The sequence below is a fragment of the Sciurus vulgaris genome (genome assembly GCF_902686455.1).
Source record: "Sciurus vulgaris genome assembly, chromosome: X".
NCBI classification, from domain to species: Eukaryota; Metazoa; Chordata; class Mammalia; order Rodentia; family Sciuridae; genus Sciurus; species Sciurus vulgaris.
The window spans coordinates 78,936,019-79,078,722 of record NC_136471.1 but is presented as its reverse complement, the minus strand read 5'-3'; the positions used below and the strand labels follow the sequence as shown (position 1 = coordinate 79,078,722).

The window sequence follows — 142,704 nt, the reverse complement described above, 5'->3', positions numbered from 1 at the left end:
TGCTTTGATTTCCCTTCTATTGAATTCTTACTCATCTCTCAAGGTTCAACTCAAATGTCCTAGTACATGAAGACTTTTCAGATTCCCCTAGTCAGAACTAATCTCTGTGATAATATATGTGACTTGCTTCCATAGTTAGATGTTCAGTAAATGTGAGTTTGAGTTCCCCTTTCCCTTGTTTTTTTCACCTGAATTCCCACAATGTACTGCTAATATTTCTGTTTAACACTTAGTTCTCTTTGTATTAAAGCTAAACAACCGGTGAGACTTGTCTCATTCATGTTTTTATCCTCCACAGCCCCTACAGAGATCCTGGCACACTATAGGTACTTAACAAATATTTATTGAAATGAACGCTGTGCAGCCAAGTCTTGAAAAGTCATCTCATTAGTAATTCAGCAAAACCAACTCCTGTTGCTTAACATGGAGTGACATGTCAAGAGAAGAGAAATCTGGGAAACCATGTTGGCAAATCTCCAACAATGTTCTGAGGAGCAGCCTCAGTAACTTTCAACCTGACATTTTGCTTGAGGGTGATAAGGTAGAAAGGGTGACAGCTCAGATAAGGTCCTTGTCCACGTGTTCTTTAAAATAAACTCAGGTCAATGCAGACCCATCATCCTCATCCAATGGTTTATTGGCAGCTGGAGAGATCAGTGACTGGTGCTGAATAGGTAAGGAGGTGGGGGCAGAAACTCTTTGGAGCTATTTATAAAAGGAGGCTACCATGATCTAGAAATTAATCTTTCCCTGAAAATGAACTACTGACTAAGCTTTCTGGATCATTTCCCTTGGAAGAATGGATAACCATGATGGGTGATATAGCCAAGTGGTTGGCATGTGTGACACACCTTTATGGCCTTTCAGTAGCAGAATCTGTTCCAGGCCATTCTGCACACAACTTTTAGCTCAGGCTGCTGTGCAGACTATTCCAATTCAGGAAGTGCTGCCTGGTACACGGTCAAGATAAAAAGATGGTTACAGTCTCATGCTGATGGCTTAAGGAAAGGTTGAAATCTTCAAGTTATTTCTTTGTTGACCACTTACATTCATTCATTCAATCATCATTCATCATTCATCAAACTTATTCTAAACACCTACTCTGTGCCAAATGCATATATACTGATAGAGTTAAATGATCTCTGCCCTTAAAAAGTATTTTGTCTACCAGGCATGGTGGCACACACCTGTAATCCCAGAGGCTCAGAAGCCTCAGGGAGGAGGATTGTGATTTCAAACCAGCCTCGGCAACTCAGTGAGTTGACCTAAGCTACTTAGCAAGACCCTGTTTCTAAATAAAAAAGTCTGGAGATGTGGCTCAGTGGTTAAGCACCCCTGGATTCAATCCGTGGTACCAAAAAAAGTATTTTGTCTAATGGAGGAGACACACAAGTAAACAGACAATATGGTAGAATATGACAAGTCCCATCACAGAGATATATAGGGCAGAAGAGATGGAGAGGGACAGAGGAAGTAGAAGAAATAAAACCTAAACTTCTAAATTAAGCACAAAAACCTGCCGGCTACTTCTCACCACTCCTTGATTATTACATGTGAAGGGCAGAATATCTGAGATGAGTTTTGAAAAATGAAGAAAAATTGGTAAGGAAAAATGGATATGGTACAATAGGCAACTTTTATCCTAAAGGCAGTGAGGAGTCAAGGAAGAATTTTAAGCAGGGGAGTGATATGAAGCAAATACACATTTTAGAAAGACCACTCAAGAGAAAGTTTAGAGAATAGATTGGAAGATGCCATGAATATGGATGTAGGAAGACAGGAAACAGATTTGCTAATGCAGTCAGAAGATTATCAGTGTATGCACTAAAGCAGTGGTGGTAGAATAGAAAGGAAGGGAAAGAGTCAAAAAGAGGAGAAGCCAGGCATGGTGGCACATGCCTTTAGTCCTAGCTATTTAGGAAGCTGAGGCAAGAAGAAGCCCTGAGCCTAGGAGTTTGAGACCAGCCTGGGCAACATAGGGAGACCCCATCTTAAAACACAACGAAATGATATGAGGATATAGGATCTACAAGATTTAGTTGTTTATTGATTATGGAGTAGTAGGAGGGTGAAATAGGGGGAAGCTAATTCTGAATCCCCATATTCTTGGCTTGGGCAGCTGGATAGATATCATACTCTTGAATGGGATAAGGGAACACTGGAGCAGCAGCCAATTTGAGAGCAGAAGAGATGAGATGGACATCATATGTATATTTGGAGATCAAGAGTAAGGTCTGGCCTAAAAATACAGATTTGATAACTATAAGAAGTTGAAACCATCATAATGTACCCCATAAATTAAGCACAAATATTATGTCAATTAAAATACATTAATTATTTAAAATAAAATAATAGAGTAGATTTATATATAATACCTTAGAAAGTTGTTCATAACATATTGTTAATAATGAAGCAAAACTTACCAAAATGCATAGATATATAGAAATATCATTATATATGTATTAAATTGGGTGGGGTATAATTTAGTGGTAGACTGCATGCTTAGCATAGACAAGGCCATTGTTCAATCCTCATCACCAAAAAAAAAATTAACAAATTATTAAACTACTGAAAAGTGATAAACCACAAAAAGGGGTGGAATGGAATGGGTACAACAGTATAATTACATTTTTATTTGATATAATTTTGAAGACTAAGGTTATGATGGTTTCTACTTCTTTGTCTTTTCCTTATATGATTTTTTTCTTCTCCTTCTCCTCCTCCTCTTTTCCTTCTCCTTCCAAGTACTGAGGATTGAACCCAGAGCCTCATATATGCTAGGCAAGTGCTCTACTGCTGAACTACATCCCCAGTCATTAAAAAAATCTTTTAATTTGTTCTACTTAGTTATACATGACAGCAGAATGTATTTTAGCACATCATACACGAATGGAACACAACTTCTTATTTCTTTTTTAAGTACTTTTTTAGTTGTCAATGTACTTTTATTTATTTATATGCGGTGCTGAGAATCGAACCTAGTGCCTCATGCATGCTAGGCAAGCGCTCTACCACTGAGCCACAACCCCAGCACCCACAACTTCTCATTTCTCTGGCTATACATGTTGCAGAGTCACACTGTTCATGTAATCATACATGGACCTAGGGTAATAATGTCCATCTCATTCCACCATCCTTTCCACCCCCACACCCCTCCCATTCCCTCACTCCCCTCTGCCCAATCCAAAGTTCCTCCATTCTTCCCTAGTGCCCCCATTGTGGATCAGCATCTGCATATCAGACCCAGCCATTTTAAAATTTTGTTTTGAGGCAAGGTTTCACAAAGTTGCCCAACCTGGCCTTAGATTCATGATCCTCCAGCCTCAGCCTCCCAAGTATCTGGGAATATAGGCATATCCCACTATATCCAGGCTTATTTCATTTTTCAATTAAAAAATTTAAATTTCAACATTACATATTTTATACATGTACTGAATTGTCACACTGTGCCCCATAAATGTGTGCAAATGTTATGAATCAATTAAATATATGTACAAATAAATGATTCATATGCACCTAAATTTTTTTAAATTTCAAAATAACTAGAACAGAGGAATTTTAATGTTCTTATCACAAAGATATGATAAATGTATGAGGTAATGAATAGGTTAAATACCCTGATTTTGTTATTGCACAATATATACATACATTGAAACATCACACTGCACTCCATAAATATATATAATTATTACATATCTGCTATAGTTTCACTCTTAGATGGCCCCTAAAAGCTCATGTGTTAAAGGCTTAGTCCCCAGCATAGCACAATTGGGAGGTGATGGAAACTAAGAGGTGAAACCTTGGGCACGACCTTGCAGAAAATAGTGGGAACTCTGTCCCCACCCACATCTCTCTCCTCTTACCATGAGGTGAATAGCTTTGCTATGCCGAAATACTTCCACTTCCCACCATGACGTGCTGCCACAGGCCCAAAGCAGTGGGGCCAATTGGTCATGGGATGAAACTTCCAAAACTAAACTGAATTGATTTATCTCAGGTAATTGTCACAGTCGTGGAAAGCAGACACAGTGTCAACTAAAAACAAATTAAGTTTTAAAAGGGGAAAGAAAAGATGACATGATCTAAGAAAAAATATCAATAAGTAATAAAATATTTTTTCTCTTAAAAAAAAAACATGCTTTTGCCAAGCATAGGGATGCACATCTGCAATCCCAGCTACTTGGGAATCAGAAGCAGGATCACAAGTTTGAAGTCAGCCTGGGAAATTCAGACCCTGTCTCAAAATTTAAAATAAAAATTAAATGACTTGGGATGTGGCTCAGTGGTAGAGTGCTTGCCTAGAATGTATGAAGCCCTGGGTTTGATCCCCAGTACAAAAGAAAAAAATGAAGTCATGGTCATTGATGGTACTGCTCAGGAAGAGTTTGAAAAGTAAGAACAGAAAACAGAGAATAGAACTCTAAGGAACATCAATATTTAAGGTACACAGTAAGAGAAAAGCATAGAGCAGGCATAGAGATAAGAGATCAGAAAAGAAGTATAACAAAACAAAAATCATAGGAAACTATGAAGCCACTAATAACCATGTTTTAGAGAAATATTTAATGCTATTCTAAAATGGTCATGATATAATGGCAAGTGAAAAAGCAGAATACAAACTAATATGTATCCATATGATGACAACTATCTTTTCCTTTTTTCCCCCCAGTCCTGGGGATCAAACCCAGGGCCTGGCTCAAGCTAGTGAAAGCACTCTGTCACTGAGGTATACCCTACCTTAAAGGTATATGTATATATTTCTAATTTCAAAACGACTCTAAGCTTTCACACCTGTTAGTTATCCTTATCTCTAAGGAGTGTTGTTATAGACTATTTTTTAAAATTTTTGTCCTTATGAGTTTTTGTATGATTCTCCTACAAAGAACATTAAAAATAAAAGTTAAAAATTAATATAAAAAGAGGAAACTCAAAGGAGAAGAAAGTTTCAAGAAGCTAGGAGTGGTCAAATAAATCTCATTCCAAAGAGTTTCCATTAGATTTAGCAACAGGGTGACTTTGCAGGAAACTATTTCAATGGTGTAGCAAGTGGAGTTGGTAGCCAGGGTGAGTAATATTGAAGAGTGAATAGAAGATAAAGAATTGTAGAGATCAAGTGTGAAAGAGTCTTTCAAAAAATTTGGTTAAGAAGAAAAAGAGAAAAGCCCAGTTTAAGATATAATTCAGTTTGGGAACCCATACTACATATGGTAGCTTTGAACATCCCAAAGAGATATAGGTTATGAAGGTCTTCTGACATCCAGATGTTCAGTGTAAGGAGTACAACAGTATGGAACTGAAAGTGACAGCTCAGGGCATCAACATCAAAAATGGCTCTTTCACACTCAGAGAAAACTCATCATCATGAAAACTGAGCAAGCCAGGTATGGTGGCATGGTTGAGGCCACTGAACTTTGAAATAACCAAGTAGTTCAATTATCCTTGTTTTTTAATAGGAATAAAAACAAAATCGGGGACACTTTGGAGAGTCCAAAGCCCTTACTTTATAGTTGGAGCAGGGACCCTATAGGACTCATCTTATTCTGGATGTGCTTTTTCTGTGGTGAACAAAGTGAAGAAGATCCTAGAGGCATTGAATTAGAAAAGTTTATCAACTTAGTGAGACTTTGTCTTCAAATGAAAAATAAAAAGGGGCTGGGCATATAACTCAGTGGTAGAGTGCCTCTGTGTTCAATCCCCAGTACTGCTAAATAAATAAATACAAGCAAAATGCTGCAAGGCTGCATATGCAGACACATAATTTAGAATGTGAGTTATTCCTCAGAAAGAGCACCCCAAAAATCTTGTGATGGGTATAAAGTAGTTGCAGATCTACTGTTGACTGATATGATAATAGTGAGTGTCCTTATCAATGTGTGTAGTTCAGTTCCACAGGTAATATTGTTTGTCTAAGAATGAGCCAAACGTCAGGGTATTCTATGGTGCAACCCAGCCCCAACACTATGAGGTGAATGTCAGCAAAGAGAAGTTTATGTTGATTGTCAAGTACTAGCTCAGATTCAGAAATCAATAACTGCTTGACATTCAGCAAAGTGCACTCATGCTGACAAATCCAATGCCACTGAACGCCCATTTCCTAGGAAACAACAAAGTAGCTACATATCCTTTTCTTTTGTAGGAGAAAAACCAAAATGGAGACCTCTTCAGAGGGTCCAAAGTCCTTACTTTATACCTGGAATAGGGACCCCCCCCCCACAGATTGTAGAAATCATATTCTGAATGTGCCTGTTTCTGGGATTAACAGGAAGAAGTTGATTTTAGTGGCATCCAACTACAGGAGGTTTTCACCTGAGGATGCCTGGGACAGCAAACCATAGAGTTCAACCAAAGGGCAAGATAAAAATGGAAATAGAAGAAGGGAGAAAAAGCCTTTGACTGGGAGGCTCAGGAGCAGTGTTGTCCCATTCAGATCAAGGAACAGATTAAGAATAAATTAGTTAAACTGGGCACAGAGGCACCCACCGTAATCCCAGCAGCTCAGGAGTCTGAGGCAGGAGGATCAAATCCAGCCTCAATAATTTAGCGAGGCCCTAAGCAACTCAGCAAGACCCTGTCTCTAATAAAATACAAAAAAGGGGCTGGAGATGTGGCTCAGTGGTTAAGTGTTCCTGGGTTCAATTCCCAGTACCAAATAATAATAATAGTAATAATTAATAATAATAAATTAGTTACAGGCTGATGTTGTGGCACATGTCTATAATCCCAGAAACTCAATAATCTGAGGCAGGAGTATTCCACGTTTGAGACCAGCCTGGGCAATTTAGCAAGACCCCCATCTCAGAATAAAATATAATAAAAAGACTAGGGGTGTAGCTCAGTGGTAAATCATCCCTAGATTCAATCCCAAGTACCAAAAAATAAAAGAAAGTGTAGGTTAGTTAGAAGATGCATTTAAAAAATGAAGATATAGTAGAGCTCCTTTCTTATAGGGTGCTCAAAGTCTGTACCAGGGACTGATGTGTCAGTTTAAAGAAGGCATACAGGGCTATATTGTATATTCCCCTTTAGTTACCCATCCCCACAGTGTACAGGCTGGGGCTAAAGCTAATATGGCTCTAGGTAAAGCACAAAGCCTTATGGATGGGAGTTAAATTTGGACTCAAGCTCTTATGTGTGCCCATGATTTTTTTCCCTGGACCAGGTGCTACAATTCATTTTCATGGAGCCCATCAGGGGACCCTGTAACCACATGCTCTGGCTTCTGATCCCTGATAGGGTGAATGGATGTGCACAGACAGGGTGGGGGTTTTCAGGCAGAAGACAATTTTTTTATCATTTCAAATAACTGAATGGGTCTAAGAATCAGTCCTCAAATTTGCAACAGTGTTGACCGAGGCAGATGTTCCTACCTGGACAGCACACTATACCTCCCAGGAGCAGCACTTGTTAACAAAAACCTTGACCTTCAGTGTGTTGTCAGCAGCCTGGCACTCCCTTAGATGTTGACCTGGTAGTGCTGATGGTTCATGAAACTAGCAGGGGCAGTGGTTGAAATTAGTGAGGCATGGGAGTCTGGATGAGGCATTCATGGTGTTATTGTTGGCAAACTTGGCTGACAGAGAGAGATCAGGGGAGTCCAAAGATTCTTTCAGCAGGAAGGGTGAGCACCAGGGCTTCTGTTTAGGGTGTGGTTTACATGTTTTATTAGATCAGTTTGAGGGGATGGGTGATGAACCAATAGATTTCTATTTGGAAAACCTGGAAAAGAATCCTTTGGGGGAAAACCCCTCATATATGTATTAAGATTTCAATAATGAAAACACATTGAGAAAAAGAAGATTTCAATAATGGATGTGTACATGAAGAAAAACTGGAAGGAAATGTCCTTAACTATTAACAACTTAATAGGCAGGACGTCAGCTTATCAGGTTGGTTGGCCAAACTTGGACTATTAGCAGAGCAAGCTAAATTCTTCTGTGTCATTTTCGCCTCACCCTTCAAGCTTGACACTTGGCCTCATTTTTCTGGCGCTGACCTGGACTCCTCTCTAATTCCTCACCCCTACTACATTACTTCTAATTCTCTTGGGTAAAAATTTAGGATTATATACTATCTGGAAGCTTCATATCCCTGTGTCACTCCATACGTCCTACCATGCATTATATCCCCAAGGGCAAAGAGAGAAGAAGATGGGCTCAAATACAAACAACATTAGAACAAGAGCCCAAAATGTCCAATTTCCAATTTTGCTTTTTTTACTTGACTACCTGGTCTGATGAAAGAATTTCCTAAGGTCATTTGTAAGCACAGCCTCTGCTGACCCAGTGATCAGACATCAGTGAAATATAGAATCCTTTTTTGAATCACAGGATTTAGGATTTTTTTTTTTTTTCGCTACTGGGGATTGAACCCAGGGGTGCTTTAACATTGAGCTACATTCCTAGCCCTTTTTATTTTTATTTTGAGACAGGGTCTCACTAAGTTGTTTAGGGCCTTGCTAAATTACTGAGGCCAGCTGTGTGTTTTGTTTTGTTTTGTTTTTTGGTACCCAGGATTGAACCCAGGAGCACTTAACCACTGAGCCACATCCCTAGCCTTTTTTTTTTTTTTTTTTTTTTGTATTTTATTTAGAGACAGGGTCTCACTGAATTGCTTAGGACCTCACTAAGCTGCTGAGGCTGGCTTTCAACTCACGATCCTACTGCCTCAGTCTCCCAAGTCACTGGGATTCCAGGCTTATGCTGCTATGCCCAGCAGGAATTAGATTTTTTTTTTTTTTTTTTTTTTTTTGGTAGATGGACAGCATGTCTTTATTTTATTTTACTTTATATTTTGGTAGTGGGATTGAACTCAGGGGCATTCAACCACAGAGCCACATCCCCAGCCCTATTTTTATTTTCTTTAGAGACAGGGTCTCACTGAATTGCTTAGCACCGTGTCATTACTGAGGCTGGCTTTGAACTCGAGATCCTCCTGACTTAGCCTCCCGAGCCACTGGGATTACATGTGTGTGCCACCATTCCAAGCTATTTTATTTGATTATGTTTTTATGCAGTGCTAAGGATCAAACCCAGTGTCTCACACATGCTAGGCAAGCACTCTGCCACTGAGCTACAGCCCCAGCCCCAGGAATTAGGATCTTCATAAAACAAGAATGGGGGCAAAATCAATTCTGAAGTGGAGGAAAGTGGGGCTATGGTACTATTTTAGATCATCATTTCCAATAAATCACTAGCCTCCAAAAAAATACCACCTCACTTTTGGATCTACTATTACTGGCTGCATGATTGGACCATTCTGATTATGTGGGGCTGGTTTTAGGATATTTCATGCAATTAGATTTTGAGGGAGAAGGACTGAAATAATTTCACTTTTGCCCCCTGCTTGTGTTAATCAGCTTTATATCATTGAGACAAACACCTGAGAAAATCAACTTAGGGCAGAAAAGATTTATTTTGGCTTAGAGTTTCAGAGGTTTCAGTCCATGGTGGATTGACTCTATTGTTTTAGGACCTGTTATGAGACAGTATATCATGGCAGGGAGCACATGGTAGAGCAAAACCACTCACCTCATGACTGCTGGGAAGTGTAAGAGACAGGAAGGGACCAGGGTCACAATATTCTCTTTTAGGGCACAGCCCCAATAACCTAACTTCCTTCTACTAAGCCCTACCTCCTAAGGGTTCCACCACCTCCCAACAGTGCCACAGGCTTTAAACATAGCCTTTGGGGGAAATTTAAGATCCAAACCATAATGCTGTTCCAAACTGTCCTTAGAGCAAATGGTATATGCCTAACTGCCTAATGAATTGGCACTCTCTCTCAGTAGTTTGCTCTAGTTTGGTTTTGAAATGTCCCCAAAGGCCCATACTGAAGTCTTAGTCCCTAGCCTGTAGCATATTGGGGTGGGGGGACCTTTAGGAGGTAGAGCCTAGTAGAAGGAGGTCATTGGGGGTGTGCCCTTAAAGGGGATATTGAGATCCAGACCCTTTTCTGTCTCTTTCACTTCTCAGCAGCTATGAGGTGAACAGTTTTGCTCCATTATGTGCTCTCCTCACCACAGGTCCCAAACAGCAGAACAACTGACCATAGACTGAAACCTCTAAAACCATGAGCCAAAATAAACCTTTCCTTCTTATAGGTTGGTTTTCTCAGGTATTTTGTCACAATGATGGAAAGTTGACTAACATACAGTTCTTCAGAAACCCCCTTGGAAAATATTGATAATTACCTCTAGCTGGAGAGGGAACAGGGGTAGGAAGGTGGGGAAGGAAAGGGGAAGTATTGGGGACTGAACTAGAGAAAATTATATTCAATGCCTTTATGATTATGTCAAAATGAATCCTAATATTGTGTATAACTATAATGCACTAATGAAAAAACAGGTAAATGTGGCAAATTTCTTTTTATAGCAGTGTCCAAGTACTGTTTTTCTTTAACTTTTTCATGTACATGTCATATAATTACTTGTTAAATAAAATAATCTAATGTTAAAAACATTTACCTCCAGTTGGCCTCTTCTGAGAACATGAATTCCTGGGGCACAGATTCATTCATGTAATTATGTGGCCTTTTGAAAAGGATTTGTGAAAAACAATAGCCATTATGAATACATGACTGCTTCCATCTTTTCCTAGCAGCCCTTACTGGGAAATTTTGTATAACCTTCCACAGCCTGAGCTGAGGTGGAGACTTTAGAAATGCTCTGCAGATTTTCCAGGTTAACCATTTCCTTGATCCTATGGACTCATTTGGGAAGAGTGTTTGCCTGTGTATCATAAACAGCATTCATATTGGAAGCCATCCCCTTTGATTTCTGAACCATACAGCAATGTTGTCTCATTGATCAAAGCCATTCAAATCGCCACATTTTGTTTGGTAATGAGGTCCAGGGACAGGTTAGATGATGAACTCCACCTGCAAGTCAGAGCTTCTGCCTGCCTTCAGTAAAAGCCTCACGGTTGCTGTGGCTGAGGCAGTTGGCACTTCTATGATGTCACAAGCTGAGATCTCTCACCAGGCTGCTGATTCTGTTTATGAAGCCCAAAGCTCTGAAGTATGATGATGTCACTGGTAAGAAGTACTCCCAAATAATGTGATCCATCTCCTCGATCCACTGTCCTGGTCTCAGGTAGAACAGGAATGGGGAAAGCCCTTGTTTGGACTGATGTTTGAATGGTGCCAGAGATGGCAGGCTTATTATATTTAAGACTCTTAGCTTGTATATCTCCAAGTCTAATGAAGATTTCTTGGAGTAATTTCCAGAAAATAAGCCGACTGACATAAAATGTTTAGATATTTCCTGAAGCCAGGCACAGTGGCACACACCTATAATCCTAGCAACTTGGGAGACTGAGGCAGGAGGATCACAAGTTGAAGGCCAGCCTGGGCAACTTAGTGAGACCCTGTAACAAAATAGAAAATATAAGGGACTAGGAATATGGTTCAGTAGTAGAGTGTCCTTGGGTTCAATGCCCAATACCACAAAAAAAGAAGTTGAAATAGTCCCTCAAAACATTCATTCTAAGATAAAAAAATGACCTACTCTGCTTGAGTCAAGGGACCACGTATGTATAATATGTCAAAATACACTCTAATGGCATGTATATCTTAAAAGAGCAACAACAAAAGGAATCAAGGAAGCAGTTGAATTGAGCTGCTTAGCAGGAGCAAATGCATTAACATTATTCACTAGAGTCGTTTTCTTCTTCTTCTCTCCATTTTCCCTCCCATTGTCTCCCTCTTCTCCCCTCCCTTCTCTCTCCCTGCTTTTCTTCTCTAGCAGCGGCAGCACCCCAGCCAGAAGATGTACTCAAGTAGCAGTAAACAGGCCAAGGACAAGTTGATTCTAGTAAGAGTATCTTTTATACAGCTACGAACTACTCAAAGAGACTTCCTGTGGCCTAGAACTACAAGCACCTCAAAGAAACCCTGCCAGAACTCCCAGGAACAATGAGTACATACTAATATTGACCCGGAGTTTCCTTCCCAGGAGTTCTGCTTATAGGAGCTCTCTCTTCTGGTCAAACAGGTCTGCCCACCATTCCCTAAACACATCTCACAGTTTCCTGTCACCTGGAATGTTGGGCCCCCTCCATCTCCTTTATTACCCAAGTCCAACTCTGCCTGTTCCGTGAAACTTACCCTTTTCTCCTACCTCTGAACTCCTTCTGGCATATCATATCTGTATATGGCACTTTTGAACTACTCCCTTGTTGTAGTGACTCAGGTGCTTGTCTCACCTCATCAGAAGGTTCTGAGTTAATAGGAGTCAGGAATCAGGGATCACTTTTTTTCCAGCATTGGGGATTGAACCTAGATTGTTCTGAACTACCTCCCCAGCCCTTTTTATTTTTATTCTGAGACAGGGTCTCACTAAGTTGCTGAGACTGACCTCAAACTTGCAATCTGCCTGCCTCAGCCTCCAGAGTTGCTGGGGTTACAGGTATGCACCACCACACCCAGCCAGGGACCACTTCTTACACAAATTCTCAATGGAGAGCTTATCAGCTGTGATGTGGTGGTAAAGACAAGGTGTTCTAGAACCAGACTGTCTAGGTTCAGATTTAGCTTTGTTACTTCCTAACCAGGTGACCTCAGTTATGTCCCTTAACCTCTGTGTGCCTTAATTCCTCCACAATATAGTGATATTAATACTGCCTACTTCATAGGGTTATTTTGAGACTCAAAGTAGTACTTGCAAAGCACTTTGAACATTGCCTGTTATGCATTAAATACTCAAGAAATGCTAGTCCTCTTTATTCACTCCAACTTGTGCTCTACAGTAATCACCAAGTACTAAAGAATGGAATTCAGCCTGGTCTCCCACTCCATATACACACCGGGATCTGATTCAGTTTTGCCTTATACCAATTTTACCAAACCCTATCTAACTTTAAAGGTCCTCCATGGTCTGAGTCCTGTCAATGACCAATGGTTTCTTCTACAGCCACACAATAGAGTGCCTCCTTACTATGCCTAGGCATGCCGTACTCATTCCAACTCTGTTTTACTCATACTGTTCCTCCTCCATTGAATACTAATCCCGCCCTTTCCCTTTCCATCTGTTATCCATCCTTTACCTCTCTACTCAAACTTTACCTCCTCTCTAGGAAGACTTCCCTGACTACTTCAATTTTTTCACCTTCCCCTTCTTTAAACTCCATGGACAGTCAAAGTTAGAACCATGCAATTGAGCACACACAGTGATTTCTTGGGTCTTGGTCTTGTCTCCTCAGGAAGCTGATAAATGCTTTTTTTTTTCCTTTTACAATGCTGGGGATTAAATCCAAGGCCTCACATATTCTAGACAAAGGTTCTATCACTGAGCTACATCCCCAGCCCAGTAAATTCCTTAAGAACAGTTGGGATGTGTTCCCCTCCTCTGCTCTTTGTCCCCTACATGTAGCCATATGTTGGGATCCCATTAGGTGTCCAGTAAAGACTTATTGATTGATGTTCAGCCAAGGAAAGTTGAGGCCCTGGCTTTCTGTCTAGCAAGAGAAATGAAGCTGCGGTGAAGAGCAGAAAGAGACCAGTTTCTGTTAACTTTGCTTATTTCTTCAGTGCCATTCAGGTCACAGGATTTAGCAGGGTCTTCCACCCTCTGTGGTGGAGACCTTAGAAAAAGGTTGATCCCTCAGTTAAGGGTTGACATTCTCTGTTTACCTAAATGATTGCCAAAATTCATTGCTTGCACGTGATATTTTGCTGTTCAGCTGCTTTGACCCTAAGAGTAGAAGACAATTTCTGATGAGGTTTTAGTGTTCTGGAATGTGATTGCAAATACTTTGGGTCTGTCCCCAGTCACTCAGTACCTGGACAATAAGCAGGTAGCCATAAAGCACCCTGCTCTTGCCATGTGGGTGGGAAGCATGGCTATCCCCGACCTTGACCTTAGGTGCCATCACTCATGGTTTTTTCCCTCCCACTTTCATTCAGTTTTAGAGGCTGGGAACTGGAAGGGATGGTACCCAGCCCAGAAACTCAGCAACTCGCTCAAATGATGGATGAATCTACCTAAGGCCTGGAGGTGGGGAAAGGCTGTGGGATGTTGAGGAGCCCACATCTAGCTCAGTCTCTCAGATAGCCAGGCATGGGCACATGAGTGATAATGATGCCTCCCTCCCTGTGGGACAGGGCAACAACTCCAAGCTATATGATCTATCACTCCAAATCCATTGGGAGCTCAGGGAATCAATCTTGTTTAATGATTGTGTGTGGGAGGAGGTGGGGCTGGTTAATGTTTTTCTGGTTCCTCTTGGGCCGTGGGCCATTTCTGGCTCTGGCCCTGGGCTCTTTGTCCCTCCCCCTGGGCTGGGCTGACAGTGCCTAGTGGTATAGGGCAGACACGCCTGCAGACATTCCCTGGGAAAGGGCAGCAGCAGCCAGGTGTGGCAGTGTCGGGGAGGTGAGCAGGCTGGGGACTGAGGGAGGTGGTCCTGGGAGGGCTGGTGTGGCACCTGTGGGGGCGAAATGGGGCTGGGGAGAGGCCTGGGTCTTGCCTTCTCTTGACCTCAGCACTCAGCCACTTAGGTTCCTTCTTTGCTTTCCTCTGAGCTGAGCTGAGTTTTCTCCTGCCAGGTGCCAGGCTTGCTTAGCTTCTCTCTGCAGCCTCCAACTCTTATTCTCTTTCAAGGCTCAAAGTTGCTTTTCCTCTCACCCTTTTTTTCTCATGCAAATATATTCCTCACCCCCATAGGGTCAGATTCCCAGGAAGACAGACTTGAGTGACACAAGGTAGCCAAGTTTGTCCCTCTGTGACATTTTCTCCCACACAGGGACAGGGTTCAGTGGGACAATTGGGCAATGCCAGATGCTGTTTTCCTTCCCAGAATACAAGGCAAACCAGGCATGCTCCCAACACAGGGGTGCAGGTGGATGAATACAATGTACTGAATGGGCCACAGGGGGCCAGCCAAAGGGGCTGAAGATTTGAGAGCATGTGTTCCCATTTTCTTGAGGGAGGCAGGCAGACTCAAGCTGAGCCTGGGGTAACTGATGGTTTGGGGATTTAAAGGAGGGACGGCTCTCTAATTGTTTAAAAGTTGTTCCAGCTGTTGGGAATGGCACAGCTAAATGCACGGACATAGAAAAGGAGATGGGGAGAGGAGAATTTAGACAAGAGGAGTTTTAGTGGACTGAAGTGTAGATGAGGATGCAGCTTATCAATGTAGAAGGGACCCAAACTTGGGTGAGGGGTCAATATGATTTCCAGTGAGTTCCAGCACTTGTTTACCAGCTGCATGATAAGTTAATTTCACTTCTTTGAGTTGCCTTTATCTGATCTGTGGATTGAAGTCAACAGATCATGGCTCACAGGGTTGTTATAAGAGTGAGAGTTGATGCACATAACAGTTTCTACACACAGAAGGCATTCCATAAATGGTGGCTGTTATAATAAGCTCAAATAGAGAGCAACAGGAGGTTAGGGGGTGATGAACGAGCAATTGGGGATAGTTCAAATAGTGGTAAAGTACTTGACATTAGTAGAAGTTTTATGAAAAGACCACAGCAGGGAAAGGGAAAGAGAAAAATGGAATGAACCAGACTGGATGTGACCAAGCCTGGCCACAGCATATTTGTATGGCAGGGTGAAAACCTAAGTCAGATGACGGAGATTCTGTAGAACCACAGGGTGGAGGCAGGGAAGATAAGCATGGGAAGAGAAAGAGTTGAAGGAGTTTGGCCTTAACCCCGCCAAACTAATGAAAGCAGCCAGAAATTCAGAGAGAAATCTCAAGGCAAGTCCCATGTCCCCTCGTGACCACAGGCTGTCTGTGAAATGGGGGAGGGAACATGGATTCTGAGACTGAATGTAACCTCATCCAGCCCAGCTCAGCCCCTCTTCCCCAACCTCAGAAATCATAAGGATTTTCTATAGTTGGAAGAACGGACAGTAAAGAGGTGAGGGCCAAAAGAGACAGACACAGACTTAATGAATGTGTTGTGTGCACATGCCAGCATGCACAGGAAGGAGTAGAGGTTTTTGAGATGTAGACCTGGTTACAGTTCGAATGCAAACTCCCTAAAAGAGAAGTCACCAATAGCAGTGCTATGTACAAAGGCTTCGAGGTCAGAGGAAAATAAATTTTGGAACTTGATTCTACCACTTGGCAGCAGTGCAATTGTCATTGAGGCAAGTAACTCTCTGAGTGTCAACTTCCTGGTCTGAAAAATGGGGATAAAATTACAGGCTTGTTGTAAAGACTAAGTGCAATCTCCTGATTTTGGATTGTGCTTGAGTTCTGGGGCAAACCTGAAACCTGACAAGGCCTACAAAGGCCTTCCTAATTAAACATGGGAGCAAAACACTCCTGGAGCAACGCGGAGCATATCAATACCTGGACTTTAACCCAAAGTTGGGAAAACAGTTTGAATTTCAAAATCAGGTCACTCCCCTAGATGTTTTTAAAATGCAACCCTTGAGTATTGATGTTGACATAGGGATCAGTTCTCTTTCCAACTGACAAAGCAAAAATTGAAATCCCAGTGCCCACACAAGGGTTCTTAGGGACCCTGAAGGCACTTACTAACTATGTCACAGAGAGTTTAAGAAGATAAGAGGCAGAAAACTACAAGAACCTAAAAGCTCAGAGGTGGCCAGGATGTCTGTGGGGCACCTCTAAGGGGCAGAGACGAGAACAGTTAAGTTTTGCTTTGGAGTTGGAGAAAGCAGCCCAAGAAAGGTAAGCGAGAGAAAAACCAACATTGGGAGGCAATGGTAAATTCCAGGAAGGAAGGAGAAAAAGAGGTGTCAATTGATAGGAAAGAGGAGAAGGGGTGAAATGAGAATGAAAAGACAGACCAGTTTTGGATACCTGCTCCTAAAAAAAAAAAAGAACATGAAGGGCTGGGCATATAGCTCAGTAGTAGAGCACTTGCTGAGCATACAGAAGGTCCTAGGTTTAAGCCTCAATACAAAAAATACAAACTTAGGGGCTGGGGAGATAGCTCAGTTGGTAGAGTGCTTGCCTTGTAAGCATAAGGCCCTGGGTTCGATCCCCAGCACCCAAAAAAAAAAAAACAAACTTAAAAATTAAAACCCATGGAGCCAGGCACGGGTGCACATGCTTGTAATCCCAGCTACTTGAAAGGCTGAGGCAGGAGGATTGCATGTTTGAAGTTTGCCTTGGCAGCTTAGCAAGACCCTGTTTCAAAATAAAAGGTAAAAAAGTCCTGGGAAGTTACCTTAGTGATAGAATGCCCTAGGATCAATCTTCAGTATGGGGGTGGGGGGGAATACTCATGGACCAACTATTAGGGAGACTGAGGCAGAAGGACTGCAAGTTCAAGGCCAGCATAGACAATTTATTGAGACCTTGTCTCAAAATAAAAAGTAAAAGGGCTAGAGGAGTAGCTCAATAGTAAGAGTGCCACTGGGTACACTTCCATTCTCAAAACACACACACACACACACACACACACACACACACACACACACACGTCCATGGAAAGAAAGAAAGTCACAATTTATCCATGGCAGTACAGTTTATAGAAAAGAATATGGGTTCTGGAGTCGTTTTGACTTGGTTCAAATCCAAGCTATGTCACTTGTTGACTGCATGACCCTTAGGCAAGTCCCTTCACTTTTCTTTGCCTCAGTTTCTTCCTCTGTGTCAGAGGATAAAAGCAACATCCTACCTCAGGGTGTTGTTCTGAGAATTACATGAAAGAGTAGAGTGTAAGGGCGCAGTATATAACAGTAAGAGAATTTTCAACAATTCTCCTTAACCACCTGTGTTAAGAATCTATACGTTAAGGAGTTGGAGTTGTGACTCAGTGGTAGAGCGCTTGCCTAGCACGTGTGAGGCACTGAGTTTGATTCTCAGCACCACATAAAAATAAATAAAATTAAGGTATTGTGTCTGTCATACATTCAAAAACAAGCGGAGTGAGATGGCACACACCTGTAATCCCAGTGGCTCCAGAGGCTGAGACAGCAGGATCGAAAGTTCAAAGCCAGTCTCAGTAATTTAGTGAGACCTAAGCAATTTGGTGAAACTCTATCTCAAAATAAAAAGGACTGGGGATGTGGCTCAGGAGTAAAGCACTCTTGGGTTCAATCCCCAGTACAAAAAAAAGGAAAAGAAAAAACAAAAAAGGATCCATATATGGCACATGCCTGTAATTTCAGCAACTTGGGAGGTGAGACAGGAAGATAGCAAGTTGGAGGACAGCCTGGGCAGCTTAGCAAGACCCTATCTCAAAAAATAAAAAGGGCTGGGGATGTAGCTTAGTGATAGAGGGCCTCTGGGTTCGATCCTGCCCCCCAACACACAAAAAAAGCAAATCTAATACATCTCACTACCTGAAGCATTTCTTTACAGCTAACTGAGGTGCCTCCTGCAGCAGCTTTGCCTCCAGAATCCAAGACTTGGGAGAAATGACACATTTACCCCTGCTTCCCCAAACTGGTTTAGGCACTGAACACAAATTCACCAAGGTTTTTTTTTCCAGCTAAATGAAGAAACGTTGATGTTCAGAAAAATACTGTATGTCCAGTGGACTGTTCCTTCTTCCCCCAGTTTCTTCAATCCCGATCCCATTCCCCAACTTTTCCAGTTGCTGTTGCCCTACCCTTTCCCTCTAGGACAGAGAGGACCACCCAGAAGTGAATCGAGGGCTTCTTCCACAGCCACTGTGCCTGCTGTGGAGCCTGCAACTGGAGGCAGGAAATGCCCTGCATTTCCTCTGGTCCAGGCCAGCAAATGTTCCTCACATTCAGTTCCCTGCTTCTAGCACAATCTCCTTGCAGCATAATGGCAGAAGCAGTGGGAGGTGGGGAGAGGCCTTCTTTGCCTGCCTAAGGAATGGAGGAGAATTTCCTCCCCAGAGCAACTGGCAAGCTCATGAAAGGGAGGTTACAATTCACACTTGACATTGGGGGCAGGGCAGCAACGGAGCTGTCTGCTCCACGTCAGACACTGTAAGTCAACAAGAGCATTAGGGAGAAAAAGGAAAAATCTTGATTTGGCAGACCATTTTGCCCCCCAAGACAGCATTGTTTTCTCTTCCTGAGAAGGTTCTCAACCCATTAGATCACCAACTATGAAACCTGACCTGGACTAAAAACTTTTGTAGGTCACTTCATTGAGCATTACTATAACCCTGGATATTAACCCCATTCATAGATAAATTCAGTAGGTAGCTCAAGGTCGTATTAGGTGAAGAACCAAGATTCAAATCCAAAGCTATGGGACTCTTGCTTATTTCATCTCCTAGCCTGCTGTTTGCTTGGTGACCTTTCACTTTCTTTACCTGGCTTGTCCTTGCCATGGACCCACCTACCCAGCTCCTCTCAGGATTCCCTTTACCATAACTCAAGGAATGATGGGAGGAGGGATAATGAAGTTTGCTCCATGATACTTGAGTTGGAATGTGCTCAAAGGTGGAAGGCTTCCATGCTTTTTGTGTTTTTTTCAGGTGACATATATTAGATGTTACTTTCTCCTTCTTCTCCTCCTCCTTCTCCTTCTTCTTTTTTGACCAAGGAATGAATGCAGGGGTGCTTAACCACTTAGCAACATCCCAAGCCCCCTTTTTTAAATATTATTTTTTAAATTTTGAGACAGGGTCTCACTAAGTTGCTTAGGGCCTCACTTAGTTGCCAAGGCTGGCCTTGAACTTGTGGTTCTCCTGCCTCAGCCTCCCTAATTGCTGGGATGACAGGCATGCACTACCACTCCCTGATCTTTTCTGCTTTTAAATGGCTAGCTTATTTTTTTTACACCATCTGCAAAGGTACTATGAGTCTACTGTGGAAAAAATATACACTTCTGCTTTCAGACACTTTTATGTTTCATCCTACCCTCTCACTTCCTAGCTGCATGACCTTGAGTGAGTTATTTAACTGAGTTTCAGCTTCTTCATCAGGAAAATGGGTTAACAGGCTTGCCAAATTGTTTGAAAGAAAGAATGTGTGGGAAAATGCTTAGCACAGTTACTGGCTTGATAGACTCAAGCTCCCTTTGCTTCCCTCTAGCTCACCCATACCCTGCAGGGGATTTAAGCCTAGGAAAAATCCTGCTGACCCTAAGTTTCTGATAGACCATGGGGGAGGACCCAGAGCATCTTGGTCCCCTGGGATCACCTTGTACATGCACCTGTGTGTGTTCCATCTCCCTCCCCCGCCACGGCCATTCTTCTGATGGGACCATGGGGCGGGTGCGGCGATGGACCGGGCGGGCACAGAACAGGTGGGTGCAGGCTGGGTGTCCGGCGCTGGGACACAAGTGCTCTGTGTGTAGGGTGGGCGGAAGTCAGAACGTTTGATCTGAATTCTAAAGGGCGTTGTTCAGAGCCCCACAAAGGTCCCATTGTGCAGACACTGGGTATAAAGCAGCATATGACTCCCCAGCACCGGGCAGCGATGAATTGGAACGCAGGCGCGGACCCAGGGACCACTCCCCCTACACAGACATGAGACCATAGGGGACCTGTCTGGGTGGCCTCAGGGATAGGCGCTCCCCAAGGTAATGGCTTTGTTGGTTTAGCCCCAGGTTGGGAGTTAAGGAGCTGGGGGATGGGGAGCCACAGGGGATGGCTGATAGCAGAACAAAATGGGCCTCATGAAGAAAGGGTCTAGAGATGAAAGAATGTTGGATAAATGTGAAGAAGGGGGGTGGGGCATAGGGAAGTCAAGTCAAGTGAGTGAGGAGGAGACACTGGCATGGGAGATGAGGTGAAGCTGAAAGCTGTGCAAGTCTTTCCTGCCACTGGCTCTTGGAAGAGGTGGGGGTGATCGCCCAGCTTCCTGCTCCAATTTTCTGACAGCTTGTTTCTCTCACACCTCATGTTTTGCAGGTGTGAATGAGGCAGGATGAACTGGACGGGTTTGTACACGTTGCTCAGTGGTGTGAACCGGCATTCCACTGCCATTGGCCGAGTATGGCTGTCGGTCATCTTCATTTTCAGAATCATGGTGCTGGTGGTGGCTGCAGAGAGTGTGTGGGGTGATGAGAAGTCTTCCTTCATCTGCAACACCCTTCAGCCTGGCTGCAACAGCGTCTGCTACGACCATTTTTTCCCCATTTCCCATGTGCGTCTGTGGTCCCTACAGCTCATCTTAGTTTCCACCCCAGCTCTCCTCGTGGCTATGCACGTGGCTCATCAGCAGCACATAGAGAAGAAAATGCTGCGACTTGAGGGCCATGGGGACCCCCTACACCTGGAAGAGGTGAAGAGGCACAAGGTTCACATCTCAGGGACACTGTGGTGGACCTATGTCATCAGTGTGGTGTTCCGGCTGCTGTTTGAGGCTGTCTTCATGTATGTATTCTATCTGCTCTACCCTGGCTATGCCATGGTGCGGCTGGTCAAGTGTGAGGCCTACCCTTGCCCCAACACAGTGGACTGCTTCGTGTCCCGCCCCACGGAGAAAACCGTCTTCACTGTCTTCATGCTAGCTGCCTCTGGTATCTGCATCATCCTCAACGTGGCGGAGGTGGTGTACCTCATCATCCGGGCCTGTGCCCGCCGAGCCCAGCGCCGCTCCAATCCACCTTCCCGTAAGGGCTCAGGTTTTGGCCACCGCCTCTCACCTGAATACAAGCAGAATGAGATCAACAAGCTGCTGAGCGAGCAGGATGGCTCCCTGAAAGACATACTGCGCCGCAGCCCTGGCACTGGGGCCGGGCTAGCTGAGAAGAGTGACCGCTGCTCAGCCTGCTGATGCCACATACCAGGCAACTTCCCATCCCGTCCCCCACCCTTCCCTGGGCCTGCCCCTCCTTCTCCCCTGCCAGTACACAGGCCTCTGCCTGCTAGGGATTACTCCATCAAAACCTTCCTTCCCTCCCTACTGCCCTTCCTCCCAGGGCCTTCTGTCTGGGGAGCTGGAGGAGTGGGGAGACGGAGGCCACCACTATGCCAGTGCTCAAGGTTATCAGGGGTGTGGGTAGCTCTTGTTGCCTGTACCTTTCCCCCTTCCCTCTCCCTCTTCCTGGGACCACTGGGGACAAGAGATGGGATGCTCTGACAGCATCTCCAATTCTGAAACTAATTTTAACCCTGTGCTGTCAGATACCCTATTTCTAGAGTCACATCAATGGGGAGGGATGTGGGCAAGCAGAGTGGAGAAGGGGTGCTGTGGATACGTGGGTGGAGAAGGGAGGGTAGCAAGCACAAGGAAAGGAGGAACAGTGTTTGCCAGCTGGCCACGAAGGAGACATGTCTGGGGGTAATGGAGTTAGGGAGGGAGAAGCAGGCAGATAAGTTGGAGTGGGAGTTGGTCAGGGCTGCCCCTGTCTTCGGTCCCCAAGACCTCTCTCTGCCTGAAATGTTACACATTAAACAGGATTTTACAGTAAATGAAGAAGTGGCTTGTGTGTTTGTTGAAGTTCTTTCTTCTGTAACCTCTGACCTCCCCCTGGATGAGCTGGCCTTGGCTGGCTTTTTGCTGATCAAGAAAGGAAAGGGCAAAAGAAAGAGTGATTTGAAGCTGCAAATGAGGAACCACTGTGCTCCTGGCCACAGCAAAGACAGATCCTGAGCCACTCTTTCCTACTTTCATTGTTCTTGTTGGTTTTCCTTTCTTCCTTCCTTTCTGTCTTTTTTTTCTTTTTTTTTTTTTTTTTTTTTTTTTTGGTGGTGGTGGTTGTTTTCATTTTTAACAGCTTTACTGGGGTCTGATTCACATACCTCCTTCCTGTGATTTTAAAAAATTAAAATGACAACTCCCTCTGGAGAGACAGGAAATGATAGAGAAATTGAGTGAATGATAGAGGCACAGAGACAGAGACAGACTGAGAAGGAGACACACATTCCCTGGGTACCTTGCAGAGGTCCCTTCCCCCACGCTGCTGGGAAAGCTGTCCCCTTACTCCCTGTAAATATAGCATTCCTTACAAACCACAATCTGCTGCTCAGGTATACAATGACTGTGACCCCTTTCCTCTTGGAAGCCCTTAATTTCATCCTCTTCCCCAGTTTCCTTCTCCCAATTGATTTCTGAATTGACCACCCCCATGCTATTTCAGAGAAGCCTTCCGCATAGGTCACATACAGCACAGAGGCAGTCTCCTCACAGCATCACCCCACCTGCTGTCAACTGCAGTAGGAAAAGCCTAGGTCTGGGATTCAACAAAGTTAGGTTCAAGTTCTCCTTATGTCACTTATTAGCAAAACATTCCCTTCCCCAACCTTGTTTCTTTGTGAGCAAACAAATTTTGTCCTAGCACATCTCTAAGCTCTCTTCAACATTCTGTGCTTCTGGGGTTCCTAAAAGACTTCCCCAGTCTCACAATGCTTTCCCCATCTCAGAGTCACTTCACAAATGGACCCTCAGAGTAAAATTTCCCCCACAGTAGTTTTGTTCCTCAGTTTTTCTACCTCCTTGCTAGAGCAAGTATTTGCCACTCCCTCTCAGAATATGTGGACTCCAAGTAGGAAGTGTATCAGAAAAGAAGCGAAAATCAGGGGTGATCTCATCAGAATTGTTCTCCCTCTCAAAACAGTTTTTTCCCCCTTCAGAGTGAAAGTATGGAAGGTTTACTCCTTCAAGGTATCTCCTTTAGAAAAGAGAGTTTTAGATATTTTTTTTTCCAGTCACACTTAGCAACCCCTGAGAGAGTTCTTCCCTTCTCTTAAAAGAAAAACACTTCTTTCCTGCAAGAAATTTCCTTTCTCCTTAGGAATTGACATTGCATCCTGTCAGAAGAGAGGTCCCCACTCATGGTGGCAGAGATTTCTTTTCTTATGGAAAGACATCTTCTTCACTCACAATGCAACTCAACAAACACAGAGCATTCCCTCTCTGCCCAAAAGGCCACCAAGAGAATGATTTTTCTCTTTTAAATTCCATCCTCCTCCAGGAGGGAACCTCAAGTCCTCCCCACAATGAGAAATGTGAAGCCCCTTATCACCTAAGAAATCTACCTTTGTCTTCAGAAGATTCTATCAATCCCCCTAGGAAAAAGTTTCCAATTCCAGATCAAGGCTTTCCTCTCCAGGGGGCAGTGGTGGGACAATAAAGCTATTGGGTTGGTTGTTAACAGCCGGAGAGAGAACACTTGATTCTTGTATCCTCTGCACCAGGTGGAAGCTGGCTGAAGGAACCTTTAAGGGGAGGCCTGAATGCATTGTTTCAGGGAAGTAGGGGGAAGGGGAGGCTGAACCAGGACTGACTTTTTTGGCAGGGTTGTGGAAAGGGTTGCCAGGGATTGAATCCGGAGGTGCTCTACCACTGAGCCACATCTGAAACTTTTTTTTTATTTTGAGACAGAGTCTTGCTACATTTCCCAGGCTGACCTCAAATTTGTGATCCTCCTCCTTCAGCCTCCTGAATAGCTGGAATTACAGGCGTGCACCACCATGCCCAGCCATGGACTGACTTTTTAAAATTTGAGACTGTCACAAGAGTGTAAGGAAGAGACATTGAGGCAAGTGGGGCTTAGTACTTGCCACATAGTGGATAATGTGCTGAGTGACTAGGGTGGGAAAGAAGGCCATTGGAAACAGGAGACCTGGCTTTCCATTGATTAGCTCTAACACCTCAGACACATTATACTCACTCGCTCCAGTGCTCAGTTTCCTCACCTGCAATATAGCATTAATAATAACTACAACAGAGCTTTTGTGAGAATCAAACAACATGTATTTTGAAGTTGGTAATAAAATGTAAAGTAAGTCTCATAAGCACTGAGACCGTGGCTGTGAGGCATAACTAGAACTCTCCATGAGCCAGAAAGGAGCAAGGTTGGTTCAGCTAGGCTGAAACTAGTGCAAAGAACTTGGCAATAATAGGATTGGCTCCGCTAGGAAGCAGATTGAAGTTCAAACATCAAAGTCCAAGAGACGTTGCAAACTTGAGCATGATGCATTGAAGGGTCAATATTCAAGGGGTCTGATCTGGGAGCAGAAAAGGCCTAAGAACAAAAGGTTCTTGCAGTCTTTCATGGTAGTGGTGCTTTTAGGGACATCTACAGCCATTTAGAGGTGTCTGTGTAAAGATGTCAGGAGCAAGGAGAAAAGAGAGTCAGATCATGGATGAAGAGGCTGGCTGAACTAGGAGAGTAGTCAAGGCCCCAGCTGAGTTGAGATTTCAGAGCAAGCTGCAGTATCCATAGAGAATTGGCATGGCAACCACAAACTGGTTCAGATACTCAATCAGATAGCCCGGGTGCACACAGTGGGGGATAGAGAGGAATGCTCACTCCTTTTACTGATTCCACAATACTCAAATGCCAGACCTGACCTGTGATAGAAAAGAGACTCTACAATTCTATCGAGCTAAGCTCCCTTCGATTCCCAGATGAGGCCAGGGCAAACCTACAGGGACAAGTAGAAAAAGATTGGGGTATTCCAGGGAAGGACAATAAAACAGGAAGAAAATACACAGACATCTTATAGGGTGTGGTAAGTCTTCAGAGTTAGACAAATGATCTGCTGTGGAAGCTTCATGGAGTGGAATGGCTGGGGGGGTGGAAAAAAACTATGAGCAGATTGTGATGGGCGTTGTGTGTCACATAAAGGGTGAAGACTGTCCATAGGTAGTAGAAAAACATTAAGGGTTTCAAGGAGAGGAATCAACACTTTCAGATCTGTGCTTTCGGAAGTGCACCCTGACAGCCACATGTAGAGTAGATTGGGGATTAGAAAGACCAGAGGCAGAATGGCCAGTTAAGGAGCTGCTGTAATAACCCATGTGGGTCCTGTGGGACTAGGACAGTGGCAGAGGAAGAAGAAGAGACAGCTGGAAGAGTCATTTTGGATGGAGAATCTACAAGAGTATGTGATAACTGGGTGTGGCAGGGAAGGAGGAGCCAAAGATTTTTGCAGTTTTCTTTCCTCCCAAAACCTAATCAGTTAACACTCAACTCAAATGTCCTATCCTCGTGAAGCTTCTAACTCCCTTCTACCCACCCTTGCATCCTGACCAAGTCCCTCAGAACAAGTCTTCCCCTCTCTGAATTCTCACAGTACATCATGGTAGCATATGTCTGAGAATGCTTATCATACCATGTGGTAATAACTTGTATATGCTTAACACTTAGTAGGGGCTTCATAGCCTGTGTTATTAATGGCATCTGAGAAGAGGGTTATAAGCACATGCAAAGGTTCAGAGTCTTGAAAGAGCAGAGTGTGGTGACTGTGACTAGAGCAAAAAAGTGTAGGATGGCAGAGGGTAGTAGTAAGAGGTGAAGCTGGTGCCTTTAAGAGCAAAGGAGGTTGGAGTCAATAAATGACAGGAGCTAGGCCCGTGATGCATGCCTATAATCCCAGCAGTTGGGGAGGCTGAGGCAGGAGGGTCGCAAGTTCAAAGCCAGCCTCAGCAAAAGTGAGGCACTAGGCAACTCGGTGAAACCCTGTCTCTAAATGAAATATGAAATAGGGATGGGGATGTGGCTCTGTGGTTGAGTGCCCCTGAGTTCTATTCCCAGTATCCCTCCCCCCAAAAAATGATGGGTATCATACAAGTACATAGAAGTTTGTACAGTGTTTGGATTTAAGTATCATGTGTAGAAACACTTCTGACTTAAAAGTTAGACCCCTACTAGATGGATAGACATCCTGTACTCATGATTATAGATATAGATTGAATATATCGAGGAGTTTCAGGTCAGGGCAGACATTTGCACAAATACATGCATTAAAGTTGAGGGTGAACTATGGAAGAAAAGGCAGAATGATTTGACAGTGGACTACAAGGAGAAAGGAGAATTGACTAACTGTTGTACATTTCAACTGAAACCCTTGTGCAAAGTCAGTGTAGTTTAGTTATTAAGAACATGTTCTAAAAAAAAAGAGCTGGGCAGAGTGGCATACATCTGTAATCCCACCAACTCAGGAGGCTGAGGCAGGAGGATTGCAAGTGTGAGGCCAGCCTCAGCAATTTAGTAAGGCTCTGTCTCAAAAATAAATACATGAGGGGCTGGTGTCGTGGCTCATTGGTACAATACTTGCCTAGCATGTGTGAGTCACTGGGTTTGATCCTCAGCACCACATATAAATAAATAAAATATGGTATTGTGTCCATCTATAATTATAATTTTTAAAAATAAATAGATAAATAAAAAGGACTGGGAACTTAGCTCATTGATAAAGCACTCCTGGGTTCAATCCCCAGTATATATATTTAAAAAGGAGCATGGTCTACTTCTTACCTATGTAACTTTGACCATGCTACTTGGCCACTCTATGCCTCAGTTTCCTCATCTGTAAAGCAGAGATAATAATAGTACATGGCTGTAGTGAGGATTAAATGTTCTAATTATGCATAAAGCCCTTAGAACAGTGCCTGGCATATAGTAAACTCTATAAAGTGTATGCTGTTTTTCTTTTTTTAATTTTCTTTCTTCTTTTTGGTACTGGGGATTTAATCCAAGGGTGCTTTACCACTGAGCTACATCCCCAGTCCTTTTTATTTTTAATTTTGAGACAGGGTCTCCTAAATTGCTGAAGTTGGCCTTGAACTTATGATCCTCCTGTCTCAGTCTTCTCAGTTTCTGGGATTACAGGCATGCACCAGTGCTTCTGGCTTTTATTTTTTATTTTATAATTTTATTTTTTTGTGGTGTTCAGAATTGAACCTGAGGCCTTGTGTGTGCTAGGAAAACACTCTACAACTGAGCTACACCACCAGCCCAGCAAATGGATATTTCCTTTTTCATAGCCCCTTTCTCATCTGACCTGTTATTATTTCATCTCACCATCTTTTCCATTCCTCCAGCTATTCACCAACTCTCCGAAATGCTGATCTAAACTCTTTCTTAGCTAATCATCGTGCTTTCTTGACTGTTCAGTTTTCAGTTCCTATGTGCAACTCTGTATGTATGTTTGCCACACATGCTCTACATATGACCACATTGGTAAATAAATATGAGGGAGGATGGCTATGAGGGGAGTGCCTTAATTCTTAATGTAATTTTTAAAAATATTTTTAGTTGTAGATAGACACAATACCTTTATTTTTATTTATTTATTTATTTCTATATGGTGCTGAGGATCAAACCCAGAGCCTCACACGTGCTAGGCCAACACTACCACTGAGATACAAACCCAGCCCCTCTTAATGTAATTTTAATGAAAAAGATGTGTCCTAATAATAATAAAATTTCAAACTTGAAATTTTATTACTAGACTTAGAAAGGATTTAGGTTGAAGATAGTGGAATAGTGGTCACTAGAGACAGGGAAGGAGAGGTGGAGGGGGGATAAGAGAGGTTAAAAGTTAGATAACAGGTTCCAAAATACAGTTAGATGGGAGAAATTAATTCTGATGGTCTATAACAGAGTAGGGTAACTATTCTATAACAATTTCTTATATATTTCAAAAATAGCTAGAAAAGAAGAGTCCAAAGTTTTCTAACACATAGAAATGATAAATGTTCAAAGAGATGGAAATACTAATTACCTTGATTTGATCATTACACTTGCATGCATGTATTGAATTATCACACTGTACACCATAAATATGTAAAAATATTACTTGTCATTTTAAAAAATAAATTTAAAAAAGGAAAAAAAGAAAAAGAAATCACTTAGGTGGATGAAAGGAAAGGAGACTTTTATGGAGCAACCAGTATGTGCCAGATTTGCGCTAAATTAAGCACTGATATACATAATCTCAGTACTGGCAAGGTAGCTATTATTATCCTAATACTTGTAGTTGAGGAAACGGGGGCTCAGAGAGGTTAAGTAATATATCCAAAGGTTGCACAGTTTAAAACTACAGAGCTAGAATTAAAACCTAGACCTATCCTCATCCCAAATTTGTGCTAAATCTTCTATAATAAACACTTTATGCTGCTTTTGGACATATTTCAGGGTATGGGGGATGAAGTAAAGGTGGTGAGCTCAATATATGAAAATAGTCCTATATACTAACCTGCTGGAAAGCAAAATGTGCACAAGTTTAAGAGATATGTGAAAGTTAAAGAAAGAGCTGCCTGGGCTCAGGCAGCCAGGAAAGGGCAGTCTGCAGGGAAAAAGCCTCTTCAGGGATCTCTGCCCCAAGCAGGTTCCAGAAATTGCCCTTCCTCTCGGTTAATACAATCTAGTGCCTACACACGTTTTATTCAGATCCCCTACCTAAGTCAAGATAAGTGTTTGAGACTCAACCTTTCTCTCCCTTAACCTTAGGAGTTCCAAGTACACACTTTGTTTTCCAATTCTAGCTCCTTTCTGTTTCCTCGCAAGCTTCCCTTCAAGGGACAAAGCCTCTCATTCCTCAATTTGATATAAATGTCTTGAAATGTTGATACCTGAGAGAATGAACTTCAACCAAAACTCATTCATATTAAAATATAATCAATTAACCAGACAGAATTACCAGTGAGGTCTGGTAATTCTCCTTCTCAAAATCCCGTTCCCCTTCCTTTCCTTTTTCTATTGCTGCCATAATCTCCTAATCAATAATGTAGGCAATGAGAGTCAATGCTTATTAAAGCACTCTCTCTATGCCAGGCACTGTGCTAAATAATATGTTCACTAATCCTCACCATTCATTGAAGAAAGCACCATATTGTCCCCAATTTATAGATGCAGAAACTGAGACCCATGTAGGTTAAGTAACTTACCCAGGTCACATAGCTAGGAAAGAAGGAGCTGAGCCATAGAACTGTAAGTAGTCTGCTGGATGCCAAAGGAGAAGCACTAACCACTTCTGTACCATGCTTCCTCCCTGTGACTGGACTCCTGGGTTTCTTCAGTGCCCAGTCCTCCTACATCTCACCCAGATGTGCTAAAGTCACCTTAAAACATGAAGTATATGCTACCAATTCTTTGTGAAAGCCCTTTAATGTTTTCCACTGCTTTTAGGATAAAGAATGACAGGAATACTACCCAGAATAAGGTATGATTGCTTCAGTTTCCTGGAACTGAGAGGTTATTTGGTGTCTTAGTCAAATTTTTTGCCACTGTGATCAAAAAACCTGCCAAGAACAATTTTAGAGGAGCAAAAGTTTATTTGGGCCTCACAGTTTTAGAGGTCTCAGTTCATAGATGACTGTTGCTCTGGGACCAAGATGAGGCAGGACATTATGGGGGAAGGTGAGGCAAAAAGTCATGGTGAAAGGGCATGACAGAGGGAGGCAACTTGGACACGGCAACAAGGAAGCAGAGAGAAAATAAGCTCTGTTCACCAGGGACAAAATATATACCTCAGAGGCATGCCCCTAGTGATCTAGCTCCTCAAGCCACATGCTGCTACCTACCTACAGTTATCACCCAGCTAATCTATTCAAGTGGATTGATGCACTGATTAGGTTAAGACTGTCATAACCCAATCATTTCACCTCTAAAGTTTCTTTTTATTTTAATTAATTTTTTGATACCAGGGATTGAACTCAGGGGTACTTAACCACCCAGCCACATTCCCAACCCTTTTTATTGTTTTTTTTTTCATTTTTACAGACTGTATTTTGATTCATTGTATAAAAATGGGATATAACTTTTCATTTCTGTGGTTATACACAATGTAGATTCACACCATTCATGTAATCATACATATATGTAGGGTAATACTCTCTGTCTCATTCTACTATCTTCCTTCCCCCACCCCCTTATTTTTTATTTTGAGACACATTCTCACTAGGTTGCATAGGACCTCACTAAATTGCTGAGGCTGTCTTTGAACTTGTGATTCTCCTGCCTCAGCCTGGAACTACAGGCATGTGCCACCACACCCAGCTATACCTCTAAATTTTCTTGCATTGTTTCTCACATTGGCTTTTGGAGGACACCTCATATCTAAACCATAACATGAGGGATGCTGAACACTCACTGCTAAAATTGGGAAAGTTCTAGGTAAACCCAAATGACTGGTCACCTTAGCAGGACAAGACATGATATGGCATTCAATGCTTTATTAAACTTGATATCATCTATTTTCCCAAACATCTCCAACCAGTACACACTCTCCTCAGTCCTCTGCAGCCCAATCACCCTTTCCTTCAGACACTCTGTGTTGTGTTATGCCTCTCTGCCTTTGTTCACACTGACCTCTGCACTTCCACTGCCTGACAAACTATTGCCAGCTCCTCATGAAAACCCAGCTTTCATATCACTGCTGTGGTTTCTGGGTTTTCTGGGAGACAGAGAAACAATTAACATTCTGCCCTTGCTATTTTAATGACATGTGAATCCTGCCCAGAGTCAGGACATGGATGAGGTAAATGAGACATCTAGAATACAAAATTGAAGGAGATACTTGCTCTTGATGTCATACAAAGGTCAACGGTGAGACCATAGTATGCCTGGCTAAGTGCCTTCTTTTTACACCCTAAGTGCCTTGGTTGCCTCACCCTAGTCCTAGCCCTCATTTTTCCTATCAGACCAGGGGCTTCTCAAGAGGCTGCCCCAAGCCTGATGTACTGGCACACACCTGTAATCTCAGTGACTTGGGAGGCTGAGGCAGGATTGCAAGTTCAAAGCCAACCTCGGCAACTCAGCAAGGCCCTAAGCAACTTTGTGAGATCTGTCTCAAAATAAAAATAAAAAGGGCTGGAGATGTGGCTCAGAGGTTAAGTGCCCTTAGGTTCCATCTCTGGTACAAAGAAAGGGAAAAAAAAGAGCCTTCTCCAAGCTCTTATTTATCTTTTATCTATCCATAGTGATTAGCACAAGGTTGGGCACAGAGTTGAAATTTAGTTGAACAAATGACATTAGGAGAAGGAAGTAAGAGGAAGAGAATGGCTTTGAATCCTGTTGTGGGTGGAGGGAGAGAAAGGAAATTTAATAGACTTCATGGTAGAGTGCATGCTTATGGTTTGCAAGATTCTAGGTTTAATCCCAAACAAAAAAAAAAATCTCACACACACACACACACACACACTAGACTTCACCTTGACCTGTGAGGACAGATTTCATCCCATGATTATATTTTTTATATCTTGCAGATTTGGGTCTTCTTCCTATTCTTCTGGTCTCTCTTTCAGTTCCTTTCTCTGGTTAACTATAGACGTTTCCCATGATACCATTTTTTTTGTCCTCTTTTCTCTTCACTTTCCCCAAGTGACATTGTTCACTCCTAGAGCTTCAGTTAGAAGTTCTTTGCAGATGACCTAGCAGCCTCATGCATGCTAAGCTATACCTAGCTATATCTGAGGCTATGCCTACCACCAAGCTATATCCCCAATCTTCTATTATTTGCTCTTCCATATTACATACCACTGAACTACATCTTGAGCCCTGCAAATGACTCTAAACTGACACCCCATCTCTCTTCTAAGACTCAGACCAGAATCTTTATTTATTTTTAGGTACTGAAAGTTGAACCCAGGGCCTTGTGCATTCTTTTCTCTTTTTTTTAGTTGTAGATGGACACAAATACCTTTATTATTTATGTGGTGGCGAGGATCAAACATGTGCAAGGCAAGTGCTCTACCACTGAGCTACAACCCAAGCCTAGGCCTCGTGCATTCTGGGTAAGTACTGTACCACTGAGCCACATCTCAAGTCCTTTAAAAAATTTTTTATAATAATTATTTTTTTATTTTTATGCCGTGCCAAGGATGGAACCCAGTGCTTCACACATGCTAGCTAGGCAAGTGCTCTCTGCCACTCAGCTACAGCCCCAGCCCATATGAACCCATTTTTTAGAAGAAGCTCAAAAAGTTAGTCTTTTCCATTTCCATGGCAGAGCTACGACTAGAAGCTCATATTTGAATGGTCTTTTCTGCTTTGCCATGTTACATGGCCCACTACTTAGATTTTTTTTTCATACTGGGGATTTAACCCAAGGGGCAATTTACCACTGAGCTACAGCCCCAGTCCTTTTAATTTTTTATTTTGAGGCAGGGTCTCACTAAGTTGCTTAGGGTCTTGCCAAGGCTGAAGTGAACTTGTGACCTATGTCAGCTTCCCAAGCTGCTGGAATTACAGGTGTGCACCACTGTACACTACAGAGCCCCAACATTATTACCAACCTCCTCCTACCCGCAACAATGAACAAACACAAATAGCAATGAAAAAATCCTGCCTTGGTTTCCCATTTTGGTTAAGGGTGTCTCATTCTCCCAGTCTTCAAGGCTAGAAATCTGGGCTTCATACTCAATTCTTCCCTCTCTGACAAGGTTCAGTCCTAGCATTCATCAGATCATGTTTTACTTTCAAAACATCTGAAAAAAAAAAAGGTTTAAAGTCCAAAATTTACTTTGAATCCACCTCTTCTTTTCCTATCCCCAGTCCCCAAAGAGTTCCCAGGATCTTAGCCACACTCCTTTCACCCTTCTGTAGGCCTTCAGGCCTGCCCCCTCCATTCTATTCTTCTGGGTATCTTCTCCCTAAGCAACAGGTCTGAGCCAACCATTTCCTGGTTGGAAAATCTCAGCCTTGTACTTCCCACCCTTACAGCTATGGTCTCCTAATTCCTCCTACCTTGTCTTTGAGGTCCAGGTCAAATGCTACCTCCCTCAGTGAACCTTTGCACAACCTCCCTGTAAAATTGAAATGTATTCCTTATTCCTCTGCTCTCCCATAAAAGTATTTCCTTCATTTGTCTATATTATGATGGTACTTGCCAGTATCTCCCCTAGCCTGGAAGCCTACTGGGGACAGGTAACCAGTCTAATTAATCTTGGTCTTTTCTGAAGCATGTAATCTAGGTCTTTAAACCTAGTTGATACCTAATAAATGGCTATTGAACAAATTTTTTTCTTAAGTGTTTGGAAACTGTTTTTACTAGGGATTAAAGTAGGTGTGCTCTACAATTTAGCTATACCCCCAACCCACTTTATTTTTTTTATGTTGAAACAGGGTTTCACTAAATTGCTGAGGATGTCTTGAAACTTGCAACCCTCCTGCCTCAGCTTCCTGAGTCACTGGAACTACAGGTGTGCACCATTGTGCCCAGAAAGTGTTTGGACACTTATAAAAAGGACCACATTTCTAGTAGATTCATTCAATGAGGTGGGACTCCTGACTTCTTTACATGTTGAGATATCTGAAGTTTCATAGCATTGCTCTTCTATATCCCTCACCCCTAAAGATACTTCTCCCTTCCCCAAAAAAGGCAAAAGACAATTTTAACTCTTTATTTGAAACAAACAATTCCAGAGACAGAAGGTTAGTCATGACAACAGCTTCTCACTACAACACAAGGGTGGGCATGGCTCACTGAAGGGACAGGCCAGGCGCCTCAGAACAATATATACAATTTAAACAGTGGCTAAACTGGTGACAGTTATAAAAACACAAAAAGGAGTCTGGGGAACAGCAAAGCCAACAGGGAAAGAACTGGGTATCCCCTTTGCCAGACACTTAGTTTTCTGGGACTACAAAATAAAGATGGGGACAGAGAAGATGTAAGCAGTAAGGGCAGGCCCCATGCCTACAGCTCCTCACCAATATTGTGACCATAGACCCCATCCTGCATGACCCAGTCCCCCAAAGGCTTGGCCTGGCTCTTAAGATGGAGAGAGAACAAGAGGGGGAACCCAGCCTCAACCCAAGTCAGAAGGTAGTTTTTGCCTTGGGAGCTCTGTCCATAGAACTAAAGGGAGGTGGTTACAGAGGGGCTAAGCATGTTGACACCATGGCTCATGCCAACCTAAGATGGCAGAGAGAGACAAACACATAAACCAAGGGGACAGGAGTCTGCACAACAGGAGTCTGCTCCCCATACTTGGAGTCATTCTCTGCCTTTGAGGAAAAGAAAGCATTTGGAACTCTTTAGAAATTGTAGCACCAAGAATTGGTGCTTGCCAGGGTAGGGTGGGGAACATAGTGGTGAGAGGGTGCCAACATCCAATTATCTCATGGGAGGGGAACAGTGTCTAAGTTCTGTGTTTTGGGTAAATGGTCCCCTCATTACTTTCATCATTTCTTTCACATCTTTCAGATAAGACCCTTTCGTGTGGTACTGGGGAAGAGGGAGAAGGGAGTGGGCACAGGGCAGAGAAGGTAGCTGAGTTCTTCCCTAGGTCAGACCTAGGAACAAGGGGCTTCACCAACACAGATGGGTCAGGAAACCCAAAGCCAACAGGATCACCAGAGCTAATTAACACTCCACTAGAGTCTGGCCCCAGGAGAAAGGTTTTACTCTGAAGCAAAAAGAAAATGGGCTAACTGGACTTTGCCCATCACTGGGGGATCTAGCCCCTGAGTATAGAAGACTGGAGCGCAGTGGTTGTCAAGTGGTACAGAAGGTAAAAGCCAGGGGTTCCTAGGACAGGAAGGGAAAGGGAATGGGTGAATAGAAAGGGGCAGTCAGGGCCCTTCAAAATGAGTAGCACTGTTTCCTGGGTCAGTCACCCTGTGAGACATGACCACAGGACAGACACTGATATGAAACATGGATAAAGGTGGCACATAGACTCAGTCCAGGTCTTCCTCCCCAGGACGACCCAGTTCCTCATAAATCTCACGCACAGCCAGGATGCGATTGAGCATGCTCTCCAACATGCTGCGGTCCATGGGGATCACAGAATACCAGAGAGGTGACTCAGCGATGCAGGACCGTTCAGGTTGCAGGTAGAATACATCATTGCGAGTTCGGAGGCTTTCAGGACTACAATGGTGGGAGTGGGAGGACAGATGATTAATGCCAAGGCAAAGTAGATCCCTTGGGTGACATTCCTGCAAACCCACCAACTCACCATTTTGAGAGATAGAATTCATAGAACTTCACAGGGCAGCGGAGGGGATTCATGCGATTCTCACGCTGCTCTAAGATAGGGGCTTCGTCTTCTCTCTTTCGTTTCCCAGGACCTGTGTCTATAAAGGGAAATGACCTAGACTCATTAAGCGTTCACACTCAAGGAGCTCCTCCCAGAACATAGTCTAGGATAAAGGGGGAAAACCTCAGGACACAAAATACATAAGGAAATAAAGGGGATGGGGCTGTACCTCAGGGGTAGAGCACTTGCCTAGCATGCATGAGGCCCTGGGTTCAATTCCAAGTATCACACGAAAAAAAGGGACAGAGAGAAAGCAAGCAAGGGAGCTTTGGATATAGCTTAGTGGTCTACCACTAAGTGAGCAAAAGACCCTGGTTTCAATCCCCAGTACCATAAGGAAAAAAGAAAAGAAATATAAAGAGAAAGATAAAAGGGAATGGAAGGTAGCTCAGTGGTAGAGCACTTGCCTGGCATGCACAAGGCCCTGGGTTCCAACCCTGGCACTGAAAAAAAAAAAAAAAAAAAGGAAAAGAAAAAGAAAAAAAAGAAAGGCAGGCAGAAGAGTCAGCCAATCAAACATCCTGTAGGGGTGTTGCTGTGCAGCCCTCACTGGTTCTTGATGCCAAAAATGTCTTTTTATGATCTCCTCCAGGTGACATCTTGAAGAGGTGATCTCACAAGTTACACAAACAAACTGATAAAAAAAAGACCCTGTTGCAAGGTTAGGCATGCCTTCCAGGACAGAGAAACCATGATGGTCCCAAACCCTTGTGCATTAGAGTCCAGGCAGAAGTTCAGATCTAGAGAAGGGACCTTGGGAGCTGTGCTCAAGATGGGACAGAATTCTAGGGCCAGAAAAAATATAAACCAGGATGCAGCTTCTGAATCACAGAAAGCCTGTTATTTACTCTATTAACTCTCCAAGAGTACCACCTCCTCCTTGTCCACCACCCCAAAACAAAAGGGCAAGTAAACTGCTTTGAAATGAGGAAAGGTGGGGAACAGGCAGCTGAGTAAGCTCCTATTTATGTAACAACCACTGCCCATCAGCTACAAAGACCAGCCATCTTCTTCTTTCTTCCTACCTTCCTTCCTTCCTTTCTGGTACTAAGTAAATTGGGGCATTTTGCCACTGAACTACATCCCCAATCTTTTTTATTTTGAGATAGTCTTGCTAAGTTGCCCAGGCTGACCTCGAATTTGCGATTCACCTGCCTTTGCCACGGATGTTGCTAGGATTATAGGCATGTGCCACGGTGCCAGGCTTTTATTTCCTTCTTTTTTTTGCAGTACTGGGGTTGAACCTAGAGCCTCACACATGCTGGGCAAGTGCTCCACCACTGAGTAACATCCCCAGCCCTTTTCATTTTTATTTTGAGACAGGGTCTTGCTAGGTTGCCCAGGCTGGCTTTGAACCTGAGATCCTCCTGCCTCCTCCTTCCAAGTCGCTGAGATTACAAATTTGCACTACTGCACCCAGTTGTTCTTACCTTTTCTACAAATCCAGGAATGGAAGGAGAGGGAAGCTAGTGTCAGAGAAGGCCAGTCCAGCAGGTATGGTGGGACACAGTAGGGGCAAGTAGAGAAGGGGCAAAAGCAAAGGAGGGGACAGCCTCATACCTCGCCCTTTCCTCTGGCGGACTGGGGCATAGTAGCGGATGCTCACCACCTTAGTGGTGCCCCGAGGCGTGGTACATTTGCGGGATTGCCGCACCACATTCGTGAAAGAGAGCTGCATGTGTTCCTCAGCTGTCTGCAGCCCAAAAAACTTAGTGTTGAAGAACATGAGGGTGTTTAGAAGGACAAAGGGAGAGTAGACCCCCAGCTGCTTGCACTCCCAAAGGTGTTCTTCCTCTACTCGGGAGAATACTGTATCTGCAATGGGAAAGGGGAGAGGCCAGGTTAGGAGGATCAACTACCCAAATCCAACCACTTCTTCCAACACAAGGTCCTAGGCATGTGCACTTACTGCATGCCTCTCATTTGTATATAAAACCCTGATACTCAGCTATCATACACAGGTCTGGGCATATTTTATACCATTTCCACCTGCATTTGGAGCTTCTTTCACCACCCTCAAGTTGTAGGCAGGTAGATTAAAACCTTGAGTAATCCCCCCCCACAACATCTTGCTTTTTTTCTTTATCACCCAAACCTGGGCCATCATTTTTTAGTCCTTTAGATAATTCTTCAGACTGAGACTTGCCAATTTTTTTCTTTTTTGAGAGAGTCTACGCTCTTCGGGCTGACTTCAAAATCTTGGGCTCATACTATCCTGCCTCAGCCTCCCAAATAGCTGGGATTACAGGTGTGTGCCACCAGGTCAGTTCACACCTAAGTTATTGATTCTCTCCTCATATTCAAGGGCAAGGGGTCCTGCTCCTCTAGCTCTAAACCCTGCGACATCCAGCTACATGCTTCTGCCCTCAGATCCTTCATGAAGAGTGGCAGGCCAGAGAGTGCAAGACTCTTTGAGTGGTGCATTAGAGGAAGGGAAGAGGAGTAAGGGTTGCTAAGATCCTATCCCTTACTGTTGGGGAGAAGTGTGGGCTGCCAGGTGCTCAAAGACTTGTTGAGTTCTTGAACGAAGGTCAGGTAGTAAAGGTCCGTGAAAATGTTCACCATTCGGTTATTTTCCAGCAAGTACTGGAGAAAGAAATACAGATGGATATAAAGTCAGACTGTAGGTCCTAGCGGAAACACAATAATGCTGTAGCCCCAGGCACGGTGTCCTTGATAATTAGGAGATGATGGGAAAAAGCTGCTTGATTAGATGACCCAGAGTGCTTTCCCCCAGGTGTCCCTATGTCTCTGAGGTACTGAGGCTTTGCTGGAAGAGGAGGAGGCTCCGAGATGTTCCTCAGAAGCCCAGACCCCCTTGTCAAGTAAAACATGGTTAACCTCTCCCAGTGGGAGTTAAACATTGCCCCCCCACTTGGGAACCCTGTCCTACCCATTTCTCTCATCTTGAGAATGGGTTCAAGGATTGCAAAGGGGACCCACAGAGTAATGAAGACTGTTCCTTGACCAATGGTCCTGGAATCAAGCTCTGGTTTTACAACAGTATTGACATCTTGTGCCCTATTTGTCATAGGAGGTTAAAGGGAAGCTGCCTGCTTGGGGTAGGAGAAAAGTGACAACACAAGGGGGCTGGAAGCAGTTCCAGTAGGACCCTGCCTGCTGTGTTGAGTGATGGGAAGTGAGGCAGTATGCGAGGAGTACCTGCTGGATGCCAAGACACAGATAGTAGATACTGTCAGGTTCATATCGTTCACCATTAGGTCGAGTGATTTCTCTCACAAATTGGGCCAGTCCATAGTTGAGCTCAGCAGCTGAGCAGGCAAGAATATCCTCTTTGATACGCATGGGTTTGGCTGCAGTGATATGAAGTGGAGGTGGATGGGCTTAAGAAAACTCCACATTGAGAATTTCATTTAGCTTCACCACCATTAACCCTTTAGTCACACTGAGCTCCTGAATAAACCCACCAATTACAAAGAGCCCTTAGCCTTGAACCTAAACAGCATCTCCCTTTAATCAACAATTCTTCCCTATTTTCACAGGGCAACCTTAAGCAATCATGCCTCATCACTCCTAGACATCTTAAGCTGAATCACAGGCACAGTCCTGTTCCCCATTCCCTTCTCCTACTCCTTCTTCTCCTGGGTACTTACGGCCAAAGCGTAACTCATCACCCTTGCTGGTTTCTCCATTGGCATATTTTGACTGTACCCAGCATTTCCAAGCATTGACACCATATGAATAATTGAGACCAGTACAGCTAGGTTGGCTACTCATGGAGTCCCGGGAACAGCTTTCCGAAAGCACCAGTCGCTTTTGACCCTAGAGTGGAAGAGAAGGAAGTGTGGTAACAGAGTTAAGGCTAGGGGCACCTTAGAAGCTAATCAGGACACTGTTTCCCACTGGGGATGGGGGAGCTGATGTAAGAACACAGAGTTTCCATGGCACAGAGTTTGAAAACAGCTTTAATGACCTTGTGAACTTGGGGGAGAGCAGTTTGGTTTTATTTCAGTATGTCTAGTATTGGAAAAAGGAGGTTAGGAAGGTCAAAGTAAGGTTGCTGGGTTGGCCATGAGAGCAGCCCTTCCCTTGGGCCTCCATTCTCCCTTTGTAGATACAGTAGCCCCAGTCTTACCTTCCTCATAGTTCGGGGAAGGTCTTGTTCAGTAGACACATCCTCAGGACCTACCAGGCCACAATCAAAGAGGAAGTCCACACTGGGGTTAATGTCCAAAGGATCTAATAGAAGGGAAAGAAAAGTCAATTTCTTAGGAACTCACCCCTAGTCTTCCCAAACCACCTCTGCTATTTGCCCATTTGACTCAAGATGAGCCTCTTATATAGCTTTATTGGACTCAATAGGAACCAGCAAAGCTATGCCAAAAATATGCTTAAGCCACAAAAATACCAAACACAAACATTCACAGCAGTATGAATATACTTAACAATACTGTAGACTTAAAATGAAGATGATAAAATGGTAAAATCACAATTACTTTTAATTAAAGAAAAAATATAAATGCTTAAAAATAAGATTGGAAGTCTAAAAACAATATACCTGTTTTAACCTTCTATTTCTGAATTTCTGATACTACTCCCTGTTACAACCTTCTGTCTTAGGGCCACAATTATCACTGTTTAGGGTAATGCTCAGTGTCACAAATAGCACTACTTTCCTGATGGCACAAATGTTCTAATACTCAATGGGCACACCTCAAATCCTACTCACTCTTGGGGAAGTCTGCCTCCAAGTCTTGCCCAGGTTCATCTAAGACATTGGCCATCTTGACAGCCATGGCCAGGACATCATCTCGGGCTGGTCCAAATAAGTCACAGTCTTCCAGAAGTCCCTCTGCACTCTGGTTGCTCACAAGATCTGGGAGGCGAAGAAGTTGGCTCAGTCACTGCATCTTCTGCCTAGCACCTTCACAGGCTTTCAGGGGCTGATCCCAATGCATTCCCCATTCCACTTGGCACCAAAATCATCACTCTCCACCCCCTTAGGCAGACAGATTGGTAGCACCCTGTCTCTGGCATAGCTGCCATCCATAGCATACCACAAAGGTCAGATGAGGCCTTGTCTAACTCCTCAGCCTCTGCAATCATTTCTGCCATAGCCAGAATGTCAGCCTCCAAAGGGTTGGAAGGGATCTTCACCTTCAGCTCCTCAATGGTCTCCACAATCTTGTCTGTGCTCTCCAAGGTAGTGGGCAAGAACATGGGCACAGGTACCTGGGGGCACAAATGCCAACTAAATGCCAAGAACCATACCAGTGGATGAGCAGGGCAGTTGATTAAAAGTAAGGGAGAGGAATGGTCTCAATCCTAGAAGGTTAAAGGATGACCTGGCCAGAAAGAGTGGGAAAACTTACCGGGATAGGCATTGAGAAAGGCACTGGGACTTTCTGGCAGTACAGATGCATAGGCACTGGCACAAAGATGGGCACTGGGATGGGCAGCACAATCACCTGTGGCTTCCACTCTTCTGCTGACAAGAAAGGGATCTTCTCAGAGTCTTGGCTAAATGGGTCACAACTGACTGAGAACTTTATACTAGCTCATCACCCCCAAAGGCCCTAATGTTTGTTCAATATCACAAAACTGCTCTTGAACCAAAGGCTGAGAGACAACCATAAGGCATGATCTTTCAGCCACCTAAGAAATGCCCTAGATCAGCTCATGGACATAGGTATGGTGGCCTAGGACACTGAAATATAGCCTGTGGCATATAAGTACCCTGGCTCACCTGTTTGACTCCCTTTGGACTTCATCTCCACCTTGCAGGAAACTCCACGGTTCTGCATTAGCGGCTTACACATGGCAGCTTTGTTTTTGCGGGGTGTTGCTGGGGGTGGTGGGGGTGGAGGAGGGGTGGGAGCAGTTGGAGCTGATCTGGTCTTTGCAGGGATCTGTGGAGACAAGAACATTAGTGCCACCAACTGTGTACTCTCCTTTAGAGATTATCCTCCCTCTTGGCTTTTGCCCTGACCTTGCCCAAATTCCCGTTTTCCTCTGGGGTCCTCACTGTGTTGCTGTTCTCCACTTTGGTTTGAGAGGGTGTCTGGGGCTTTGACTCAGAAGACTGACCTGTAGATCAAAACACATGAATGCTCTCATTAGAGGAACTAGCTCTCTGTTTTCCTTACCCTGGTTCCAGGACAGCTTCATTAAGAGGTATATCAAATAGAAATGGGAGTCTAGGATGTCCCCTGCTTGTAAACCTAGGTCTAGTCTTCTCTGGGCCCCAGCAATGGCAGCCAAGAAGATTCTTTGCTCCTGGCAATTAAGGAGAATAAGACACTATATTTTCCCCAAAACCCCACAATTTGAGATCTTCCATTTAGACAGCCCTCAGGAGTTTGGTATCCTTGGAGTGGCAGAGGGGACAGGGTAACATTCTAGAAATAGTAATAATTTTGGTATCATTAAATGCAGAGCTTGCTGGGCATGGTGGTGCATGCCTGTAATCCCAGCAGCTTAGGAGGCAGAGGCTGGAAGATTGCAAGTTCAAGGCCAGCCTCAGCAATTTAGTGAGACTCTAAGTAATTTAGCAAGACCCTGTTTCAAAATTAAAATAAATAAATAAATAAAAAGGGTTGGGAATGTGGACAGTGGTAAAGTACCCCTGGTTTCAATCACCAGTACCAAAAACTAAACAAGCAAATAAATAAATAAATGCAGAACTTATGCTAACACTTCCTTTTCTCTGAAAACTAACCACAACCTCCACATGCCCATCCTACCTAGGTAGGACCCACTCTCTAAAATATATATCCCTTATAAAAAAATCAGTAGACTGTCACTCCAAGAAGATTTAAACAAGACTCCCCCTAGTACCTAGAGGGTCTGGAATACTTGGAACTCTGGTCAGGGATGAGGTGAATACAACAAGAAGAAGAGGCTGGGCCTAGGATTAGAAGAGCCCAGGCCAGTTATAACAGTGTGCCCCCTGCCCGGGACTCACTGTTCAGGAGGCTCTCAGGCCCACTTTGGGTATCCAAGTTGGGTTGGTTCTGCTGGCTGTAGAAGCGCAGCAGACACTGTTGGTTGCAGAAATGACGGATCTGCCCACGCCAGTGGATGGTCTCCAGCAGCTTCCCCTGGCGCTTACAGGCATGGCATCGGGCAGCCTGAGGGCGTTGACAGGATGGTCAGACCTGCCTCTCTAAAATGTGCTGGGCCCTCTCCCATGGGATAAGCCCTGCTCCTCCCCTTGGAGAGTGGACCAGCTTGGAGACTGGAGATTGACTCCCCTCCCTGGAAATCTACCCTTGCTCTGATGTTAGTCCCACAACCCATGCCCTGCACTCTTCTCCCCCTCCTTTGTGATATGCTGATCCTCCTTACCTTGCAGTACCATAGCAGGTACTTGCTTTTACAGTCCTCACTGCAGAAGTCCCAGGTGCTGCCATCCAGTTGCTCAGTGACTCCACGCTGGCAGGTCTGAGAGCAGTAAGTACAAGTGATACAGCACAAGCCCAGCTTCTTAGTGAAGTCCTGTTTGTACAGCAGCACACAACCTGGGAAGAGAGGAAGAACAAAGAGTCCAGAGATACAGAGATAACCCACAGGCATGAGTTCCAACGTTTTCAAGATGCTACACACCAAACCTCTTCTAAACAGCCTCTTGTGCCCAAAGCCTTAAAATAGATGGGGTAGAGCGTCCTGCGCAGAAGGCCCTGCTGAACCACTTTCTAAGTTTTGCCCCCTTCTCTGCCATTTTCCTGGATGTGAGGAACAGGGGCTGTACTCATTCCCCACTTCCTTACCTTCACTGCAGAAGCTCTTTTCCACCCCACTGAATCGGAGTTTCTCATGCAGGAGTTTCTCCTGCCGGCAGTGCTCGCACTGGGACACCACACCCCGAAGCCGCTTGAAGTCCTCACAACAATCACGGCAGCAGAACTGGAACACCTGGTCCTGAGATGGGGGCACAAGGCAGGGAGGGCAGAACTGTGACAACTGAACCTGGCAGGATCCCAGTAGAAGCACCCTTTCAGACACGTGGCAAGACGTGGGTGGGGGTGGGGGGGGTCTTACCTGCCAGTCCAAGACCTCAGGCTTGCCACTGAAGAGGCTGTGGCAGTAGTGACAGCTCAGGTGAATGCCCCCCTCAGGGCTTGTGCGCTGGAGGGAAGGAAGACAAGTAAGGGAGGGGCGAGATGTGTGTGGTGCTGGTGGGGAGGGGAGTCAGGTTTGTTCTTTGCTCTGCCCAGGCCTACCTACCCCAAATCTCCTACCCTCTCTGTTGCCATACCCTTTATCCCTGGTCTAGGGTCTGGAGTACCTGGAACTTGGTCCAGCAGCTGGGGCTGCAAAACTGGTAGACTGTGCGATCAACCTTGTTGTAGTAACAGGGGTCAGAGAGGCTGCGGCGGCAGAAGCTGCAGGGTCGGGGAGGGCCTGGGGCATACAGAGAGAGGAGAGAGAGAGAGAGAGAAAGAGAGAGAGAGGAGAGAGAGAGAAAGAGAGAGAGAGAGGGGAGAGAGAGAGAGAAAGAGAGAGAGAGAGAGAGAGAGAGAGAGAGAGCACACAGAAGGTGTAAGGCAGTGCAGAGACGGAACAGAAAATCCATGGGAAGACGTGGTTGGGGCTGAGGTTGGGCAGCAGGGATTATTTTAAAAGAGGGGAGTATGGGAGGTAGAAGGAAGGCCAGCAGGGGTCTCAGAGAAGAGGGCTTTGCACCTACCAGTGAGCCCTGCCTGCTTCACTTTGTAAGAAGTGGTACAGCACAGGGAACAGAACAAGCTGGTCTTGCCATTACGATCCACATGTGATAGCATCTCAAAGTTCTTACACAGGGTCTTGCACCAGACACATGGGTACACACGTGTGTTTTTCTGTGAGGATGGGGAAGGAGAGGCTGAGGCTGGATTTGTCCCTTCGCTTTTATTTTTAAAATTTTTTAAACATGGATATTTCAGGCATACAAAAAAGTATAGATGATGATATAACAAAGACCTGTGTGTCCACCAGCCAGCTTCAAAAATAAAACATAACAGATACAATTGAAACCCCCTTTATTTGTTTTATTTCTCCCAGCCCTCGACCCATCAGGCACCTTTATTTATCACCCATGGACCACACCCCCTTCCACAGCCCTCTAATGCACTACTCCCTCGGCCCCACCTTCTTGTATGCCCCCAAGCACGTTGTGTTGCAGAACCGCTTTTGCTGGCCCTCGTGGAAGAGGAGCTCGGGGCCAGGGCTCCCGGTCTTGGTGTAGATATAAGCCCCACACTGGTCACAACAGTTGGTTTTCAGTCCCTTGTTGGCTCGGAATTTGGAGAAGCAAGAATCGCTGCAGAGCCGATGCACCACGCTGCCATTGCTGACCTCATGCAGGACCTGCCACACACACACACACACACACCCTGAGCAGGGGCCTGGCTACCACCGCCCACCCCAATACAAGGACAGCCTCCCACCTCACCCTAGACCTTCACAGCAGACAGTGGGCCCAGGGACCCCCCAACCTGTGCATCAGGCTGCCGACTTGATGGTGAGGTCCTGGGAGGCAAGGGAAGGCCAGCTGCATACATCCTGGAGAAGCTCTATCCTTGAATATGCTCCCTCATGATGGCTGCCTTTCCTCCCCACTCCCCTTTTCCACAGGGCCTGGCCCCTGCAGCCCCAGAATTGAAGGGGCAGGTCAGGGCTGGCCAGGCTCTGTAAATCAGCCCCCTCTGAGTATCCTCACCTCTCCAGTCTTCTGGCATATGCTGCAGCGAGTGGCATCTGCTGGATCCCCAGACTGGGGAATTGGGCGCTGCTGCTGGGCCTCATATAGAGACAGACAGACAGATGTGCAGAACTCATGGAAGGAACCTCCCGAACCAGTCTGTGCCACGACCGAGTCCCTGGTGTTCCAGATCTCCCTAGAGGTGGGAACAGGTTTGAAAATTCACTCAAGACCACCCTCATTGTAGCAGCTTTCTACTCATCTGGGATTGATGACCAGAGAAAAATGTTCTCTGACCCTCTCCCTAAATTGCTCTCTTCCAGTGTCATCCTGCTTGGTTCTTGCCAATGCTATCTCTGTCTTATCCCACTGCCTCTGTCCTGTCCCTTGCCCCCACCACCCAACACCTTAGGACCCTCACGCACTTCTTGCAGAAGGTACAGGTCTTTTTGCCTGAGGGTTTCTTGGAGAAAGTGGTGAGACAAGATGAAGAGCAGAAGAGCTGAGGCAGCCCTTTGCGTTGATAGGCCGTCTGCCCCTTCTGCAGTGGTGTCCGACAATGTGCACAACTCATCTTGGTGCCCACAGAAGAGCGCCCAGCCCTCTGTGCCACGCTTGAGCGTAGGGACATGCGAGGAGAGCGCCGGGGCCGGAATGGCACAAAGTCCTCATCATTGGGATCATCAACCATGGCATCAGAATCCTCATCTGACACTGGAACTGAGGAAACGGGAAGGGGAGGGAGCAGTGAGAAAAGGCTACCAGACCAGGTCTCTCGCCATGTGACAACCAGATCAAGTTAGTTCAGTCCTAATCCTAGGACCCCAGCAGTTCTGGCCATTATACCCCTATTTCCCATTCCTTTGGTAGCTTAAGCCCTTGGTGTCTATCATCCTTGGTTATTTGGTAATCTTCCAGCAAGGGGAAGGGAGGGGCTCCAGGAGAGAAGATTGGGGACAGGGATGGCATAGCTGAAACAGGAAACTCCACTCTCACTGCTCTTGTTTTCAATCTCCCCCACTGCCCTTGGTTCCCATGCCAACCCATAGTGGAGACAGGCACTTCACACTCTGCATGGTGAGGGACTACAAGAGCTAGAAGATCCATGCCCTGCCATATCCCACCTTCCACTCTTGTGCACACCCAGAACCCCCAGGTCACGCTTCCTCAAATCCTACTCACTGCTCTCAGTGGAATCCACAACCTCAGGTTTTGGAGGCTCTGCTCTCCTAACACGTTCGCTTCTCTTCTGTACCTTGGAAACATGGGAGGGAGGAAAGCTGACACCAGGGGCAGGCTAACAAGAGTACAGGGTTTGGGGGGGGACAGTAGAAAGGAGGGGGGAGGGAGAGTAGGGACCCTTGGCCCATCCCTTAAGAGGAGGGGAGAAAAGGAGGCCGGACTTTCTTCTTAAGAAGCAGTAGACACAAGAGCTCCCTCCCTCCTCCTAACTCTCCTTACACACACTCTCCACAGAACAACATCTGGGAGGGAAAATGAAGGGTCTGTCCTTCCCAGAGCTATAGGGGGAACCAGACTCCTTCCAATCCCCTCCCCCCCTCACCCTCTCAGGCGGCTTCTCACTCGCCTTCCCAGTCAGGCCATCTCCTGCAAAGGAAGCAGAAAGCAGCCTAAATCTCAAGCCTGCCCTCACCACCCCCTCCCTGGCCCAACCCCCACCTCCATTCCTGGGGAAGAACTTATTCAAAACTGAAAGGGAAAACTCAAGTGCCTGTGGCTTCTTGGGGCCCCTCTCAGGGTTACCTCAGGCTCTGAACTAAGGGGGGGTGCAGCTATTCTCCATGGAAAAATATATCCTACCCCTCCCATCAGCTCTCTGTCCCAATCATGGGGAGGTAACATACCTTTCATAGAGAATTTATATTCTACCAACAAAACCAAACCCAAAACTACCCAAAGGGAGCAAGAGGAAAATAAAACATCAATGTATGGGCAGGTTCCCTTGGATTTGGGTAGTTATATAAGTCCCAAGACCCTGGTCACAGCATGGAGAGAAGACACCACCAGGCAGAGCAGAGGAGAAACTAGAGCCTCTCAGGTCTAGGATATCCCTTCCCTATCAAAGATGTGATCCTAGACCCTCCATTTTTACCATTCCCCTCAAATCTGTATGCTCTTGGGGGTTCCAGAACCTAGTTACCATTCATTAATCCCAGAAATCCCACTCCCTCTCATCTAGAACCAAACTGCTGAAATGATCTTCAAACCATGAAGCTGGTGTCCTCCCCCAAATCCTGAAGGAAGGACCAGGCACCAAAAGCCATGAAAAAGGGAACCTCTCCCACAAAACCCATTCCTTACAACCCACTCTATGACACCACCCAGTTCCTCTGACATAGGCCCTGTGGCCTCCCCCAACCCCTATTTTCTATAATCTTCTTCACCAGAAAACCCCTCCCTCCCAAATCCTAACTCCTTACCCACACACATCCCTACACTTATCTCTCCACTCTCCTCCTCCTCCTGCCCCTTACTTCCCAAAGTACACAGCCACCCTTCCTTGCCCCCACCCTCTCCCCAGCCCTGATTCTCCAGATGATTAGGCAACCTACCTGGCAAGGAAGGATGTGCAGGGGGGCTAGAGCCCCCAGGTTTGGTCTGAGAACTGTTGATTCCATCCCCCAGAGTCTCTCCCACTGAAGGGCTAGGGGGGCCATTTGGGCTCTGTGGCTGCCCTTGGGGAAGCTCCTCCTCCTGCCCAGGGGAGCCCCTTCTCCTGGTAGCTACGGAGGTTGTCTCCTCCTCTTCAATATGGGGGGATTGCAGAGTTATTGGAGAATCAGGAGCCAAAGGCTCTAGCAGCCCCTCAGGTGGAGAGGGATTTGCCCCAGCCCCTGGATCAGGTGGTACCACCTCAGGGGTCTGGTCCCCTGGTCCAGGCTCTAGGGTCTGATCTCCTGAATCCCATGCAAGGGTCCCCTCAGGACCATGGTCCACCTCTGGGGGGGAAGGGGCTTTATAGAGCAGCCCCCCCAGCCCCAGCAGCTCAGTGGCTCCATCCAAGACTACTCCAGGGTCTTTTTCCAGGCCAGCAGGGGTATCAAGCAGGTCCAGGGCTCCCGAGGATGGAGAAGGGCCAGGGGGTGCCCATCCTCGAGTTGGGGCAGTCTGGGATTCCAGCAGATCCTCTCCAAATTCCATGTCTACTGGAAGGTCTCCAGCCAGGGGCTTCTCTGGCAGGGTCAATGGGTCAAATGGACTGGGGAAATCACTGGGGTCCATGAGGATGGCTGGATATGGGCTGCAGATTAGGAGTAGAAGAGGGCAGTAGAGGTGGTCTTAGCCAGAATTCCTTCTTGTACAGCCTCTGGGACACACCCCATCATCCACTTGGATTTCTCACGACCAGTCCCCCCAACCGACAAGCATTTCCACAGGCTTTAGTCCTAATGACCACTCCCCCCCACCACATACAGCGCCCTCTGTGGGGAGTGGCGCTCCCCGCCCTGGCCCTGAGCCCACAGTCGCCAGGCAGTTGGTCGTTACCCGCCCGACCCCCACCCCGCAACTCCCTGTTCCCCTCCCCCCTTACCTTTAACCCCCCCCCAACTCGGACTAAACGCCCCCTCAGAGGCTCCCAGGGCCGCCGTCACCAGGAGCCTTTCCCGCCCCCGCGACCTCAGTTTCTATTCCCTCCTCACTCTCTTAGTGCCCCCCAGCTCCCCAGTCGTTACCCATCCTGTCTGGCCCCACCCCCCCTCCCCGCGTAGCCTGGTCCTCCCTCAGCCCTTCCCCCGCCCCCACAAACTGCCCTTCCTAATCATTTCCCCCCTAGTTACCTTTCAGGGTAGCCCACTTCCTCAGCCCCGTCCCCCTTTCCCAGAGCTTCCCCAGTTCTCCCTTCTCCTGTTGCCCACCCCCCCACCTCAGGCATTTACAGGAAGACATTTTGGAGCCACGATCTCTCCTCAGACCCCCCTCCCGGCTATTGCGAGATCCCGCCTGCAGATTCGGTTCGGCTTGATCAGGCCCGACCCCTACCTGCGGCAGGGTTAGTGTAACGGCTACAAGCCTAGAACTGCAGACAGCGACGGCCCCGCGCTCCTTCTCCACCTCCCTCCCTAGCAGCCGGGACAGGGGTCGCGGCCCCTTTAAATGGCAGCGCCGCTCGCAGCGCCCAGCGCTCTGCACCAGGCGGGCGGGCGGCGCCAACAGCCAACCCCATTGGCTGGCTCGAGGAGGGGGCTCGCGAGACAGCGCCGGCCCCCGGCGCGAGACTCCCAGCCCAGTGGCCGCCTGGAAATTACGGAGTGGAGCATAGTCACCGGAGATGGAGCTTGAGCCCCCGCCCGGGGCCCCGTTAGTTGAGGAGGAAAAGATAGCCTCTGGAGCTTTGCAGCCCGCCCCCGGGAAAGGCGGTGCCTCCTTTCCACCATGGGGCCTAGTACACTAAAAACACAAAAAACGCCGATCTACGCACCTGCTTCCCTTACCTGGCTCAAGAGTCTGGCCCCCGTCACACCCGTGCCCGCCCTACCTCCTGGAGCCCACTCTACCCGTGATCCCCTCCTCTCATTCAAATGGTTCCCGGTCCCCTCCCCCTCCCCGTGTCTCTCTTCGCTTCCCACTCGTGTTCAACCCCCCGGCGTCCGCCCCCCTCAGCAGTCCCTACCTACGCCATGCAGCAGGCGCCTGCCAAGATTACCCTCCCCCCATCCCCACCTCTCCGGGGCCCGCCCCCTGGGCGACTGTTGGGGTAATGAGTGACAGCAGAGGATGGGGGGGGCAGGGACCCAGCCCTCACGTGCCCCTCCTCCCCTTGTCTGCAGCCTCAGGCCCCCCTAAGCAGTCTGAGAGTCGTAGTTATGGGGTGTCTTAAGCTTGCTCTCTAGCCACCCAGGGCTGGTTAAATGGCTCTGGCTCAGTGACAACGCCTATGCAGTAACCGTTACTGCCTGACGACCCCCAAACCAGGTCCTGTAAAGCCACCCCCTCACTCCCTCAAAGGTCTTAGGGTAAGTTCTGGGATCTCCTCCCTGAGTCTTCCTGCAGGAGCTCCCTGCATTATCTCTAGAGTAGTTTTCCTCACCAGGGCACATAGCCCTGCTTGCTCTAGCTTTCCCTTCCTCCCTTCTTTCCTCTCTCTCTTCCTCTCTCCTTCTGTCCTTGTCTGCCTGTCTCTCTCTTCTCTCTCTCTCTCTCTCTTTCTCTCTCTTTCCCTCTCTCTCACCCTGTCTCTTTTTGTCTCGGTCTCTGTCTCTCTGCCTCTCAGACGCACGAGCACGCACGCGCGCAAACACACTCAAGCTCCCCCGCCTGGATGGTCCTTAGCATGTGGGTGTGGCTGAGGTGAAGGCTAGAGAAGTGGGGAAGGGGTAGGGACCACTAGCATTAGGCCTACTGGCTTTAAAAATCATGTGCCGGGATCCATTCTTAGTCTTTATTATAGTTAGAATACTTCACAACCCCGCTCCCCACGTTATCATGCCTGCCCTAAGGGCTGCACAGCATTTAGTAGCTGAGATACTAGAGGCTCAGGCAGGAAGGGAGTCCCTTTGCAACACATAGGCTTGGTTCCATTGCCCATTCTAGGCTGCCTCTTTGCCTCTGACCTTTCTTCCTTTTCAAGCTAAGTCTTTTCTGGCCTTGTAATCCTTGGGAATTTACCTCCCTTTCTCCGTCGCTTTCCCAGTAGCCTTATCCCTCCCTACCTCCCCCATGGCCTTGAGGTTATCGCTGCTTTCTCCTATATAGAGACAAATACAAGAGTTCCTCTCCCCCCCCCCCCCCCCCCCCCCCCCCCCCCCCCCCCCGCCGTTAGGTTTTCTAAATCCAGCCTTCTCTGTATCTTAACTGGTATTCTGTGTACCCACCTCCCACCTTCTGCTTATTTGTATCCTTGTACCGTCCCTTTGCATAGTCTGCTTGTTACATATCAGTTGGGCCATGGAGTTCTTCTGTATTCCCTGCCCTCCTCAACACGTGCTTGGATCCTTGGCCACTCTGGTTGTAGAATGCCTGGTCACAAGCTTTCAAGTTGGGAGACAACCTAAACCGGGGAAATGGTGTATTATTAATGCTAGAGGAAGTGTGGTAGTTTAAGACCAGATTTATAATCTCAACTCTGCCTACTTTTCAGCCAGGTGACTTTGAACAAGTCACTTTCCTAGTCACTGGGTCTTAGTTTTCACATCTTTAAAACCAGTAAGACCAGGTAGGGTGATGCATTCCTGTATACTCAGCTACACCAGAGGCCAAAGTAGGATTGAGAGGATAGCTTGGGCAATTTAGGGAGTCCCTGTCTTAAAAATAAGAAATAAAAAGGGCTGGGGGATAGCTCAGTAGTAGAGTGCTTTCCTAGTATGTTTAAGGCCCTAGGTTCAATATGCAGCACCCCCAAAATAAAAAAAAAAAAAACAGATAAGGAAACAATCTAAATATTCAATATAGATGATTGATTAAATCAATTTTGGTTATGTCCATACAATGGATGTAGTCACTATCAATCACATTTTTTTAAAAAAAGAATAACAAGAAACACCACTACTCCGCATGATAGTAGAATAGTGGATACATATTTGTATACATAATTCAAACACATGTAAATACCAAGAGCAAACCCTAAATGTGTAAGCCATGGACTTTGGTTAGCAATGATGTATCAATGTCTGTTTATGGATTGCAACCAATGTTCTACTCTTGTGTAGGGAAGGAGGTGCCTGTGTGTTAACAAGGGCATGTATGACAAATTTGTGTACTTTCTGACCAATTTTGCAATGAATCTAAAAGTATTCTAAAAACAAAACCTATTGCACTGAGGGCCTACTTCAATGGTGGAGCACCCGCTTAGCATGTACAAAGCCCTGGATTTGATCCATAGCACCAAATAAGTAAATAAACAAATATCTATTAAAATAAAAATAAGAGGGCTGGAGTTGTGGCTCAGGTGTAGAGAGCACTTGCCTAGCATGTGTCAGGCACTGGGTTCGATTCTCAGCACCACATATAAATTAATAAAATAAGGGTCTGTTAACAACTAAAATTAAAAAAAAAATAAAAATAAGAATCCTGGAGTAAGGATGCATGCCTGTAATCCCAGCTACTCAGGAGGCTGAGGCAGGAAGATTTCCAAATTCAAAGCTAGCCTTAGCAATTTAGTGAGGCCCTAAGCAATTTAACAAGACCCTGTCACTTTGGGCTGGGAATGTAGCTCAGAGGTGAAACACCTTTGGTTTCAATCCCTAGTACCAAAAAGATAAAAATAAGAAACAAAATGGTCCAATATAATAGATTTTTTTAAAAGTATTAAAGGGCTGAGAATGTAGCTTGGTGGAAGAGCCCTAGCCTAGCACGTGTGAGGCACTCGGTTCAATCATCATCACCATATAAAAATAAATAAATAAGTCTGTAATCCCAGCAGCTCAGGAGGCTGAGGCAGGAGGATTCTGAGTTCAAAGCCAGCCTCAGCAACTTAGTGAGTCCCTAAGCAACTCAGTGAGACCCCCATCTCTAAATAAAATACAAAAAGGGCTGGGGGTGTGGCTCAGTGGTTGAGTGCCCCTCAGTTCAATCCCTGGTGTCCCCCAATAAATAAATAAATAAAGGTATTATGTCCATCTATAACTAAAAACAATTTATATAATAAAATAAAAGGAGTTAAAATATGATCTTAACATAGTAGAGGAATTATATGTACATGTAGGCATAGGAAAAACCTGGAAGGAAATACTCTAAATATTAAGAATAACTATTGCTGTATAGTGGTAATAATCATGGCTTAAAAATAATTTTCTGTAGTACTTATATTTTGTAAGTTTCCACTTAGCAGATATTTTAAAGTATTTTTTAATTGTAGATGGACATTATCCCTTTATTTTGTTTATTTATTTTTATGTGGTGCTGAGGATTGAACCTAGTGCCTCACATGTGCCAGGCAAACATTCTACCCTGAGCACCTCAACCCCAGAAAATAATGTTTTTATAATCAAGAAAACTATTAACACTTCAAAATAAGGATGGCAGACAGGTGTGCTGTCACATACCTGTAATCCCACCAACTCAGGAGGCTAAGGCAAAAGGATCACAAGTTTGAGGTTAGCTGGCCTCAAAATAAAAAATAAGGGCTAAGCATGCAACTCAGTTTAGAGTACACCTGGGTTCAATCTCTGATATCACAAATTTTTAAAAAAATTAAATTAAAAAATAAAATGAAAATAAAGATGGGGGTTGCCCAGTGGTAAAGCACTGGCCTGGAATGTGTGAGGCCATGGTTTCAACTCCCAGCACCACAAAAATAAATTAATTAATACATACTTTGCAGGATTATTGTTAGAAATAATGTTCCGGGTGCAAAATAGACTTTGTTTCTTCTCTTTTTCTTTTTCTTTTTTTCAATTTGGTACCAGGGATTGAACCCAGGGACACTTAACCACTGAGCCACATCCCCGGCCCTTTTTATGTTTTATTTTGAGACAGGGTCTCACTAAGTTGCTTAGGGACTCACTAAATTGCTGAGGCTGGCTTTGAACTCGAAATCCTGCCTAGCCTCCCCAGCCACTGGGATTACACACCACATGCCCCACAAAATAGATTTTGCTTTTTTTGCCCATTATTGTTTGTACTGGGAATTTAACCCAGGGGTGCTGTGCCACTGAGCTAGATCCCTAGACCTTTTTGTTTTTTGAGACAGGGTCTTGCTAAACTACTGAGGGTCTCACCAAGTTATTGAGGCTGGCCTCAAACATGCAATCCTCCTGACTCAGCCTCCCAGGTCTTTAGGATTACAGCCATGTGCCACCACACCTGGTTCTAGACTTTAAATATATATCTTCTTTTTGTGGTAGTTGGGATTAAACCCCAGACTTAGCACATAATAAATGTTCTACCACTTAGCTATATCCTCAGTTTTTGTATGTGTGTGTGTGCACTATGAATCAGACTCAGGGCCTCATGCATACCAGGCAAGCACTTTACAACTAAGCCACATCTTCAAACCACACTGAACACTTTCTTTTTTGATGCTGGGATTGAATTCAGGGTCTTGAGCATGCTAAACACACACTCTACCACTGACCTAGACTCCCAACCCTCAGCCCTTTGGGGGTTTTATTTTGAGACAGACAGAGTTTCAATAAATTGCCCAGGCTGGTCTTGAACTTGTGATTCTCCAGCCTCAGCCTCCCAAGTAGCTAGGATTATAGACTTGTACCAAGAGGCCCAGCAATATTTCTGCATGCTTAGAAAGAGCTTAGCTTTTTCAGTCAGAAAGACAAGGATCTGCCAGATGTGGTGGTGCATGTCTGTAATCCCAGCTAACTGGATGGCTAAGGCAGGAGGATTCAAATTCAAGGACAGCCTGGGAAATTTATCAGAGCATCTTTCTCAAGAATAAAAAGAACTGAGGATGTAGCTCATGGTAGAATGCCACTAGGTTGAACCCCAGTACTGGAAAAAAAAAAAAGATAAGGATTTAAGTCATGATTTTGCCATTCATTCCTTGTAGGGAAACTCTGAACCTCAGCATTCAAAATGTTAAATTGAGATAATACCTCACAGGGATGTTACTAAGATTAAATGAAGCCAGGGGGCTGGAGAGATAGTTCAGCTGGTAGAGTGCTTGCCTTGAAAGCACAAGGCCCTGAGTTCGATCCCCAGTACCGCAAAAAAAAAAAAAAAAAAAAAAAAAAAAGATAAATGAAGCCATGCACATGTGGCACATGCCTGTAATCCCAGCGATTCAGGAGGCTGAGGCAGAAGGATCACAAGTTTGAGGCCAGTGCCAGTAACTTAAGACCCTCAGCAATTTAGAGAGACACTGTCTCAAAAAGATGTAGCTCAGTGGTAAGTGCCCCTGGGTTCAATCCCCAGCACCACAAAAAAAGAAAGGAGGAGGAGGAGGAGGAAAAAAGAAAAGATTAAATGAGATAATGAGATGTATACCTGCCTGATATACGAGGTGCTTAAAGATGCTGATTACCATTATCATTGTAAGAGAAGTACATCTGTTTCATATGCATGGTGTAGGACTTTTAAACCTGGAGACTTCATGTCATTGTTTTCTTTCTTTGACTAAGCCAAGATTGTCCACAGTTGATAAGTTTGAGTATGTATCAGTCACAGATGAAAAGTTCTAACATAGATTGGGCTGATACCTGGGGGAAGAGTGTGGCCCTGCAATTTAATGTTCACTTTCAGCCTTGTTACTAATACTTGTTATTCAACACAATTATAATGGGTTCTATAAGCAATATAAGATATGTGAAAACACATACCTTGTGTTCATGAGGACTCTTTCGTTTTGTTTATTTATTTATTTGTCTATTTATTTAGTGTGTGTATGTGTGTGTGTGTGTGTGTGTGTGTGTGTGTGTGTGTGTTGGTACTAGGGATTGAACCAGGGGTGATTTACCACAGAGCTACATCTCCAGTCCTTTTTATTTATTTATTTTTATTTTGAGATGGGATCTTGCTAAATTGCTGAGGGTCTTGCAGAGTTGCTGAGTCTAGCTTCAGACGTGTGATCCTTCTGCCTCAGCTTTCTGAGTTGCGGAGATTACAGGCATGCACCACTGCACCTGGCAAGGATTCTTCCATTTTAATTACACATTTTTTTCTGATTACAAAAATATAAATAAATATTCAGTATAAACATTTTGCAAGTATGGAGGAAGGAACTACTGTATAGAGGGTAAAGAGGGGTGGGAGGGGTGGGGGGAAGGGAAAAAAATAACAGAATGAATCAAACAACATTGCTCTATGTAAATTTATGATTACACAAATGGTATGCCTTTACGCCATGTACAAACAGAGAAACAACATGTATTCCATTTGTTTACAATAAAAAAAAAAAATGGCAAAAAAAAAAAAAAAACATTTTGGAAAGCATAGCAAGTCTGAAGAAGAAAGCAATAATTACTTATACCCTACTACCTAGAGATAACTGCCATTTTGTTTTGTTTGTTTGTTTATTTATTGATATTTTTGGTGCTGGGGATTGATCCAGGGCCTTGCACATGCTAAGTACTCACTCTACCACTGAGCTAAATCTTCCAATTCCACTGCTCTTTTTGATGTATATTATGGCAGTCCTTTTTTTCAATGCATACATATTTTTGACAAAATTGGAATTATCTTGTGCAGTATGTTCTACAACACAATTGTAATGGGTGTTTATTATCTTATCAGCTGTATGTACCACACTGTACTTAGAGAATTATTCCTGGATTTCAAATATTTATTTATTTCAGTACTGGGGATTAAATGCAGAAGTACTTTACCACTGAGTTACATCCCCAGCCCTTTTAATTTATTTTTTCTTAAAAGTTTGAGATAGGTTCTCGCTAAGTTGCACAGGCTTACCTCAAATTTGCAATCCTTCTGCCTCGGCCTCTCAAGTCACTGGCATTATAAACCTTTATTAATTTTTTATGATAAGCTTAAACAAATGCAGGTATGGTATTTTCTGAATTCAAAGATTTTCATGGATATCAACAGGGACTCTGTAGAACCACAACTAAACTGACATCTTAATGGTTACTTCTGGAAGAAGCACAAAGGTGCAAACTTGGGCAGTTGTCTGAGTAGGGCGAGAGTCCTTCTGTAGAACTACCTCTGGAACCATGTGGATTTTTATTTATTGTTTTGTAGCATTCTGTTGTATCCTGGAATGAAGAAAAGGAAGTTTGAATTTAGGATGGAACTGGGAAAATTCTAGGCTATGAACTCCTCAATAACAGAGCACAATCATATTTATCTCTATCTCCAGCATCTAGCATTATCCTTGGTACATAATAAACATTTAACGGGTCAACTGATAAATGAGTGAATTAAAGAAGGAGAGAAAAGCCCAGATGAACTCAAATTGTAGGAATATTTTTTTCTTTTTTTGGTACTGGGGATTGAACCCAGCAGTGCTCTATTGCTGAGCTATGTTATGCCCAGCACTTTTTATTTTTTTAGGACAGGGTCTCCCTAAGTTGCTGAAACTGGCTTTGAACTTGTGATCCTCCTACCTTGTCTTCCTGAGTCACTGGGCTTACAGGCATGCACCACTGTGCCCAGCAAATGGTAGGAATATTTCTATGATATGAAGCTTAATAAAGAATTGGATAGAAATGGAACAAGTAACTGGGCCTGGTGGTACACACCAGCCTCAGCAACTTAGAGAGACCCTCAGCAACTTAACAAGACTCTGCCTCAAAATAGAAAATAAAAAGGACTGGGGATGTAGCCCAGTGGTAAAAAGCCCCTGGTTCAATCCCAAGTACCTTCTCTCCCCATAAAAGAGAGAATCAAAGGCAGGCAAAGATAAGGATTCTGCATCTTCTCTTTAAAAGAAACATGAGTGAAATGTAGTGAAAAGGTAGCTATTTCTCCATATCGTCAGCTAGTCCAGTGGTAGCAGTCAGACTTAATAATGTGATTATGACTATGCTCCACTCTAACATTTACTATGTCTTGTTCAAACATCTCTTCCAGCTTTGGAGGCAACATATCCTAGTTGGCTCCACACGTCCTAGAGACTATGTGGGTCCAAGATCTGTACAGGATTTTCTGCTATCGCACTGTCACTTGGGAAAACTTAGGTTAATACTGTTTCTTGGACTGGAGATATAGCTCAGGGAGAGTGTGTGAGGCCTGGGGCTTGATCCCCAGCAACACACACACACACATCATAATTATTATTATTAATTATTATTATTATTAAGTCCTGCTTATAGTTCTTTATTTCGAATAAGGGCTTTATTGAGATAGAATTCCTATGCCATACAATTCATCCATTTACAGTTGTAAAATTTGGACTGGAAATGTGGTTCAGTCAGTGGTGGCATGCTTTCCTAGCAAGCATAATGCCCTGGGTTCAATCCCCAGCAACAATAAGAAACATCAGTTAATGTATGCACTTCAATAAATTTTATTATACTCGCAGATATGTACAACCATCAGCAATTTTGCAGCATATTCGTCACCTCAAAAGGAACCCCTGTGCTGTGTGTGGTGGTACATGCCTGTAATCCTAGTGATTTAGGAGGTGGAGGAGGACGCCTGTCTGGGCAAATTATCAAGACCCTGTCTCAAGATAAAAAGGTAAAAAATACCCTGTGGATGTAGCTGAGTGGAAGAGCACCCAACCATGGGTTCAATCCCCAGTACCAAGAAAAAGAAAAAAGAAACCCTTATACCATTTAGTTATCTCTCTCTCTCTCTCTCTCTCTCTCTCTCTCTCTCTCTCTCTCTCTCTCTCTCTCTCTCACACACACACACACACACACACACACACACACATTTATCTTTCCCCCTAGTCTTAAGCAATCATCATTTTACTTTCTGTATCCATAGATTTACCTAGTTGGGACATTTCTTATAAATGGAATCATATAATATGTGATCAGCTCCTTTCACTTAGCCTGTTTTCAAGGGTCTATGATAGATTATAGGGTGCTTGCTTCTGCAGCACATATACTAAAATTGGAACAATACAGAAAAGATTAGCATGGCCCCTGCTGGAGGATAGATTATAGAATGAATGAGTACTTCATTCACTTTTATGGCTGTATAATATTATATTGTATAGATATACCATATTTTCTTTATCTATTCATCAGTTATACATTTTGAGTTTTTCCACCTTTTGGCTATTATGAATAATGCTGCTATAAACTGTGGGAAGCCGTCCTTATTTAGCAGAATCAGACTAGGTTGAGCCATGTGACGCAGAGACCTGGCTTCTAGGAACCGCCGGGACGTATGTGGAGCTGCGTTCGAGTGGTTCCCTGTCTCTTTCTGGAATTTTTCCCCTAAGAGGATGGCTAATTCCCCTAACTCCACCCTATCCTGTCCATCACAGAAGAAGCTCCTCCCCGTCCTTGCCCCCTTTACCATTGTGTCTATAAATAAAAAAGAGTTGGGCTTCTCAAGGTCAATATTGTAAAGAGGCCAGATCTGTTATGGCCAGACCAATTACACCCCCTCTCTAATAAAAAGAGCATTGACTCGTGTGTTTATTGAGTAGATAAGTTTTTTGGGTAATAGATATAAAAGCTGCCAACATCCTCCTCCTACAGTTAACCTTTCCACCTCCACGTGGGACATGGCAAAGAGGACCCCTACATTAAACATTTATGTACAAGTTTTTGTGTGAACATACGTTTTCAATTATCTTGGGTAGACAACAAGGAATATAAATGCTGAATCAGGGCTGAGAATTTAGCTTAGTGGCAGGGTGCTTGCCTAGCATGCATAAGGCTCTGGCTCAATCTCCAGCACCCCTACACACACACACACACACACACACACGCGCGCGCACACACACACGAAGGAGGAGAAGGAGAAGAAAAGAGAAAAGAAAGAAAAAATAAATTCTGGGTCATATGGTAATTGTTTAGTCTTCTTTATTTTGGTGCTGGGGAGTTTTTTTTTTTTTTTTTTTGAGATAAAGGAAAAAAAAGTTTTATTGCTTTGCTAGCAAAGGAGAAACACAGGGGACTCCTGTCCTAGAGTTTGTCTAGTTCTGGGAATTGAACTGAGGTCATTGTGCATACTAGGTGCAAGATCTACTACTGAGCTACACTCCCAGCCCTGGTAATTCTGCTTAATTATTTGGTTAACTGTCAGATTGTCTTTCAAAGTAACTGCACTATTTTATATTTCCACCAGCAAAGTTCCAATTTCTTCACATTCTCTTCAACACTTGTTTTTTTTTTTTTTTTTTTTCTTTTCCAAGATGCTGGGGATTTGAACCCAGGTCCTTACAGCACTTGTTATTATCTGACATTGATTTAGCCATCCTAGTGGATGTGAAGTGTAGAATTTATTTGCATTTCCCTGATAATTAATGATATCAAGCATCTCTTTTTGTGCTTTGGGACTTTTAGGTATCTTCTTTGGAGATGTGTCTACTTAAGTCCTTTGTCCATTTTTTCCTTTTTGTACCTGGGATTGAACCCAGAGGTGCTAAACCGCTGAGACACATCCCCAGTCCTTTTTATTTTTTATTTTGAGACAGGGTTTAACTAAGTTGCTTAGGGCCTCACTAAGTTTCTGAGACTGGCTTTGAACTTGTGATCTTCCTACCTCAGCCTCCCCAGTTGCTGGAATTACATGATGGCTCCACCCTCCTGGCTCATTTTTTTTTGCAATGCTGGGATTTGAACTTGGAACCCAGCATCTGGTAGGCAATTGTTCTACTGCTAAGCTACATACTCAACCCTCTTTTGTACATTTTTGAATTGGGTTATTTGTCTTTTTATTTTTGAGCTGTAAGAGTTCTTTGTATATTCTGGATATGATGCTGTCATCAGATACATGATTTGCAAATAATTTTTCCCATTCAGTGTGGTGTATTTTCTTTTTTTCATTTTATTAGCATATCCTATATAGCACACAAGTTTTAATTTTGATGGTATTCAAGTTCTCTATTTTTTCGTTGCCTCTGTTTTTGGTGTGATAACTAAGAATCTACTGCCAAATAAAAGGTCTTGAAGATTTACTCCCATGTTTTCCTCTGAGAGTTGTATAGTTTTAGCTCTTAAATTGAGATCTTTGAATGATTTTGAATTAATTTTTGTATATGGTAATAGGTAGGGGTTCAACTCCCTTTTTTGGCATGTGACTATCCATTTGTTCCAGCACCATTTGGTTTTTAACAAATGGTTCTCAACACACATGTTATTTCTGGACTCTGAATTATATTACATTGATCTATATGCCTATATCGATATCAGTATCACATGTCTTGATTATTAATGCATTATAGTAAGTTTTGAAGTTAGAAACTGTGAGTCCTCCCACTTTCTTTTTGTGCTCAAGGTTCTTTTGGTTAATATGTGTCCCTTGGAATTCCATATGAATCTTAGAATCAGCTAGTTAATTTTTACAAAAAAAATTCATTTAAGATTCTGATAGAGCTGGGAACATGATGCACGATTATAATTCCAGATACTCAGGACGCTGAGGCAGGAGAATCTCAAGTTCAAGACCAGTCTGGACAACTTAGTGAAATGCTGTCTAAAAAAATTTTTTAAAAAGGGGTCTGGATGCGGTGGTGGATGTCTGTAATCTCAGTGTCTAAGGCCAGAGGATCACAAGTATGAGACCAGCCTCAGCAATTTAGTGAGACCCTAAGCAACTTAGCAAGACCCTGTCTCAAAATAAAAAATAACACGGGATGGGGATGTGGTTCAGTGGTAAAGTGCCCCTGGTTCAATCCCTGGTACAAATAAATAAATAAACAAAAAGGATTGCAGATGTAGCTCAGTGGCAGAGCACCACTGGCTTCAGCCAACAGTAATGTAAAATAAATAAATACATTTTTTAAAATTAAAAAAGGCAGGGGTTGTAGAGTACCACTGGATTCAATTCCCAATAGTGTAAATAAATAAATAAATAAAAATAAAACAGGGACTGGAGATTAGCTCAGTGATAGAGTGCCCCTTGATTCATCTCCCAGTACCAGGAAAAAATACTTTTAATGTGCTGGGAACCAGGTGTGGTACATGCCTGTAATCCCAGTAACCAGGGAGGTTGAGGCAGGAAGATCTCAAGTTTGAAGTCAGCTCGGGATCAAACCCACAACCTTGTGCTTGTATGGCAAGCACTCTACTGACTGAGCTATTGCCTCAGCCCAGGAAATCCTGTCTTAAAATAATAATTTAAAAAAAGACTCTCCTGTCTCCTAACAACAATTTTAGTTTTTTTTTTTGGCTGGGGCTGTAGCTCAGTGGTAGAGTCCTTACCTAACATGCAAGAGGCCTTGGGTTTTTTTTTTTTTTTTTTTTTTGGTGCTGGGGATCAAACCCAGGGCCTTGGGCTTGCAAGGAAGCCTTGGGTTTGACGTCCAGTACCACACAAAAAAAATTGGATAGAGATTGCATTAAATCTGTAGATTAATTTAGGGAGTATCCTCCTTCCCTTACTTTTGAGACAGGGTCTCGCCATGCTGCCCAGGCTGGCCTCAAACCACTGAACTCAAGTGATTACTGTCCTACTCTAGTAGCTGGGGCTGTGTGCCACCATATCCAGCTGAGTATGCCATTTTAATGTTAAGTCTTCTGATCCATGAGCATAGGATATCTCTCCATTTATTTAAATCTTTAGTTTCTTTTAACAAAGGTTTATTGTTTTCAGAGTGTAAGTTTTACATGTCTGTTGTTAAATTTATTCCCAAGCATTTTTCTTTGTGATGCTATTACAAATGTAATTGTTTCCTTAATTTCATTTTCAAATAGTTCATTTCAAATGTATAGAAATATAATTGACTTTTGTAATCTGCAACCCTGCTGAACTCATTTACTAGTTGTAATATGTATTTTTGTATTCCTTAACATTTTCTACACACAATATTGTGTTGTCTAGATCTGGGGATATAGCTTAGTGGTAGAGCTAGTATGCACATGGTTCTGGGTTCCATTCCCAGTACCATACCCACCCATAAAAGATCATGTCCTCAGCAAATATAGTTTGACTTTTTCCTTTACATTACATTCTGGATTTTTTTTATTTCTTTTTCTTGCCAACAGTCAACCAATTGCCCTGGTTAGAACCACTAGTACAATGTTGAATACAAGTGTCATCTTGCGTCCTTCCTTCGTTTTTCTTGTCTTTCTTTTTTCTTTTTCTTTTCTTTCCCTTTTTTTTTTTTTTTTTTTTGTTGTTGTTTTGCCCGGGGCACTTTACTGCTAAGCTATATCCCCAGGCCTTTTTATTGTTATTTTGAGACAGGGTTTAAACTGCCAGGGCTGGCCTCAAACTTCTGATCCTCCTGCTTCAGTCTCCTGAATAGCTGGGATTATAGGCATGCACCTCTGTCCCCAAATCCATTTTTTTCCCCCTCGATTGATGTTTCCTGTGTATAATGTTATTCGGTAATTTTTAATTATTTTTTCCTTCTTCCTTTTTTCTTTTCTTTCCTTTCCCCTCCCTTCCTTCCTTCCTTCTTTCCTTTCCTCCCCCACTTACTTACTTTCTCTCTCTCTCTCTTTTTTTTTTTGGGGGGGGGTGCTGGGGATCGAACCCAGGGCCTTGTGCTTGCAAGGCAAGCACTCTACCAACTAAGCTACCTTCCCAGCCTTTCTTTCTTTCTTTCTTTCTTTCTTTCTTTCTTTCTTTCTTTCTTTCTTTCTTTCTTTCTTTCTTTCTTTCTTTCTTTCTTTCCTTTCTTTCTTTGTACTGGGGATTGAACATTGTAGAGCTCTACCACTGATCTACATTCCCAGTCCTTTATATATTGAGACAGGGTCTCACTAAGTTGCTGAGGATGGATTGGAACTTGTGATCCTCCTGCCTCCCCAAATTGCTGGAAGTACAGGTATGCACCACCATGACTGACTCAATAATTTCTTGAGGACAGGAATGCCAAATACTGGTATACCCCACATTATGTTCAGTGCCCTGAAAGTTTTCAAATATTATGTGATTAATAATAATTTGAATAAATGGGCTCTCAGAGCCTGCCTTGGATTCTCTTTCTTTGTTGCTTTGGTTGACTTTTCTCCTTCACCTCCCTCTCAATTATAAATGTTTTACAGACTTTTGTAGTAGGTCATATTTTCTTTTCTCTTTGATTTTCTCATTCCCTTCTGCCTTCACCTTCCACTACCAACTTTAGGTTGACAACTCACACATTATCTTTATCTCCAATCCAGACTTCTCTTTTAAGTTTTAGATGAACATGTCCTGTTGGTTATTCTTGCATTCATCATGTTCTCCCCATATGGTCATTCTGTATAACATCTAAACTCAACATGATCAAAACTGCACTGACTGACTTTGCCCCAAATCTTCCTTCTCCTCCTATACTTTCATCCTGGTCAGTGGTACAACCAAACTTCAAGCTCTCAATCAGAAATCTGGGAATCAGTAAGGCACTGTGGTGCACACCTGTAATCCCAGTTACTCAGGAGACTGAGGCAGGAGGATCACAATTTTGAGGTCAGCCTTGGCAATTTAGTGAGACACTGTCTCAAAATAAAATTTTTTATAAAGAGGACTTGGGGTGTAGCTTAGTAGTACAGTGCTCCAGGTTCAATTCCTAGTACCGCAATAAAATAAAATAAATAAACATGAGAAATATTCCTTACTCTCTACATTTAATTGTTTATTATATAACATGGATTCTACCTTCTAAATATCTGGGCTTGTTTTACTTTTTTTTAAATCTCTATAATCACTACCTAAGTTCCCTCATCTCTTATCTGAATTATTATTATTTTATCTTAACTGGTGCCCCTATCTCTTAGTTTATGTTAAGCTTAGTAATAGCTCCCAAAATATACCCGTGTCCTAATCCTTGGATCCTGTGAATGTTACCTTCTATGGCAGAAAAGAACTTCATAGATTCAGTAAAGTTAAGGATCCTGAGATGGGAGATTGTTCAGGTACAGTGACAAGTGCCCTTATACAAGAGGGAGCTGGGTGCTGTGGTGCATGCCTGTAATCCCAGCAGTTTGGGAGGCTAAGGCAGGAGGATCATGAATTCAAAGTCAGCCTCAGCAAAAGTGAGGTGCTAAGCAACACAATGAGGCCCTGTCTCTAAATAAAACACAAAATAGACTGGGGATGTAGCTCAGTGGTTGAGTGCCCCTGAGTTCAATAACCCCCACTTTCAAAAAAAAAAAAAAAAGAAAAACCACTTATAAGAGAGGGAGATGTGACACACACCAAAGAGAAAGCCATGTGACCATGGAGGCAGAGATTGGAGTCATGTCCACAAGATAAGAAATGCTAGCAACCATAGAAGCTAAAATAGATAAGAAACAGATTCTCCCTCAGAGTCTGTGGAGGGAGCATTGTCCTGCTAACACCTTGATTTCATGCCAGTGAAACTGATTTCAGACATCTAGCCTCTAGAATTGTGTTAGAACAAATTTCTCTTGTTTTAAATCACCAAAATTAGAAGTAATCTGTTATAGCAATCTCAGGAAACCAATAAAGTAATTTGCTAAAATTCAAACCTATCATATATGGAAAAATTATTATCTGTCTTGGTGTCAGTATCTCTATCTCTATATATGAATATGTGTATGCGTATTTGGGTATTTGGGAGAAAAATACCAAAATGTTAAGTTATTCCTAGAGAGTAGGATTATGATGATTTCTATGCCTCTGTTTATTTTCCAATTTTTCTCTCAAAAAGCATATGTTATGTATTGGGCAAGGTGATGCATGCCAGTAATCCCAGGTATTTGGGAGGCTGAAGCAAGAGGATGACATGTTCAAGGCCAGCCTGGGAAATTTAGGTCCTATCTCAAAACAAAGCAAAAATAAAAGGGCTGGAGTTGTAGCTCTGAGGTGGAGAGCTTGTTTCTTTTTTTCCCCCCATCCCTGGGTACTGGGGACTTGAACCCTGGTCCTTCCAGACGCTAGGCAAGCACCCTCCAAGATGGGCTATATCATCAGCACAGTAGAGGGTTTGTTCAGCAAATGCACAAGGCCCAGGGTTCCATCCCAGCACTGAAAAAAAAATTGTTATAATCAGAAAAAGCAACGTGTTACTTTTAAAACTTCTTTTAGTAGGGAACAGTGGCCTGTAATTCCAGCAGCTCAGGAGGCAGAGGCAGGGAGATTGCAAGTTCAAAACTAGCTTCTGCAACTTAGTGAACCCCTAACATTTTAGTGAGATCCTGTCTTAAATTAAGAGAATAAAAAGGGTTGGGGATGTTGCTCAGTGGTTAAGTGCCCCTGTATTCAATCCCTGGTACCAAAAAACCAAACTAAACGAAAAATCTTTCTTCAATGGCTCCTCATTACTTACAGATTAAAGTACAAACTTCTTTTTTTTACAGTACTAGGAATAGAATCTAGGGATGCTCTACCACTAAGCTACACACCCAGCCCTTTTCATTTTTGATACTAGGGGTGCTTTACAACTGAGCTACATCCCCAGCCCTTATTTATGTTTTATTTTGAGACAGGGTCTCCCTAAGTTGCTTAGGGCCTCACTAAGTTGCTGATGATGGCTTCAAACTTGGGATCCTCCTGCCTCAGCCTCTTGAGCTGCAGATGTACACCTCTGCACCTGACCCCAGTCCTTTTTATTTTGAGACAGGGTCTTACTAAGTTGCCCAGGCTGGGCATGGACTTGCGATCCTCCTGCCTCAGTCTCCCAAATTGCTGGGATTACAGGTGTGTACTACCATAAAGTCCAAACTTCTAATCATGACACAGGCCTTTAATTATTTGGCCTATGCCTATGTAGCACTTTTGGTAGTTTGACCATTTTGACAATATTAATTTTGCCTACTCAAGAACATCTTCTAAGGTCTTCTTCAATTACTTTCTTTAGTGTTCTGTAGTTTTCACTGTAGAGGTCTTTTACCTCTTTTGTTAGGTTGATTCCCAAAGCCTATGCCTATCGCTATCTCTCTAGCTCAATTTCCTGTCACTCAGCCTTCCAACCCATGTCTTCAGCCATGACAAACTACCTAAAACATATATCATTCTGCCTTGATCCTTTTCACATTGACCTCTCTGATTTAATCCACTTGGTTAAGACCCAATTCAAGGATGTTCTTTCCTGTGAAGCCATTACTGATTTACTCAAGCAGAGTCATATCTTTCATTTGCTACTATACTACTATTACTTGCCTATGGTATTGTAATTTTCTGGTTACATGAACATCTCTCTGTTTATGTTGTGATTGCCCTGAGGACATACACACATGTACAACAATTTTTCTTTTATTTTGCTAAATTAGTTTTAAAATATATATCAGCTGTTGTGATTAACAAAGTATAAATTCATTAAAATATTATTGAATCCATAGTAGCTATTTGTAGTTATGTATCTGTTCACTTAACAGATATGAAAAATCATTCTGTGGTAGTCTATACAGTATTTTATTTATTTATAAAATTATTGGTACTGGGTATTGGACCCAGGAGCACTCTGCTACTGAAACATATCCCCAGACATTTCTTTTTCTTTTTTCTTTCTCTCTTTTTTTTTTTTTTTTTTTTTTGCGGTGCTGGGGATTGAACCCAGGGCCCAGCCATTTTTAAAAATTTATTTTCAAGACAAGGTTTTGCTAAGTTGCCTGGGCTGGCCTCCAACTTGGGATCTTCCTGTCTTAAGTCTCCTGAGCTGCTGGGAAGCTGAGGCAGGAGGACTGCAAGTTTGAGGCCAGCCTAGGCAACTCAGCAAGACACTGTCTCAAAATAAATATAAAGGGCTGGGGATGTAGAGCACTCTTGGGTTCAATTCCCACAATACTATGAAAGATAATTAGCTGGGGGGGGGTGCAAAAGGGAGGCACTAAGCAACTCAGTGAGACCCTGTTTTTTTTTTTTTTTTTTTTTTTTTTTTGCAGTACTAGGGATGGAACTCAGGGCCTTGATGCTTTCGAAAACACTCTACCAGCTGAGCTATCCCCCCAGCCCAGAGACCCTGTTTCTAAATAAAACACAAAATAGGGCTAGGGATGTGGCTCAGTGGTTGAGTGCCCCTGAGTTCAATTCCCGGTAACAACTCCCCCCAAAAAAGATAAATAATTAAAAAGGGGGTTCTCATGTGGGGTTGTGGCTCAGTGGTAGAGCACTTGTCTAGCACATGTGAGGCACTGGGTTCAATCCTCAGCACCACATAAAAATCAATAAAATATTGTGTCCATCTACATATAAAAAATAAAAATAAAAGGGGGTTCTCATGAACCTTTATGCATTTTTTTCTTGCAGTATCAGGGATTGAATCAGGGCCTTAGTGCATACCAGGAAATGCCTTATCATTGAGCTATACTTCCAGTCCTTATCTTGAGATAGAATCTCACTAAGTTGACCAGACTGGCCCTGAAATTGTGATCCTCCTGCCTTAGCCTTCTGAGTAGCTGGGTTTACAGACATGTTTCACCATATCCTGTGCTATATAGCACAGGCCTGTAGTCCCAGCTACTCAGGAGGTGAGGTAGGAGGATCACTTGAACCCAAGAATTTGGGTCCAGCCTAGGGAACACAAAGTGACCCCTTCTCAAAATAAATAAAATTTAAAAAAAGATAGCTAAGGTATTTTTTAAGTGAGAAAGTCATAGCTTAGAAAAGTATGTGTACTTTAATCCTATATATATTAAAGAAGGTATAAACGTTTGTTTGAGACAGTATTCACACAGAAAATAAAATACAAGAAATCTGTCATAATTGCTACCTCTGTATAGTAGATATATTGGGTATAGGGACTGAGTAGAGGTAGAGACTTTTTATTTTTTTTTCATAAACAGGAATTAGGTTTTTTTTAAATTTAAAATTTAAAAAAAATTTGGTACTGGGAATTGAATCCAGGGGCGCATAAGTCACAACCCTAGTCCTTTAAAAACTTGTGTTTTAAAATTTTGAGACAGGGTCTTGCTAATTTTCTGAGGCTTGTCTGGAACTCTCAATCCTCCTGCCTCAGTCTCCGGAGTCACTGGGATTACAGGCATGTGCCACCGCACCTGGCTTTATTTTTTGCAGTTTGGGAACCACTGTTCTAGATATGTCCAATATTGTAGGTGTCCAATATAGTAGCTAATATGTGACTACTTAAATTTAAGATAATTAGGGCTAGGGATGTGGCTCAGTGGTAGAATACTTGCCTAGCATGCATGAAACACCGAAAAAACAAAACAAATAAATTTAGGCTAATCAAAATGAAATAAAGGACTGGGGTTATGGCTCAGTCATAGAGTGCTTGCCTAGCACAAGTGAGGCACTGGGTTCGATTCTCAACACCACATAAAAAAATAAAGATATCATGTCCATCTACAACTAAAAATGCGTTTTAAAAAAATGAAATAAAATAAACATTTTGCTCCTCAGTTGCATTAGTCATATTTCAAGTTCTGGATGGCCACATGTGCCTGGTAGTTACTGTATTGAACAGATAATTACAGAACCTTTCCATTACAGGGAATTTTACTGGACAGCACAAGTGTAGATCAGTGTCCCCACATAAAGTAGTGTCATAGGATATAAAATCAGTCTGATCTGAAGGTCTCCACCATATCCGTGCAATGATGACACCTGTTGAATATTTCTGTAAGTCATGGGATCAATAGCGATGTTTGAACTGCTAGGTTCCCTGGTTACCATGGAAATGAGGGTGCTGGTTACAATGCTGTGTAATCAGGGATTAAGGTGCCAAGCCTCCTCTCCTTTAAGCCCCTTTCTATAGCCAAGACCATTTCAGTTGCGTTTCCTGAAAATCCCTGGCAGCAGGAGAAGCAACTAGAAATCTGAAAAAGTACGGGGTGTCAGGGTGCAAGCCCTAATGAGGAAGTACGAGGAAGGAAACATGGCGGGGCATCTTTTCAGTAGGGAAAGGCTAGATCTATTACGTTGAATACAATGACATTGTTACTCTTGCTTCTTGCACAGGCGCAGTGCAAGAATTCTCAGAGCACGCCTACGCGCGCATTTTCTCCTCGGTTTTTCTCTCTTTCCACTTTCCTCTCTCTCCCTTTTTCTCCTCTACTCTTCCCCCTCCCATCACTTGGTCTTTCAGTCTTTCCTTTAGACCGTTTAGGTCTCTCCTTCCGACCCCCCCACCCCTTTTTCCCCCTCCCCCCTCCTTTTCCGTCTCACGCGCACCACCGCTAGTGCATGCGCATTAGGTCCAAAGCCTCGCTCTTTGTCCCCATCTGTCGTTCACACGAACTCAAGTCTTTGGCATTCGGTAGCCAATAGAATCTAAGAAATGGCGGAAAAATGATTCCGCCTCTGGAGATAAACGTTGATTGGCAGGTCAGATAACCAATCGAGAACACCACTTCGTTCCCCTTGGGAGGCACCGAGCTCCGTCGTCTCGTTTCCGGCGGTCGCGCGCTCTTTTCTCGGGACGGTAGAGGCCGTGCAGCGTCGCCGTTACTCTGAGGAAAGGACTGTGTGTAGAGGGTGAGTTTTTGGACGGTTTGGTGGTTGTTCGGGAGAGAAGTGAGGTTTCTTGCAATAATCCGTGAAGGAAGAGGTGAGGGCGAGGCTAGGTTTGGAGAGAGGGTGGCGGTTCAAAGGCCCCTTGAGGCCTTGTCCCCGACGCCACACGGCTTCAGACCACCCGCGGGGCCCAGCGCTCTCAGCTCTGCTCCTCTCGGGCTTTAACTGGTAGCCCGTTCTTTCCCGCCCAGCTTCTTTGTGCGACTCATTTCCGAATCTTGGTCGTGTTAGTAAGTTCTGGGCCTTTGAGCCGCTCTGGGCCCGAGGGTGTGGGGTCTATTATGCGGGAGCCCTGAAGTCGCGGTTGGAGGAGGAGGCGCTTTGTCGGACGCTCCTCCTCCTCGCGAGGCCATTAATTCAGAATGGGCAAGTGGGGCCCCTCGAGCCATGTTTCTTTGTCAAAACTCTTACCTGGCAAGTTCGTTTGCTAGTGCAGACTCCATGGCTTTCGTAGTTAGGTTTTTATGTGCCCATTTTTTGGTCTTGCTGCTTAGTTCTTCCTGCCATTTATAGCATCGCTTTTCTAAGTGAAACTTAAATTTATAGTTTTCCTGTCGATTATTTTCCACTTTGAGAAAGTCTTATTGAAAGCTGACACCTTCTTTGTTTTTAACAGAAGTCAAGGTTAGGACTGGGAGGCACTTTGCTGTCTTCAATCGAAGTTGAGGTAGGTGTAGGGTTATTAGACACAGCGTGGAGCACCTAGTTGAATGAGAGTTTAACATAGACAACAAATTATTTTTCTGTACATGTTGCATGGTTGTTTACGCTAATCCTTTTTAACATCAAAGTAAAATTTAACTTGTGTATTTTATTTGCTAAATCTGGCAACTCTAGTGTAGGGGAGCAGTAGATAAGTTAATATTGTATGCTTGTCCAACTTCCTTATTATTAAATGAAAGGTCCTAAGACATTCTTAGGAAAGGACATTACCCTGCATGCATTTTACACCTTTCAGGCTGCCATCTCATTCTGGTAGATTTGCACCAGATACACCCCGCCCCCCATTTTCCTCTTCATTATTTGACCCTTTTCTTAAAAATTGAGGAGACATTTATTTGGATTTCAGATGTGTGATTAGTGTTTGGTCTTGTACCTAAACACTTGTTCATTTCTATCATGCTCAGTAGCTAGTGTTTTTCTAAACCATCAGGACTTCTCTTAAAGTCCTTCATCAGGATTAGAGTTAATGATGGAAAAGAGATAGGAATCCTTGCTGCTGATCTTTATACTTTGTTCTTTTTTTCAGCATCCCAGTAGCTAGGGGGCTTACTTGGTACTTTGTGGGTACTGCATACAATAATATTTAAGGTGTTTTACACAGTGTTAATCTTGCGAAGTGAATACCTGCTTTGGGAAAGAATACACGGAAGGGAAAATTTATAAAGACTAGCATTGTGGGAATATTTATTCAGAAATACAAATGTAGGCAATTTTGTTATTAAAAATTTTCTTAGCATTTGAAGGGTGGAAGTCAGTGTAATTATTAACTGAAGTGCACCATATGTAGAAATAGGAAGGTTGCTGTTTTCAGGAACTAGTGCTAGTTTGTTCCTTTGATGATCGGTGGTGCTATGTGTACCTATCTTATTTAGGCCTGTGAGGTAGATAACCAATCACTCCTATCTGACAGGTGGGGAAACAGGCTCATAGTTAGATGGCAGAGCCAGTGACTTTGGAGTGTAAACTGAAATCAAGGTGTATGTGTAGTATAGTGATGAATGTGAGTTTTAAAGTTCAACAGAGTAGTTTTACTCCATCAAATTCTTGTGAGGTTGGGTTGGTTTCTTCATCCAGAGGAATAATAACTGTGAGCACTAAGTGAGATAATGCAGTCTTAGCACAGTGCCTGACTTTTAATCATCAAATATCTGGGGTTATCCTCTTAACTTCGAGATTACACTTTGTAAAACCAAAATAATAACAACAGCAGTCTCCCTTGAATAATAATTTAGAACATCTTAACATTTTGCACCTAGTGCTTTATCCTCCATTAGGTTGTGGTAAAATGTTGTGCATATAGGGTTATGAATATTTAAAATTTGCAGGGATCTCTACATAAAGTTTTTATTAACATGTAAATATGTACTGTGGATTCCTGAATGTGATATAAGCTACTGAGACATGGGTCACTGACTCCTAAATTAAAGGCAGGATGGGGGGGAATTCCCTGAATTCTAACCTGAGGTATGAAGAACTAGTGGGACAAATGACTGTAAAATTAACCCAAGTTTCTACCCTTGGTCACTTTGGGGCTAAGGGGAAGCAGGGAGGAGTTTAATATCTGGGGCTCAAATAGGAAAAGATTTGATTCTGATGCTACTTTAACACCCCCAAATGTTTCTGGTGTGAACTTAAAGATTTCATAAGTTTTAATTTCCTACTTTTCTTTTTTGGGGGTGGGGCACTGGGGATGGAACCCAGGAGCAGTTAACCACTAAACGACATCCCTAGCCATTTTTATTTTTTAAGACAGCATCTCACTAAGTTGCTCAGGGCCTCACTAAATTGCTAAAGCTGGCTTTAAACTTGGGATCCCCCTGCAGATACAGATGGGTAGTCCTTTTGTTGTTGTTGTTCTGGGAATTGAACCTAAGGGTGCTTTACCACTGACTTACATCCCCAGCCCTTTTTTAAAATTATGAGACAGGGTCTCACTAAGTTGCTTACAGCCTCAAAGTTGCTGAGGCTGGCCTCAAACTTGCAGTCTTCTGGCCTCGGCCTCCCTAACTTCTGGGATTACAGGCATGCACCACCACCACTCCCAGAATCTATCTTTTCTTTCGTTTTTTTTTTTTTTTTTTTTTTTTTTTTGGTACCAGGGATTGAACTCAGGGGCACTCAACCACTGAGCCACATTCCCAACCTTATTTTGTATTTTATTTAGAGACAGGATCTCACTCAGTTGCTTAGCACCTCAGCCTCCCGAGCCACTGGGATTAAAGGTGTGTGTCACCTTGTCTGGACTATCTTATTTTTGAAAATATGGTTTCCTCTTCTTTTCCCCTTTGTGATGCTAGGAATTGAATTTCCCAGGGCCTTTCATATACTAGGCAACTGTTCTACCACTAAGCTATATTTCCAGCCCTGCTTTCCATATTTTAAAAAAGATGCCCCATTTGCTGTGAAACTGCCACACCTGTTCATGGCATTTAAAATTAAACTTTTTGAAAAACAGTGCTGTACTATGCTGTAGTGTTGACAAGAGTCACAAAGATTTATTTTTAAGAATTTAACCTAAGAAGCTAGGCATGGTGGCACATGCCTATAAACCTAGCCACTAGTTCCGTCTGCTTGGGAGGCTGAAGCAGAGGAGGATCGCAAATTTGAAGTCACCTGTAAAATTTAGTGAGACCCTGTCTCAAAAAGTTAAAAAGAAGTAAGTAAATAAATAAAATTATCCTAAGAAAATAATGAAACAGAAAACTAGAAACAAGAACATTTGCTGCAGCATCATAATAAAAAACTGCCAGGCCTCATGGTGCACACCTGTAATCTTAAGTTTTTGGGAGGCTGAGATATGAGGATCAAAACTTTGAGGCCAGCCTGGGTGATTTAGACCCTGCCTCAAAATAAAAAATGAGGATGAAGTGCTCAGTGGTAGAGGGCCCCTTGGTTTAATCCCTAGTACTGCAAAGAAAAGGGGGGCTAAAATAACCTAAATCTTGCATTGTAAGGAATAGTTTAGTAAATTAACATATGTTCAGATTGACTTTAGCTGTTTAAAATTATGTTGACACTTGATGGGGCTGGGGAGATAGCTCAGTTGGTAGAGTGCTTGCCTTGCAAGCACAAGGCCCTGGGTTCGATCCCCAGCACCAAAAAAAAAAAAAGAACATATGTCCAGATTGACTTTAGCTGTTTAAAATTACGTTGACACTTGAGAAGGAAGGAAAAACTGAACATAAAATGTTGCATTATGATTTCAGTTGTTGAAATAATGATGTATGACTTAAAAGGTGAATATATATGAATGTACAAAAATGGAAATTTCAAGAGGAATATTTAATCCTGAATGTGCCCCAAAATAGACCTGTGTATGTTGATTACAATGGTGGAAATTATGAACAACCTAAGTGTCGAGTGCAGTGAAGGTTTGGTTGACAGCTGAATACTGTGTCCATTAACAAGTAATGTAAAAGACTTAATGACTTGGGTTGGGACACAAACACCTGTAATCTCAGTGACTTGGGAGCCTGAAGCAGGAGGATTGCAAGGAGGCAAGCCTGGGCAACTTAGACCTGTCTCAAGTGAAAGGATTGGGGATGTAGTTCAGTGATAGGGTGCCTCTGAGTTCAGTCTCCAGTACTGGGGGAAAAAAAGATTAAAAGAAAAAAAATATTATAGTAAAGCTGTTCATGATGCATCATGAAGAAAATAAAAAGCAAGTAATAATTTTTGTAATATTGCAGTTTGAAATACAGGTATATAAGAATGATTAGAAATGTATTCTAAACTGTTAATGACTATAGTGGTAGGTCTATGGATTTTAGTTTTATGCTTATTTGTAAGTTCTATATAAAACCATTGAACTCCACTCCTGGTCTTCATATTTTCTAATGCTGTGAAACATTCCATTGTATAGAAGTACTTTTGTGTGTGGGGGTACTAGTGATTGAACCCAGAGGGACCCTACCACTGAGTAACCCAACAGGCCTTTTTATTTTGAGACAGGATCTTACTAAATTGCTGAGGCTGGCCTTGGACTTGATCCTCCTGCTTCAACATCCTGAGTTGTGGAATTATAAGTGTGTGCCATCATGCTTGAATGGATGTATCGTAATTTAACATAAACCATTCCTCTAATTTATTTATTTATTTGGTACTTGGGATTGAACCAAGGGTCTTAAGCATGCTAGGCAATTACCCTACCTTGCCCCCAATCCCTTCTTAAATGGATGAGTAAAATGAAAAGTTAACAAGTACCTGAAAGTAAGGCACTAGTTTTCATTTTTGCTTATCTTCTGTTCCTTTCTGCATTCATATATTAAATTTAAAAAATTTCATCCTTAAGAGTAAATGTTTTTCATGTTTATGAAATCTTAATAATTTATTTTTTCCATGTGGGGATTAAACTCGGCATTGTACCTTGCAGTCAAGCATTGTACTACTGAGCTCTGTGCCAAACCCTGGTTTTCATAATTTTTACAACTTTGAAACATCCATTGTACAGATGTACTATGATTTAATATATAAACCATTTCTCTAATTTTGATAATTTAGTTATTTTTACTTTGTGACCAAAAAGACAAAGTTTTCTTAGGCTAAATTTCTAGGAGTAGCATTATTAAAGAATGGAAATGAAATATTACTCAGCCATGAAGAAGAATGAAATGACTGCATTTGGTGGTGGATGGATGAAACTGGAGACTGTCATGCTAAGTGAAAAAAGCCAATCCCCAAAAAAACGAAAGGCCAAATGTTCTCTCCTATATGTGAATGCTGACTCAAATAGGCAGAAGGGGGACGGAAATTCACTGGATTGGATAGAGTGGAGAGGGAAGAAAGGGTGGGTGAGAATGAGAAAGACAGTAGAATAAATTGGACATAACTTTCCTATGTTTATGTATGAATACACGACTAGTGTAACTCCACATCATGTACAACCACAATAATGGGAAGTTAGACTCCACGTATGTATAATACGTCAAATTACATTCTACTAAAAAGAACTAAAAAGAACCAAAAAAGAAAAAGTGTTGTCCAGCCATGGTGGCACGGGCCTATAATCCTAGCAACTCTTGGAGGCTGAGGCAGGAGGATGGTGAATTCAAGGTCATCTTCAGCTACTTAGCAAGGCTCTGAGCAACTAGTGAGACCCTGTCTCAACTAAAAAGGGCCAGGTGTGGTGGCACATGCCCGTAAGCCCAGCAACTTGGGAGGCTGAGGCAGGAAGATCTTAAGTTCAAGACCAGGAGCCAAAGCAGCTGAGCAAAGCTGTAAGCAAGTTAATGAGACCCTGTCTCAAAATAAAAAAGAACTGGGGGGGATGTAGTTCAGTGGTAAAGTACCCCTGAGTTCAATCCTTAGTACAAAAACAACAAACAAACAACAGTATAAAAATAAGTGGTACTTTACCGGTTAGTTTATTTTTTTGAACCAAAATAAAGAATAGATTTTCATAAAAAAAAAAAAAAGAACTGGGGATGTAGCTCAGAATCTCAGTGGTAAAGTGCCCCTGGGTTCATTCTCACAGTACCAATCTAAACAAACTAAAAAGGGCTGGGGTGTGGCTCAGTGGTAAAGCATCCCTGGGTTCAGTCCCCAGTATGAAAATGAATAGAGTATTGGACATCTTGATAGCTTTTACTTTGTTATATGAAACAGTTTTCGGATACAATATGATAAATTGCTCCGACATTCTTAGTGGTTTTTTTTTTTGTACCAGGGATTAAACTCAGGAGCACTTAACCACTCAGCCACATTCCCAGATTTTTTCACTTTTTATTTTGAGGTGGGGTCTTGCCAAGTTGCTTAGGGCCTTGCTAAGTTGCTGAGGCTGACTTTGAACTTGGAATTCTCCTGTCTCAGCCTCCCAAAGTGCTAGGATTACCATGCCTGGTTCAACTTTCTTTGATTGATTAATTAATTAATTAATTAATGTTTTTGCATGTCTGCCATGTCCTTTCTTTTGGTTGGATATGATATAAAATATATTAGGGAAAAACTTTTTTATTGGTACTGGGGATTGAACCTAGGGGCACTTGACAACTGAGCCACACCCCCAGCCCTTTCTGTATTTTATTTAGAGACAGGGCCTCACTGAGTCGTTTAAGGCCTTGATAAATTGCCAAGGCTGGCTTTGAATTCGCAATCTTCTTGCCTCAGCCTCCTGAGCCACTGGGATTATAGGTGTGCACCACTGCACCCAACTTATATACATGGAAGTATTCCCATATAACCATCATTTAAAACCAGCAGTTATGGAGACTATCACATTTCCATCTTCTGAAAAATAATAATAACATATAATGTTAACAGTGTGAAAAAGTCCTTTCCTGCAGCTGAATTCTGTTTAGGAGATCTTGTCTTAATTCATATACTGGGGAAGTGTCCTTTTATGAGGAAGATGGTCCTCAGTTTTTTATTTTATTTTTAGTTGTTGATGAACCTTTATTTATTTACACGTGGTTCTGAGAACCGAAATGAATGCCTCAAACATGCCAGACAAGCACTCTGCCACTGAGCCACAATCCCAGCCTGGTCCTTGGTTTTTTGACTGCCTACTGGGTTCAGTCTGGATTGTATAAAGAATTTATATTTTGTTTTATTTTTAATCTTTGATTTTTAAATGACAAAGTAATAGTAGTTATCTTGAGTGCCTACTCTATGCCAGTAATGAGTGTAATATTTGTTAACTCTCATAGCCACCTTGATGTGGCCTTATATTTATAATAGCAGAAGAAAAAGATACAGAAGTAATTTACCAAGTAGTACATAGGTAGTGCATATTAGGACCATGATCCAAACCTAAGTATATTTAACCCTACAACCCATACTTACCCACTATTGATTCTATAGTGTCTACTATGGGTTTAGGACTGTACTAGGTGCCAGAGAAGAACTAGAATATTAGTCCTTTGTAATAACTAGAATTTGTTTTTTTTCTTTTTTTATTTTTCTTTTGTTTTGTGTGTGTTGTTGGAGATTGAACCCAGGGCCTCACACATGCTAGGCAAGCACTTACCACTGAGTTACATCCCCAGTCACAATCATTGTGTTTTTTAAATGTGCTTTAATACATGATAGGGAGCCAGACATGGTGGTGCACTCCCGTAATTCCAACTTCTTGGGAGGCTGAGGCAGGAGAATGGCAAGTTCAAGACCAGTCTGGGCAGTTTAGCAAGACCCTGTCTCAAAATGCTAGGGATGTAGCTCAGTCGTAGAGTGCTGGCCTAGTATGTGTGAGGCCTGTAGTCAATACCCAGTACTGCCATAAAAAAAAAGTGTGTGCATGTTATGTGATGGGGCCAAATTTGGGGGGCAGTGGTACTGGGGGTTGAACTCGGGGGCACTCAACCACTGAGTCATATCCCCAGCCCTGTTTTGTATTTTATTTAAAGACAGTCTCACTGAGTTGCTTGGGGCCTTGTTTTGCTGAGACTGGCTTTGAACTCATACCTCAGCTTCCTAAACCACTGGGACTATAGGCATGCACCACTTATTCTGGCTGGGGCTAAGTTTTAAAGAGTAGGTTATTTTGGGAAGGTGGTTGATTTCCTGTTAATGTATAGAAAAGAACTGGAAGGTCCCTTAAGTTATTTCAGTACTAATTGTTTTCATTGAGTTCTGTCTGGTTGCTTTTCAGATCTTTTTTCTTTCTTTTTTTTCTGAGTACTAAGGAGTAGATTTAACTTAGGTCCTCATACATGTGTTTTTAGATTTTAAAATTGTACTTTTTTGCCATAGTGTTCCACATAACTATTTTGGATTCAGCAAAAGCTAGAATATCAAAGGTAATTAAGACATATAGGTCATCAGGATGGTGACAGATTGCATTTTTAGCACTGAATATATTTGACAGTCTACTTTTTCTTTTTAGGGTGCAAAAATGCAGAGCAATAAAACCTTTAATTTGGAGAAACAGAACCATACTCCAAGGAAACATCATCAGCATCACCACCAGCAGCACCATCAGCAGCAACAGCAGCAGCCACCACCACCACCAATACCTGCAAATGGGCAACAGGCCAGCAGCCAAAGTGAGTAAATGCTAGGTGGTGGTGTAGAAATAGGTTGCTTCTTGGCAGTGGGTTCCTGGTTTTAGATCAATCTCTTGGGATTATAAGGAAATAGGCCTTTATGCCATACTTTTGTTCTTTTTCCTGTTGAACTCTTAATACTTATGATGAAGAAAGACTGGTTCACTGAAACCAAGAAGCAGACGTGTATAACAGTAGTATATGGGTTGCTCTACTGTATTGGCACATTCTGTTGCTAAACAGATGTTTGTATGTTTTACCTCAGCTTGGTTCTTAGGGGTAGTCATCAGATGACCGATAAGTTGAAGAGAATATACAGCAAGTCTTTTAAAGCTTCGTGGAGAAATATGGTACTAAGTATAATATTTTAGCCTGGGGTCTACTCCAGGCCTTTTTTTTAATTTTAATTTTTTATTAAAATCTTTTTTTAATTTTACAGACTGCATTTTGATTCATTGTACACAAATGGGGTACAACTTTTCATTTCTATGGTTGTACATTATGTAGATTCACACCATTCATGTAATCATACATAAACATAGGGTAATACTGTCTGTTTTATTCTACTATCTTTCTGTAGTAAATGGATGAAGTTGGAAAATATCATGCTAAGTGAAATAGGCCAAGCCCAAAAAACCAAAGACTGAATGTTTTTTCCAGGCCATTTTTAATGTGTAAAAGTTTTTGTGTGTTTTCATTCACTCAGTAAACATTTGAGTATCTATTTTATGCCTATGATTAAGACTAGAACCAGTCTCAACTCTTTTATTTCCAAAAATTTCTTACAAAGGATAGTCTCCTTAACTAATTTCTGTTCTTTCCATTGCCCTAAACCTAAAGGAATAGGAAATATTAAGGTAATGAAGATTAGGGAGAGATTAGGAAAATGACAGTTGTGTTTTCAATTTTAAAAGTGTTTTAAGAAAATAGAACGGTTTTTTTGTATAATTATTATTGCAATTTAACACTGGGGCACAAGATGCAGTTCTATCTCTGAGTTATATCCCTAGCCCTGAGCAATTCTTTAAATTTAAAAGTCTAGTTGTTATGACATAGGACTCCTTCAACTGCTTAATTTTCTTTTGGGCCTGTAACTCCTATATGTATATGTATGTGTGTGTGTGTACATATATCTCGGTACAGCTTGGTTCCTGGCCTATTGTAGAACTATTTAGAAGACCCTCTCAGATCTCTGCATTCTGCTTTCATATTCTAAGGTGCAATTTACTGATAACTGGAGAGTGGATATGTTGCATTGGAAAATGATATTTGCTTTCTCTACAGCAATTATGTTTTCCTAAACTTGCAGAAGTTATAGCTCTTTGAAAATGTGACTGTAAATCTTTCTTCCCAATCTTTGAGTGACTGTGTGTCTTCTCACAGATGAAGGCTTGACTATTGACCTGAAGAATTTTAGGAAACCAGGAGAGAAGACCTTCACCCAACGTAGCCGTCTCTTTGTGGGTAATCTCCCTCCTGACATCACTGAGGAGGAAATGAGGAAACTTTTTGAGAAATACGGGAAGGCAGGCGAAGTTTTCATTCATAAGGATAAAGGCTTTGGCTTTATCCGCTTGGTGAGCAACTATGGGTTTTGTGTGCTTTAAAGGGGTAGGGATGCTCAGGGATGATGGATGTGGAAAAGTATGTAGTGGAAATAATTCTCAGACTATTAGAAGCCTGTGAATGTTTTTAATGTAGATTTTAAGGGTGACATTGGTTCAGTTGCCTAGGAAACAGACTAACATGTCCTTTGGAACTTTTTATATTTTAATTGGGAAATTTCAAACATTGAAGTAAACAGAGTAGTCGGGCTCAGTGGTGCATGCCTATAATCCCAGTGGCTTGGGCGGCTGAGGCAGGATTATTGCGAGTTGAAAGCCAGCCTCAGCAACTTAGTGAGGCCCTAAACAACTCAGTGGGACCCTTTCTCTAAATAAAATACAAAAAAGGGCTGGAGATGTGACTCATTGTCCCTGGGTTCAATCCCTGGTACCAAAAAAATAGTAGTAGTAAACAGAATAGTGTAATGAATATCCACTACCTAGCTTCAGTAATTATCACATTAATTTTATCTATGCCTTCCCCCATTAGCTACACACTAACTATAGTTTAGTATGTTGATTTTTTTTTTCAGAAAAAGTGAATAGAAGTTTTATTTTAGCAATGATCAAGGCTTATATGATTTCTTTCCAAAGTACTACACATATATTTTCTCATTTAAGACTCTTCACATCATGAGAGGACAGTTTTATACAAAATAAATGTTTTATTTTGTATTTTTTTATAATATTTTGTGTTTAAATAGACATTCTTTGTTTTTTTTTCTTTCCTGGTCCTGGGGATGGATCCCAGGGGCACTCTACCACTAAGCTACATATCCAGCACTTTTTATTTTTTTATTTTCATTAAGCTTCTCACTAAATTGCAAAGCTAGCTTTAAACTTCAGTTCTTTTGCCTCAGCTACCCAAACAGCTGGAATTACTCTTGTTTGCCACCATGCCAAGACAGTCCTACATTTTTGTTGTTGGTAGTGGTAATTGAACCCAGGGGTGCTCTACGCTGAGCTGTATTATGCCCAGCCCTTTTTGTTTTTAATTTTGAAATAGGGACTCACTAAATTGCTGAGGCTGGATTTGAACTTGCTATCCTTTTGCCTCACCCTCCCAAGTTGGTGGGATTATAAGCGTGCACCACCACACCTGGCTAGTGCTACCCATTTTTAGGTGTATATCCTATTTTTAAAATCCAGCTTGATTTGGAAAAAGTGTATGCAGAAAAAAAATTCTAGATATTATCCACCTCTACAAGTTTGGAATATAATGTGACATCAAAAAAAAAAGATCATAGGATGGGATGTGGTCAGAACTAGTTTTCATTCCTATCTGCCATGAACTCAAGACTGTATAGGCAAGTCTTTTTCTCTGGATATCAGTATTGCTCTTTAGTGATGCAAGAAAACGGGGTATCCCATTCAAGGTCTGTTCTAAAAGATGCCTTTGGAGGACATAAGTATTTCTGTTATATTGCTGCAGAAAATTAAAGCATTCTGGTTGATGTATTATAAGGGTAGATTTTAGCATGGTCTTTGGTTTATGAATGATCAGTTATTACTTGTATGAACTTCTAGAATATCCAGTTCCAATCAATTAGGGTAACCAAGGAGTTAACCTGAAAGACAGTATAATTCTGTTTCTCTTCATGTTTATTTCAAGTACTGGGAATTGAACCCACAGACACACTCTACCACTGATGTACATCTCTAGCCCTTTGGGATTATTTGTTCTGACATAGGGTCTTGCCAAGTTGCTGAGGTTGGCCTCAAACTTGAGATTCTCTTGCCTCAGGGTCCTGTATCACTGTGATTACTGGCATGTGCCACACTGTACAGTATATCCATGTTTCTTTACGTGCTTAATACCAAGGTTTTGGGGGTGACATTTTGTTACTGAGATATTCTTCATTAGGTTATCAGTAGCTGCTCAGATAGTCTTTGTTAAACTGAATTGCTCCAATTCTCTTCTTTTGTAGGAAACACGAACCCTGGCGGAAATTGCCAAAGTAGAGCTGGACAATATGCCACTCCGTGGAAAACAGCTGCGTGTGCGCTTTGCCTGTCATAGTGCATCCCTTACGGTTCGAAACCTTCCTCAGTACGTGTCTAACGAACTGCTGGAAGAAGCTTTTTCTGTGTTTGGTCAGGTGGAGAGGGCCGTAGTCATTGTGGATGATCGAGGAAGACCCTCAGGAAAAGGCATTGTTGAGTTCTCAGGGAAGCCAGCTGCTCGGAAAGCTCTGGACAGATGCAGTGAAGGTTCTTTCCTGCTAACCACGTAAGTAAAGGGTTTTTAGAAATAGACCTTGGGTTCCTAATTGTTTCTGTGGTCTAGAGAATTAACCTCTAGTAATCATGTCCCTGTGTTCATTTAAAGACTTTTTTTTAATTGGTAACGCTAGGGATTCAAACCAAGGGCCTCACACGTAATGGGCAAGGACTTCAATGCTGAGCTAAGTGTTAGCCTCTGCTCCCCACTTTTTAAAATTTATTTTGTGACACGTTCTGGCTATGTTGCCCAGGCTGGCCTCAAACTTGTGATCCTCCTGCTTCAGCCCACTGATTAGTTGGGATTATAGGCAAGTGCCACCATACCTAGCAATTTAAAAACTTCTGGTACTAATTCAGCTTTCTAGTAGAGTTTTCAGTATACTCTGACATTAATGGAAATGATCTGAGGATTAAAGAATATATCTTTTCTTTCAGTAGCTTGCCATGTAATCATTAATATTGTCTTCTTTTACTGTGAAGTTTTAGAACTCTGAAAAGTTGTTTTGTACATGCAGTATTTCTTAGAATTTACCCCAGTTCATTTTCTGGAGTTTGGTAGATAGTGGGTATTTAGGTTTTTAAATAAGTCCTGCATCTTGACTTACTTGCAACATTTTTTGTGGCTATGTTCAGATGTCTGAAGCCTGACTTCATCCTATTAACACCAAGTTTTCCATAATGCCAATAAAAGGACTTAGTTACTTGGGTTATATGTAAAAACTCCTTCAGAACCTCTACTTCATTGTGCCAGTGGAAGAGGTTGAGCAGATGCCTTGTATGTTATAGTTTTATTAACACTGACCTTCCTTTGATTCAGATTTCCTCGGCCTGTGACTGTGGAGCCAATGGACCAGTTAGATGATGAAGAAGGGCTTCCAGAGAAGCTGGTTATAAAGAACCAGCAATTTCACAAGTACGTGATCCTGATAGATTTCCTGTTAGGTATTTGTCCATGCCAGGGGTTTTTTGTTTTTGGTACTAGGGATTGAACCTAAGGATGCTTTACCACTGAGCTGTATCCCTGGCCCTTTTATTTTTTATTTAGAGACAGGGTCTCCCTAAGTGCTGAGGCTGGCCTCAAACTTTCCATCCTCCTGCCTCAGTCTCCCAAATTACTGGGATTACAGGTGTGTGCCACTGTGCCCAATGGTATTTGCCTATTCTTTTTTAAAAAATATTTTTAGTTGTAGATGGACACAGTATCTTTATTTTTTTATGTGGTGCTGAAGTTCAAACCCAAGTGCCTACCATGTGCTAGATAAGCACTCTATCACCGAGCTACAACTCCAGCCTGGTATCTCCCTATTCTTAAAGAAGCTTTTATTTTTATTTGTTTTTTGTACTGGGGGTTGAACTTAAGAGCACTTAACCACTGAACCACATTCCTAGCACCCCCTCTTTTTTTAAATTCTGAGACAGGGTCTCAGTAAGTTGCTGATGCTGACCTTGAACTTATGGTCCTCTTGCCTCAGCATACTGAGTCACTGGGATTACAGGCTTATGCCACCACTCCCAATTCTTGAGGAAACTTCTAAAGGGATACATAAAAGACTCGGGTCTTTGCTCTATGGTTTCACTGGCACTCAGTAGGAATGTTATGCTTAGTTGGTGGAATCTTGAACAAAGTTAGTAATCTTGGAAGCTTGTCTTCAGGGAGCGAGAGCAGCCACCCAGATTTGCACAGCCTGGTTCCTTTGAGTATGAGTATGCTATGCGTTGGAAGGCACTCATTGAGATGGAGAAACAGCAGCAGGACCAGGTGGACCGCAACATCAAGGAGGCTCGTGAAAAGCTGGAAATGGAGATGGAGGCTGCTCGTCATGAGCACCAAGTCATGCTAATGAGGCAGGGTAAGTATAAGCCTGTAAGTTTTAAAGCAAGAAGAACGAATTGTTTTTCCCTAGGAGTTTCTTTGTATCATTGAGTTGAGAAAGTCCTAAATTTCTGCCTTTTTGGGGGGCGGGTATGCTGGGTGTTAAATGCAGGGTCACTCTACCACTGAGCTACATCCCCAGACCTTTTTAGTTTTTATTTTGAGATAGATCTCACTGAGTTTCCCAGGCTGGCCTCAAACTTACATTCCTGCCTTGGCCTCCTGAATAGCTGGGATTACAGACATGTGCCACCAGTATGCTAAATCTCCATTTTTATTCCCTGAAACATGTTGATCTTGGTAGGCAAACGCTCTTAGAGATGTGACAGAATACTGGATTCTGTGGGTAAGGACATGATAGGTTTGACTTCATTTTTGGAATCTGGACACTTCAAATGGCAACTCCAAGGATGACTATCCCTTTTGATTTCTGGATTTTTCTTCAGTACTGGAGACTGAATGTAGGGCCTTTTATGTGCTAGGAAAGTGCTCTACTACTAAGCTGCATCTTCAGCTCTTTTTTATTTTGAGATGGAGTCTTGCTTTGTTTCCCCGACCAGCTTCAAAGATTTTAATCCTTCTGCCTCAACCTTTCATGTAGTTGTGATTGTAGGTATACACAAGCCCCTGTGCTTTCTGGATCTTTATTTATGGAATATTATTGGAGATATCTGAAGAGAATGGAGAATACTCTCAATTTGTTTCTAGATTTGATGAGGCGCCAAGAAGAACTTCGAAGAATGGAAGAGCTGCACAACCAAGAGGTGCAAAAAAGAAAGCAACTGGAGCTCAGGTAACTGCTTTTCTCAAATCCTTTTTTAATGAGGTAACTCATTGCTTCTTTACCAGTATGCTATCTCATACTTTTGTAATTATGTCAGCAAATATCTCCTGGCTGCTTCTCTGGTTCTCCCTTTGGTTGAGAGATGTTTCAGCTATCTGTGGTTCTAGTAATTTCTTGGGGCTGTGATAAAGAGAAAGCAGCTAAGTGCTGTTCTCCTAATAATTGGTTGCATTAGTTCCTGATGAGCTATGATAGATTTCAGCAGAGTGAAAACTCGAATGTTTGCATCTTAAAATCTTTGGTGACTCTCTAGGCAGGAAGAGGAGCGTAGGCGCCGTGAGGAAGAAATGCGGCGGCAACAAGAAGAGATGATGCGGCGACAGCAGGAAGGATTCAAGGGGACCTTCCCTGATGCGGTATATGTCCCATGTACCCATGATACACCAGGCCAGTTGTGATATCACAAACACACCATGAATTATCCACCATGATTCCTAAGTTATGACCAGTTTTTCTACGCCATGAAACTTCTTTTAGAGAAAGAGAGTTCCATAGGAAGGGGGAGGTAATGTTTGAAGAGGAGCTTATCTTTCCTCATGGGCAATTTGGGGTGGAAAGCTGTTTAGATTTAGAGACTGTAGGATGAGATTAATCAAGCCTTGTAGCAACCTTGGCTAGTCTATTCCTATCCTTGTAGTTGTAAATGTTGGTGCCCCAGAAGGAATTAGATATCTTTCCCCCTTCTTTTCACCCTTCTTTCTGTTCCTAGTAGGAAAATCTAACTTGTGCTGGAGTTCCTCATCTTGGTCTTAGTGTTCTTGGGATATGTTATCACTTCCTTCAGTGGGTGATCCTCAGTGGATGGTGGTACAATGTACTGCTGTCTTGAACTCTTTTTTTTTTTTTTTTTTTTGCATTGCTGGGGATTGAACCCAGGGACTTGCACTTGCAAGACAGGCACTCTACCAACTGAGCTATCTCCCCAGCCCTGTCTTGAAATCTTTTAAGAATTTTTTTGTTTTTGTTTTTCAGAGAGAGCAAGAGATAAGGATGGGCCAGATGGCTATGGGAGGTAAGGACTTAAGGGGTTAATCAGTGGATCTGATTTCCTTTTCCATTTTCATTTGGTATCTGATGAACTATGTAGCTTCTCCTACCTACTACACATATAAAAGGCTGACATTTATAGGAACATCATGTTCTTTGGGGTAACAGCCAGCCCAGAAGTCTCGTTGAATTATTTCCCTTGGTATAGAAAGAAACTGTCAATCTCTATCCCCTGTACTGATCATACAACTCTGCTTTAGGTGCTATGGGCATAAATAATAGAGGCGCCATGCCCCCTGCTCCTGTGCCAGCTGGTACCCCAGCTCCTCCAGGACCTGCCACTATGATGCCGGATGGAACTTTGGGACTGGTAATAAACTGTAGGGCCTTAGTAGAAAGTCCAAAGGGTAGGAGAAGGAGGAAAAGGGGCTTTTACCTTCATTGCTTCTGGACCTGCCTCAATTTTATACAGCTATCACAGTCTTTAAGACTACTGATACCCATGAAATATAACCTTAAAGGTTTGTTTTAAGTATTTTTTTAGTTGTAAATGGACACAGTACCTTTATTTTATGTATTTATTTTTATGTGGCACTGAGGCTCAAACCCAGTGTCTCACACATGCTAGGCAAGCACTCTACCACTGAGCTGTACACCAGCCCCTACCCTAAAGGTTTTATTTTTTTCTTTTTGTGATGCTAGGGTGATGCTACGGATGGAATCCATGGACTCACATGTTAGTCAGGCACTCTATCACTGAGCTATATTTCCAGCCCTAATGTCTTTTTTATATCTTGAGCAAACTCAGTATCAAACTGTATTTTTATCTCAGAGTTAGCTGACCTCTTGTCTAGTTGGTCAGTCTGTTTATTTGCTATCCTGGGTAGATTTTGGGGGCAAGTCAAATAAATGGTATACATTATTATATGAAATAGATGTGAATCTTCCCAGCTACTCATGCTGAGACTAGAGGTTTGAAAGTTCCAGACCTTCTTGGGCAACTTAGTGGGAAGACTCCAGCTCAAAAAATGAAAGGGCTGGGGATGTAGATCGGTGGTAAGTCCTGGGCTTAATCTTCCCTATACCACAAAAATTAAAAAATGAATCCAAAGTCTTCATGGCTTATAGAATTAAGAGCTTGTTTTGGTTCTGTTGTCATAATAGTGCCAAAACTGGATAGACTTAAGGTTGCTGGAGAATGATGACCTGCCCTAATCTGCATACCTACCCCAGGAATAAGGATTTAGCTAGAATTATCGAACCTAGGAAGTTAGTATATGCTGCTGCTTGTTTGGTAGTGGGAAATGTGGATAAAATGTTGAAGGTATCATTTTGGGGTGGGTTCCTAATTCAGACATCTTCTCAGGATTATCTGCTAGAGTTTTAGATAACCTTGGTCACTCATGGCCAGCATTAGGAGCCTTGAATAGTTGAGTGGAAATGGCCTCCACTACAAAGGTGATAGATGGGTGGGAACCCCAGGACAATGGTTCTATTGTAATGTTGCTTTCTTTTTCTCTTTCAAGACCCCACCAACAACTGAACGCTTTGGCCAGGCTGCCACAATGGAAGGAATTGGGGCAATTGGTGGAACCCCTCCTGCATTCAACCGTGCAGCTCCTGGAGCTGAATTTGCTCCAAACAAACGTCGCCGATACTAATAAAATTGCAGTGTCTAGTTTCCCAAAACCCTTAAAAGAAGGACCCTTTTTGGACTAGCCAGAATTCTACCCTGGAAAAGTGTTAGGGATTCTTCCCAATAGTTAGGTCTTCCCTGCCTGTACTACTCTAGGGAGTATGCTGGAGGCAGAGGGCAAGGGAGGGGTGGTATGTAACAAATCAGTTCTGTGTGGCATATTGGTTAATTGATTCTGTGTGGTGCATTCCTGAAGTCTCCAATGTGATTGTTGAGGGCTGGGGGACCCATAGCAAAATGGATCCAGTTAGAGCCCCATTAATCTTGATCATTCCATTTTTTTCCCTATCATGTTTTATTTGCTTTCTTGTCCTTACACCCCTTGAACCCAGAGACACTGCCACATATACCACAAAAATAAAACATCCCCCAATGACCTTAGCCCCATTGCTCCATTCACTCCCAGGTGAGAATTCAGGCAAATGTCCACAGAGGTCACAGACAACGTACATACAGTTCTGTTATACCCCATATATTACCCCTTCATGTCCTAAGGAAGACATTTTCTCTTAGAACTTTTCATTTTAGTATATCTTTAAAAAAAATCTTGTGTTAACTTGCCTCCATCTTTTTCTTGGGTAAAGACAACCCAAGAATGACCCTTTTGTGTCTATGATGTTGCTATTCACAGCTTTTCTTGATAGGCCTAGTACAATCTTGGGAACAGGGTTGCTGTATGCTGATGGTCTGACAGTAGCTCTTAGCCTTGCCTATCTTAGGTAGTTATGCTGTGCATTTTTTATTGGTGTATCATGTTTGATTTGTTCCTGATACCTTAAATTTGGAGTTTTTCTGAGAAATGGAGAAGTAATGCAGCATCAACTTATTAAAATACATTTTAAGCCTTTTAATTTTCTGTGCTATTTTTGAAGGGGAATGGATGGTGGGAGGGGAATTCTCAGGAGTTCAGCAGTAGACTGTAAGGATGATCCTTTATGGCCTTTTGATTGGCCTAATAATCATCCATCTGGACAAACATGGGGAGGAGATGGGGTGAGAAGCATACTATGGTTGGAGTGGTTAGAAATGATCAGTGCTATTGACACTACATATAAGTATGAGGTTGCCAGGGTAGCTGCTTTGAAAGAGGAAGAAAAAGGGCTGAACCCTCATTGAGTTGGGGTGGGTTCCCTGTATATATTTCTGAGCAGCTGCTAGTATGTAAGAGGCTTGGAATTGGCAACATCTAAAACTGTCTTAGCAGTGCTTAGCTGACCTCACCCAAGTTCCAAGTGCTACTTTGCCTGATCCTTTTTTCTTGAGCCTCAGAGCTAAAATGCTCCTGTGTTCTTTCCTATTGGCTAGGGAGACCAATTGAAGTTCCCTTGCCCATGTTAGGAGGTGTACGCCTCCTGAACTAAAGATAGAAACAGCTGGCCCTTTCAGGCAGCTAAAAGCCTCCAGACTAAGAGGTGTTCCCCACACGGCAGCCAGACTCCTTGAAATACCCTTTCAGTAATTCTACCAACGCCTCCATGTCTCTACTCTGCCATAACAAAGGCTGTGGGCAAAAGTTTGACCCCAATACCAACCTCTCTGGTGAGTAAATGTTGACCTGGCTGGAGGCTCTGTGGGCAATTGGGATGGTTTGCTGTAAGGACTGTCAGGACCAGGGGTGGATAAACTATTTACTTCCTGCTATCTAATTGAACTGAATGATCTTGAACTTTTACTGATTTATTCTTTTGCATTGCATGAAAAGAAACCTAGAGGAAAAGTAGAAGTGATATTTGGTATGGTTGTCTTTCCTTTCTTGATCTTCCTATTGGTATCCATAGATTCCTGTTGCTATCACCCTGGGGTCCCAATCTTCCATGATGCACTGAAGGTGAGGAGTAGGTGAGGTGGAATAGCAAGAACATTTCCCAAAGGAAGTATACCCAGGAAATCTAAGCTGATCTGGGTCTCTTGTTACCAGGGATGGTCCTGTTGCCGAAAGCGAACTGTAGATTTCTCAGAGTTTTTAAACATCAAGGTAAATCCTTTATTTCCTTGGATTCTGCTCCCAATAGAAGGGTGCTATTTCTAATCTTTGTCTCTTTATACTAGGGCTGTACCACGGGACCACACTGTGCTGAGAAGCTTCCTGATGCCACTCAGCCTGAGGGCCCTGCTACAAGTTCACTTCAGGAGGAAAGAACTCTGAATGCAATTCCAAAGTCAGAAGAGACCTTGCTCCGAGAGAGGCCTAAGTAAAGAGAAGGCTCTTGGGTTTTTCCTATATTCATATAGCTTCCTGAGAGTGATTAATGGATCATTGGGGTTTGGTAATTAAGGATCAGAGATATAAGAAGGGTCAGGTGTCAGGGTTGGATGGCATATATTCTGTACCTTAAGGGAAATTTGTGTTGATATGTCCTTTTGCTCTAAGGTGGTCTGAGGATGAGGGATAGATATCTTCCTCTCTCCCACAAATATATACTTAACATAACACAAGGAAGACTGTTGAGAATGGCTTGATTTTTTTTTTTCTAGAATAAAGCTTTAAGATAAACATCAAGAGAAGGAAGTAGTATTGGTAGCCAGGAGGCTGCCAAGAAAAATTTGTAAGAATAATAAGAGTAACAGAAGAAAGTCATATTAGATCCTGAATTAGATAAAGAGGAAGATGAAATGGCATAGTTCTGTAGAGAAATGTAGGTAGAGCAACTGAGTAGATGGATGAGAGTATCCCCAAGGATTTCCCTGGGTTCAGGGATTTGGGTGTCCACAGAGGTGCACATTGGAAATGGAGTTGCTACCCAACTTTGCCAAGCCTGCCTTTCACTAGACTGACTCTATTTCCATGGGTGGGAGTATTGGAGCTGGCACTCGTGATTCATGGGTCAGAACTAAATAACTTGCCTATAACCCCTAGGTCAGAGTTGCCTCCAAAGCTGCTTCCACTAAATGTATCTCAAGCCCTGGAAATGGCATTGGAACAAAAGGAACTAAACCAAGAACCTGGGGCAGGTAGGTAGAACTTTAGTAGGACAGAATTCACCAACTAGAATTTAATAGAAGTAGCTCTTGGGTTGGGAAAATTAATGGGTTCCTGACTCTGTCTTGCCCAGGACTTGATAGTAGTCTGATCCGGACTGGTTCCAGCTGCCAGAATCCAGGATGTGATGCTGTGAGTGAGAGTTTTGGGGGGCTCAAGCATGTGGCTGAGAGATGCTGTACCAGAGGCATGACTGGGAATAGACATGAGATGGAGTGGGGTAAAATTTAGAATGACCTGATTCTGTTCCTGATTCTCCTTTATCCTTGTTAGGTTTACCAAGGCCCTGAGAGTGATGCTACTCCATGTACTTACCACCCAGGAGCACCTCGATTCCATGAGGGGTGAGGGAGGGTCCTGGGTGGTCTATGAGACAGGTTCTCCCAATATTTATGGTAACAGTGGGAGCTTGGGGTGGTAATTCAGTTGAATTATCTTCCCATCTCAGGATGAAGTCTTGGAGCTGTTGTGGGATCCAGACACTGGATTTTGGGGCATTCTTGGCACAGCCAGGATGCCGAGTTGGTAGACATGACTGGGGGAAGCAGGTAAGCCCCAGCTTTCCTGAACTCTTGATTAAAACCCAATCACAGAGATAAACTCTTTTTCTGTACCTTATGGCCAGGCTCTTTTCTTCCTTTAATTCAGACTAAATAAGATGCTGCTCCTGGGCTGGGGATGATTCCATGGTAGAGAGCTTGTCTAGCATGTAAGAGGCCTTGTGTTCGATTCCTAGTACTGGGGAAGAACTATCCTTATCCCGCTATAGTTCAGAGGCTTTTCTTCATGAAGTAGTATTAGTCTTTCTGAGACTCAACTGCATAAACTCCATGAGAACTTCCCTTGTGTTGAGTTTATTTTTACCATTTACATTTCACATCTTCTCTTCAGCTGCCAGCATCTTGCCGTCACGATTGGCACCAGACAGATTCTTTAGTAGTGGTGACTGTGTATGGTCAGATTCCACTTCCTGCATTCAACTGGGTGAAGGCCAGTCAAACTGAGGTGAGGAATAGTCTGGTGCAGGATGGGAGGCTAGTGCATTGAATGATATACTCTTACAGGCAGAGATTATTTGTAGTTAACTTAAAGGCTCCAAAGTCCCCTGAGATAAAGAGAAAACTTTTAGGTCAGAGTTGTCTTCCTGGATAATAGATCATACCACTGACCTGATTCTCTGTCATAATGACTTGTTCTGACCTGAGATTGTTACTACCCCTGTAATTCTTTTCTCTCAGCTTCATATCCACATTGTCTTTGATGGTAACCGCGTATTCCAAGCACAGATGAAGCTCTGGGGGGTAAGTGAAGAGAAGGGGACAGAGGTTGGGGAAGCAGATGGGGTAAAAGGAGGACCAGAGTGGAATGAAAAAAGGATATCCTGAGGGAAGGAGTTTTAGTGGGAAAGTGGAGGTTTTCTCTTCCTTTGTTTTCGTATTCCTTCCCTTTCCCTTCATTTCCTTTTCCCTCTCCTTTTCCTCTCTTTCTCCTTCCTCTTCCCTTCTGTTTCTCTCCTCTCTCTCACTCTTTTTCTGTTTTCTGCCTTCATTAATCATCACTCCACCCCAACCCCAATCCTTTTGGTTTCCTCATTCTCTCTTTATTCTATGTTCTTCTGTATCTTTCCCTCCTTCTTAGGTCATAAACGTGGAGCAGAGCTCTGTCTCCTTGATGCCATCTCGGGTTGAAATCTCCCTGGTCAAGGCTGACCCAGGATCCTGGGCCCAGCTGGAGCACCCTGATGCACTAGCTGAGAAGGCTAGGGCAGGGGTTGTGTTAGAGATGGATGAGGAAGAATCTGAGGATTCAGATGATCTGAGCTGGACAGAGGAGGAGGAAGAGGAGGAAGCGATGGGGGAATAGTGACACCAGGAAGTTGAGTATCTAGATAGGACCTCAGTGACTCCCTAGAATCTGAGACCAGAATATGGTTGACATATGGTGTCATTGAGGAGCAGGAGGCTGAAGATGGGGAGAACAAAACTGTCCAAAACATGCTGTTTTTTCCCTTAAATAAATCTTGTATTCTGCAGTATCACATAGTGTCATTCTCTCATCTTACTATGTAAGATCGTATTCATTCCCCCAACTTCTCTGTGCGTTCAATACATGTGTGTAAAAACAAGCACATGCACATTCATTCTATTTTTCACTACCATCAGGTATTTTCTTAGTGTTACCTGTATGCCCAGTTATGTATTGGGTAGTTGAGAGATATCTGAGAAACAGAAAGTTTACTCAAGAAAGTTACAGATTGGTGTTAGAAATGTAGCTCAGAGTTAAAAGTGCTTGCCTAGCATGTGCAAGGCCCTGGGTTCAATTGCTAGTACTTGCCAAAAAAAAGCAAAGAAAAGATACAATCTGGTTGACAAATGAAGGCTAATCTACATGAAATAATAATAAACATTATCAGGTAGTATAACAGTGCTAACTTGTATGGTGTAGTTTGTTTTTTGTCTTTTTCATTTTTTGTAACTATTTTCAAGAGCTCTAAGAATTGAAAGAATGGAGATGTTAATGTGGATTATAATAAGAAGGATAGGTTCCATGGAAGGATGTACATTTTTATACAGTTTTTGTTTTGTAATGCTGGGGATCAAACATGCTTGGCAAAGGTACTATCACTGAGCTACATCCCCAGCCCTTTCAGTTTTATTGAGATACAGTTCATATAACACACAACAATTGTATATAAAATCAAATTTTAGTGTTATTTTTGGTATACTCACAGAGATGTGCGGCCACAATTTTAGGACATTAGTATCAGTCCTCAAAAAATCAGTCATTCTCAATTTCTCCCCAAAGGCTGAATAGTAGGCAACAAATAATTTACTTTCTGTCTGTGAATTTACTTATTCTGGACATGTACAAAAATTAATCATACAGTGCAGGGTCTTTTGTTACTGGTCCTTTAACTTAGCATGATGCTTTCAAAGTTTGTCCATGTATTGGCATATATCAGTATTTCATTCCTTTTTCTGTCCAAATAGTATTCCATTGTGTGGATTTACCACATTTTATCTGTTGATCAGATGAAGGATGTTGTTCCCACCTTTGGGATATTATTAGTAATGCTGCTGTAAATATTGGTGTAAAGGTTGTTCTATAAACATGTTTTCATTTCTCTTGAAGTATATTTGAGCCAAATGTTAGCATTAGAGCCAGGCATCTTGGTGCACACCTGTATTCTCAGCTACCCAGAGTCTTAGAGGACCACAAGTTGAGGCCAGCCTTGGCAATTTTTGAGTTTCAAAAATAAAATTGAAGCCAGGCATAGTGGCTCACAACTGTAATCCCAGTGATGATGGAGGCTGAGGCAGGAGATTTGCAAGCTTGAGGTCAGCCTCTGCAATTTAGTGAGACCCTGCCTCAAAAAATAAGGGCTAGGAATGTGGCACTTTTGAGTCCAATCCCCAGTGCTGTGGGTGTAGTTTGGTGGTAAAAGTGTCTGTCTAGCATTTGCTAGATCTTGGATTCACTCCCCAGCACTGCAAAAAAAATGTTAAACTTTTGAGGAACTGCCATACTGTTACTAAATAGGTCGTACCAATTTACATTCCCACCAGTAGTGTAAGAGCATTCCACATTCTCATCAACATTTGTTATTATCTTTTTTATTATAGCCATCTTAGTGGGTTTGAAGTGGTATCTAGGGTTTTGGTCCACATTGCCTTAATGATGATGTTGAGTAGCTTTACATGTATTCATTGGCCATTTGTATATCTTATTTGGAGAAATACCTCTTCAGATTTTTTGCCAATTTGTTAATTGGATTGGCTTTTTATTGTGAGTTGCAAGTGTTCTCTACTCTAGAGATAAGTCCCTTGTCAGATATGATTCATAAATACCCTCTCCCATTTTGTGGGTTGTATTTCTACTTTATTTATGGTATCCATTGATACATATAAGTTCAGTTTTGTTGAAATCCAAGATACATATTTTTCTTTACTTATGCTTTTTTAAAATTTAAATCTTTTTAAATTGTAGATGGACACATACCTTTGTTTTATTTATTTGTTTTCATGTGGTGCTCAGCAATTTAGTGAGACCCTGTCTAAAAAGATAAAAAGGGCTGGGGATACAGCTCAGTGGTTTGAACCCAGTGCCTCACATGTGTTAGGCAAGCGCTCTACCACTAAGCTACAACCCCGCGCTCTACCACTAAGCTACAACCCCAACCCCTGATTGCTTATGCTTTTGATGACCCAATAATGACCCAATCCAAGATCATGAAGATTTACTCCCATATTTCCTTCTAGGAGTTTTATAGTTTTAACTTTTACATTTAGTTCTTTGATCTATTTTATCTGGTATTAAGTAGGGATCCAACATTATCCTTTTGCAGTGGATGTCCAATTGCTCCAGCACCATTAACAATTAGAAAGACTGTTATTTCTTCATTGAATTGTCTTACCACCCTACTTGAGAATTCATTGATCATAAGTGTGAGATTTCAGAAGTATATTTAGAATGGATATTTGAAGAAAGAGAAATTGGTATGGGTATGGGTATGGGTATGGGAGAGTAGGGAAAGGCAGACTGGGACAGTTTTTTGTGTTTTATTTTAAATTCCAAAAGTAACACATTGTTGCTTAAAAAGGATTTTAAAAAACCCTCAATCTAGAAATGTGTAGGGTAGAAAGTAAATATTTCCCTTGAGATTTTCATCAAATATAGTTCTTTGGCTGTTTGTTGCCCCTACTAATATATCAGAAAGGTATATATATGAAGGAGAGGAAAAAGTGGAATGTGGCTAGATATTAAAATTATAGATCAAGTGTTTTGTTTTTTTTTTCTTGGCACCAGGGATTGGACCCAGGGAGCTCAACCACTGAGCCACACATCAATTTTTATGTAGAAAAAGGGTCTCACTAAATTGCTTAGAGACTTCCTTAGATGTTAAGGTTGGCCTCAAATTTGCAATCCTCTTGTGAGCCACCCAAGCTGCTGGAATTATAGGCATGTGCCACCACATCCAGCCAGGTCAAAATGTTTAACATGATTTAAAGAGCATTAAAAAGGCACACCTGAAATCCCAGCAATTCTGGAGGCTGAGGCCAGAGAAACTCAAGTTTAATGTGAGGCCCTAAGCAACTTAGTGAGACCCTGTCTCAAAATTATAAAGGACTGGGGATGTACCTCAATGTTTAGGTCCCCCTGGGTTCAATCCCTGGTACCAAAAGGTTTGTGGCAGGTACACAATAGGTGTGTATTCTGGTTCATGCCTGTAATCCTGGCTACTTGAGAGTCTGGAGCAGGAGGATTGCAAGTTCAAGGCAAGCCTCAGCAATTTAGTGAGACCCTGTCTCAAAAAATAAAAAGGACTAGGGATATAGCTCAGTGATAAAGGACCCCTGGGTTAAATCTCCAGTACCAAAAAGGAAAAAAAAACATTATGGTCAGCCATCTGAATCTGCAGGTTCTACATCCGTGGATTCAACCAACTTCTGATCAAAAAGAGTGTATAGGAGGATATGCATAGATTATATATAAATACTATGCCATGTAAAATTATTATATGTGAATATTTTGTATGAAGGATTTGAGCATCCACTGATTTTGATATATTCAGGGACACAAGAGCAGGTATCCTGAACTGGATCCTCCTAATCCCCTGCTGATACTGAGAGGGGACTGTGTAGGTCTTTTTTTAAAAACATATCAAAGATTTTATTTAACCCATGCATTAAGAAGGGAACCAGTAAGATGTTAAAACTTTTTCAAAGAAGAATTCAAATAACCACACACAGAAGTAGACTTTTTTTTTTTTAAATGTGGGGTTTTTCTTCCTTTTTTTTCTTTTCCTTAATTTTTCATCTACTAGAGATTGAACCCAGGGTCCTTGTGTATGCTAGGCAAATATTTTACCAGTAAGCTACATTCCCAGCCCTTTTTACAAAAATTTGAGAGATGGGGTCTTGCTAAGTTGCTTAAGCTGGCCCTGAATTTGCAATCCTTCTGCCTCAGTCTCCTGAGTCACCAGACTTACAGCATGTGACACTGAGCCTAGAAGGCGAATGAAGAAGGAGTTTCGCAGATTCAAGGCCAGCAGCAGTTTAACAAGATTATCTTTAAAAGGGGGTGTAGGCTGGGGCTATAGCTCAGGGGTAGAGTGCCCCTGGATTCAATCCCTTGTACCACAAGAAATATATAGAGATCTTATTCAGAGGAGTATTCTCTGTTTTGAGTCAACCTTGAGTCAGATTTATTCCCTTAATAGAGTGGCCAAGAATTTGGGACATTCAGACTCCAAGAAATATTGAACGGGAAAGCTCACCAAACCTCACATAATCTTAAGTTCTTTTCATTGCATCTTTTTCTCTATTCAAATTCAAGGAACAAGGGTCTCATTGGGCTAAGGGTAGGAGGAGGTGAGGAGAGTGGACATGGGCAACAAAGGTGAGGGATTACAACATAGCATGAATAAGAATTTGGGGGCTGAGGCAGGATTAAGGAACATTGGGGCATGAATATGACCTCTACATTACAGAGAAGTTTGATCAGAGGTAAAGAGACTTCCTGGATGTCCAGAATATTTAGCAATTCTTGCTCTGCTCTTTCTGTACATTTGAAGTGCAATAAAGTTTACCTATTGAACTGAACCCTACAAAGTCCTTTCTAACCCCAGCAGCAGTTTCCTCTTAATGTCATTTTTCTGTGGGTGAGTTGACATATTGGGGAATTGGCGAAAATTTCTTTCTAATTACATTGGATTTGGTGGTTTTTTTTTTTTTTAAGAAGTTAGAAGTCAAATGATTATAAAAAGGTACATAATGTACAGTAATCTTAAATGTACAATATTTTATCTTATTGAAATTAGGGGACCAGCAAGTATCCAGAAATCTTGAAGAGAACAGAGGTGCGGAATCAAAAAGTTCAAGTAACTCTTCTATATAAACTTAAAAATGTACAGATTTAATTAGTAATGTACTAGTTCATTTTACATGTCCAAAGCCTAAAATGTAAGAAATTATCAAGCAGGTATACAACATGAATTGTTACCAATAGCCATAGCTGCCTGCCCTTCCTTCCTTCCGCACTGGGGATTGATCCCATGCCCATGTGCACTCCCTCACTCAGCCCACACTAGCCTCTTGTTTTTTTGTAGTTGTAAATGGATAGAATGCCTTTGTTTGTTTTTATGTGGTGTTAACAATCAAACCCAGTGTCTCACACATGCTAGGCAAATGATCTACCACTGAGCTACAGCCCCAGCCCACACACCTTAACTTGTGATCCTCCTGCCTCAGTCTCCCAAGTAGCTGGGATTAGCATACACTGCTGTAATTGGTTCACAGTTACCTTTTTTTTTTTTTTTTGGTACCAGGGATTGAATCCAGGGGTGCTTAACCACTGAGCTACATCCACAGTCCTTTCTAAAGTGTTTTATTTAGAGAGAGGGTCTTGCTAAATTGAATAGAGCCTCACTAAGTTGCTGAGGCTGGCTTTGAACTTAGCAGTTATCCTGCCTCAGTTTCCTGAGTCACATGGATTACAGGTGTGTGCACATGCCCAGCAAATCTACACATTTGCTCACATTAGTGCCAGTCCTCTTCCTACATCCTTTTACACTTCTATTTATTCTCATTGTATGTTGTATCTGATCCCGTCACACATTTCTGCATACTTAACAGTATTTTATATTTTCCCTTATGTTTGTTTAACCTTTCCCTTTCATTGACATTTAAATATGCTAGAGTCTCTCCAGTCTTACCAAAAAACCTCTGAGTTCACATCCCTCTTTAGAACCCACTTAACTTCCTTTTCTCCTTTATAGCCAAATTTCTTTAACTATTCTTTTTCCATTTTCTTTTTTCCCCCCAGTGGTGGGGATTGAACCCAGGGCCTCTTCACTCATGCTAATAAGCATGCATTCTACCACTGAGCAATGCCTCCAACCTTACATTTCCTTCTTTCTACTTATTTTACAAATTACTCTTATCTCACATCCAACCACTTCAATCTGTGATGATAAGGTTAACATTGACTTCCAAAGTTACTAGTGCCTACTTTTAGTCCTCCTTTTACCTATCTAGCAAAATTATGACACTCATGGTCAAAATTGAAGTATTTCCTTGAAATACGTTTATACATTGATTTCTGCAGTCGTCATTCCTCTTCATTGTCCAGTTTCTCTGGCCATTTCATGTAGTCTCCTTTGCAAGCTCTTCTTTTTCTATCTGGCCATTCAACTATGAAGTTTCTTGAGACTCAGTCCTAGGCTTGCTCTCTTATACTTAACTCCTCTTACTGATATTCTCAGATATGCCCATGACTTCAGATAACACCCACATGCAGATGGCTCACATTTTTATGTCCAGGACATATCTTTCCTCAGAAGTCCAGATCTAATAAGCACTATGTAAATGTTCACTATTCTTACTGCTACTCTATTTTTTCTTTTTATCAAAAGCTTTTATTTGAGCCTGTTAGGAAAGTTATATATTTTTTTTCTGAGAGGTTAGGGACACATCTCCAAAGAACATGGACACATGTCCAAAGAACATCCAAAACATGAGGCTCAACAGGGATCTTAAGAGAATAACTTGACATCACAGTCCTCTAGCCTAGCAGGATTCCTCTGACAAGCCTAACTGAGGACCAGGGAAGCCCATAGCTGATCACTGATACCTTACACTAATGTAAGGTTTTTCCAAACCACATTTACATCTCTGATCATTTAGTCTCTAGCCTCAGTGGGAACCCTAGCCACTCCAGCTCACCTCTTAAAGATTAAGACATTATATCCCCATTGTTCTTGATTTCTGCCCCCGCCTCACACTCCTGACAGCTACTTTAGTGATAGTCACTCAGAGTCTTGCCTCCACTGTCCTCTTTCTCCCTACCTGCTCCCAAAGTCCCAGAACACTGACATGGGGAGAACCACACAGATAAATATAAATTCATGCTGTCCAGTTTCAACTTGGCCCTTGCAGCTGCTCAGCAACCCTTTTATTTATCTCATACATTCCCTGGCACTCTCCCACAGAGGCTGTTCCTGACCTTCCTCATCTTAAATTCCAGCTCCTCATGTTTCACTTCTTCAGACAAATATGTACACTTTAATCAGATGCTTGAGAATTCAATAACATTGTTTTAAAACTTGTATAGAGAATTCATAATACAGACAAAAGCAGATAGTATAGTTTAATGAATCTTTATTTACCAGACACTTCAACTAGTATTCACTTTTGGACAATCTGTTTTTAGGGATAGCCCATCTACTTTCTCCCTCCCTTCCTCACATATTTTGGAGCAGATTACAGAAAATATATCCCATAAATTGTAGACAATGTATCATTTAGTGAAACTCTAAAAGGCAAGAATTATTTTTAAAAATTCTTATTGTAATAATATTAGCAAGTAAAAATAATCCCTTAACATCATCAAATAACAAGTCAGTTTTAATTCTCAATTGTTTCATAACTATTAAAACATTTAGGACTAGGGATATAGTTCAGTCGATAGAGTACTTGCCTCACATGCAAAGGGTCCTGGGTTCAATCCCTAGTACCACGCACACACAAAAAAATTAATAGCACTTTTCTTGTATGAATTAGTGTCCAAATAAACTACACACCTTGTGACTGGTTGTGTATATATTCTTTTTTTTTTTTTTTTCAGTACTAGGGATTGAACCCAGGGCCTTGCACATGCTGGGCAAGCACTAATACCACTGAGCTACACACCCAGTCCTTTCTTTATTTTGAGATAGATTTTGTTAGATTACTCAGGCTGCCCTTGAACTTGTAATCCTCTTGCCTCATCTTCCCAAGTAGCTGGGATTACAGGAATGTGCTATGGTTCCCAGTTTACATGGCATTTTTAAATTAAAGGATTCCATTCATCTTTTTTTTTTTCCTTGCAACTTTTTTGTTGTTGAAGAGATTGGATTATGTTTCCTTAATTTCATAGTCTGGGTTTTGCTAATTGCATCTGTTGGATAGTTTAACATGTTCCTTTGACCTCCATATGTTGTATCTTGATAAAACAATAACATCTTAACAATGCATCTTTTGTATTAATTTGTCCTGTTTTAAGTGATGTGGAGAAATGGCCCATGTGATCAAGGAAATGGAAGATGTCTAGTTTGGAGAGTGACTCAGGAAGGAACTGGGACCTCTTGAGCAGGACTGAAACAGATGGTTGGGGTCAAAGCTTAATAAATAGTAACGGAGGTCCAGGGAAGATAGGATGGGTGAGGGGCCGTGTAGTGTCAGATTTCCACTCAGCTGGTATTAGAGTTGGACAGACAAGGATGTAATGAGGGCTGAAGTCAGAATTGGAAAAGGAGAAGTAGCAGTTGAGGGAGCAGCAGCTGGGATGATTTCTCAGGGGATTACTCTACTCACTATACCCTGTTTTCTAAATATATCTTCTTCATTCCTATCTCTGTTCCTTTGCCTAAGATGTTTCCTCTGGTTGGAATATCTTCTCTCTCTCCACCTATCCAAATTTTACTTTATCTTTAACAACCAATGCAGTTTCCCTCTTTTCCATATTTTTGCTTAGAGAGTCATAAAGTAAGTCTGAAAGAACAAACAACATTGATGGCTTTCCCAGGAGGGAAAGTGTATTACTGAAATACAAGGCTAGAAAGAACAAAGTTATATTTATTATTTATTTATTGCCAGAGGGACAGTTAATCTGATCAAAGTATCATAAAGTGTTTTTTTTTTTAAATAGAAGGAGGGAGACTGGAATTTGTAGTTTGAGAAGGAGCAAGGTCAGGAACAGCCTCTGTGGGAGAGTGCCAGGGAATGTATGAGACAAATAAAAGGGTTGCTGAGCAGCTGCAAGGGCCAAGTTGAAATTGGACAGCATGAATTTATATTTATCTGTGTGGTTCTCCCCATGTCAGTGTTCTGGGACTTTGGGAGCAGGTAGGGAGAAAGAGGACAGTGGAGGCAAGACTCTGAGTGACTATCACTAAAGTAGCTGTCAGGAGTGTGAGGCGGGGGCAGAAATCAAGAACAATGGGGATATAATGTCTTAATCTTTAAGAGGTGAGCTGGAGTGGCTAGGGTTCCCACTGAGGCTAGAGACTAAATGATCAGAGATGTAAATGTGGTTTGGAAAAACCTTACATTAGTGTAAGGTATCAGTGATCAGCTATGGGCTTCCCTGGTCCTCAGTTAGGCTTGTCAGAGGAATCCTGCTAGGCTAGAGGACTGTGATGTCAAGTTATTCTCCTAAGATCCCTGTTGAGTCTTATGTTTTGAATGTTCTGAAATGATTCTAGGACACTACATAGGAATGACCAGGGTTTTAAGGAGATGGAATTCATTACTGAAACTGAGAGTCTTAAAGAAACATAGTGAAGTAATTTAAGAAATTAAAGAAACTACTATTTATTGAGACTTTACTGTGATCCAGACACTATAATAAACATATATACACATAATACATTCCATGTCCTGTATGTTTATATGTATTTGTGTATTTCTCATTTAATTCTTACAAAAATGTATTTAAAGTATTATTACTAAGGCTACATTTAGCACAGTGATAGAGCACTTGGCTAGCATGTGCAAGGTCCTACATTTCATTCTGAGCACTGGGAAAAAAGACAATCAAAAGCATTATTACTATCATTTTTTAATAGATGAGGAAACTGAAGTTCGGGGAGGTTATATAATTTACCCAAGATAACATGGCAAATTTAAGAGTTGGAACTTAAATCTGTTGAGGTTTTTTGTTTGTTTTGGGTACTGGGGTTTTAACCCTGGGGTGCTTCACCACTGAGCTACATACATCCCCAGTCCTATTTATGTATGTATGTGTGTATGTATGAATCAATGAATGAATGAATGTCAGGGTTTTGCTAAGTTGCTTAGGGTCTAAGTTGATGAAACTGACCTCAAACTTGTGATCCTCCTGCCTTAGCCTCCCAAATCAGTGGGATTACAGGTGTACACTGCTATGCCTGACTTGATTCCAGGTTTGACTATGAAACCTCTCTTCTTGGTGTCCAGCAATACTTTTTCACCACTCTCCTCCATTAAATGAATCTTATTTTGCCAGTGTTATATGTCATAAAATTATCAATACAACCTCAAAAAAATTATAAAGAATCGAAAGGGGTTGACTGATTTCTTTTTTGAGTGGGGTACCAGGGATTGAACCCAGGGGCGCTTAAATACTGAGTCACATCCCTACCCCTTTTTACTTTTTATTTTGAGACAGGCTCTCGCTAAGTTGTTTAGGGCCTTGGTTAGTTGCTGGGGCTGGCTTTGAACTTGTGATCCTCCTGCCTCAGCCTCCCCATCTACTGGGATTATAGGCATGCATCACCACATCCGGCTTGGGGGTTAATTGATTTTTTGGGGGGGTACTGGTGGATTGAACCCAGGGGTGCTCTACTACTGAGCTACATCCCCAGCCATATTTTGTATTTTATTTAGAGACAGGGTCTTTCTCAGTTGCTTAGCACCTCGCCTTTGCTGAGGCTGGCTTTGAACTCATGGTCCTGCCTCATCCTCCCAAGCCACTGAGTTCACAGGGTTAATTGATATTTTAAGGAGACAGTATTGCTATGTTCTGCAGAATGCTCTTGAATTCATGTGCTTAAGCACTTTGCCTGCCTCAGCTTCCATAGTAGCAGTGACTACAGACAAACAGATGTGCCCTGCTTAATTGAGTAGTGTAGAAAAAGCTTGGAGGTAGTAAAATCAGTTGAAGGTAACTACAGTGGTTCAGGGAAGAAATGACACCCCACACTAAGTGGGTGTGGTCATAAGCATGAAAAGGAGGGTAATGAGAGTTCCATAAGTGCGAGTCAGTAATGTGGGCATGTTGCTTTTCTGTTCCTTGAACCTGGATAGCTCACTCCTTCTTCAGTGCCTTTATACTATCTGATACTTCTGCCTCCAGGTCTTTGAATAGCTGTCTCCTTATCATCCAAGTCTTAGCTCAAGTATCACCTCTTACGATAGGGAGCTGATTAATTACCTTGAAAACTGTTCAATAAAGGGAAAGAATCAAGCTTTTACCCTTCTTTCCTAGATGAACTGGGTAATGAAATATATAAGAGGATGTGTGTCTTATAAAACATTTTTATTGGTTTATTACAACTATACATGGTAGTGGAATTTGTTAACATAGTCAGAAATGAGCACAACATAATTTAGTTCATTTCATACCCCATTGCCTTACCTTTCTTCCCCCAAAATGTCTTTTTACATACTATTCCAATAATAAAATTAAGTGCTAAAATTATAAAATTACATATTTTCCCTTTTTTTTTTCTGGGCATTACACCCCAGACCTTGTGCATGGTAGGCAATTGCTGGACTACAGCCCTATCTCTTTTTTAAATTTTATTTTGAGATAGAGTCTTGTTCAGTTGCTCAGGCTGGCCGTGAACTTATGATCTTCCTGCCTCAGCTTCTAGGGAAGCTGAGATTATAGGAATGCAGCACTACTTTGCCAGGGTTAGCATTTTTTGTTTGTTTGTTTGTTTGTTTGTTTTGTTGTGCTGGAGATTGAACCCAGGGCCTTGTGCTTGACAGGAAAGCACTCTGCAAACTGAGCTTTATCCCCAGCCCCCAGGTTTAACATTTTTAAAGTCAGGTACATCTTGAAGTCCCAGCAGATTAGGATGCTGTAGCAAGGAGGATGGTGAGTTTGAGGCCACCCTGAGCAACATAGCACTCATCTCAAAGAAAAAAGAATATTCCTATTTTTCACTCCTCAGTAGATAGGTCAGCAACTTCCAGCAACATAAGGAGACATCAGGTATGTCATCCTATGGTCATATGAAAGGAATAGAAGTTGAGTTCATTTAATATTTGGATCCATCTGCCAGTTTTCAGGAAATAACAAAGGATAGGGGCCACTTGATATGTGTGCAATTAGCAAAATCCAGACTGAGAAACTCTATAGGTCACATAACTCAAGATCTTCTACAAAATGCCGTAAGAAAATAAAAGGACATAAGGTATGTGTGTAGATTAAAAAGTTTTTAATTTGGACACAGTGGCACACACCTGTAATCCCAGAAATTTGGGAGGCTAAGGCAGGAGGGTTGCAAGTTTGAGGCTACTCTGGGCAATTAAAGTGAGACCCTGTTTCAAAATTTTAAAAAGGGCTCGGCATATAGCTCAGTGGTACAGCACTTGTTTAGCATGCATGAGGCCCTGGGTTCTATCCCAAGTAACAAAAATCCAAGAAAGACAGACCAGCAAGTAAGTGATTAGTGTAAAAAAGAGGCAGTGGTTACTTATTAGGGGGACAATTGTGATTAGAATAAAACACATGGTAGGGCTGCTGTTATGGGTAGAAAGAACTACTTCTTGACCTGAGTAGTATTTACCTTTTTCAGTAAGCCATGCGTTTGTGCATTATTTTACAAGAAAATGTTTTAATTTTAAAAGATCAATTCTCATACAGGCCTTTATTGACAATCCTCCCTAAATTAATATCTCGTGGCCTAGTCACAATCACATTACCTGTTTGATTTTCTGTGTAATCCTTATCAACTAAAGTTTCCTTATGTGAGAAGCAACAGAACATGATTGTTAAGAGAACAATGTCTGGGTTCAAATCTTGTCATTTTCATACATAAGTGTGTGTGTGTGTTTTCTGTTGCTAGGAGCCCAAACCCAAGAACTTTGCATGCTAAGCAAGCACTGTACTGTTGGGCTCTCTCCCCAGCCCCTTTTTAAAATTTTTAATTTAAAACAGGGTCCAAATAAGTTTCCAGGCTGTCTGTCCTCGGTCTTGTACTCCTGCCTCAAGCTTCCCAAGTAGCTAGGATTCGAGGTGCAGGCCACCTTACCTGGCTGTGCTAATTTTTTTTTTTTCTTTTGAGACAGGGTCTTGCTATATTGCCCAGGATTATCTAGAACTCCTAGACTCATGGGCTCCTGTTTCAGCCTCCTGAATGCTGGGACTTGTGCTAATAGTTTTTGAGTATAGAGTCCTAGAAGTGCAGTTGCTAAAAAATATGGCATACAGTTCCTTCCACATTTAAAATGTTAATAATTCCAGTGGCTCAGGAGTCTGAGGCAGAAGGATCTCAAGTTCAAAGCTAGCCTCAGCAAAAGTGAGGCACTAAGCAATTGAGTGAGACCCTGTCTCTAAATAAAATACAAAGTAGGGCTGGGGATGTGGCTCAGTGTTCGAGTGCCCCTGAGTTCAATCTCCAGTATCAAAAAAATGTTAATAATTACTTCTTAGTTTCTTACCAGAAAAGCTATTCAATTTTCAGGGTTACCCAGTGGTGTGTGAGGTACCAGTTTCCTCAACACCTTCATCAATACTTGATGTTATTAATTAAAATTTATCAACCAGATGTGCAAATGACAACTCATTTATTTTGCATTTCCTCTGATTGCAGAAATGGTGGAATTTTTCCCAGGTGCTAGGGATTAAATCCAGGGCCTAGCTCATTCTGAGTATGTGCTCTGCCACTGGGACTACATCTCCAACCAGAATAGATATTACTAAATGAATTATTCATGTGCAAATTTTCAGTTAAATTTTGTTTTCAGCCCCAAATGTCATGCTATCCGCTGTAATACCTCATTGAATTCTGGAGTCTTGTCTTATTTTCACTGGTGAAATGGCCTGTCTCATCTGTATCCTTCTGTCTACTTGAGCAGACTTTGTTCCCAGTTACTAGTTCTGCTAAAAAAAAAAACCCGCCAACTTTTGTCCTTGGGTATTTGTGCATTTTTATATATTTTTTCAGTATAATTTTAGTTGTATCTCAGAGGGGATGTGAAATGTTCTTTGTCACATACTAAATTCCCACTTGAGTGTTTCACTACTCAGTTCTATTGGTCTGTTAATTAATTAATGTATGTTGATACCAGGAATTGAACCTGTAGGCACTAAACCACTGAGCTGTATCCCCAGTCCATTTCATTTTTTTTTTTAATTTTGAGATAGAATCTTGATAAGTTGCTGAGGGCCTTGCTAAGTTTTTGAGGCTGGACTCAAAATTGCAATCCTCCTGAGCCACAGTGATTACAGGTGTGCACCACCATATCCAGCTGTTTGTTTATTCTTGAAATATATCACAACTTTATATAATAATCTAATATCTAGTAAGGAAGTTTTCCCTCATTTTTCTCTTTTAAAAGTTCATTTTTATATATTATTCCAGAACTTCAGAACTGATTCATTTAATACTCCCAACCTACCACCCAAAATTCCAATGGGGTCGTTACTGAATTTATAGTTATTTGATAATTTTCAATTACGAAATTTCTCATTCAGTAATATCATTACTACTGTCCATTTATCAGATTTTCATACTTAACAATAAAAATTTCTAGTTTTCCTCATCAATATTTTATACATTTGTTATTATCTTTTCCTCATATTTTCCAATTGGATGTTCTTATCAATAAATGTATCAGTTGTTTTTGTAGGTCATATGTCTTTCCCCTTTGGTTTTTTGCCCTGTTATTTTTATTATGGAAAATTTTGAAAATAAAAGTCAAAATTAAGAGAATAGTATACTGAGTTTTCATGGACCTCTCACCCACCAGCCTCAGTGGTTTTTTTTTTTTTTTTTTTTTTTTTTTTTTTGCGGTGCTGGGGATTGAACCCAGGACCCTGTGCTTGCAAGGCAAGCACTTTACCAACTGAGCTATCTCCCCAGCCCCAGCTTCAGTGGTTCTTAACTCACAGCCATTCTTTCTTATTTTTCTTTTTCCATTTTGTACTTGGGATTAAACCCAGGAATGCTTTTACCACTGTGCTACATTCCCAGTCCTTTTTATTTTTTATTTTGAGACAGGGCCTTGATAAGTTATTGAGGCTGGCTGTGGCCTTATGGTCCTCCTCCCTCAGCCTCCCATGTCTTTGGTATTACAGACATATGCCACCACATCTGGCCTCATGGCCTTTCTTATTTCATCTATATTTTTCTAATCCCCATTCCCCCACCCATACACCAAAGTTCTTTTTAAACAAATATCAGATATCAACTCATTTAATTTTATTCATAAATATGTAGGTAATGAGATAGTTCTCTCTTTTTTTCAAATAGATAAGGCCTTGCTGTGTTGCTGTGCTGGCCCCAAACTCCTGAACTCAAGTGATCCTCTTGACACATTCTCTCAAGTAATTAGGACTATAGGTGTATACACCATACCCAAATATGAGATACTTCTCAAACATTACAGCAAATCCACCTAGCCTTCTAAAAAGTTGATTTTCTTTGCATGTATATGTGTGCGGTATTGGGGATTGAACCCAGGGGCACTCTATCACTGAGCCAAATTCCTAGCAACCTCTTCCCCCCTTTTTTTGAGACAGGGTCTCACTAACTTGACCAGACTGACCTCAAACTTGAGATCTTCCTGCCTCAAGCCTCCTGAGTACCTAGGATTGATTACAGGTGTGTGCCACCATGCCCAGCAAAAAATGAACAATATCAAAAGTATAATGATTGTTCAGGTTTTCCCTATTGTCTCATAAGTGTTTGTGTGTTTTTTAGATTGATTAAGGATCCACAGGAGACTGTATGCTACAATTAATTGATATGTTTCTTTAATCTCAATCTATAGGTACCCCTTTCTCTCTCACCCCACCTCCTTTTCTTTTAACTGTGGAATTTACTTGTTGAAGAAACTGAGTTATTTTATGAGAGAGCTTCCCATTGGATGGATTTTACTGGTTGCATGCCAGTGGAGTGTTCTTTTCCCCCCATATTTCTTGAATGTTGATAAGATATAGGAGCTAGATTAAATGTTGATTCAAGTTGCATTTTCTTCTCTTTATGCCAAGAATATTTCATATGTAATGTAGTATATTTCCATAAGTAAATACAAAATTTCACTCCTTTTAGGATCTTCTCTGACATTCTAAAGTTTCACTACAATGTTTGGGTTAGGATTTCTTTCTTTTCTTTACCCTTTCCTGTTTGGAATTCCTGAGCCTTGAATTGAAGGTTTGCACCTTTCTTTTTATTTTATTTTTTTAGTGCTGGGGATCGAATCCAGGGCCTTGTGCTTACAAGGCAAGCACTCTACCGACTGAGCTGTCTCCCCAGCCGTGAAGGTTTGCACCTTTCTCTCTACTATTTGCTCTTCAAATATACTGCTTCATTCTTTTCAGTGTTTGTGATCTGAACTCTAACTAGACATCACCTATGAGCATGGGGTTTTAAGACAGGCTGTAGGCCACCAGGAATCAGGTGACCTCAAAGCAAAGGTCTGCTACAGCATTTACTCCAGTGGAGTTTTGTGTTTTTTCTTATTTCCTCTTTCCTATACTATATTGACAGTGCACCATATAGGCATGTGTTTCTATGTCTGGAGATTACACACACATGCACTTAAGATATATCATGAGGGCTTGGGGCTGTAGCTCAGTGGCAGAGCATTTGCCTAGTATATGTGAGGCACTGGGTTCGATCCTAAGCACCACATAAAAATAAATAAAGGCATGCTGTTCATCTACAACTATGGAAATAAAAAATTTAAAAAATGTATTTTGAGCTGGCTGTGGTGGTTTTTGCTTGTAATCCCAGTGACTCAGGGGCTTAGGTAGGAGGACCCAAAATTGAAGGCCAGCCTCAGCAGTTTATCAAGACTCAGCAACAATAGCCAGATTGTGGAACCAACCTAGATGTCCTTCAATTGATGAATGGATAAAGAAACTGTGGTATATCTATACAATGGAATATTACTCAGCCATAAAGAATAATAAAATTATGGCATTTGCAGGCAAATGGATGAAATTGGAGAATATCATGCTAAGTGAGATAAGTCAATCTCCAAAAACCAAAGGACGAATGATCTCTGATAAGTGGATGATGACACATAATGAGGGGTGGGAGGGGTTAGTGTTAGGGTTAGGGAGGGGGCAAGAATAGAGGAAGAAAGGACTGTATAGAGGGAAAAGAGGGATGGGAACGGAAAAAACAATGAATCAAACAACATTACCCTATGTAAATTTATGATTACACAAATGGTATGCCTTTATGCCATGTACAAACAGAGAAACAACATGTATCCCATTTGTTTACAATTTAAAAAAATAAAATATATTAAAAAATAAAAGACTCAGCAATTTAGCAAGACCCTGTCACAAAATTTAAAAAAAAAAAAAACGGGCTGGGGTGGGCTGGTGTTCTTCTGTGAAGCACTGGGTTCAATTCTCAGTACCATGTATAAATAAATAAATAAAAGGCCCATCAATGACTAAAATCTTTTAAAAATGGGCTTGGGATATGCCTTAGTGGTTTAGTGCTCTGGGTTCAATCCCCAGTACCCCCAAATTTATATATTATGTAAACACACACATATAAAAGAAATTCATTCCATATCACAATATAGTCTGCCTCATTTTTTTTATACTAGGAATTGAACCCAGAGATGCTTTATTTTGAAACAGGGTCTCACTAAGTTTCTGAGGCTGGCCTTGAATTTATGATCCTCTTGCCTCAGCCTCCCAATTCATTGAGATTACAGGCGTGTTACCACACCAAATCCTTTTCTTTTTTCATTTATTGAGGTATAATGCAATATGGTAAAATACACAAGTCTTAGACATACACTTTTACACATGTATGCACCTATGTAATATCTCCCTGAAATCAAAATACAGAACATCTGTAGCACCACAGAAAGCTGGCTCAGGTATAATATGTTCCCCCAACTGCATTCTCATACCTTTATCAGGTCCTTGTTGCCTATATTTGAATTTTATATGAATTAATTTTTACATAGAACACATTCTTTTGCATTTGACTTCTTTCAGTATTTTGAGATTCATGCCATTGACTATGAATTCATGTCCTAGATGTGTAAGTGCTAGGGCAAAGGTTATTTGCAGGTATTTTTTTTTTCTGATCTTGGGGATTAAACCAGGGTCTCATGCTTACTAAGTAGGTACATGTTCAGTCACTGAGCTATATCCCCAGCACTTTCATTTTCAATGTTGTTTTCAGTGCTGGGGAAAATTTATTTATTTATTTTTATTTTTTGTAGTGCTGGGGACAGAACTCAGGGTCTCCATGCCAGGTAGATGCTCTACCACTGAACTTCATTGTCACACCTGTTATTATTTTTCTTTATTTTTTGGTACCAAGGAATTAACCTAGGGTCATTTTTCCAATGAGCCACATCCCCAACATTTTTATATATATATTTTTTTCAGTGCTGGGGATTTGAACCCAGGGCCTTGTGCTTAAGAGGCAAGCAACCTACCAACTGAGCTATATTCCCAGCCCCCCCCCCCCCAACATTTTTAATTTTTATTTTTTGAGAAAAGGTCTTGTCTTGCTAAATTGTTTAGGGCTTCACTAAGGTGCTAAGACCAGACTCAAACTTGTGACCCTCCTGCCTCAGCCTCCCAAGTTGCTGGAATTGCAGGTATGTGCAACCATGCCCGGCTAGTTTTTTTAAAATTTTTATTTTGAAATAATTACAGATTTACACAAAGTTGTACAAATAACATAGGAAAATCTCATGTATTGTTCATTCAACTTCCCCCAAGAGATACATCTTAGTAACTAGCTACTTAAAACCAGGAAATTTTTGAAAAATTTTTTCTACATGTATATAGAGCAATAATGTCTGTCTCATTCTACTGTCCTTCCCATTCCCACTGACCCACCCCTCCTCTCACTCCCCTCTGCATAATCCAAATTTCCTTCATTCTTCCCTACCCACCCACCCTTACTATGAATCCACATCCACTTATCAGAGAAAACATTCAGCCTTTAGTTTTCTGGGATTGGCTGATTTCACTCTAGCATGATATTCCCTAGTTCCATCCATTTACCTGCAAATGCCATAATTTTGTTCTTCTTTAAGGTCGAGTAATACTCCATTTTGTATATGTACCACATTTTCTTTATCCATTCATCTGTTGAAGGGCATCTAGGTTGGTTCCATAGTTTAGCTATTGTGAATTGAGCTACTGTAAATATTGATGTGCCTGCATCACTTTGTAGTATGCTGATTTTAAGTCCTTTTAGTATAAACCAAGGAGTGGGATAACTGGGTCAAATGGTGGTTCCATTCCAAGTTTTCTGAGGAATCTCCATACTTTTTTCCAAAGTGGTTGCACTAATGTGCAGTCCCACCAGCAATGTATGAGTATACCTTTTTCTCTACATCCTCACTAAAACTTATTATATTCTTTTTTTTTTTTTTTTTTTTTTTTTTGTGGTGCTGGGGATTGAACCCAGGGCCCTGTGCTTGCAAGGCAAGCACTCTACCAACTGAGCTATATCCCCAGCCCCTATATTCTTGATAATTGCCATTCTGACTGGAGTGAGATGCAATCTTAGTTTTGATTAGCATTTCTCTAATTGGAAGAGATGATGAACATTTTTTCATAGGTTTGTTGATTGTTTATATTCTGTGAAGTGTCTGTTCAGTTCCTTAGCCCATTTATTGATTGGTGTGTTTGTTTTTTTTAGTGTTAATTTTTTTAGTTCTTTATATATCCTAGGTAATAGTGCTCAACCTGAGGTGTGTGTGGTAAAGATTTTTTTCCCATTCTGTAGGCTCTCTCTGCACGTTATTGTTTCCTTTGCTGAGAAACTTTTTAGTTTGAATCCATCCCATTTATTGATTCTTAATTTACTTCTTGTGCTGTAGGAGTCTTTTTAAGGAAGTCAGGTCCCAAGCTGACATGATAAAGATTTGGGCCTACTTTTTTTCTGTTAGGTTCAAGGTCTCTGTTCTAATGCCTATGTCTTTGATCCACTTTGAGTTGATTTTTGTGCAGGGTGAGAGTCAGAGGTTTAATTTCATTTTGTTATATATAGATCTCCAGTTTTCCCAGCACCATTTGTTGAATAGGCTATATTTTCTCCAATGTGTACTTTTGGCACCTTTGTCTAGTATGAGATAACCAGTTTTATGTGTGTTTGTCTCTGTATCTTCTATTTTGTGCCATTGGTCTACATGTCTATTTTGGTGCCAATACTGTGCTGTTTTATTACTACTGCTCTGTAGTATAGTTTAAGGTCTGGTATTGTGATGCCTCCCGCTTCACTCTTCTTACCAAGGATTGCCTTGGCTATTATGAAATGAATTTCATGACTGCTTTTTCTATTTCTATGAAAAATATCATTGTGATTTTAATGGGAATTGAATTGAATCTATAACAGTTTTGATAGTATGCCCATTTTGGCGATATTAATTCTGCCTATCCAAGAACGTGAGAGAGCTTTCCATCTTCTAAGGTCTTCAAATTCTTTCTTTAGTGTTCTGTAGTTTTCATTGCAGAGGTCTTTGAAACTCTTTTGTTCAATTGGTTCCCAAGTATTTTATTTTTGTTGAGACTATTATGAATTGGGTAGTTTTCCTAATTTTTTTTTTGTAGTGGATTTGTTGCTTTTATATAGAAATGCATTTGATTTATGGGTACTTATTTTATATCCTGCTACTTTGCTGAATTCATTTATGAGTTCTAGACCTTTTCTGGTGGAACTTTTTAGATCTTCTAAATATACAACTATGTCATCTGATAGTTTTGAGTTCTTTTTGTATTCGTATCCCTTAAATTTCTTTTGTCTGCTCTGGCTAGAGTTTTAAGGGTGATGCTGAATAGAAGTGGTTAAAGAGGGTATTCGTTTATTGTTCCAGTTTTTAGAAAGAATGCTTTCAATTTTTCTCCATTTATGATGATGTTGGCGATGGGCTTAGCATAAATAGCTTTTACAGTGTTGAGGTATGTTCCTATTGTCCCTACTGTTTTGAACATGAAGAGGTACTGTATTTTGTTAAAGGCTTTTTCTGTGTCTCTTGAGATAATCATAAGATTATTGTCTTTAAGTCTGTTGATGTGATGTATTACATTTATTGATTTTTGTATGTTGAACTAACCTTGATCAAGTGGGATGAACCCCACTTGATCGTGGTGCACTATCTTTTTAATATGTTTTTGTATGTGATTTGCTGGAATTTTATTGAGAATTTTTGCATCTATTTTCATCAGGGATTTTGGTCTAAAGTTTTCTTTCTTTGATATGTCTTTGCCTGGTTTGGTCAGGGTGATACCTCATAGAATGAGTTTGGAAGGGTTCCCTCCTTTTCCATTTGATGGAATAATTTGAGGAGTATTTGTGTTAATTCTTCTTTGAAAGTCTTTTTTTTTCTCTATATTTATATTTTTTTTATTGTAAACAAATGGGATACATGTTGTTTCTCTGTTTGTACATGGCGTAAAGGCATACCATTTGTGTAATCATAAATTTACATAGAGTAATGTTGTTTGATTCATTCTGTTATTTTTTCCCTTCCCCCCACCCCTCCCACCCCTCTTTACCCTCTATACAGTACTTCCTTCCTCCATACTTGCCCCCCTACCTAACCCTAACTCTAACCCTAACACTAACCCTTCCCTCCCCCCCATTATGTGTCATCCTCCACTTATTAGTGATATCATTCGTCCTTTCGCTTTTTGAGATTGGCTTATCTCACTTAGCATGATATTCTCCAATTTCATCCATTTGCCTGCAAATGCCATAATTTTATCATTCTTTATGGCTGAGTAATATTCCATTGTATATATATACCACAGTTTCTTTATCCACTCATCAATTGAAGGGCATCTAGGTTGGTTCCACAGTCTGGCTATTGTGAATTGAGCAGCTGTGAACATTGATGTGGCTGTATCTCTGTAGTATGCTGATTTGAAGTCCTTTGGGTATAGGCCAAGGAGTGGGATAGCTGGGTCAAATGGAGGGTCCATTCCAAGTTTTCTAAGGAATCTCCACACTGCTTTCCAGAGTGGCTGCACTAATTTGCAGCCCCACCAGCAATGTATGAGTGTACCTTTCTCCCCACATCCTCGCCCAACACCTGTTGTTGCTCGTATTCTTGATAATCGCCATTCTAATTGGGGTGAGATGGAATCTTAGGGTGGTTTTGATTTGCATTTCTCTTATTACTAGAGATGTTGAACATTTTTCCATATGTTTGTTGATTGCTTGTAGATCTTCTTCTGTGAAGTGTCTATTCATTTCCTTAGCCCATTTGTCGACTGGATTATTTGAATTCTTGGAGTAGAGTTTTTTGAGTTCTTTATAGATTCTGGAGATTAGTGCTCTATCTGAAGTATGATTGGCAAAGATATTCTCCCACTCTGTAGGCTCTTTCTTCGCATTGCTGATAGTTTCCTTTGCTGAGAGAAAGCTTTTGAGTTTGAATCTATCCCAGTGGTTGATTCTAGCTTTTATTTCTTGTGCTATGGGAGTCCTGTTAAGGAAGTCTGATCCTAGACAACAAGGTGAAGATTTGGACCTACTTTTTCTTCTATAAGCTGCAGGGTCTCTGGTCTGATTCCGAGGTCCTTAATCCATTTTGAGTTTAGTTTCATGCATGGTGAGAGATATGGGTTTAGTTTCATTCTGTTGCATATGGATTTCCAATTCTCCCAGCACCATTTGTTGAAGAGGCTATCTTTTCTCCATTGCATATTTTTGGCCCCTTTGTCTAGTATGAGAAAATTGTATTTATTTGGGTTTGTGTCCGTGTCCTCTATTCTGTACCATTGATCTACCTTTCTATCTTGGTACCAATACCATGCCGTTTTTGTTACTACTGCTTTGTAGTATAGTTGAAGATCTGGTATTGCAATACCCCCTGTTTCACTCTTCCTGCTAAGGATTGCTTTAGCTATTCTGGGTTTCTTATTCTTCCAGATGAATTTCATAATTGCTTGCTCTATTTCTGTAAGGTACGTCATTGGGATTTTAATTGGAATTGCATTGAATTTGTATAGCACTTTAGGTAGTATGGCCATTTTGACAATATTAATTCTTCCTATCCAAGAATATGGAAGATCTTTCCATCTTCTAAGGTGTTCTTTAATTTTTTTCTTTAGTGTTGTATAGTTCTCATTGTAGAGGTCTTTCACCTCTTTTGTGAGATTGATTTTATTTTTTTCGAGGCTATTGTGAATGGGGTAGTTTTCCTAATTTCTCTTTCTGAAGATTCATCTCTTATGTATAAAAATGTGTTGGATTTATGGGCATTGATCTTGTAACCTACTACTTTACTGAATTCACTTATGAGTTCTAAGAGTTTTCTGGTGGAATTTCCAGGTTTCTCTAAATATATAATCATGTCATCAGCGAACAGGGATAGTTTGAGTTCTTCTTTTCCAATTCGTATCCCTTTAATTTCTTTGGTTTGTCTAATTGCTCTGGCCAGAGTCTCAAGAACGATGTTGAATAGAAGTGGTGAAAGAGGGCATCCCTGCCTTGTTCCAGTTTTTAGGGGGAATGCTTTCAGTTTTTCACCATTTAGAATGATATTAGCCATGGGCTTAGCATAAATGGCCTTTACAATGTTAAGGAATGTTCCCACTATCCCTATTTTTTCTAGTGTTTTGAGCATGAAGGGGTGCTGTATTTTATCAAATGCTTTTTCTGCATCTATTGAAATAATCATGTGATTCTTGACTTTAAGTCTATTAATATGGTGAATTACGTTTATTGATTTCCTGATGTTGAACCAACCTTGCATCCCTGGGATGAAACCCACTTGATCATGTTGCACTATCATTTTAATATGTTTTTGTATGCGATTTGCTAAAATTTTGTTGAGAATTTTTGCGTCGATGTTCATTAAGGATATTGGTCTGAAATTTCTTTCCTTGATGAGTCTCTGTCTGGTTTAGGTATCAGTGTGATATTGGCTTCATAGAATGAGTTTGGGAAGGTTCCCTCCTCTTCTATTTTATGGAATACTTTGAGAAGTATTGGAATGAGCTCTTCTTTAAAGGTTTTGTAGAACTCGGCTGAGAACCCATCTGGTCCCGAACTTTTCTTTGTTGGTAGGCTTTTGATGACTTCTTCTATTTCAGTACTTGAAATTGGTCTATTTAAATTGCTTATGTCCTCCTCGTTCAGTTTAGGCAATTCATATGTCTCTAGAAACCTGTTGATGTCTTCGAAATTTTCTATTTTGTTGGAGTATAGATTTTCAAAATAGCTTCTAATTATGTTTTGTATTTCAATCCTGTCTGTTGTGATATTTCCTTGTTCATTCCGAATTTTAGTGATTTGGGTTTTCTCTCGTCTTCTCTCTGTTAGTGTGGCTAAAGGTTTATCAATTTTGTTTATTTTTTCGAAGAACCAACTATTTATTTTGTCAATTTTTTGTATTGTTTCTTTTGTTTCAATTTCATTGATTTCAGCTCTGAGTTTAACTATTTCCTGTCTTCTACTACTTTTGGTGCTGTTCTGTTCTTCTTTTTCTAGGGCTTTGAGCTGTAGTGTTAGGTCGTTTATTTGTTGAGTTTTACTTCTTTTATTAAATGCACTCCATGAAATAAATTTCCCTCTAAGTACTGCTTTCATAGTGTCCCAGAGATTTTGATATGTTTCTTTGTTCTCATTTACCTCTAAGAATTTTTTAATTTCCTTCCTAATAGCTTCTGTTATCCATTCATCATATAATAGCATATTGTTTAATCTCCAGATGTTGGAATAGTTTCTGTGTTTTACTCTTTCATTTATTTCTAACTTCAATCCATTATGATCTGATAGAATACATGCTAGTGTCTCTATCTTCTTGTATTTGCTAACATTAGCTTTGTGGCATAATATATGGTCTATTTTAGAGAAGGATCCATGTGCTGCTGAGAAGAAAGTGTATTTGCTCTTGGTTGGATGGTATATTCTATAAATGTCCGTTAAGTCTAAATTATTGATTGTGTTATTGAGATCTATGGTTTCTTTGTTCAATTTTTGTCTGGAAGATCTGTCCAGTGGTGAGAGAGGCGTGTTAAAATCACCTAGTATTATTGTGTTATGGTCTATTTGGTTTCTGAAATTGAGAAGGATTTGTTTGACATACATGGATGAGCCACTGTTTGGGGCATAGATGTTTATGATTGTTATATCTTGCTGATTTATGCTTCCCTTAAGCAGTATGAAATGACCTTCTTTATCCCTTCTGACTAACTTTGGCTTGAAGTCCACATTATCGGAAATGAGGATGGATACTCCAGCTTTTTTGCTGAGTCCATGTGCATGGTATGTTTTTCCCCATCCTTTCACCTTTAGTCTATGGGTATCTTTTTCTATGAGGTGAGTCTCTTGCAGGCAACATATTGTTGGATCTTTCTTTTTAATCCAATCTGCCAGTCTATGTCTTTTGATTGATGAATTCAGGCCATTAACATTCAGGGTTATTATAGAGATATGATTTGGTTTCCCAGTCATTTGGTTCATTTTTAAAATTTTATTTATTTATTTGTTTGACACAACTTGTTTCCTCCTTTATTTGACAATTTCTTTAGAATAATTCCTCCCTTTGCTGATTTGCTTCTTTGTTTTTCATCTCTTCCTCATGGAATATTTTGCTGAGAATGTTCTGTAATGCTGGCTTTCTTTTTGTAAATTCTTTTAGCTTTTGTTTATCATGGAAGGATTTTATTTCATCGTCAAATTTGAAGGTAAGTTTTGCTGGGTATAAGATTCTTGGTTGGCATCCATTTTCTTTCAGGGCTTGAAAAATGTTGTTCCAGGCCCTTCTACCTTTTAGGGTCTGGATTGAAAAATCTGCTGATATCCGTATTGGTTTCCCCCTGAATGTAATTTGGTTCTTTTCTCTCACAGCCTTTAAAATTCTGTCTTTATTTTGTATGTTAGGTATTTTCATTATAATGTGCCTTGGTGTGGGTCTGTTGTAATTTTGTGTATTTGGAGTCCTATAAGCCTCTTGAACTTGATTTTCCATTTCATTCTTCAGATTTGGGAAATTTTCTGATATTATTTCATTGAATAAATTGTTCATTCCTTTGGCTTGTTTCTCTAGGCCTTCCTCAATCCCAATAATTCTTAAATTTGGCCTTTTCATGATATCCCATAGTTCTTGTAGATTCTGTTCATGATTTCTTACCATCTTCTCTGTTTGTTCAACTTTGTTTTCAAGGTTAAATATTTTGTCTTCAATGTCTGAGGTTCTGTCTTCCAGGTATTCTATCCTATTGGATATGCTTTCTATGGAGTTCTTAATTTGGTTTATTGTTTCCTTCATGTCAAGGATTTCTGTTTGGTTTTTTTTTCAATATCTCTAACTCTTTATTGAAATGATCTTTTGCTTCCTGTATTTGCTCTTTTAATTGTCGATTGGTGCAATCATTCAATGCTTGCATTTACTCTTTCATCTCATCATTCAGTGCGTGCATTTGCTCTTTCATCTCATCGTTTGCTTCTCTGATCATTTTAATTATGTACATTCTGAACTCCTTTTCTGTCATTTCTTCTGCCATGCTGTCATTGCGTTTTATTGATGTAACATCTAGATTTGTTTGCAGCATTTTCTTTCCTTGTTTTCTCATATTGTTCAGGTATCAGTGGACCGCTGAGATATTGCAGATTTCCTCTATTGACTTACAATGTCCCTGAAGATTTCTATGTATATCCCCCCTTAGCCTTCAGTAGGCTGAAGTCCTGGAGGAAGTTGACAATGCGGTGCTCTACAAGGAAGCTGCCTCTCTAGGAGTGCTGGCCTTCAGGTGGGGTATAATCCCTGCTAGTGGGCAGAGGTGCCTCCACTTGTTGACCAATGGTCATCCAAAGGGGACCTAGGCTGCGGGCTGAGGCAAGGCCTGTTTGGGTCTGAGTCTCTGGTTTTACCGTCCTTGTGGGGAAACCTCACCCGGCAGGGAAGACTCACCCGGTGGGGAGGTCTCGCTGGTCAGTTCCCTCCTAGAGGTTCCCCTCAATTTACTGCTACCGCCTGGGCTGGGCTGCCTTCCTCTGCAATGTTCCCAGGGGCCCGGCCCTACCTCCTGGGCCTGGGAGCCTCACCCTTCGCAGATGAATCTCCTTAGGCTGCCCCTCCTCAGAGAATCTGCCCGCAGGCCTGGAACCTTCGCTCTGCCCTAAGCCAGTCTCTGTGCGGCTCTTCCACCAAGAAGCCTCCTAGATCCTGGGACCCTGCTCTGCACCTAATCGCCTGGCTATGCGGCCCCTCCTCTGAGCAGCCACCTGGGGCCCCGTACAATCGCTCTGAGTCCCAGAGACCCGCCACATGCCTCTTCCTCCAGACAGCCACCCAGTATTCCGGTGCGGTCACTAGGAGTCCAAGAAACTCACTGCGTGCCTCCACCTCCCACCAACCACCCGTAGCCCTGGGCAGTCAATCACTCCGAGTCGAAGTGACCCTCCCCGTTCCTCCTCCTCCTCCAGATAACCCCCCGGGTGTTCAGGAGCGGTCGCTCTGAGTGGCTCTGAATCCACGTGACCCGCTGCACGGGTCCTCTGGGCAACCGCCCGGAGCTCCCGTGCGGCCACTCAAGACCAAGCGACCCACCACGCTTCTCCTCCAGGCAGCCCCCCTGTGTTCAGGAGCGGTCGCTTTAAGTCCAAACAACTCACCACTCGCCTTCTCCTCTGAGCAGCTGCCTGGAGCGCTAATGCAGTCACTGCGAGTCCAAACGACCTGCCGCGCTCCTCCTCCTCCTCCTCCTCCTCCTCCTCCTCCTCCTCCTCCTCCTCCGGGCAGGCCCCGGGGTTCAGAAGTGGTCTGAGTCCAAACAGCTCGCCACGCAGCCCCTCCTCTGGCAACCGCCTGTAGCTCTGGTGTAGTCACTCCGAATCCAAGTGGCCGCGCTCCTCTTCCTCCTCCTTGTCCTCAGGGCAGGCCCTGGTGTTCACAAGCAGTTGTTCTGGGTCCAAACAGCTCGCCGCGGAGCTTCTCCTCTGGCAACCGCCTGTAGCTCTGGTGCAGTCACTCCGAATCCAAGTGGCCACGTTCCTCCTCCTCCTCCTCAGGGCAGGCCCCGGTGTCCTGAGTCCACAGAGCTCTCCTCGCCACTCCTCCCCTGGGCAGCCGCCGGAACCCCAGTGGTTGCTCCGAGTCCCAGCGCTGTGCTGAGCGGCCTCCTTTACGGCGCTCCCAGCTGTCCGAGTTCACTGCTCCAGCAGGGGGAGGGGTGTCTCGCTGGCAGCTCTACTTCACAAAGTTCCCTGCGTTCCGGGACCACCGTCCCATGTGGGACGCCTTCCCAACAGGTGAGCGTCACCCGGCTGCTTTGAGTTGGTCCCACGTGTCTCAATATCTCCTCTTTTGAATCCTGAGTCCTGGAGCAACATGAAATGCAGCCACCCTCTAGGCCGCCATCTTGAAACCTCCTTCTTTGAAGGTGTTTTAGAACTCGGCTTAGAATCCATCTGGTCCTAGGTTGGTAGGTTTTTGATTGTGTCTTCTATTTCATTGCTTGAAATTGATCTGTTTAAATTGTGTGTCTTCCTGAGTCAGTTGTGGTAGGTCATGTCTCTAGAAATTTCTTCATGTATTGGAGTTTTCCTATTTTGAGTGTAAATTTTCAAAATAGTTTCTAATTATCTTCTATATTTCATCAGTATTCGTTGTGATATTCCCTTTTTCATCATGAATTTTAGTAATTTGAGTTTTCTCTGTTAATGTGCTTAAGGGTTTATCAATTTTATTTATTTTTTTCAAAGAACCAATTTTTTGTTTTGTCAAGTTTTTGAATTCTTTGTTTTGTTTCAATTTTATTGATTTCAACTCTGATTTTAATTATTTCCTGTCTTCTGCTGCTTTTGGTGTTGATTTGTTCCTCTTTTTCTGGGGCTTTGAGATGTAATGTTTGGTCATTTATTTGTTGACTTTTTATTCCTTTAATGTATGCACTCAATTCAATGAACTTTTCTCTTAGCACTGCCTTCATAGTGTCCCAGAGATTTTGCTATGTTGTATTTTTTATTTCTTCCTTGATTTCTTCTTTTATCTCTTCATCATTCAATAGCCTGCTATTTAGTCTCCAGGTGTTGGAGTAGCTTCTATTTTTAATTTTATCATTGATTTCTAGTTTTATTCTGTTATGATCTGATAGATTCTGCAGTATAGTATTTCTTTTTTTTTTTGTATTTGCTAAGAGTTGCTTTGTGGTATAAAATATAGTCTGTTTTAGAGAAGGATCCATGTACTGTTGAAAAGAAAGTGTATTCACTCAATGATGGGTGAAATACTCTATATATGCCCATTAAGTCTAAATCATTGATTGTATTATTTAATTCTGTAGTTTCTTTGTTTAGTTTTTGTTTGGAAGATCTATTCAGTGATGAGAGAGGTGTGTTAATGTCACCCAGTATTATTGTGTTGTGGTCTATTTGATTCTTGAAATTGAGAAGGGTTTATTTGATGTACATAGATGCTCCATTGTTTAGGGCATATGTATTTATCATTGTTATGTCTTTTTGGTGTATGATTCCTTTAAGCACTATGAAATGTCCTTTATCCCTTCTAACTTTGGTTGAAATCCACTTTGTCTGATATGAGGATGGAAACCCTTGCTTGTTTATGCAATCCATGTGAGTGGTATATGTTTTTTCCCAATCTTTCACCTTCAGTCTGTGGATGTCTTTTTCCTAGTAGGTAAGTCTCTTGAAGACAGCATATTTTGGGGTCTTTTCTTTTTAATCTAATCTGCCAGTCTGTGTCTTTTGATTGATGAGTTTAGGCCATTAACATTCCAGGGTTATTATGGAGATATGATTTGTTTTCCCAGTGATTTTGGTTTATTTTTTTAAAATTTTTTTATTTTTTATTTTTATTTTATTTTTGTTTTTTAACTTGACTTAATTTCTCCTTTGATTGACATTTCCCTTAGTGTAGTTCCTCCCTTTGCTGGCTTTTATTGTTTTTTTTTTTTTTTTTTTTTAATTTCTTCCTCATGGAATATTTTGCTGAGAATGTTCTGTTGTGCAGGCTTTCTAGTTGTGAATTTTTTTTTTCTTTTTCTTTTTTGCGATGCTGGGGATTGAACCCAGGGCCTTGTGCTTGTGAGGCAGGCAGTCTACCAACTGAGCTATATCCCTAGCCTGAATTCTTTTAACTTTTGTTTGTCATGGAAGGTTTTTATTTCATCTTCAAATCTGAAGCTTAATTTTGCTGGGTAGTATATTCTCAGTTGGCATCCATTTTCTTTCAGAGCTTGATATATTCTAGGACCTCCTGGTTGGGGGTCTGGGTTGAGAAATCAGCTGAGTTCTGAATTGGTTTCCCCCTATGTAATTTGATTTCTTTTTCTTGCAGTCTTTAAAATTCTGTCTTTATTCTGTGTGTTAGTCATTCTCATTATAATGTACCTTGGTGTGGGTCTGCTATAATTTTGTGCATTTGGGGTCCTATAAGCCTCTTTTTTTTTTTTTTTTTTTTTTTTCGGTGCTGGGGATTGAACCCAAGGCCTCGTGCTTATGAGACAAGCACTCTACCAACTGAGCTATATCCCCAGCCCCCTATAAGCCTCTTGTAGTTGATTTTCCATTTCATTCTTTAGATTTGGGAAGTTTTCTGATATGTCATTGAAAAGATTGTGCATTCCTTTGTTTTGTTTCTCCATGCCTTCATCTATTCTGATGAATCTTAAATTTGGTCTTTTCATGTTAACCCATATTTCTTGTAAGTTCTGTTCATAGTTTCTTACCATCTTCTTTGTGCAGTTGACTATTTTCAAGAGTGTATATTTTGTTTTCATTGACTGAGGTTGTGTCTTCCAAATGGTCTATTGGTGATACTCTCCATTGAATTTTTAATTTGGTTTATTTACTTCATTTTAAGGATTTCCACTTGATTCCTTTTTATAATCTCTGCTGCTTTATTAAAGTGATCTTGTACTTCCTGTATTTTCTCTCCAATATGAACCTTTATTTCAAAGATCAATCTAACTGTTTTTCTAAACTCCTTCTCTAACATTTCTTCTACTGTGTTGTCTATGGATTCTATTGTTGGAACATATTGGATTTTTTTGAGGCCCTTTGTTTCTTTGTTGTTTTCATGTTTTTTGTGTGTCTTCTCATCTAGCTGTATGGAGCTGGGGCAGTATAGATTTTACCCTGTAGTCTTTTTTTTTTTTTTTTTTTTTTGCGGTACTGGGGATCGAACTCAGGGCCTTGTGCTTGTGAGTCAAGCACTCTACCAGCTGAGCTATCTCCCCAGCCCACCCTTTAGTCTTATAGTGTCCCTGAAGACTTCCAATATTTCACCTTTAAGAGGGAAACAATACAAATGATATACCACCTTAAACCAAATGGCTCCTATTAAGGCATTTACAGTTTTTGTCACAGTAGATAGAAATGAAGTGTTCAGTTATCGTCTACAATATCAACAGTAAGTTTGCTAAAAGGGTTTACCATTTCAAATGATGGACAGTGAGGGAACAGAAATAGTGTAAGATGTGATGTTTATGAGGGAGAGAAGATAGAGGTGAACATTTATAGTAGGAGTGAGGGAGGAATTAATAAAGCTTGGCTGTTAGTATGAGAGAAGTGTGAAAGAGAATCCAGGGAGACAGGTAGGTGAGAGAAAAAATATGTACAATTTTTTTAAAAAGTAAAAATAGATGATTACACAACAGAACTGTCATATACTATTCAGACATCCCATTCCTCAATAAATTGATGCATGAAAAACATTTGGATTCAAAGATGGTAGAGATATGAGAGAGAAGGCTTAAAAGAGGAGAAAAAGGAAGGTCTCAATAGAAAATTGAATGATTCCTTCCGCTGGCTTTCAAAAATATTCTCAGCTTCCCTTCTCCACCGTATGTGGGGTTTTCTGAAGCTTGATGTTAGCTCCAATCCAGCCTAGCTGGACCCATTGAGTGGGTGAGCCAATAGCAGGATGCCCTCTTACAGTCTTCCCAGCCATTGTATCTGTTCTCTTCTGTCTCTTCACACTTCAGGACTCACTGAACTGGAGAGAGCCCAGTTTTCTCCAGTTTCTTCAACCTGTGCCCCCCCGCCCCAGGGAACTGCCCCTTGTCTCCAACTTTCCACAGGCTTGCCAGATCCAGACTGGCCCATGTAAACCCAGCTGCAATCTGATGGACCTTGTCTTCAGCTTCCCCAGGCCCTGTCTTGCTGCAGTCCCAAGATCTCAATGCCCTTTCAACTTGCAGAGAGAATACCTGGGATGCACTCACACATAGGAGTGACCCTGCAAAGAGGCAGCCAGATGGCAGCCACTACTGCACTGAGCAGAAAGACTTCAGGTGCAATGAGACCTGCAGGCACCTCAGTATATTTCCAGGCCCTGGCCTGAGTCCCCAGACCTAGGTGGCTATGTGTCGAGATGGCGGTGGCCATGGTGGCAAACGTGTAGACCCTGGATGTTGTCCCAAAATGGCAGCAGCTGTGTGTAACCAAACCTGTGGGTACCATGACAGCGGACTTCCAGGCTACAGTGTGCAGCAGGCAATCCACTGGCAGTCTGTGGGCCATCTGCAGGCTAACGGCGGACAGTCGGCGGGTGGATGTTGGGCGGTGGGTGATGGGCAGGCAAGAGGTGGTTAAATGGGCAAATGGCAGATGATTGGCAGTGGTCAGTGAGTGATCTGCACGCAAAAGGCAGGTGATACACTAGCAGAGGGTGGGAGAATGTGGCAGCGAATGGGGTAAACAGCAGGTGATCTGCCTGCCTCTATTCCACCATCTTGGATCTCTCCAGCTAGTTTTAACAGTACCAAATTACCCGCTAAAGAAGAGTTTATTAAGGGGCTGGAGTTGTGCCTTAGTGTTAGAGTGCTTGGCTAGCATGTGTGAGGCACTGGGTTCGATTCTCAGCACCACATATAAATAAATGAATAAAATGAAGGTCTAGCAACATCTAAAAAATATTTTTTAAAATGGTGTATTAAGCCAGGTACGGTGGTGCACACCTATAATCCCGGTTGCTTGGGAAGCTGAAGCAGGAGGAACATGAGTTCAAAGTTAGCTTCAGCAACTTACTGAGGCCCTGTCTCTAAATATTTTTTAAAAAGGGCTGGGTTTGTTGCTTAGTGGTTATACTCCCCTGGGTTTAATCCCTGGTACCAAAAAAAGAAGGTGTATTAATTTACACATCTACTAACAACACATGTGAGGGTCTGTTTCTCAATGTCCTTGACAACTTTTTTTTGTTGTTGTTAAAAGAGATTACCCAGGGGGCACTTAACCACTGAGCCACATCCCCAGTGGTTTGTTTTTTTTTTTTTTTTTTTTTTGGCAGTGCTGGGGATTGAACCCAGGGCCTTCTGCTTGCAAGGCAAGCACTCTACCTACTGAGCTATATCCCCAGCCCCCCAGTTTTTTTAAGACAGGGTCTCCCCGTGTTGCTGAGGGCCTTGGTAAATTGCTGAGACTAGCTTTGAACTTGCAATCCTCTTGCCTCAGCCTCCCAAGCTGCTGGGATAACAGTCATGCACTATCATGCACAGCTTTGCCAATTATTAATGTGTTTTTGTCTTTGATAATGTGACAGATGAAAATTAGAAACCTATAATTTAAAAAATTTTTAACTACAAGTACATGCACATGGTTAGACAATTCAAGTAATACCAAAGTATATGCAATGGAAGTTTTATACTCCCTAGTTCCCCGTGTTCCCTTTCCAGTGATAACTGCTATTGCCACTTTTTTATATTTCAGATATATTCTACACAAATCATGCATATGGAAATGTGAATCGGTGTGATTGGGATATTTGTGCTTGTGTTCATATACCTGTGTCTTATCTGGTTTGGTTTATTGATGAAAACAGAAGTTTCTTGTTTTACTTAAAAATATATATCCAGCTGGGGTTGTAGCTTGGTGGACAAGCACTTGCCTAGCACGTGTGAGACACTAGGTTCGATCCTCAGCACCACATTAAAAAAAAAATCAAATGAATAAAATAAAGGTATTGTGTCCATCTACTGAAAAAATTAAAATATGTGTATATTTATATATAGATAAATATCAATTGCTTCCCACCTTTTTTTCACAAATGGTAACAATATTCACTCTGCTTCTTCTTTGTAATATAGCTTTGAGATTGTAAGTAAGCCATAGGGCTTGGGGATATAGTCCAGATGGTAGAGTGCTTGCTTTGTATACACAAGGCCCTGGGTTCAATCCCTAGCATCACACATACACACACAAATAATGTAAGCTATCAATACACCCACAGGAAAAATATACATACAGCTACCTTGTTCTTTTATGGAGATGTCATAATTTATTTAACCAATCCTAAGCATTTCAGTTGTTCCAATTTTCTATTATATACACTTCAGACTTTTCTTGAACATACTTATTTGTATACACCTACCAGAAGAGCTGTAAGGTGAATTCCCAGAAGTATGTTGGCTTGACCAACATATATTGTAACTGATGTGATTCCCTTCCCAGTGTCCATTCTTTATTTCCCCCTTTGTTCAGCAGTCATAATATTGGGGGTGAGGATAAAGTATCGATCTTACCTCCAGTTTCTAGAAGGGAGTATCTTGGGTGTAACCCAATCAAGGTAAGTCTATTCCCCTGCTGCAGTTATTGGGTCAGCAACCTAGGCTTAGACAATCAATGCATACCACTGTTTGGTCAAGGAGATTATTTAAGAATGAACCAGTGACCTAATAGAAATCAGTGAAGTGTTTGAGGATGTTTGCTGAAGGATTTGGGAAAGAAAGTTTTTTGTTTTTTTTATTCTGGGAAACATACTGGAAGCCACCTTTCTCTCTTCTTTCAAACAGTGTGGTGTGACTAATATGAAGCCTCCAAATGCTGCAGCCCTTTCACTGTCAAGAAGGGAGTCAAATTTAGGATTGAAGCTCATACTTTGGAAGGCTAAATTGACAGGAAATTAGGTCCTTGATGATATTGTTATCTATGGAACCAAACCAATCACAAAGACTACTCATCAGGAATTTGTAATTGTGAGCCAATAAATTCTGTTTATTGTTTAAGCCTATTAGAGTTGGGTTTTTTCTTTCTAAAAAAAACCAGGGGGTATGAACCAGGTACTATGGTGTATGTCTGTAATCCCAATGAACCAGGTACTTTGGTGTATGTCTATAATCCCAGATACTCAAGAGGCTGAGGCAGCAGGATCACAAATTTAAAGCTTGCCTCAGCGACTTAGTTAGGTCCTGTCTCAAAATAAAATATGACTGAGGATGTGACTCATTAGTAGAACTCTTGCCTAGCATACATGGGGCCCTGTGTTCACTTCCCAGTACAGTAAGTAAATGAGTGAGCTGCACATGGTGGAGCACACATCTGTAATCCCAGGTATGTTGAGACAGGAGGAGCACAGGTTCAATGCCAGCCTTGGTAAGTTAGTAACACCCTGTCTCAAAAAATAAAAAGGGCTGGAGATGTAGCTCAGTGCAGGGTGTTCCTGGGTTCAACCCTAAGTACCAAAAACAAAAAAATGAATAAACTAATTTATTCAAAGGTCTGGGCTATAGCTCAGAGTTAGAATGCTATTAGAGTCCACCCCCAGTACTGCAAAAATTAGTGATATGTGCTTCTAAAGTTTTGTATAGCCTTCCAAATATACATACTAATGAGTTCAACAACAAAATAGGAGTGTGTATTTCTCCACATCTTGCCAAGATATCATATGCTTTTTTTGGTACAAAGGTTTGAACCCAGGGGTGCTTCACCACTTAGCTACATCCCCATTTTGAGACAGGGTCTTGCTAAGTTGCTTTGGGCCTTGCTCAGTTGCTGAGGCTAGCTTTTAACTTGCAATCCTCCTGCTGGGATTAAAGGCGTATTGTGCTTTTTTTTTTTTTTTTTTTTTTTTTGGGGCAGTACTGGGTATTGAACCCAGGGCCTTGTGTTTGCGAGGCAAACCGCTCTACCAACTGAGCTATATCTCCAGCCCAGCCCTTTTTATTTTTTTAACCATGAGTTTCTTGCTGAGGCTGGCCTGAAACTTGCCGTCCTTCTGCCTTAGCCCCTGAGTTGCTGGGATTGCAAATGGGTGCCACTGTGCCTGGTTTTAGTTTTTTTTATTTTTTAAACAGGGTCTTGCTAAATTGCTTAGGACCTCACTAAATTGTTGAGGCTGCCTTTGTACTGCAGTCCTCCTGCCTCAGCCTCTGGAGGTTGCTGGGATTACAGGTATGCCTGGCCTTAATTAATTGATTTTTAAGAGAAAAAAAAGTAATTATGCAATAAAAGGAAATTAAATATTGATACATAATACAACATGGATAAACTTAAAAATATAATAAATGAATTTATGATCCCATTTAAGTGAAATATTTAGAAAATACATTTATTGAAACCATGTTAGTTGTCCCAGGCTAGGTTGGGAACAGGGAGTGACTAAATGTGCTTGAGGAGTTTGGGGTGCGTGTGAAATGCTTCAATATCAGATTGTAATGACAAATTAATTTTACACTTAAAATTAGTGAATTTATGGTATGTAAGTTATACCTGCAATAAAGATGTTTTTAAAATATAATTGCTGCTGGGCATGGTGACACACACCTATAATCCCAGTGGCTCGGGAGGCTGAAGCAGGAGGATCACAAGTTAAAAGTCAGCCTCAGCAACTTAGTGAGTCCTCATGCAACTCAGAGAAACTCTCAAAAAATAAACAGGGCTAGCAATGTGGCTCAGTGGTTAGCACCCAGGGGTTCAATCCCTGGCACCTAAATAAATAAAAATATAATTGAAACCAGGTACAGTGGCAAATACTTGCAATCCCAGTGATTGGGGAGGCGAAGGCAGTAGGATTGCAAGGTCGAGACCAGTCTCACCAAATTAGCCAGATCTTGCCTCAAAATCATAAAAAGGGATGGGGAATGTAACTTAGTGGTGAAGAGCTCCTGGGTTCAATCCCTAGAATGAATATAAATTATACATACAAACGTATGCATACATGATATATATATTTGTGTGTGTGTGTGTGTTTGTGTACTTGTTGAGTGGGGGTAGGGATGTAGTTCAGCAAATACTTAGTATATTTGAGGTCCTAGGTTCAATCCCAGCACAGAGTAAAAGAAGTAACTGGCCATATGATCTGGCAATGGGGCTCTTGGTATGTACTTAATAACCTCCACGCCCATTTTTTTTTCTTTTGTACTTGGAGTGGGCTGGGAACTCACTATGTTGTCCAGGCTGACCTTAAACTCCTGGGCTTAAGCAATCCTTCTGCCTCAACCTCCCAAGAAGCTGACACAAAAGGTGTGTGCCACTGGATTTTTACAGTAGTTTTATTAATAATTATTAATAATACAATTATTAATAATTACCATCACTTGAAAGCAACCAAGTTCGGTAGGTAAGGAGATAAATCAACTGGTAGGTGCAGCTAGACAATGAAATACTGTTTGGCACTGACAAGAAATGAACTATCAGCTCATGAAAAGCCAGTGGAGAAAACCTAAGTGTGTATTACTGAGGGAAGCCAATCTGAAAAGTCTGCATATTGGATGGTTCCAATTACTACTGTATTTAGCATTCTGGTAGATAAATCTATGGAGATAGTAAAAAGGATCATTAATTGTCAGGGTTTAAGGAGGAGGAGGGATTAATAGAGCAGAGGATCTTTAGGGCAAGGAAAATATTCTGTGATACTATAATAATGGATGTTTCATACATTTGTGAAAAACTAAAGAATTTATAACAAGTATGAGTACTTGGCTAGGGTGTAAAATAAACTGGATCTGGGGATGATAATGATTTGCCAATGTAGCATTACTGATTTTAAGAAATGTATTCAGGCTGTGCATGAGTGGCAGAGTATATGGGAACACTAGTTTCTGTTCAGTTTTATTGTGAACCTAAAACTGTTCTAAAAATTGTCTATTAAAAGTGCTATCAAGACATGGAGGAACCTCAAGTACATACACTAAATGCAAGTTGCCAATCTGAAAAGTCTGCATAGTGTTCAAACAACTATGTAACATTCTTAAAAACACAAAACTAAGGAGACACTAAAAAGATTCCTGGTTTCCAGGGATTTAGGGAGTACAAGGGAGGAATAGGAGTAGCACAGAGGACTTTTACTATAGTGAAACTATCCTGCATCATACTATAATGGTAACAAATGTACCACTGTGGGGGTGTGGGGTGTTGAGATAATAGAGAAGACTGTGCCTGTGTGGAGGCAGGGAGTATATGCCGTACTTTGTGCTTAAATTTGTTGTGAACCTAAAACTGCTCTAAAAAATAGTCTGTGGGGCTGGGAGTTTGGCTTAATGGTACAGTGTGCAGTTAGCATGTTCAAGGCCCTGGTTCAGTCCCCAGTACCAAAAAGAAAAATATACATGTCTATAAACTGGTTTAAGCTGGGCATGGTGGTCCACCTATAGTTAGTCCTAGCTACTTGGGAGGCTGAGGCTGGAGGATCACTTGAGCCCAGGAATTGGAGGACAGCCTGGACAACACAGACTCCATCTTAAAAAAAAAAAAAATAGGGCTGGTGGTGTATCTCAGTGCATGCCTAGCATATATGAGGCCCTGGGTTTAGTCCCCAACACTATCAAAAAGAGAAAAAAAACTTATTTAAACAAAATCAGTAACAAAGTATCATGGGTTATTTTGAGGTAAAATTAAAATGCATGACAACAGCATAAAGTGCAGGAAGGCAAAAATGGAATTATATTAATGTACAGGTCTTAAACTTTGAAGTGGTGTTAAAACTTGGAGTGTGGTGTTGGGTGGGTTCTTTGTCTCAGAATCTCAAAGAATGAGATTCACAGACAGCAGAAGGTGAAAACAAAGAATTTCTTAGGGACCTGAGAGTGTTGCCAATGAATGGCTATTGTATACTTGAAGGTAGACTGTGAGAAACTAAAGATATGCACTGTATACCTTCAAGCAACAGCTTAAAAAAGAAAAGAAGTATAGGTTGAAAAGAGGTATAGCTTGGGCTGGGGAGTTGAGATTTGTGGTAGAGTGCTTGCTTGATGGGTGAGGCCCTAGGTTCAATCTTCAGAATCCCACCCCCATAAAAAAGTATAGCTAATAAACCAACAAGGAGATAAAATGGAATAAAACCAATATTGATTAATTCAAAAGAAGGCAGAAAAGGAAAACAGAATAGATGGAACAAGTACAAATAGCAAGATGATAGGTTCAAATCTAATCATATCAGCAGTAACATAAAATGTAGATGATCTAAACAGCCCAATTACAGGTTATAGACGATTAGATTGAGTAGAAACCAAGACCCAACTATTATTCTGTGTACAAGAAAAGCTCTTAAACTACAAAGACTGAATAGGTTAAAAGTAAAATTAGGTCAAAAGATGTTACTATGCTAACAGTAGTCCAAAAAAATAATATTAGACAAAGTAGATTTCAGAGCAAAGATACCAGGAATAAAGAAGGTAATTTCAAAATGATAAAGGGGTCAATGAATGAAGAAGCTTTAACTATCCTAAATAAAGACTTCAAAATACACAGGTCAAAAACAAATTATAAGCCAGGTATGGTAGTGTGTGCCCGTAATCCCAGCGACTGAGGAGGCTGAGGCAGGGGGATTGCAAGTTTGATGACAGCCTCAGCATTTTAGCAAGGCCCTCAGTAACTTAGACCCTGCCTCAAAATTTAAAAAAGGGCCGGGGATGTAGCTTAGTAGTAGGGTGAACCTGGGGTTCAATCCCAGTACCCACCCCCACAAATAACTGATAGGACATGTAGGCATAAAATCAGCAAGGATATAGTAGAAGTGAACAACACCCAATCAAATTTATCTGGTTGATCATTTATAGAAGACTCCATCCAACAACAAAATACATTTTTTTCACATTACATGGACTGTTTATCATGATAGTCCATATTCTAGGTCACAAAGCAAGCCTCAAATTGCAGCAGGAACCTAGACATACAGAATAAATTATCTGAGCACAATGGAATTAAATTAGGTATCATTAAGAAAGATCTAGAAAATCCCCAAATACTTGAAAATGAAACAGTGTATTTCTAGGTAATCCATGGGTCAAAGAAAGAAATCAAAAGAGAACTTAGAAAATATTTTGAACCAAATATTTTGAACTGAACAAAACCATATCATAACTTAATGGAATTCTTCTAAAGCAAAAATAGGGGATAATTTTTTAGCAATAAACACCTTTATTGGAGTGATGGGGGTGCAGATGAATGGTAGAGTGCTCTCCCAGCATGTACGAGACACTGGGTTAGATCCCCAGCATAAACAAATCTACCAAATATTGATAATATATTTTTTGTTCTGAGCTCATAGTTACATGCAACCATGCCTAGCTTGTGATGCTTTCAAAACTGAAGCAAGCTGATTGACATTTCCCCCAAAACCCTTCAGAAAACATGTTAGAACTGAAGAAGGGTCTCAAAATAATGACTTCAGCTTTCACTTAATAAACAAGGAAAGGAAGTACAAATAAAACTCAAAGTATAAGATGAGAAATAATTAAGAATCAAAGTGAAAATCAGTGAAATAGTAAAAAGAAAAGCAGTGGAGAAAATGAAACCAGATACTTGAATGCCAGTGTTCCTTGCAGCATTAATGACAATATCCCATAGTTGCAACAATCCAGATGTCCATTAACAGATGAATGGATAAACAAAACTTGAGATATTCATACAGTGGAATATTCAACCATATGAAGGAATGAAGTGATAGGCAGGCCTGTGACTGGGCACACCTGTAATCCCAGTGACTTGAGAGGCAGGAGGACCACAAGATTGTGCCCTACCTGGGCAATTTAGCAAGACTATCTCAAAATAAAAAGGCTGGGAATGTACTTCAGTGGTACAGTGTCCCTGGGTTCAATCCTTAGTACTTCACCCCCCCACCAAAAAAAAAAAGTACTGATACATTGAATAACATGAATGAATCTTGAAAATATAAAGTAAAATGAGCCACACACAAAGACAAATACGTAGTATATGAGTTCACTGATATGAGGTACCTAGAATAGCAAATTCATAAACCCAAAATGTGAATTAGAGGTTACCAGCAGCTAGGGGAAAGGAATGAGGTAATGGGAAGTTGTATTTTTATTTTTTATTTTGTGGTAACGGGGATTGAGTGCAGGGGTGCTTAACCACTGAGCCACATTACCAGCCATTTTATATTTTATCTAGAGACAGGGTCTTGCTGAGTTGCTTAGGGCCTTGCTAAGTTGCTGAGACTAGCTTTGAACTCGTGATCCTCCTGTCTCAGCCTCCCAAGCTGCTGGGATTACAAGTGTGCACCACTGTGCCTGGCATGGGGAGTTATTTTTAATGTGTACAGGGGGATTTGTTTGGGGTGATGAAAATTTTGGAAATAGTAATAATGATTGCACAACTTATGGATGTACTGGATACTTTTGAGCTGAACATTTAAAAATGGTTAAGTGGGAGGCTGAAGTTGTAGTTCAATGGTAGAGGGCTTGTTTAACATGATGGATTCCCTGGGTTCCATCCCAAGCACTGAAAAAAAAAAATGCTAAAAAGGCAAATTTTGTTACACAGTTTACAATTTTAAAAACAACATGGGCTGGTGTGGTGGCTCAGTGGTAGAGCACTCACCTAGCATGCATAAGGCCCTGGGTTCGATCCTTAGCACCACATAAAAAATAAAGGTATTGTGTCCACCTACAACTAAAACAACATTTTTAAAAGAACAATCTAATACTAAAAATGTTGAATATGTAATACTAAAAATGTTGAATTGTACACTTTTTCTTTTCTTTTTTTGGTGGTATGGTGGTACTGGGAATTGAACCTGGGATGGCGCTCTGCCACTGAGCTAAATCCCCAGCCTTTTCCTTTCTTTTTAAAATGTTGAGACAGTGTCTCCCTAAATTACCAGGGCTGGTTTCAGAGTTGTTATCCTGTCTCTGATTCCCCAGTAGCTGCTACTGTAAGTGTGTGAGCTACACCCCCGCTTGAGTTGTGCACCTTAAATGGATGTACTGTGTGGTTATGTCAATGTGTATTTCAATAAAACTATTTGAAAAGAGTACATATTGTATGATTTCATTTATATAAAACTCTAAAAAATGTGAACAGGGGGTTGGGGATGTCACTCAGTGGTAGAGTTCTTGCCTGTTTTGCATGAAACTCTGGGTTTGATGTCTAGCACCCCACCCCCAAAATAAAAGGACTGGAGGTGTAGCTCAGTGGTAAAGTACTCCTAGGTTCAATCCCCAGTACCTTCCTCCTGCCCCTCCAAAAAAGAAAAAAAAATGTGCAAACTAATATATCATAACAGAAAGCAACCCTAATTTGCTCACTACCTCATTTTATCACCTTAATTTTTTCAAAAATCTTCTCTGGTCCCTAACTCTATATTAACGTGTCTTGGAAAAGTCAGATGTCCACATCCCTGAGTCTTCCTCTTATCTAACAAAGCATCCTCCACAAAGTCTACCCAGCGGGCAATGTTCTCCCAAGCTATATTCACAATAATAAACATTCAAACCAGGCACAGTGGCCCACGCCTGTAATCCCAGCAGCTCTGGAGAGACTGGAAGGAGGGAGTGGTCTCATTTTGCTAAGGTAAAGTTAAAGTATTTCGTACTGGGGTTGGGATCTAAATAGTCCTGGATAACCTTAAGGTGTAGTTTAGGAGCCTGTGACTCGCTGACGGTGAGGCGGGCCCTGGAACTCCACTTCCCAGGAGGTCTTGGGGCGTCGAGTGAAGACTGCGTCCAACAATGGGGTGGGACTGGGTCGCTACCGGATGTGGCGCTGAGCTCTCTCATCCTGTCTTTCCTATCCCAACTCGAGACTTCCAGAAGGCTTCGCCAGCCGCAGTCCGTCGGCGTTGGAGAACAATCAGATTTTGCCGGGTAATCTTTATGGACAGATCGACCCCCACAGCCAACTCCCAACTCCCGTCTTCTCTGCTAGAGTCTCCTCATTCCCTGAGACAGTTATCTCAGGATTTGAGCCCCTCCCTGGATGGAAGGAATTTGCCGGGGGTTGGGTGGGGTAAAGTGTGTGTAGGTCAGGGAGATTGACCCAGCCCTTCCTATTTGCGAATCCTATGTTGGGGGGTCACCTCTCTGTCCCAGACTGAGGAGTCTTCATGAAACACTGAAGTAAACTACCTTTTGGCGGAGGATGTGAGGGAAGTGCTGAGGGGGTTTGTGGCTTCTGTTGTTGGGTCACTAGAATTGCCTCTCCTTTGCTTAAGTTTCCAAGCGCAAGGTAGTACCACTCCCCCTCTTCCCACCCCTCCCCCAGGGTTGGGAAGTGTTCACTAGGTTATCTTCACCCACAAGCACCCTGAGAGTCCTTTGAGTCTTGAACTATAGCAGTCAGTCTTCAATGTAAAAAGCTTCCCCTGTTCAGTAGATATCTAAATCCAAGAAAATAGTAAATAGAAGTGGGAAACATATTGAATGGTTTTGGTTTAAGAAAGTTACAGTGATTTCATGTGGCTGTAGACAGACTTGTTGGAATATTGCAACTTGGAGATCGTGTTATAAACAGTACTACTTTGAGCTGGTCCTGAATGTTGAGTTTTTTTTTTTTTTTTGTACTGGGGAATGAACCCAGGGGCACTTAACCACTGAACCACATCTCCAGCCCCCTCCCCCATTTTAATATTTTGAGGGAGTCTCACTAGCTAAATTGCTGAGGCTGGCCTTGAACTTGCAGTCCTCCTGCCTCAGTCTCCAGAGCTGCTAGGATTACAGGTGTGTGCCACCATGCCTGGCTTGAATGTTTCTTATTGTGAATATAGCTTAGGAGAAAATTGCTTGCTGGGTAGACTATCTGTGGAAAATAGTTTATTGAGGGCTGGGGAGATAGCTCAGTCGGTAGAGTGCTTGCCTTGCAAGCACAAGGCCCTGGGTTTGATCCCCAGCAATGCAAAAAAAAAAAAAAAAAAAAAAAGTTTATTGAAGTTTTAAAAATAAAACCATGTACTTGTATAAGACAAAACACAAATAGTGTCTACTTAGTGTCTCAAAATTTCTACACAGTTTTTTGACCACTGGCAGCTGCTCAGTTTAACACAGGCAAGGTGTTACATTCATAGGAACTGTCTAACATCAGAGGCCATCCTTTGGGTCAGCAAGATCCTAAGCATCCCAACAGTCTCCAAAGGGGTATATTCCAAAACCTTAAGTTTTCAGTCTTGAGGTTAGCTCAGGATCTCTGTGAAAGGGTACTGCTCCTAGCTGAGCTTGCAGAGCTCTCATGCTTTATTGAAGCATCACACATCGATGAACATCTTAAAACCCCATCGCTGTGCTGAGGGCCTGCCTACGAGGATCAGAGGCAGGTAGATACCCAAAAGCACCTTCCCAACACTGAAGTGCAGCCTCGGCAGAATGCGCCAGGCGTACAGAATGAACCCATGCCTACTACCAACCCGACCACAGAACAAAGAGCTTACTTCCCTTTTAATGTAGAGCCTAACCTTACCACAAAACTAGGGTTGAGGAAGTTTGTTATTTTTACCTCTTTAAAGATCCCTCCAGCAATGCATTGCCTAAGGTAGAATCTGGGAGAGTATATGGATAGTGGTGGTGATGAGGTGAGGAAAATTGTGCATGATCCTTGACAAGGACAGCATTTATGCCAGAAGCAGGAGTTAATGTAAACCTTTTCTCATACAGGTGATAAAAAACCTAAAATATTTTCCTTTCTTTTGTAACTCTAGCTTTTTCTCAGAGCCACCAGCCCTTTAAAAAAGCATTTTTAGCATTATTTTGAGTCTTTCTATCAAGAATTTCAAACACACGACTAGAGAAAAGTGTCCTGAATACATGTGCTTAACAAATAAGTGAATTGTACAAAGGAGACCCCCCCCCCATACCTGGGACTTTTGCTAAACCCTCCCTTTCATAGACATTTTGCAATGGATGAGGGTGTTTGTAAGAAGTTGCTACTGCTTTGGATTTTCTCGTCTCTGTGATATTCTGGCTGCATACTATCACCTAGGCACCCAGCCATTAGTGTGTCATGTGTGCTCATTACTTGTAGACTATATATGCCAGGAGCACTGGTAGATATAAGCTGAGATTAACAAGTATAGATAACTTTTCCCAGTTATTTTAGGGACTGAACTTAGGGTATGAAGTAGTCTTTGTGCTTAAGTTTTACCCTGGTTCTGCAACACCCCCCCCCCAGTGTCTAAAACCTCTGCTCAAAGTGACTGCTTTCAGGACAGCAGTACAATTGGCCAGGCCGGGTTTTAGACACTGGATGATATCTGAAGGAGGCTGGGAAGAGGAGTTGCATAGGCTGACTATTTATCTTACGGGAATTCAGAGGAAAAAGACAATCCAGACAGTAAGTCAGAAAAGGCTAGTCTCAGGGAGTGTGGTGGCGGCTTTGCCCTGTTTTCATGGAACTTGTTTTGTTTAATTGTTATGCCTATTCCTAGTGGGTGGTTGCCTACCAAAGCTGAATTATGCTCTGGCCTTTTTTTAGATATGGGACCTATGGGAGGTCTCCCTGGTCAAAATTGTGTGAACAGAGAGCTACCCCTAGTGGGCTTGTGTGAAGCATACTCTGAAGGCCAGTTTCTCTTTACACTGACCCATGATGAGGTTCATTTTTTAAAAAACCTATGATATGGCCCTAAAATAGGCCTTAGCTAATGAGACAGCAAGATGGGAATGTTACATATTTCTCTAAATTGCCAAGGTGAGAAATTGATTCTTAACTTTTTCCATGTAACCAAATACATGAGACAATTCCCTTTCCTCCATGCTCGGACACGTGAAGAAATTAATGGCATAAAGACTGAGTCTGGCTGGGTACAGTGACACACACCTGTAATCTCAACAGTTTGGGAGGTTGAGACAGAAGAATTGTGAGTGCTAGTCTCAGCAACTTGGCAAGGCCCTAAGCAATTCAGTGAGACCCTGTCTCTAAATGAAATATGAAAACGGCTGGGGATGTGGCTCAGTGGTTAAGTGCCCCTGGGTTCAATCTCTGGTATCCAAAAGAGAGAGAGAGAGAGAGAGAGAGAGAGAGAGGGGGGGGGGGGGGGAGAGTGGGGGGAGAGAGAGATAGATACTGATTTAGGCTGCTGAGTGTGGAGATACAAACCTGTAATCCCACCAGCTCAAGAGGCTGAGGCAGAAGGATCCCAAGTTCAAAGCCAACCTCAGCAACTTAGTGAGGCCCAAGTAATTTAGCAAGACCCTGTCTCAAAATAAAAAGGGCTGGGGATGTGGTTTAGTGGTTAAGCACCCCTGGGTTCCATCCCCAGTACCAAAAAAAATTGCAGTAACTAAGAATCTAAAGTGGAATGCACTCCACATCATGTACAACCACAAAATAATGGGAAGTTATACTTCATGAATGAATATGTCAAAATACATTCCACTGTCACGTATAACTGAAAATAACAAATAAAAATTATATTAAAAAAAGAATGCTTTGCAACCTAAATTGAGGGCAGGGCAAGGCAGTGATAGGGTATTAATAATGGGATGTAAACATGGGAGCACAGTAAATAAGCTTTTTGGAGATCATCTATGCCATATCATTTACTATGAATTACTTGATTCATGAAGAAATGGATAATAGCATGGTGGTGGTGTTTTACTCAGATAAGGTGGGAAGAGGGGATGAGACCCTTGGTTTGTCTAGCATTGTAACTATATTACAGAATTTTTGCCTTCCCCCAGTAGTAGAATAGTAGTAGAGTTAAGAAGTCAAGGGCTGGGGGTGTTGTTCAATGGTAGAGCAACAGTCTGGCAAGTAAGAGGCCTTGAGTTGGATTTCTAGCACTACACACAAAAAGAAAAAAAAAAAAGTCATTGAGTACTTAATGAGTACTGGCTATAAGGCAGGGATTAATAAGTACTACATATCTTCTTTTATTTAATACAGGTTAAAAGTTTGCCTAGGTTCACAAAAGCTTAGGGAGAGGGAGGACTGGTTTTTGATTCCAGGCAGTCAGACTTCAGAGCCTTGACTCATCTTTTGGTACTGGTGATTGAACCCAGGGGTGCCTTGCCACTGAACTACATCCCCAGCTCTTTGTATTTATTTATTTTTTTATTCTGAGACAAGGTGCCCTGGCTAGCCTCCAACTTGCAAGGTCTCCTGAGTTGCCAGGATAAAGGCATGAGCCACTGAAACTGGCTATTCCCATCTTTAAAAAATAATTATTCCCCATTTACTGAATACCTACAATGTTAGCACCTTTGATAAAGTATATCCACACCTTATGGTAAATATGTAACAAATAACTATATATGGTGAGTACCACGTTTCAATCTTGGAAACCTATGCCAATGTTTTTTAAAATTGTAGTTACCATTTATTGAGCACTTGCAATATGTTAGCACCTTTGATACAGTATACCCAGACCTTCTGACAACTTAACATTTATATCTGTGTATATGAATGATTTTTTTTTTTTGCGGTGCTGGGGATTGAACCCAGGGCCCTGTGCTTGTAAGGCAAGCACTTTACCAACTGAGCTATCTCCCCAGCCCCCATGAATGATTTTTAATCTGTCTGGACTCAACTACTTTTGAGAATCTGACAGCTTTGGATCTGTTTTGAAGAAAAATTTACTTATGCAAATATATATATTTTCAGTTTCAGAGGTGGGTTCTAGAACCAACTTAAAGCCTGTCCTTTTACAGTCTACAATCTTCAGGGTAAAAATAAAAAACTCTTGTCCTATGTAAGCTTTCCCAGTTGACTCTTCTATGGTGTTAGGGAGACAGGGAGTGTGTGTGTGTGTGTGTGTGGGGGGGTGTTTACCTTTCTCTTCCTTCTCAGACAGAAATGTTTATAAAGCTCCTTAACCAAATATCTCTGAACATTTTTTTCTCCTGTACATAGGATTACAAGAGAAGAATGCAGACGATCAAATGTGTGGTTGTAGGAGATGGGGCTGTGGGTAAGACCTGCCTCCTCATCAGTTACACTACAAATGCATTTCCTGAGGAGTATATACCCACTGTCTTTGACAACTATAGTGCCCAGACATCTGTGGATGGCCAAATCGTCAGCCTGAATCTGTGGGACACTGCTGGCCAAGAAGAATATGACCGATTGCGGACGCTCTCCTACCCCCAGACCAATATTTTTGTCATTTGCTTTTCCATTGGCAACCCATCCTCTTATGCCAATGTGAGGCATAAGTGGCACCCAGAAGTCTCCCATCATTGCCCCAATGTACCTGTTCTGCTGGTAGGCACCAAGAGGGACCTGCGAAGTGACCATGAGACAGTGAAGAAGCTGAAGGAGCAGAGCCTAGTGCCCACGACACCTCAACAAGGCAATTCCCTGGCTAAGCAGGTAGGGGCTGTGAAGTATCTGGAATGTTCAGCCCTGATGCAGGATGGGGTACATGAGGTGTTTTCAGAAGCTGTTCGGGCAGTGCTTTACCCAGCCACAAAGAAGAATGCCAAGAAATGTGTCCTCTTGTAGTTTTTGGGTGCTACTTTGGAGATTGCACCTAAGAATATAAAGGAAACTTCCTTTGATAGCAATTGCTAGTGCCAGCATGAGCCATTTGTCTTTTCCCCTAGAAGCCCTAGACTCCTGATTATTTGGCTTTTGGAGGGACCTGGAAGACAGACTATTTCATACACAGCTGTTTTGAAGTTTTGTATGAACCTTTTGAAGGAAGTTTGTGTGTGTCTATCTGTAGCCCCTGTCACAAGTAGTAAAAAGAGATGCCACTGAATGCTGTTTTTCTCTCTACTGGCCAGGCCATGATGAAGCAGAGCAGTCTTCATGCTGTCCTTGGGAGGCATTTGCTTGTCTGCTTTTAAATCTAACTTTGGCTTTCTGTGCTGTATTTACCATTGAGCAAGTGCCTCAGACAATGATTTTCAAATCACTGCCTTAAACCTTTGGATATTCTATTTTTTTATGGTGCTGGGGGTTAAACCTAGGGTCTCATGCATGCCAGACAAGTGCTCCACCATTGAGCTGCACCCACAGTCCTGATATGCTAATTTTCCCATAATGGTGATCAAAGGCCAGGGTGCACTGCCACTTAACTACATCCCCAGTCCTTTTGATTTTTTATTTTGAGACAGGGTCTCACTAAGTTGCTCAGGTTGGCCTCAAACTTGTGATCCTCCTGCCTCAGACTCCTAAGTAGCTGGGATTTTAGGTGCCCTAAAACAGTAAGTTTTTGAAAGCTATTTTATTTGTGATTTCTGCATATTCCCAATGTTGACACATTCCTCTTATTCTTGAGATGAGACCACTAAAATGGTTATGCAGCTTTTTCCAAAAATCTGAGATAGTAATAGATACTCCTTTTCAAAGGGGTTTGTTGTCCAATAAGCTCAGGAACCAACAATTTATATAAAACCCAACAGGTTTCTTTATAGTAGAACTTTATAACATTATATAATGCAATGCAGTGTTTCTCAAACTTATTTCATCATTGAACATTTTGGGGAAACCTTTATCTCTGGTAAGTTTCAGAGAAGTCAGGGTAGTGGGAACTAGGAATTCTCAAGGTGGCTGTAAAAAATGCAAAAAGCATAATGTGGTCCTGTTCTTTTTGATGTTTCCCTCCCTCCTCATGCCTTCAAGAAAAATGTTTATCAGCCACAGACTTATTATTGGTTCCTCTGCTTCAGGAGGTGGGTTTGGCATTTAGTGATGACAGTGCATACACTGCAAGTAGGGTCCCACAATGAGATCTGCTATTAGATTCTGCTAACACCTTGGAATTGGTGATGTGGAAGTTATTCAATCCCTGGAAAAGCTGTATCTGAGTCTTCTGTGTGGCCCTTTTCCCTTAGTCACTTCCTGTAAAATAAACCCACTCAAGGTTAACTCCCTAAATAAAACAAAAACAATACAAACTGTCCTACCAATCATTGTCAGGAGTTCTGTGTTTTTGTTTGTTTGTTTTGTTTTGTACTGGGGATTTTAAGAGGCTTGCTTTACCATTGACTCACATCCCCAACCCTTATTTATTTAAAGACAGGGTCTTGGGCTGGGGAGATAGCTCAGCTGGTAGAGTGCTTGCCTCGTAAAGCACAAGGCCCTGAGTTTGATTCCCCAGTACTGAGGGAAAAAAAAAAAAAAAAAAGACAAGGTCTTGCTAAGTTGCTTAGATCCTTGCTGAGGCTGACCT

The 142,704-nt window shown here is 41.8% G+C and overlaps 5 protein-coding genes across 14 annotated transcripts; 4 read left to right on the top strand and 1 right to left on the bottom strand.

Annotated features, from left to right (window-relative positions):
• Nucleotides 1-14,245: 14,245 nt before the first annotated feature.
• Nucleotides 14,246-21,998, top strand: GJB1 (gap junction protein beta 1). Of its 3 annotated transcripts, none has more exons than XM_079123942.1 (2): nt 14,246-14,368; nt 20,764-21,998. In XM_079123942.1, exon 2 carries the CDS (start codon nt 20,780-20,782, stop codon nt 21,629-21,631), a length of 852 nt encoding a protein of 283 aa, XP_078980068.1. In that variant the 5' UTR covers nt 14,246-14,368; nt 20,764-20,779; the 3' UTR covers nt 21,632-21,998. The 3 variants fall into 3 exon arrangements, with proteins under 3 accessions (XP_078980068.1, XP_078980070.1, XP_078980069.1); XM_079123944.1 differs by lacking the exon at nt 14,246-14,368 and adding an exon at nt 16,418-16,646; XM_079123943.1 differs by lacking the exon at nt 14,246-14,368 and adding an exon at nt 20,283-20,432.
• Nucleotides 21,999-33,908: 11,910 nt separating this feature from the next.
• ZMYM3 (zinc finger MYM-type containing 3) lies at nt 33,909-49,377 on the bottom strand. Of its 4 annotated transcripts, none has more exons than XM_079124522.1 (25): nt 49,221-49,377; nt 47,792-48,480; nt 46,783-46,826; nt 46,401-46,473; nt 45,644-45,938; nt 45,237-45,414; nt 44,666-44,884; nt 44,226-44,376; nt 43,824-43,939; nt 43,577-43,663; nt 43,306-43,456; nt 42,884-43,056; nt 42,501-42,666; nt 41,526-41,623; nt 41,283-41,445; nt 40,909-41,024; nt 40,594-40,768; nt 40,266-40,412; nt 39,672-39,775; nt 39,190-39,358; nt 38,738-38,889; nt 38,047-38,161; nt 37,136-37,390; nt 35,495-35,612; nt 33,909-35,406 (listed from the first exon to the last, which is right to left on the bottom strand). In XM_079124522.1, the coding sequence occupies exons 2-25, from the start codon at nt 48,459-48,461 to the stop codon at nt 35,214-35,216; spliced, it is 4,128 nt and encodes a 1,375-aa protein (XP_078980648.1). In that variant the 5' UTR covers nt 48,462-48,480; nt 49,221-49,377; the 3' UTR covers nt 33,909-35,213. The 4 variants fall into 4 exon arrangements, with proteins under 4 accessions (XP_078980648.1, XP_078980649.1, XP_078980650.1 ...); XM_079124523.1 differs by having other exon boundaries at nt 40,909-41,021; XM_079124524.1 differs by having other exon boundaries at nt 46,401-46,467.
• A 20,508-nt stretch (nt 49,378-69,885) lies between these two features.
• Nucleotides 69,886-88,853, top strand: NONO (non-POU domain containing octamer binding). 2 transcript variants are annotated; one of them, XM_079124908.1, is made up of 12 exons: nt 69,938-70,034; nt 70,690-70,740; nt 78,616-78,775; nt 80,159-80,352; nt 82,308-82,609; nt 83,420-83,515; nt 84,256-84,452; nt 85,184-85,268; nt 85,573-85,675; nt 86,292-86,331; nt 86,567-86,676; nt 87,833-88,853. In XM_079124908.1, exons 3-12 carry the CDS (start codon nt 78,625-78,627, stop codon nt 87,965-87,967), a joined length of 1,413 nt encoding a protein of 470 aa, XP_078981034.1. In that variant the 5' UTR covers nt 69,938-70,034; nt 70,690-70,740; nt 78,616-78,624; the 3' UTR covers nt 87,968-88,853. The 2 variants fall into 2 exon arrangements, with proteins under 2 accessions (XP_078981035.1, XP_078981034.1); XM_079124909.1 differs by lacking the exon at nt 70,690-70,740 and having other exon boundaries at nt 69,886-70,034.
• A 150-nt stretch (nt 88,854-89,003) lies between these two features.
• On the top strand, nt 89,004-127,655 carry ITGB1BP2 (integrin subunit beta 1 binding protein 2). Of its 4 annotated transcripts, XR_013761243.1 has the most exons (13): nt 89,004-89,541; nt 89,781-89,830; nt 89,921-89,977; nt 90,052-90,194; nt 90,860-90,954; nt 91,056-91,114; nt 91,256-91,326; nt 91,431-91,530; nt 91,874-91,987; nt 92,221-92,283; nt 97,803-97,841; nt 107,985-108,076; nt 127,433-127,655. XR_013761243.1 is itself a non-coding variant. In XM_079124922.1 (12 exons), the coding sequence occupies exons 1-12, from the start codon at nt 89,478-89,480 to the stop codon at nt 127,544-127,546; spliced, it is 969 nt and encodes a 322-aa protein (XP_078981048.1). In that variant the 5' UTR covers nt 89,004-89,477; the 3' UTR covers nt 127,547-127,655. The 4 variants fall into 4 exon arrangements, 3 of the variants coding, with proteins under 3 accessions (XP_078981048.1, XP_078981049.1, XP_078981047.1); XM_079124922.1 differs by lacking the exon at nt 107,985-108,076; XM_079124923.1 differs by lacking the exons at nt 97,803-97,841; nt 107,985-108,076.
• A 7,644-nt stretch (nt 127,656-135,299) lies between these two features.
• LOC306650643 (rho-related GTP-binding protein RhoG-like) lies at nt 135,300-142,441 on the top strand. The gene is made up of 2 exons (XM_079122749.1): nt 135,300-135,463; nt 140,439-142,441. Exons 1-2 carry the CDS (start codon nt 135,329-135,331, stop codon nt 141,027-141,029), a joined length of 726 nt encoding a protein of 241 aa, XP_078978875.1. The 5' UTR covers nt 135,300-135,328; the 3' UTR covers nt 141,030-142,441.
• Nucleotides 142,442-142,704: the final 263 nt, after the last annotated feature.

Excerpts from the sequence above, each read along its gene's own strand:
- GJB1 (XM_079123942.1), top strand. The coding sequence starts at position 20,780 with ATGAACTGGACGGGTTTGTACACGTTGCTCAGTGGTGTGAACCGGCAT.
- ZMYM3 (XM_079124522.1), bottom strand. The coding sequence starts at position 48,461 with ATGGACCCCAGTGATTTCCCCAGTCCATTTGACCCATTGACCCTGCCA. Across the intron at positions 43,457-43,576 it reads CTGAGGTCTTGGACTGGCAG|GACCAGGTGTTCCAGTTCTG; the intron begins GTAAGACCCCCC and ends CCCCCATCTCAG. Across the intron at positions 35,613-37,135 it reads CCGCCAGAGGAAAGGGCGAG|ACACAGGTCCTGGGAAACGA; the intron begins GTATGAGGCTGT and ends TTCCCTTTATAG.
- NONO (XM_079124909.1), top strand. The coding sequence starts at position 78,625 with ATGCAGAGCAATAAAACCTTTAATTTGGAGAAACAGAACCATACTCCA. Across the intron at positions 80,353-82,307 it reads GCTTTGGCTTTATCCGCTTG|GAAACACGAACCCTGGCGGA; the intron begins GTGAGCAACTAT and ends CTTCTTTTGTAG. Across the intron at positions 84,453-85,183 it reads AGTCATGCTAATGAGGCAGG|ATTTGATGAGGCGCCAAGAA; the intron begins GTAAGTATAAGC and ends ATTTGTTTCTAG.
- ITGB1BP2 (XM_079124921.1), top strand. The coding sequence starts at position 89,478 with ATGTCTCTACTCTGCCATAACAAAGGCTGTGGGCAAAAGTTTGACCCC. Across the intron at positions 91,115-91,255 it reads AGAATCCAGGATGTGATGCT|GTTTACCAAGGCCCTGAGAG; the intron begins GTGAGTGAGAGT and ends TATCCTTGTTAG. Across the intron at positions 91,988-92,220 it reads TGAAGGCCAGTCAAACTGAG|CTTCATATCCACATTGTCTT; the intron begins GTGAGGAATAGT and ends CTTTTCTCTCAG.
- LOC306650643 (XM_079122749.1), top strand. The coding sequence starts at position 135,329 with ATGGGGTGGGACTGGGTCGCTACCGGATGTGGCGCTGAGCTCTCTCAT. Across the intron at positions 135,464-140,438 it reads GAACAATCAGATTTTGCCGG|GATTACAAGAGAAGAATGCA; the intron begins GTAATCTTTATG and ends TCCTGTACATAG.